General features: G+C 48.2%; 5 protein-coding genes and 9 gene segments (V, D, J or C); all 14 read left to right on the plus strand.

Moving 5' to 3' along the window:
- The first annotated feature begins 15,080 nt into the window (after window positions 1–15,080).
- LOC123643334 lies at window positions 15,081–15,847 on the plus strand. The segment is given in 3 exon segments: window positions 15,081–15,205; window positions 15,310–15,659; window positions 15,836–15,847. Coding segments are annotated over 3 exon segments (408 nt in total).
- Window positions 15,848–19,143: 3,296 nt separating this feature from the next.
- LOC123643342 lies at window positions 19,144–20,294 on the plus strand. The segment is given in 3 exon segments: window positions 19,144–19,278; window positions 19,383–19,779; window positions 20,279–20,294. Coding segments are annotated over 3 exon segments (459 nt in total).
- Window positions 20,295–25,615: 5,321 nt separating this feature from the next.
- Window positions 25,616–28,508, plus strand: LOC123643347. The segment is given in 5 exon segments: window positions 25,616–25,690; window positions 25,795–26,138; window positions 28,018–28,045; window positions 28,136–28,168; window positions 28,246–28,508. Coding segments are annotated over 5 exon segments (714 nt in total).
- A 3,882-nt stretch (window positions 28,509–32,390) lies between these two features.
- On the plus strand, window positions 32,391–37,849 carry LOC123643355. The segment is given in 5 exon segments: window positions 32,391–32,515; window positions 32,620–33,047; window positions 33,285–33,365; window positions 34,789–34,851; window positions 37,772–37,849. Coding segments are annotated over 5 exon segments (696 nt in total).
- A 6,273-nt stretch (window positions 37,850–44,122) lies between these two features.
- On the plus strand, window positions 44,123–50,643 carry LOC123643363. Its single transcript, XM_045558845.1, is given in 7 exon segments — window positions 44,123–44,241; window positions 44,534–44,685; window positions 44,821–44,912; window positions 46,339–46,378; window positions 46,381–46,440; window positions 46,545–46,964; window positions 50,639–50,643. Coding segments are annotated over 7 exon segments (888 nt in total).
- A 1,402-nt stretch (window positions 50,644–52,045) lies between these two features.
- Window positions 52,046–58,522, plus strand: LOC123643371. The segment is given in 5 exon segments: window positions 52,046–52,274; window positions 52,379–52,480; window positions 54,378–54,386; window positions 57,478–57,695; window positions 58,325–58,522. Coding segments are annotated over 5 exon segments (573 nt in total).
- A 25,592-nt stretch (window positions 58,523–84,114) lies between these two features.
- Window positions 84,115–84,767, plus strand: LOC123621248. The segment is given in 2 exon segments: window positions 84,115–84,175; window positions 84,280–84,767. Coding segments are annotated over 2 exon segments (516 nt in total).
- A 5,313-nt stretch (window positions 84,768–90,080) lies between these two features.
- Window positions 90,081–90,763, plus strand: LOC123643374. The segment is given in 2 exon segments: window positions 90,081–90,126; window positions 90,231–90,763. Coding segments are annotated over 2 exon segments (579 nt in total).
- A 5,356-nt stretch (window positions 90,764–96,119) lies between these two features.
- LOC123621372 lies at window positions 96,120–96,636 on the plus strand (the record flags this gene model as incomplete). The annotated part of the segment is given in 2 exon segments: window positions 96,120–96,203; window positions 96,308–96,636. Coding segments are annotated over 2 exon segments (413 nt in total), but the record flags the coding sequence as incomplete, so codon positions are not given.
- Window positions 96,637–101,908: 5,272 nt separating this feature from the next.
- LOC123643379 lies at window positions 101,909–107,719 on the plus strand. The gene is given in 6 exon segments (XM_045558884.1): window positions 101,909–101,945; window positions 102,034–102,153; window positions 102,156–102,324; window positions 102,980–103,032; window positions 103,600–103,955; window positions 107,519–107,719. Coding segments are annotated over 6 exon segments (936 nt in total).
- Window positions 107,720–108,189: 470 nt separating this feature from the next.
- Window positions 108,190–116,283, plus strand: LOC123643386. Its single transcript, XM_045558896.1, is given in 7 exon segments — window positions 108,190–108,217; window positions 110,136–110,507; window positions 113,851–114,004; window positions 114,462–114,552; window positions 115,588–115,624; window positions 115,627–115,680; window positions 115,785–116,283. Coding segments are annotated over 7 exon segments (1,206 nt in total). The 3' UTR covers window positions 116,255–116,283.
- An 11,368-nt stretch (window positions 116,284–127,651) lies between these two features.
- Window positions 127,652–133,720, plus strand: LOC123643391 (the record flags this gene model as incomplete). The annotated part of the gene is given in 9 exon segments (XM_045558907.1): window positions 127,652–127,697; window positions 127,802–128,118; window positions 129,978–130,102; window positions 130,517–130,688; window positions 130,795–131,102; window positions 131,160–131,230; window positions 133,217–133,237; window positions 133,240–133,293; window positions 133,398–133,720. Coding segments are annotated over 9 exon segments (1,437 nt in total), but the record flags the coding sequence as incomplete, so codon positions are not given.
- Window positions 133,721–137,271: 3,551 nt separating this feature from the next.
- Window positions 137,272–137,794, plus strand: LOC123622087 (the record flags this gene model as incomplete). The annotated part of the segment is given in 2 exon segments: window positions 137,272–137,346; window positions 137,451–137,794. Coding segments are annotated over 2 exon segments (390 nt in total), but the record flags the coding sequence as incomplete, so codon positions are not given.
- Window positions 137,795–141,353: 3,559 nt separating this feature from the next.
- LOC123643401 overlaps window positions 141,354–142,907 on the plus strand; it is a 9,178-nt gene continuing 7,624 nt past the window's right edge. The window contains exons 1-2 of the mRNA XM_045558919.1: window positions 141,354–141,399; window positions 141,504–141,826. Of these exons, the coding sequence (XP_045414875.1) occupies window positions 141,354–141,399; window positions 141,504–141,826 (369 nt within the window). The remainder of the gene's footprint in view (window positions 141,400–141,503; window positions 141,827–142,907) is intronic.

Genomic DNA, 142,907 nt, shown 5'->3' on the forward strand with positions numbered 1-142,907 from the left:
TGCCTCAGCCTTCCAAGTAGCTGGGGCTACAGGTGTGTGCCAGCAGGCCTTGTGAAGTTTTACATTTTTTGTAATCTCAGTCTGGGCCCTCCGGCCTGAGACCAGCTGTGCCAAGGGCAGCAAAAGTGGATGCTCCTCCTCAAGCAGTCGGGCAGAGTTAATTCAAATGTCCTCGCCGATTCTGTTCAAGCCCTCAGCTGACCCGGTGATGGCCGCCAGCGCTGGGGAGAACCCTCGGCTCTGCACGGTCCATTAACTCAGATAATAATCTCTTCCCAAAACAGCCCCGCTGAGACACCCAGAAATAATGTTCGACCAAGTATCTGGGCATCCCTTGCCCAGCCAAGGTGACGCCTAAAACTAACCGTCACACTGTACCCTCGGCAGAAGTCGGCCCCAGGAAGTGCAGGTGTGACTCAACTCTGCTTTGATCCCCCAAGTCTATGTCAAGATTATGATGGAGATGACTGAGAAGGAAGGAGTGCCGGTCACGTGGGGCTGGAGGCCAGTTTCACGTTTGGCGGAGAGAAAGCAGGCCGGAATCTAAATGGGAAAGGAAGTTTTAAAACTTCGTATTTAGGGACAGTACCACAGCCTGCCTGTTATCTGCGAGGAATGGTTTTCCAGAAAGTGGGAACCGCGATACTGAGCCGAGGGTGCTCAGCGTAGAGGTGACGCCCCGGGGTGCACGGTGAGGGCTGGGCCTCGGTGGGGCCCTCAGAGTCCCGTGCCCCAAGCAGCCTGGGTGCACAGGAGTGCGGCAGACACTGTCGCCACCTTCCGAAACTGGGATCCACCCCCTGACCGAACCCCAACAGTCTACTTCTCAGTCAGATGCTCTGTGGCTTCTGATGCAGCTTCCAACTGGCTCCAGCTCAGAAAGTCTTGTCCGTTCCTGGTGTCTGCTCCCCACCCTGCTGGTGTGTGATGGTTTCTGACTCGTTGTGCTTGGGCGCAGATTTTGTCCTGGGAGTCATGACCCTTCGTTCATTCCATATTCTCTCACTTTTTTCTTCGGTGGGTCTCAATAGAGTGTCCCCCGCCAAGATACCTGGGTCTCTGAGCGCCTGCAGATCTGAGGTTTGGGCCTGTATGGAACACGCTGCCCCACTGCACCAGACTACGCCGTCTTTCTGAGACCCTCAGACAGTGGGAGTCCTGTCCCCAAGCCTGGCTGGCCTCAGCCCCAGGGAGCTCGGATGTCCTGCTTTTGATGTGCATGGAAGCGGTGGGGGTGGAACTCTGTGCGTGGCAGTTCCTGGAAGGCTTCGTGGAGACGTCCTGAGAGGCGTCAGAGTGTAAAGAGGTAAGGTAGGTGCGAGGTGTGTGGTGGGCTGAGAACGTCTGCGGGCCCTCCTGGTGGCCCAGTATTGCATCTCCAAACGCAAATGCACAGCATGAAAGGGGCACAAGGCAGGCCTGGAGCCCGTGCGACCACACCGCACTATGACAAGCTCCCGGGACGGCTAGGACCACATCACAGGGGAGTGTGCAGGGCATGCAGGGGTGACGCCTGGCTCAGCACTGTGACTGTGGAAGCCAGACCCGCAGCCGGAGGGAGGGAACAGCTGGCCTGAGTCCAAGGAGGGGCCCGAAGGACGTGAAGGGAGGCAAGAGATGTGGCCTTCGTTCTGTCTCCAGCATGCCTCGTAGACCAAGCGACCTCTCATCTCAGACTCGTGCACCCCATGAATTCAGGAGAGGGGTTGTCCTACAGAGATCGCAGAAGGACTAGGAAAGCCCGACCTCGGTCTCTTTCTACTTAAAAATACAGGGCTCCGCACCTAAACTTCTCTCCAGGCCCTGGGGGAGATGCCCCTGCTTGGGCTGGGTAAGATAATCGTTCTTTCCTCAGACAAGGCTGAGGTCTCTGGGAAAGACAGAGCTGTGGGCTAGAGGACGATGACATTGCTAGGTCTCCTGTTTTTCCTGGTGAATTAGCCCCCCTGGGTGAGCGTCTCAGACCTTAGACATCACACTGTGGGGACGTCTGTGATTGTATGTGACTGACAGAGACTGATGATCCTCCTTGTCCCCAGGGCTCCTGTTCCAGGCGAAGCTGCAGCAGTTGGGCCCCGGATCGGCGCTCCCTTGCGGACCCTCCCTCACCTGCGCTGTCGGGGGCTACTTCGTTTCCAGCGGCTGCTCACGGAGCTGGAGCTGGCAGCCGCCCCACAGGGCCGGAGTGTTGGGGCACAGCCTCCTGGACATGGCACCTGTTACAGTCCACCGGTTTAGAGCCTCGTCTGCATCTCCAGAGCCGCGTCCAGACCCAGTTCTCCCTGCACCTGAGCTCTGTGACCGCCACGGGCACGGCCGTGTGTCACTGTCTGAGGGGCACAGTGGGTGGACGTCGGTGTGAGCTCGGACACAGACCTCCTGCGGGGAGCTCACTGAGTCGGCTCAGCATCACGTGTCACACGTCCACAGGGACTCTTTTCCCTGCTTTTGGCTTCAACTTCTCACATTCTCACTTCAGGCAGCAATGGAGGAAATGACTTTCTTTGCTTGCAGGCGAGATGTGTCCGTTCAGTAGGGCCCTTCCCTGCGTCGAGTTCCTGCCTGGCCTGTTTTCCTTCGCAATAGATGGTCGTCTGAGGATTGCCATCGTGCCTTGATAGCAAATGGCCTCCCCAAATCCCAGCTCACCCCAGGCACTCACTGTCCCTGCATGGCAGACACACACGGGCCCCACAGAGTCGTGTCGCCCGTGACCTCTGCCCCACAAGGGCCTCTGTCCTCCCTGCATTTCACCCCCAGCTTCCCATCCCAGGAGCAGAGCTTGATGTTCATGAGCTGCTCCCTTCTGTCTCCATCATCCTCCCCGGAGACGCGGCGTCCGAAGGCTGGGAGCAGCTGCCAGCTCTCCCAGGGAAGGGGGCAGGAAGACAAGCCTGCCGGGCTGTGCCCTGGGCAGAGAGTCTCTGCGCAGCCCTGGGGACTCTGCCCCAGGGTGTGTCTCTCAGCTCTGGGGAACCACATCGGTAGCAAGAACCGGCTGGATGAATCCTGATCCCTGGGTGGTGTGTTCTTTCTCCCGAAGGTCCCACAGAAGCCCTCCCCAGCATGGTGCTGTTTCCTCGTCTAGACGCATGCATCTGTCTCCACCGCGTAAGCTCTGGCGATCTGGAGCCCTTTTCTCTTCCTCCTCACTCCCTCACCAAGTGCCAGTCACAGGGGGGAAGGCCAACAAGGATTTGCCCATCAGTGGACCCAATCCCAATTCATCCTCTAATGCCACCTCCTGTGTCCATCCACCCACGTACCAGCCAGGGCTGTTTGCACGCGAGTGGCCTGAAGCTGGACTCGGCCACCCTGTGCAGCCCACATGTGTGCACGCATGAGTCGAGGCCACACAGGCTCTGTGCAGGACGTGCCGTGTCGTGAGAGGACACAACCGGCTGCTGGCCCCGGGAGACCACTAACTACTCACTCGCTTCATGCGAGATGCTGGAAGGTCCCCAGTAGCTGCGTCACGAGCACGTGCATCGCTGGTGTCAAACAGTGGTCACGGAGTGGCCTGGGCATGTCGGGCACGTCCCCCAAGTGCTGATGTCCTGTGACAAGAGCTGAGATAGACAGTGAAGTCGATTTGATCTGAGGCTGTGAAACAGACTTAAACCGGGACTGAGAGAGCACTCTAGAGCGGAAACTATGTCTAGAAATTTTTTTACGTATAGCAGAAGCGAGTGAGCTAATTGTACTACCTCAGAAACTGAACAGAGAAAAGAAAGTGCGTATTTAAATTGAGTAATCATAGTCGAATATTTAAAAATAACTTCTACTCTTTAAGGTATTCAGTCACATTCTCTAAAACTGCTGGTTAACTTGATTTTTTCCCTGAAAAGGATAATAAATAAAAATGCACATGTCAAATCAAGCCGCTATTCTCCAATTTTTGTAATTAATGCGGACATTGTCAGTGTTGCAAGATGTTTTTATCTTTGGTGATAGAAGGAAAGTGAGTGAGATGCCAAAGCTTTCAGCTTCCACGGTTCAGGGGGACCAGTAGGGGACACTGGGACCCTCCAAAGTCACTAACCAGCACGTCTCCTGGGTGATTGTCTTAGCAGTTGGCACTGAAAACCATTTAAAAAAAAAAAACAAAAATCCCATCTTCCCTCCAGGTGAAACTCATCCCTCTCCCTTGACAACTGCTACCTGGTCTTCCCCGCCCTGTTCTCTTTTTAATGTGCTCTAACATTGGGCTGCACGAATTCCGCTCTTGCTGGCAGAGATAGCATTTTGCTCTGTCAAATCCAGGCAGCCCTCTTCATGCCTCATTGCCTACAAGCTCTGCATAGACTTGGTCCTCAGCGGCCACTTTTACTTTCTCGGGACAATAACTTCTGTGTTTGTTTTTCTGCCAGCTCTACTGGACATCTCCATCTCGCGCTCTGATGTTCACTCCACATCCCTCTCAGGAATTATTTTATGTATCCGTGCCAGGATATTCTAGGTCCATGCACATTTCAAATGCCCGTCACATGCACAAGCCTTTAAAATGTCACAGCACCTCATGACGCCAGTTGCCCCAGGAGCCAGTCGACGCGGCTCTCGGTGCTGTGCCGGCTGCATCCTGCCGGGCTTCTCCCAGCCTCGACGGGGACTCAGACAGCGGCTGCCGCCCAGCAGGGCCCACCGAGTGCCGGAGCTGAGTGACAAGTCTCCATCCCACGAGAACATCCGGTGTCATCTTGGTAGCCGGTTGATTGTCTCAGAGAATACCTACCCTTGAAGGGGAGAAATTTGTCTGAACCAGAATTTACCGATTTTCTAACGTCAATTTGCTTCCATGACTTCGGTGCTTCTGCCGTAACTACCTTCCACGATGCCGACTGTCTGAATCTCAGTAGGACAAACGGTATCTCAGATCAAGGAGTCTGGTTGCTGTGGAGGGATAGGAGGTGTTGCCATGGAAACATGAGGATTGGGTCCCGGGGTTCTTGTAGCTCTCAGATTTCCCCCAATCCAGACAATGGCAATAGAAGAATGGAAGGGCCCATTCAAGTCTCTGCAAATGGGCTTTCGTAGGCTTGACCCCCAGGTGGTGAGGCATCAGAGGCCCTGGTTCCAGGGGAAGGACGCTTCCTTCCTCAACAGCAGGCAGCGCAGATCCGTCAACTAAACTGCCGGTGGCAGCCAGGTGACCAAGAAAATGGCCACCCCTTGTCCAGGCAAGCAGCACTTCACAATCCCAGCCCTGAAGTGCTGGTCGCACGTTAGGAACATGCCAGGTCAGGGAGGGAGGCCATGGTGACAGCCGTGTGCAGCGCTGGACACTGGGGTCCAGCCCGCCCCTCTCTCAGGGTGACGCCGTGCGCTCTGGGGCTGGCAGCTGGCTCACGCCCTTGGTGGAGCACGAACGGAATGCGGGTCTGTGTGGCTCCACCTGGCGGCACGGTGACCGGGAGGTGAGGACACACTGCGGGCATTTCTCGTGGCCTCCCCGCACGTCTCCTGGTCTCAACACAGATCTTAGCAGCAGCTGTTTTTTGAGAGTTCTGTGCGAATCTGATTCTCCTCAGCTGAGTGATCCTCACGGCACAAGTGATGCCCAACCTTCTCTTCCGTCGTGGGGACTCGGAGGCTCACGGGCCAGTATGACCGTGATGTGCAGGCAGACACATACAGTAGGTCAGGGCATGTTCTCTTTGTGGGAGGCTGAGTTTGCAAACCTCACTGAGCGTGTCACATCTTGTTGTGGAGTTGGCTCAGTGGAGCAGTTGGGTACAGTTGTGAGAACCGTAGGCCCAGATTTGGAGACTGAACATTTTTGGTAGGTATGTGTTCTTAGAAACATGACACAACTCCTCTGTGTTTCTGCTCGCAGTTCCTAAAATGTTATTCTTGACACAAATCTCCCCCAGGACAATCACATCTGATCTGGGCCCCGCCCCTTCCTCAGCTGTCCCACCAAGAGCTTGCTATATAGCAGGGGACATGCAAATGGGGCCCTCCCTCTGCTGATGAAAACCAGCCCAGCCCTCACCCTGCAGCTCTGGGACAGGAGCCCCAGCCCCGGCATTCCCAGGTGTCCCCATTCGGTGATCAGCACTGAACACAGACACTCACCATGGAGTCTGGGCTCCGCTGGCTTTTCCTGGTTGCTCTGTTACAAGGTAATTCATGGAGAACTAGAGATATTGGGTGTGGGAGTGGATGTGAGTGAGAGAAACAGGGGTGTGTGTGGCAGTTTGTGACCAGGATGTGTCTGTGTTTGCAGGTGTCCAGTGTGAGGTGCAGCTGGTGGAGTCTGGGGGAGGCTTGGTCCAGCCTGGGGGGTCCCTGAGACTCTCCTGTGCAGCCTCCGGATTCACCTTCAGCAGCTACTGGATGCACTGTTTAGAACTGTCCTCCTGGCCAGGCGCGATGGCTCACGCCTGTAATCCTAGCCCTCTGGGAGGCCGAGGCGGGTGGATCGCTCGAGGTCAGGAGTTCGAGGCCAGCCTGAGCGAGACCCCGTCTCTACTAAAAATAGAAATAAAAACTATCTGGACACCTAAAAATATATATAGAAAAAATTAGCCGGGCATGGTGGCGCATGCCTGTAGTCCCAGCTACTCGGGAGGCTGAGGCAGGAGGATCGCTTAAGCCCAGGAGTTTGAGGTTGCTGTGAGCGAGGCTGATGCCACGGCACTCACTCTAGCCCGGGCAACAAAGTGACACTCTGTCTCAAAAAAAAAAAAAAAAAAAAAAAAGAACTGTCCTCCTGCCTCCCCCGGCCATTCCTGGACGCTGGGCAAGCACCGTTTGGGCAGATCGGAACCTGCGCCAGGTTTCTCAGCCCGAGGGGGGCTGGAGCAGGATGGCTGTTCCCAGGGTGCTGGTGAGGACGCTGCGGCCACCCTGAGCAGGTGTAAACTCCCAGGCGTGGGAGGGCAGGAGTGCACGGGAGAGGTTCGCTGGGACATAGGGGGGAGCGAGGGGCAGCCTTGGGGGCTCTACGATTGTACCAGGAAGCGAGGAAATAGGCTGAGAGAGGCACAGCGGTGGACCAGCAGCATCTGAAATGTGGCCTGGACGGGGTTTAGGAGAAGGGTCAGAGACGGGACAGCAGGATGCGTTTGGAGAAGGGGTGGGAGGTCTCTAGGCGGCATGCATACAAGAAGTACAGTGTTCACTGTGCGTGTGTTTAGAAAAATGCTGACATCAGTATTACCATAGACTAAGTCGTTTTCTGTGCAGGGTGTGGGGAGTGTCGTTTCTTAGCTCTGTGGGCTTTGTCTTTTAAACTTTTAAAGACGTGCCTTCATTGCAATGGAAAAAACAGACATCATTTAAAATTTTAATGTAAAAATAGTTTATGTGCTGATGCAATTATTTTCTTAAATTGCACTTTATTTTATGAAATAATATTTATTTGATTTATTTGGATACCCGGGGCATCTGCCTGCTCTTGGGAAAGCCTGGCTTCTGTCATTCGCTGCAACGGACTCAGTTTACCTACATTCTCACGTCATTGAAGCGGGGTGTGAGGAAGGGAGGGAGGAAGTGACATTCACCGAGCTCCCGCTCAATGCCGGAGGCCTTGCTGGGCGTTTTTATTTTGCCTATTTATTTTTCTGATTGAAGTTCCCTGGATGCAGGGTTCAACCCCACAGCCTCAGTTTCCCACCAGGAGGATGTGGGCTCCAGGCAGCACAGCTCGTGCTCAGCGGGGTGTCTGGACCCACGTCCCTCTCACCCCAAAGCCCACAGCCACCCCAGTGAGGAAGAGGCAGCTTTGGCCGGGAGCGGCCCCGGATTGCCCTAAAGCCACTGTGGGTTCAGAGAAGGACAGATCACCTGGAGAACGAGGAAAACCTCATTGCTCAGGAGCACACTTTGGAGAAATGCCACGAATGTGCCCTTAACGGAGCTGGTGGCAACTTCGATTGATTCCGGGACCAGTGACCTCAGGTCAGGACCCAGTGGCTGACTCAGGTCACCTCTCCTGGTCAGGGGCTCAGGCTCAGTTTGGGCTGCTAAGGGCCCATAAAAAGATGTAGAAGACACCAACACCTGGTTTTGAAGATTTATTTCAGAGTGAGCGTCGGTGACCTGAAAAGAGAACCTGTGACAGAAGCCAGCGCTTCCCGTTCTCCCATGATGTGAGAGGACCCCTGAGTCTCCTGCAGACTGCAAGCAACGTGCACTTGAGCTTGGCCGTCTCTTCTACCGATGCCTTTCCCTAGATGTTCCAACTGTGTTCCCTACATTTTTACGGGGGTGCGGCTGGTGACTATTGTCCTGTGGGCCCAGGATACGTCTTATCCTCAGCTTCGGTCGTGTTGATAGTTTGTACATCTGTGACCACCCCAAAGAGCAGTGCCGCTATCAAGGCATAAATACGAGCAAAGACCAGTCTCAAATAGAGCACTGACTGCTGGTTTTGTGTTATTTTCCGCCTTCTCTTTGGAGGGGGTCCGCTGTCTACACTCCCACCGGCACCTGGTGCTAGGCAGAGTGGAGGGTCCCAGCCTTGGTGGCAGTGGCAGTTCCTCTTGTTGTTGCAAACACCTCGGCGATTGCACTTGTCAGGGATACAGTCGTAATTCATCTCTTCCAGAGTCCCGTTGCAAAAGGTGTTGTTACAGACCATTCTGTGAGCACAGGGAGCGCCATTTCTCACCTGTCCAAGATCCCTGACTCCTGTCCCACGGTGGGTGTCCTCCCCATAACACCAGGCTCCATTCAGAAAGGTCTGGTGGAAGGAAGCGTGCTCCTGCAACTGGGGAATACTGGAGACATTCATACACTGCAGCCTTCCACACATTATGTCTCTGCGGGAACACCTTACAAAATATCGGCTCGTCCCTTGTTTGTAGCAATGTCCGAATCGGTTGCCTCTTTGATTTATGGAATAGCAGGCTGGATAACCATCGAAAGCATTTGCGCCAAAGAGTTCCTTGCAGTGAAAATTGCGGTCAGTGCAATTTCCACTAAAGCAATAGCCTTCTTCGGTACATGGGGTTCCATCTTGCAGGTGCGTATTTGGGGGACATCTTTGGGATTGTCCCACACAGTACTCTGGAAGGTCACATATACCTCTGATAGGTCTACAGAGTGTCCCTGCAGGGGAGTAGGTGCAGTTTGTGCAGCACTGTCCTCTATCGCAAATGCTCTCAGACGAGTACTGACAGTCACTTTCACAACATTTGTTGTTGTAACACTGCTGGAAGGAGCCACAATCACATTGCTCTTGATCCTCCACTATGTAGTTTCCACAGCGAATGTTCGTCAAGCTTTGGTTATAATACACCAAATCCTCAAATAGGCATTCACCTGCTTTTCCATTACGTACATTTAGTAAATTGACAATGGAGCAATTACTGAACGTATCTGTAATCTCGGGGTGGTAGAACATAACACAGGTGGTCCTCCTCTGACATCGGCACTGGGGCCCATCATAATAAAACCCCATAGATCTTCCCAATTGTTGGGCTGCGACGACAGATACCAAAACATAGTGTCTGCTTCGGACACCAAGCATAATTATGCCTATTCCACGGCATAGGGCGTAGGGAGATGGAGAAACATCCAGTTCATATGGTCCCTGAGCAAACACTAGGTAGCCTATACTGGGCCGAAAGGCTGCAAATAGAACACGTGAATAGAAACGATAAAAAGGACTCCCTGGAACTCTGTAATCATTTACTGGGGTTGGATCCCGTTGATCAAATACAAGCAGGGCAGACACATAGACCGACATATCGATAGTTTGAAGTATTGCATTTGTTATAGCACACAGACGGACTAAATATACAGTACAAGCTGACATATTGCCTTGTGAACGGTACAGCTCATTGGTAGCCATGAAAACGCCTTTGACAACCCCTCCATGCATTGCAAAGAGCTTGCTGGAGACCCGGGGGGCTGCAGTGAGGTTTGCCTCAGAAAGCAGTGAGTCCGCCTCCTCCTCGTGTTTTGGTCTTTGCCTAGGCCTTGTTGTGTTGGTCTCAGCCACTATCTGGGAAACGACATGTTCGAAGCTGCGGGAGTCCTTGAGGGGCTTGATCTCATAGGCAAGGTCATCCAGCTTCATGACTCCGTCCAGGCCCCCATAGCACGTGTCAACAGCGACCATGGACAGAGGAATCCCCTCCAGGTAGCCGAGGTAGTGACAGTCTGCAGGGATGTAGGGGTAGTCCATCTGCAAGGCTCCTTGGTCATCCTGGGTCGTCACCAGCAGATGTCTGGGCATAAGTTTCTTGGGCCGCAGATGGATGACGTGCCTCTGGCCCCCAAACCGCAGGCTGTAGGTGAGCCAGCCGGGCACCTGGAAGCCTTTGCCACGGTGCGTCTCCTTCCGAGGAATCACCACCTCGGAGGACACATAGCGCCAGGAGGGACGGCCCTGAGAGCCCTGGACCGAAGCCAGGAGTGCCCAGAGCCCAAGCAGCACCAGGGGGGCCCTGAGGCCACCTGTCCCCCTGCCGGCCTCACGCCCCAGCTCGGAGGTATCCATCCAGAGAGAGTGGTGAGAAGGAGTGTCCTCGGGGAAGCCAGGGCTGAACCGGCTGCTGGGGCCACCTCCCCCCGGGGAGACTGACAGGGAACAAAGGGCTGCTCAGGCCCCAGCCTCCCACCCTGGGTGGTTACCTGGACGACCGGGGACAGTAACAGTCACAGGGCGTGGCAGTGGGGGGGCCTGGACATCAAGTCAGCTGGGTGACGTGGGAGGAGGACAGGGTCCTCTCTGTGAGGACTCACCTGGAAGGGAGGGGAGGCGGAGGGAGCAGGTGCGTCTCCACTCACCGTTTAAACCACTGTGATCGTGGTGTATTTCAAAGGCTGTATCATGTTTAACTTTGTCTCCTAGGGTCCCAAGAGCCCACATTCCTTCCCCTTTTGAAATCTGCCTTCTTATGAAAATTTCTTCTCGTGCTAATTTGCACCTGTAAGACTGTGATGGTTAGAAACTCTTCTGCTTCCTTCAGTGTTTGCGCGGGGGTGGGTAGAAGGAGAATATTCGCCCTGGGAAGCTCTGCAGGTGGTTGCTTTTACCTTTGGTTCTGTGTAGCACAAGGTTCTTGTTATGTCTGACCACAATTTAATTCTTTCACCCTAAATACCATTGGCGTTTTGTGTGATAGTTTAACTCTTTTTATTTAGAAACTTATACAACATGATGTGACTATTTTTCACCCATTCAGTGTTCACTTACTGTTACATAGATAGGTTCCATTTGCTACTCATTTCTTTCCTTATCTTTCACCTTCTACCTGGGATCATTTTACGTTGACTGGGCATTACCTCCGACTATACCCTGTGGTGCGTTTTCTATCAACATTTCTCCATTTAAAATTCATTCCTCAGAATGAGACCATTTCTAAGGACCAGCTGCCCGGGGCCAGGACCACACACCAGCACTGATTTCGTCTCAGAATTCAGAGCGCTCAGTCCGCTGAGTCTCCAACCAACACCCGCCGAGAGAAGCCTTAAGTCCGTGTCTAAACCCGTGTGAAGAGAACCAAGATGCTCCTGATGCTTCTAGTGCTTCCCACTCTTGGTAATCAGTTAATCTGGTTTTTGCTCACGTTTTTCTGATGTACCTTAGGGGAGTTCTCACCCATATCTCACCTTACATTTCAGCTTTTTCAGGAATTTCTTGACATCGTAATTTGATACTTTCAGTTGTGGAGAAAATAAACCTCAGCCATCATGTCTGCCCCATTTTCTCCCTTCTCTCCCTCCCCCATTCCCGTGACTGTTAATTCTGCTCCTGGTACCCTCAGTGCCCGCTGTATTCTACAGTCGACCTGCTGCCTTCATTCCCCACGCTTCGTTTCGGACACATGTTTGTGTGGTGCGCCAGGTGCAGCTGTGCAGAGGTGTGGCCCGGCAGGATGTCCAGCAGTGAGTGGGATCGTGCCTGGCAGGGCCGGTCACACACTGCCCATCCCTGAGCAGCTGCAGGGGTGCTGACGCCTCGGCCTCTAGTTCCGGTCAGAGATCGGGGGACCCTCTCTAAGCACACAGCCCCTGTGCAGGCTCACTCTCTGCCCCCGACAACGTGCAGCACCCCAGCCGTGTCACAGTCCTCAGGGCCCTGTCCCAGCAGTCCTGGCAAGGAGCTCCAGCCGGGTCTGCACATCCTGCCCGGGACAGAACCCGCTGGCCGCACTCAGCAGGGCCTCAGGGCTGTGTTTTCCTTCTGGCCATTTTCTGGGGTAACTTAAGTGCAGCCTGAGACACAGGGATGACGCACGGGTGTAGCCGGACACCATGGGGCCGTCTCTGGACCTCTGCAAGTGTCCAGCGGGGGCAGCTGGAGGGTTCCAGAACTGCCGGGAAAGAGCCTGGAGGGCTGCTCTGCTCCTCCGGGACGTCCAAGCGTGACTTCCACACACGGGAGCCCTGGGTCCCTGCGGCCCGGCAAGGGCAGTATGCAAAGGTGAGGGGTGAGATGTGCGTTAAGGGGAAAGAAACGCAGACTCCGTGAAGTACTGTACAGAGGTGTGTTCTCAGCTGATACGTGCACCCGTGGCCTGGACAGCCACGCCCGAGAAGCACTGAGTAAATGGCCTTGAGGAGGTCAGGTTACGGTCTGGTTTTGTACACTTTCGAGAGACAACAATTGCAGGTCACATCATAAATCAATACGTGAAAGGTGTCCATTGGTTTGGTCCAAGAAGGTGGGGCACTTTGAAGCTGGGGTTTACAGGTTGTAGGTGGGTTTAAAGACTCTTTGACTTGTAATTGGTTAAAGACACGGAGCTTTGTCTAGAGGCCTGGAATGTTTTAAGATAAGGAGCTGTTAACCAGAGACAAGCCTGCATTTGTTGTGTGAATTGAGAACCTGCCCACTGGTCTTGCCTCCCCTTAGGCCTGTCAGCGGGTTACGGAGCATGTCTCGAGGAAGGGAGGGGGCACGATAAGGCAGGTGTGACCTCCCTCCTCACAGCAGGCAATTTAGTTGTAGGGTATCCCCTTGGCCAAGAGGGAGTCCATTCAGCCACCTGGTCAGGGGTGAGCCTTAATATTTTATTTTAGTTCACAATTGATTTGGTCCAAGAAGGAGGGACACTTTGATGCTGGGGTTTACAGGTTATAGGTGGGTGTAAAGATTCTTCGCTTTGTAACTGGGTAAAGAAATAAAGCTTTGTGTGAGGGCTTGGAACGTTTTCAGGTAAGATGAGGAAGGCTGCTAATGAGAGACGAGCCACCATATACTGACTCAAGTGATTTGCTGAGCAAATTGCTGGTCTGCAGGTGATCTGACCTCTGCTCTGCAAGGCCTTAGGTCCCGCTAATAATTTAATATCCTGATGTCTGAGGGGCGTCCAGCTTCCCTTCTCTTCATGGCCAGGAACTCAGGTTTACGGCTTCTCTGGGTCTTCTTGGCCAAGAGAGCTGAGCTCAGGGGGCAGGGAGCTGGGCTGGGGCTCAGGACTGTGTTTCAGTTCACATGTGCCACACGTTCTCTGTGACAGGCACAGCTGCAGCGCCAGAGAAAACACTAAGACGCAGTTCTGCCTGCAGCTGAGCTCTGTGACCTGCAAGGTCACGTGCTTGTGTCACTATGTGAGACACAGTGCGGGGACTGCCGGGGAGCCCCAACTCCCTGAGGGAACTCGTGGGACGGCCAGGGGGCGCTCAGGCCCCAGGATAGCAGTGTCCACTTTCCGGCCTCAGGGCAGCTGGGGAGGGATGGAGGTTTCCTGTCACCGTCACCAGCGGGTACCCCGCTAATCTCTTCTAAAGCACATGGATAGGTGACATACAGACAGGTGTCTGTGATATACGCATTGATGCTACACGTCTATTAAAATAACGTGATCACATCTTAAAGCCCGTCATCTGACCTGTGTGCGTCGCCACCTCACGTGGCCATCGCGGCCTCGTTCAAGGCCTTGGAAGTCACGGTCTTTGACGTGCGAACTCTCTTCTGCCTCCCTCCCTCCCTCTGCCCCTCTCCCACCCAGAGTCGCACACAGAGGCCTCTAACTACACTTTCTTGATGTGTTGAAGAAAATCTGTCTTTCTGAAGCTTGTTCAGTGTGGCCGGATCCTGCTGCTGTTGTGAGATTAGGAGCAGCAGCGTTGCTGAAATCACGCGGAAAGTGAGAACAGACCGAGCATCGGTCAGGAGCTTGGTTGGCAAGCAAACCACGGCAAATCCATTCATGGGTACCCGCCCCTCATTGCAGTCGACAGATGTTTGGCACACGGAACAGCATGGTTAGAGGCTTAATTATTCACGATGACAAAAATAAGACGGAAAAAAGAAATACCATATTTTATACTTTTATGAGTTCTATAAAATGGAAATGAACACAAATCACCGTGAAGAGGATCAGTTGTTGACTGTGGACATGGTGGGAGAAGGGGATGTGTAGAAAGGAGGAATTACAGGAGAACAAGAGGAAATTTTGTGGGTCACTGGCTTATTTTCCATCTTGATAATGGTGATGCTTGTGTCAGTATTTGTCAAGTTGGACCCTTTATGTGAACATTGCAATATGTGAATTCCAACTCATTAAAACTGTCACAGATAAATGTATCATTAGATAGGCAGGAGTTAGAGAGAGATGGATAAACACAGAAAAGCCAAGAGTCTTCAATGCGCACCTGCGTGAACCTAGTTCTCTACATATTTATGGGGAAACACTGGATTGCACCAAAATAACATCGTGATTTCTTTACAGGAAGGAGTTTTCTGAAACTGTCCTCGGCATATCCTGGTGTGTGCTGAAGTCAGTTCAGGGAGAGTTGGGTCCAGTGACAGAGCACAGCCCAGACACCAGGGTGCCCCGCACCAGACACAGTGCGTGGCCTCGCTGTGCTCCGGGTCCCCTTTCCCACCTGTACATGCAGTAAACACTGACATCTACACCACATGCTCCATGCGCGTAAGCAAACGTTAAACAAGATGACCTGTGCTAAGTGATTGTCACAGCACAAGCACAGAGTAATAAAATTAAGCCACATTTCCCCAAATGGTCTCTTTGTCCCCAACCACCGCAGGACACTCACTTTTGATCTGGGCCCTGTCCTCTCCTCAGGCATCCAACCCAGGGCTTGCTATATAGCAGGGGACATGCAAATAGGGCCCTCCCTCTGCTGAATGAAAACCAGCCCAGCCCTCACCCTGCAGCTCTGGGACAGGAGCCCCAGCCCCGGCATTCCCAGGTGTCCCCATTCAGTGATCAGCACTGAACACAGACACTCACCATGGAGTCAGGGCTGCGCTGGGTTTTCCTTGTTGCTCTGCTACAAGGTAATTTATGGAAAACTAGAGATATTGGGTGTGTGAGTGGATGTGAGTGAGAGAAACAGGGGTGTGTGTGGCAGTTTGTGACCAGGATGTGTCTGTGTTTGCAGGTGTCCAGTGTGAGGTGCAGCTGGTGGAGTCTGGGGGAGGCTTGGTCCAGCCTGGGGGGTCCCTGAGACTCTCCTGTGCAGCCTCCGGATTCACCTTCAGCAGCTATGACATGAACTGGGTCCGCCAGGCTCCAGGGAAGGGGCTGGAGTGGGTCTCATACATTAGTAGTAGTGGTGGTAGCACAAGCTACGCAGACGCCGTGAAGGGCCGATTCACCATCTCCAGAGACAACGGCAAGAACACGCTGTCTCTGCAAATGAACAGTCTGAGAGCCGAGGACACGGCCCTGTACTACTGTGCGAGAGACACAGTGAGGGGACATCAGTGTGAGCCCAGACACAAACCTCCTGCGGGGACGCGCGGGGCCGCCAGGGGGCGCCCAAGACACAGGAGCAGAGTCAGCCCAGGGCAGGTGCAGGTGGAGGGTGAGGGCTGGTTTCCTCTCGGGGTCGGGGCTTCCTCTCCAGAAAGCGGTTTCCTCTGGGGAACTTCTCTGAATTCACGATTCTGTGTTTCCCTCTGCAGTCTCTGAGTTAGATATGTTTGTGGTAATGAGAGAAAATATTGTCACCTGCTCAAAATGCAGACAGTGGCTTCCAGGCACTTTCTCTTTTCCCCAAATGGACATTAATTATCAACACTTCTCAATGAGTCCGAAAATCAGTAAAAGATTCTTTCCTGGACAGCACGATGCAGCACAGCACACAGAGGGAAACGTCCCTTCCAGCCGGCAAGCAGGATAAAGCGCCTTCGGGACGTCAGGGGCAGACGGAGTCAGCGTCCTAAGCAAGAGCAGGAGGACCCCGTAGGGCTCCGTGTCCCAGCACCAGGCTCCCAACATGGATTCTATCTGACAGGATTCGAGGGCAGAGGGACCCACCGACATGCAGTGCAGATGTTGGCTCTGATGGTGTTAGACACCTGCACACACAGGCAGGCACAGACACACACACACACACACACACACACACACACACACTGAGTGGACACGGGAAGGGTTAGTCTCTCCACTACTGAGGTGTCTGCAGAGCAGGGCAGGCCCCTCAACACAGTCCCAAGTGCCTTCGTAGGGCAGGAAGGGAGACCGGCTCAGGTTTCCACAACAGTTCCCTGGTGGGGCAGGGAGGGTCTGGTGGGGTCTGGGCCTGTGACAGCCATCTGGTGAGAAAGCACCTGTGATTCCTCCCTGGGATTCCCATGAGTGGGGCAAACAGGGAAGACGAAGGATGGGCCTTCAGATGTCAGTGGACAGATACCAGCTAGGAGAAACTGACTTCTTATTCCACTCAGCAACTATTAAATATTTTTAATTTTTTTTTTGAAAAGCAGGCAAAGGTCAATATGGGTGGAATACAATGAGGTCTGCCAAAAAATAGAAGACATTTCATTAGTATGAACAAATCATAGTACTAATGAGGATGAGCAGGAGGAGGAGTTAGACAGGGTCTTGGTCCAATGTCATGGGGGGAAGCTTTTCACTGTCCAAGCTCATCAGCTTATCCTGAAGGCCGTGGGTCAGCTATGGGCTTCAAAGTACCAGAAGGTTCACAGGTTCTACAGGGATGCTCAGTTTGACATTCTCTACCACAGCAGCCTTCCAAGTGTCTAGAATTCTGAACTGATGCTGTGGTTGTGAAATATGAACCTGAGTGTTTCCTCCCCGGAATTGCATTGCTGTGTTTCCCTTAAAGTCCTTAAGAGTATTTGTTCCAGTATGGCTCAAGGCCAGTATTTTCCTGATGTTTCTCCAATACACACTCTGTGCTGGTTGAACAGGATGAGAGACTGCTAAAAAGATGTAGTAAAAGGACCCTGATCTGTGGTGATAGGAGTGTCTATAATGCATAAACTGCTTCCAAATTGTTTACTCCCGCATGCAATAGGGAAAATGCTAGTAGTTGTAGTAAAATCTAAATGTTTGTTCAGTTGCTACCAAGTCATAGGGCAACAACTGATGTGTCCTTGAGGGACTGGACCACAATGCTGTAAGCAAGTGCTCATGGTAGAATGGCGAAGGAGTTCAAGAATTGCTTGAAACTGTGACATTCAAATTTCATAATGTTAATTGGATAAAAATTTTCAAAATTTTCAAAATATTTCCAATGAGTGGACAGTGTGTTACGTGAGCAGTGGTGATCCCTCACAAGCTTAGACGGCATCACAAACTAGGTTTAGTCTGCTTGTTCTGGGTAATGACATCCTACAACACTTGTTTAACCCCTGTGCTATTTTTTTTTTTTTTGCATGAGTCCTGTTTACTTTAGTTGGGTCTCTAGGATTTAGAAGTCTATCTAGAAGTTCCTTAGCTTTTTGTTCATTTTGATAGGTTTTCCAGAACTCTTGAGAAAACCTTTTGTTTGCAAAATATCCCAAGTTCATGTACTACTCTAAAAGCATACCAATTCAATCCAAGTTTTTTTGCTAATTGACAAGCACTAAAAAGGGAAATGACTTCTCTCAAATGGGCTGATTTTACCTCCAGTTGAGCACAACGTTGTAATGGAAACTTTTCTTCCGTAATATGAATCTCTGTTTAATAACTTCCAGTTTTATTACTGAAGTGTGATTGATCAACAAATAATATAGTCTCAAGGGTCTCCATGAACATCTCATCCAAGGAATATACAGAAGTTTTCGCTGATGCAGACAAAATAGCTCCGTGCCCACACTTAGCTTTCAGCCCCGTGTCCTAGCACACAGTGACCCGCACGCCACTGTTCACCTCAGCTGGGGTTCCTGACTAGCAAATCAGGTACTGTTGATTTTAATGCCTCTAGACCATCATATATGGCTATTTTAGCAAAAAGTAAAGGCAACATGAAATAGCGAAACAATAAGGAAAATCATAACCTAATGAAACAGGAAGCCGGGATGTGAGTGGCTCCATCTTTGCCAATTTCAAAAGCTCATGCACCCAAGGAGCTTCTTGTCTCAACGTCTCACGCTGATATGCAGAAAACGTTGCCTTCATCCCCCAGGCCCCTCTTGTGTGGATGGTGAGAGGGTTTTCAGGGTCACGCAGATAGGACAAGGGTGGAAGAGAGAGGACACCTTTCTGAACTTTCCCCTGAAGGATCAGCAAGGTCACAACAGAGAATCTCTCCTGCTTCCGTGACTAGAACTCTGTCACCCGCCCACATGCACACGGATTCCTGATGGGCATAAATGCTACAATGATGAGGCTGACCATTTTATCACACAAAATTACTGGAAACTGACATAAATATTCTCTTTTCCTTTTTGTGTCTTTTTGTTCTTCTTTGTTCTTTTGGAAAGAGGGTCATGTTATGCAGTCTAGGCTACAGAACAGCGTCATCATCATAGCTCACTGCAACCTCAAAGTAATGGGCACAAGTGATCCCACTGCCTCAGCCACCCAAGGATCTGGGACTACAGGTGCACCCACAGTGGCCAGGTGGGATATATATATGTATAAAACATTGTTTCACTGGGTTGCTAGCAAGACTCGTCTCAAACTCTCAGCTTAAAGTGACCCCCCTACTGTGGCCTCCCAACATTATGGGTTTACTGGCTTGGGTCACAGGGTATCATCAGCATATTCAATGACTAACTTCCCTTCGCATAAAGTTAATTACTTTTCGATCATTACCTGAACTTTCACTGAAACATTCCTACTGTGATTGAGTTTCATTTCCATTTCCAATGTTCAAAACTGGGCCTCCATGAGAGTCTAGTGCATAAAAACACGTCCCCCCAGACACTCACATCTGATCTGGGCCCTGCCCTCCCTCAGCTGTCCCACCCAGGGCTTGCTATATAGCAGGGGACATGCAAATAGGGCCCTCCCTGTTCTGATGAAAACTAGCCCAGCCCTCACCCTGCAGCTCTGGGACAGGAGCCCCAGCCCTGGCATTCCCAGCTGTCCCCATTCGGTGATCAGCACTGAACACAGACACTCACCATGGGGTCTGGGCTCAGCTGGCTTTTCCTTGTTGCTCTGTTACAAGGTAATTCATGGAGAACTAGAGATATTGGGAGTGGGAGTGGATGTGAGTGAGAGAAACAGGGGTGTGTGTGGCAGTTTCTGACCAGGATGTGTCTGTGTTTGCAGGTGTCCAGTGTGAGGTGCAGCTGGTGGAGTCTGGGGGAGGCTTGGTCCAGCCTGGGGGGTCCCTGAGACTCTCCTGTGTAGCCTCTGGATTCACCTTCAGCAGCTCTGACTTGAGCTGGGTCCGCCAGGCTCCAGGGAAGGGGCTGGAGTGGGTGTCAACTATTTATAATGATGGTAACACATACTACGCAGACGCCGTGAAGGGCCGATTCACCATCTCCAGAGACAACGCCAAGAACACGCTGTCTCTGCAAATGAACAATCTGAGAGCCGATGACACGGCCCTGTACTACTGTGCCAGTGACACAGTGAGGGGACATCAGTGTGAGCCCAGACACAAACCTCCTGCGGGGTCAGCGCTGGGCCACCAGGGGGCGCCGAAGACCCAAGGAGCAGAGTCAGCCCAGGGGACAATAATTGTTTCCTGTCAGTATTTGGGGCCCCTTTTCTAGAAATTTCAACCTGGGACTGGCTCTGTGCTCGTCCCTGTAGTGTGTGAATTACAATCGTCTTGTTGCAGTAAATGAACACGTTCTCACCTGCACACAATCCAGAACGTCACTCATGTGGGCAGAAGTGACCCTGCGGGTGTCACAGGGGTCAGAGGCCTGAGGGAGCCCAGGGGAACCTGCTGCGCATTTTCCAACCAGACTCTGCACAAACCTCAGTGGGACTCCCTGAGTGGGACAGTCTTTGGGATTCACACTGGGACATGCAGGGACCTGGGCAGGGTCAGTGTCTCATAAAACCTACTGTTTTCAACTTGTTCTCTCCTCATTTAATACCCGTCATTGCTGATGCAGAAATGATTTAATTCTATTTTTTTTTCTGGAAGTCTATTTTGTTTCTCCCTAGGTTCTATTTTCACATCTTCATCTTCTCCTTCTTCCCCCTAGAAAATGGAGGGTGTGATCTCTGTGTCTAAATCCCGGGGCTCAGACCCTATACCTGGAGCTCAGGTGTGGCTCAGGCTGTGTCCCCTGTGGGGCCTAGGAAAGATTGATGGGACTGTGTCACCCACAACTGCTGGGACCCTCCTGCTGTCACCTGGGCATGGCCTCACATTGGAAATGCAAGTGGCCATTAGTAGCTGAGAGAATGAGAGTGATTGGTCAAAGTGGGATGTGTCCACTGAGACTCTCACAGAGTCACCTTCAACACCTGTGGCATCAGGGAGACCTGCAGGTGGAAATTGCAGTGTGCTGAGAGCTCTCTGGTGGCATCCTGGTCCTTGTGAGTGGTGTCCTTGTGACTCCACATGATGACACAGCACCCTGCAGTCGACCCCTCCTGTGTGAAGTGTCTGCCCCAGATGGTCCTTTGTCCAGGAGCCTCCTCATCCTCCCCCCTCTGCTCCGCCTGACTGCCCTCTCCTGTGTCCTCCTCCTTCCTGTGGAGAGCAAACTCGTCCCCTGGTTTTACTCTCACACCCACCGTCATCAAGAGGGAACCAGGGTCATGTATTGAACAAGGATTTGTGTCTAAAGCACATGGGATTCACAACAGATTTCTTCCATATCTTAGTGTTCATCATGGGAGATACTTGTGGAAATGAGGTGCACCATCTGTGTTATGAAGAAATTTCAATTCTTCAGTAATTTTCATTTCTACCTGGAGACACAGACGTGTCCTCATTTCAAGTAGGAAACAGTTAACTGCCTGAGAGGCTTTGCCACCTTGTACAGTCCCTGCCTGTGAGATGGCTTCAAGATCAGACAGTGAAGGGTGGTAACACCTCACTGTGTGTCGTGGAGTGTGGAGGAAAGGACAGGACCACCCAAGCAGATGTGACTTTTGCTCCTTTAGATTTATTTTGTTTGTTTTAGTTGTTTACAGAATTTTTTATTCTCAGTTCTTACAGAATAAAAACACATTCTGTTTTTGCAAAGCCCATGAAGCCCATAAAGCTGCCCAGCTCCGTGTTGCTGAGCACATACAATGGCACAGGACACTGAAGACCCCTGGGTGGCCACCGACGGTGGGCACTAGCCATGTGGGTGAGGACATTCACATTATGGCAAAGAAGGCAGGTGTCCTCCTGGGGAGAACAGGACACGGGGCCTCTTTGGGCTGAGTCTGCAAGGGCTCGGACAGGGGCCCCAGGGTCTGTCCAAGAGAAGGGGCATCTGATGACAGGACCTGATGTTGAGCGATTCTGGAATAAAGTGAGGAGCAGGGAAATCAGCCTGGGGGGCTCCCCTGAGGGCTTGAGAGAGGTTGCTCTATCAATGTGACACCATCTTGGAGCAGAGGAGCAGAGAGCCACAATGGAGCAGCCACCACCCCGGACCTGTTGGATGAGATCACGTGTGTGTGGAAGCAGCACAGCTGATGCACGGCAGGAACGGATGGCGTGGATGGGTGTGGCTGCACGTGTGTGTCGTGGGAAAGTGGGATCCGTGCAGGGCAACTCAGGTCAGCGCAGGATCCTCTGTTCACAGTAGCGCAGCTCGGAATGTTCATATCTACAGTTGGCAACATGCTTATTTTCTTAGTTTATTTGCTCAAGGCAATAGTATACGTTTCAAACAATTCCTGATTATTTCATATTTCCTGATATTTATAGGTTCTTTTTCAATAAATTCTCTAATCTGTGGCTGGGAGCCTATTTAAATATGCCCTCATCAGAGCATAGCAACCAAATCTACAAGAGAAAAATGTTTCCCAGTTGCTGATTGACAGGAGTCAGCGATTTCAGTAAGATGCAAGTGGTGACAGTGTCTGGAGCCACAAGATGACGTCTGCAGTCACCTACCGTGAGATGCCTTCATTCTCTCCCAGTGAAACACAGCAAATGGGGACGGCTACAGCAGACACAGTTGGGTTAATCTCCTCTGTTCTAAACTGCTCTTGCATAATGGGTTTCCCCTTTGAAGAGTCCAGTTTAACTTACATCAGCCTGTATTTACTATTTTAAGGCGATGATACCTGGGGTCTTGTTTTGTCATACCTAAAAGTAAGTCATAAAGAAATGATTTAATTTTAACTTACTACTCAGTGAGTCAGAGCATCCAAGCTCTCAGTAGAATATTTTGGAACAATGTGTGCTATCACCGTGGTAATTTAGGCAAGCGAATCCTTACAGTGTTTAAGGTCAGGTGTACCCCCTTGTCCCCATTATATATGGCAAAAACCATAATTGTATACGGATACTTTTTAAAAAACTTTTTATGGGATTCCTAGCTTTAATAGAAGTCTGTGCTTCCATTTTAAGGATATGCAATATTGTCAAAGAGTGAATTTCTGCTCTAAGATATTTACAGCTTTTGTTGAAGAGCACAAAAACCCAGACAATGCCCTGTTATATTTACCATATATTACTTTAGTATATTTTGGATTTCTAATTGTGTCACTCACAGACTGCTCTCTGCTCTATTGCACAGTGTAACTATAGTTAGTAAAGTTAATAATAATGTATATTTCAAAATAGCTGAAACATAGGATTTGAAATATTCTCACTACAATGAAATAACAAATATTTGAGGTGATGGACATGCTAATTATGCTGATTTGATCATTCCACAATGTATACAAGTATTGACATCTTGTTGCCTCTCTTCAATATATATAATTATTGTCAATCAAAACTAAACAAAATTTTACACATGTGCCCAACAATACGAGTGGATTAATAAAATGTGGTATCTGTATCCCATGGAGTTCTACTCAGCCACAAAAAACAATGGAGATCTAGCACCTCTTGCACTACCCTGGATGAGCTGGAGCCCATCCTGCTAAGCGAGGTATGTATGAGGAATATGATAATTTCATTAATTTGATCCATATGTAAGGTATACATATATCAAAACACATGTTATGAGATTAAATATATGCATTATTTTTCAATTAAAATAAAATAAAATGTTTAAATGCAGCGGTACAACAAAACCCACCAACGTACATTTCCTTTTGTGCAAATTGTATAATATTTTCTATTTTTATTTAATTTTTAACACATCTTTTTTTATTTCATAATATTACGGGGGTACCAATGTTTAGGCTACATATATTGCCTTCCTCCCACCCGAGTCAGAGCATGAACCGTTTCCATCCTCCAGACCCCAAAGGCAATCACAGCAACAACAAAAATAAGTAAATGGGACCTGATCAAATTATAAACTTCTACACAGCCACGGACACAATCAGGAGAGCGAGCAGACAGCCTACGGAATGGGAGACAATACTGGCATCCCACACATTTTATATTCTTTGTCTTTTCATCCGTATACTTACCCAGATCATATGCAAACTGGTCCTTGCTGTGAAAATGTACAGACCTCTCTGGAAGCTCCATGTGATCTCTCATGGCCTCTGGACACCTTCAATGTTCAGTGAAAGAGAGGATGGTGTGAATATTTCAGTTCTTTTCCTTTTTTTTAAATTTCAGGATACTATGACGGTACCAATGTTTTGGTTACATTTTATGCCTTTGCCTCACCCAAGCGAGGATTAGAGATATGCTCTTCTCATCTACAATGCTCACCTTGTCCATGAGTTGTGAGTTTGCCCCCTTCAACACCTAATCCCTGGAAAATATTACTCCCCTGTGAGCACCATAGTGTTGATCAGTTAGTGCCAATTTCATGGCAAGTACATGTGGAGCCTATTCCTTCGATCTTGTGATACCTCACTGTGGATAATGGGCTCAAGCTCAATCCAGGAAAATATAAGGGGTGCTAGATCACTGTCGTTTCCTATAATTGGGTAATATTCGCCTGTATACATATACCAAATCTGAATGATGCCCTCATAAATTGAGAGACACTTGGGTTGTTTCCACATCCTTGCAGTATGAATTGTGCTGCCGTAAACATTCGGGTGCAGATGTCTTTATTATAGAATCTCTTTTGCTCTTTTGGGTAGATGCCTAATAGTGCTATTGGTGGATCTAATGGTATTTCCATTTTTAGCTCTTTGAGGTATCTCCAAATTCTTTTCCACAGAGGTTGCATCAATTTGCAATCCCACCTGCGGGATAAGAGTGCTGCAAGTCCTGGTCTCTCTGAAGATTTCAGGTTTGTTCTAGGTCAGATAACTTCCATTATCTGAAATATTAAATAAAATGTGCTAATCTATGGCCTGTGCAGATGTGTTGATGTGAATGATGATGGTATTGCTGTTATTGTTATTGATGTAAAAATAAGAAGAGCTGTTTTCTCAGCTGCCTCCTTCTCCCAGGTGAAGAGAAGCTTTATCCATAATAGCGAGGTATTGGAAACAATCCCAACATTAATCAGTAGGTTAATAAACAAGTATTTTTTGCAAATGATGCATTAGGACACTACATCATTGACAGCAATGCCTGTGTCAGGCACACTGCAGCGTGGCTGCCTCCACAGAGTGTGCTGTGAGTAAAATAATCCAAAACAGCACCTGTTACCTGATTCCACTAATATAAATTCTAGAGAGTGAAAAATGAAGCAACAGAAACAATATTAGCAGGTGCCTGGGTAACGGGAGGAAGAGGGAAGAGGAAAGAAGAAGGAATTTTAGAAGGACCTGTGTAAACATTGAGGGAAATCCATTTCCTCAATGTTGCAGACAGGGTGATGGTGACGTCAATACCTTTAATTTGCACAGTTAAAATATGATAAGGAAACTGTACATGAATTGTACATCATTAAATATGAACAAATAAATACACTATTTGTTACAGGAGTGATGGACAAATAGGTAAAAATAAGTGAAACATTAAGTACATGAAGATGCTTCTGCATTGACCCTTTGTGTTCCAAATATTTTAACATATTATTTAATAAAAAGAGGAACGCAAAAATTTGCTTTATATTTTTATTACAGAATTGAGATTCCAGAAACCATCCTTGGCTTCTCCAGGTCTGGCCTGCAGTGTATTCCAGGGATGGGATTATAGACCCAGACACTGAGCCTAAATCTTCCAGGATATCTGTTCCTGGACATACACACAACCTATATACACATCTAGGGTTACTTTTACATCTGTAAAATACATGATACATTGACACCTACAGGGCATGGTTTATGGGTGTTTATAAATTAGATAATTGAAGAGGAGTTAATTATATATCACAGTAGAGTCACACAGTTTTTCTTTCAGCCCTGCCCTGTCTCAGGGGTCCCCACCCCAGGCCTAGCTTTATAGCAGGGGACATGCAAATAGGGCCCTCCCTGTGCTGATGAAAACCAGCCCAGCCCTCACCCTGCAGCTCTTGGACAGGAGCCCCAGCCCCGGCATTCCCAGGTGACCCCATTTGGTGATCAGCACTGAACACAGACACTCACCATGGAGTCTGGGCTCCGCTGGCTTTTCCTTTTTGCTGTATTAAAAGGTAATTGATGGAGAACTAGAGATATTGGGTGTGGGAGGGGATGTGAGTGAGAGAAACAGGGGTGTGTGTGGCAGTTTGTGACCAGGATGTGTCTGTGTTTGCAGGTGTCCAGTGTGAGGTGCAGCTGGTGGAGTCTGGGGGAGGCTTGGTCCAGCCTGGGGGGTCCCTGAGACTCTCCTGTGCAGCCTCCGGATTCACCTTCAGTAACTACTGGATGAACTGGGTCCGCCAGGCTCCAGGGAAGGGGCTGGAGTGGGTTGGTTTTATTAGAAACCAGGCTAATGGTGGGACAGCAGAATATGCTGCATCTGTGAAAGGCAGATTCACCATCTCACGGGATGATTCCAAAAGCACCGTCTCTCTGCAAATGAACAGTCTGAGAGCCGAAGACACGGACCTGTACTACTGTGCCAGTGACACAGTGAGGGGACATCAGTGTGAGCCCAGACACAAACCTCCTGCGGGGCAGCGCGGGGCCGCCAGGGGGCGCCCAAGACACAGGAGCAGAGTCAGCCCAGGGCAGGTGCAGGTGGAGGGTGAGGGCTGGTTTCCTCTCGGGGTCGTGGCTTCCTCTCCATGAAGCGGTTTCCTCTGGGGAAATTCTCAGAATTCACGATTCTGTGCTTCCTTCTGCAGTCTCTGAGTTAGATATGTTTGTGGTAATGAGAGAAAATATTCTCACCTGCAAAAGGCAGAGGTTGGGTTACAGTCACTTTCTCCTGTCCCTAAATGTACATTATCAATCCTTCTGAATACATCTAGGGGACATCAGGGGCAGACGGAGTCAGCGTCCTAAGCCAGAGAAGGAGGACCCTGTGGTGCTCAGTGTCCCAGCACCAGGCTCAAGACATGGATTCTATCTGACAGAATTCAAGGGCAGAGGGACCCACCGACATGTAGTGCAGATAGTGGCTCTGATGGTGTCAGACACCTGCACACACAGGCAGGCACAGACACACACACACACACACACACACACACACACACACACGCTGAGTGGACACGGGAAGGGTTAGTCTCTCCACCCCTGAGGTGTCTGCAGAGCAGGGCAGGCCCCTCAACACAGTCCCAAGTGGCTTCGTAGGGCAGGAAGGGAGACGGGCTCAGGTTTCCACAACAGTTACCTGGTTGGGCAGGGAGGGTCTGGTGGGGTCTTGGCCTGTGACAGCCATTTGGTGAGAAAGCACCTGTGATTCCTCTCTGGGATTCCCATGAGTGGGGCAAACAGGGAAGATGAAGGATGGGCCTTCAGATGTCCCTGGACAGACACCAGCTAGGAGAATCTGACTTTATATTCCACTCAACAACTAGGTTTAAAAAAGATGAAAAAAAAAAGATTAAATGATATTGTGTGTAGTCAACAACCAGGTTTGCAGAAAAATAGAAGATATTTTCTTAGTATGAGATGATATTAATAATAATTAGGATGAGTAGGAGGAGTTAGACAGGTATCTTGGTCGCATGTCTTGGGTGGAATCTTTTCACTGTCCAGGATCATGTGGTTACGATAAAGGTGGTGCTGTGGGCTTCAAAATACCAGAAGGTTCACAGCTTCTATAATAAGCCTCCCTCTGGTATCCTCCACTGCCGTAGCCAGCAAGTGCCCAGAGTTCTGCATGGATGCTGTAGTTGTGAAATATGAACCCAAAAGTTGACTCCCTGTGATTTCACTACTGTATTTTTTTGTGTTTTGTTTGTTTGTTTGTTTGTTTTTTTGAGGCAACCTCAATCTCCTGGGCTTAAGCGATCCTACTGCCTCAGCCTCCAAAATAGCTGGGACTACAAGCATGTGCCACCATGCCCGGCTAATTTTTTTTCTATATATATAATTTTAGCTGTCTAAATCATTTCTTTCTATTTTTAGTAGAGACGGGGTCTTGCTCTTGCTCAGGCTGGTCTCAAACTCCTGACCTCAAGCCATCCTCCCCCCTTGGCCTCCCAGAGTGCTAGGATTACAGGCATGAGCCACCATGCCCGGCCTCTATTTTCTTAAAAGTCCTTAATGATATTAGTTTCAATATGGCCCAATTGTAGTGCTCTGATGTTTCTTCCAATACACACAACATCCTGGTGAACATCGTGGGAGATTTTTAAAAAGATGTAGTAAAAGACAGCCTGAAGCTGTGGGTGAGAGGAGTGGCTATAACACATGAATTACTTTCCAGTGTTTTTTTTTTTTAATCCCAGCTGAACTGCCTTATTTTTAACACTCAGCACCACCTGGTAAGCAGATGATATTGTTTCTTTTTTTTTATTTCAGCATATTACGGGGGTGCAAAAGTTTAGGTTACATATATTGCTCTTTTCCCCCTGCCCACCCCAATCAGAGCTTCAAGAGTGTCCATCCCCTACACAGTGAGCATCCCACTCATTATGTTTGTATACACCCATGCCCTCCCCACCCACATCTGCCCGACACCCGATTACTGTTATTCCTAAATGCAGTCTTAGGTGATATTCAGGGAAACCAGTTTGATGGTGAGTACATGTGGTGCCTATTTTTCCATTCTTGGGATACTTCACTTAGTAGGACAAGTTACACCGTGTCCCGCCAGAGCTGAGCTGCCACGTCCTGATCACTGTCCAAGAACCAGCTGTCCCTGCAGCTGAGCTCTGTGCCCACGAAGGGCAGTGCCGGATTCACCATGGGACACACAGTGAGGGGACATCAGTGCGGGCCCAGACACAGACCTCCCTGCAGGGGCGCTCGTGGCCGCCAGGGGGCGCCCGGGACCCCCGAGCCCAGAGCCGGCCTGGGCAGGTGCGGGGGGAGGGGAAGGGCCGGGTTCCTGTCGGGGTCCTGGCTTCCTCTCCATAGACCCGTCTCCTCTGGGGGCTTCGCTGAGTTCCCGACCCTGTGCTTCCCCTGCAGTCTCAGATATGTTTGTGGTAACGAGAGAAAATGCTCTCACCTGCTCAAAAGGCAGACAGTGGCTTCCAGCTCTATCCAGGAAAATACAAGAGGTGCTATATCACCATTGTTTCTTATAGCTGAGTAGAACTCCATGGTATACATATACCACATTCTATTAATCAACTCATGTATTGATGGGCACTTGGGTTGTTTCCACATCTTTGCAATTGTGAATTGTGCTGCTATAAACATTCGAGTGCAGATGTCTTTGCAGGAGGGAGAATGCTAGTACTCATGGTAAAATCTGTGTTTGATCTGTCCAGCTACCAAGCCATAGGGTAGTAACTGAGGTGTCCTCGAGGAAGGGTCTGTAATGCCACAGTGCTAATGGTAGAACAATTGGCCAAGAGAGTTGAAGAATCTCTTGAAATTATGACATTGTGAACTTAATAATGTGAATTTGATCAACATTTTCAGAAGACTTTTAAAGAATGGATGGTGTGTTTTATGAGTAGTGGAAACGCCTTACAAGCTGAGATGTGTTTATAAATCAGCTCTAGCACTTTTTCTGTGTCATGTATTCTACAACACTTGTTTAGTTCCCATGCTACTATTTCATGTGTGTGTGTGTGAGTGCTCTTCTTAGCTTCCAATGTGCTGCACCTCGCTGTCCATTAAGGCTTCTAATCCACACGATGGAGAGGAACTGTGGTAGACCACACTTTCTGTATCGACCCATCTGTTGACGGACATGTAGGCCTGTGGTGTTTCCAGGGCATGCAGGAACAGTGGGTGTGGAGGAGGAAAAAGGCCTGGGGAAATTCCTGGAGACTCTGTGGGGAGGGACCTGGCTGTGTCCGGACCTACATAACAGAAGGAGGTTTCAGATGTGGGTTGGAAGCAGACGCCACTCAGCCCAGCTGGCCTCGTCACCATGCAACATCCCCTGCAATGACCTCCTTTTGGATCGAGGGAAGGCCACGTCAGGCTCTCACCTAACAGCGGTAACGTACCAGTCTCTCAGGGGAGACGGGAACCACAGTGCATGGGAGGTTCAGGGAAGACGGCAGGAAGGACCAACACGAGCCAGATCTCAGTCCCTACCCTGTGTGAGCACAAGGATTCCCCAGGTGAAGGTTTCTCCTCAGTCTCTAGGACAGAGTAGATCTACTAATGGGCTGGGTACGGTCACAGCGCCCTCCTTAGACAGGGCAGGGGTCTGGGGAAGGCGGCGCTGTGGTCGGGAAGAAAACGGGACTGCTGCATCCCCTGCTTGGCTGCTGCCAGCTGCATGAGGCGTCTCAGAGGTCGGACATGCACCGGGTGTGAGGCCGCTGCTGCACGTGGCTGGCGGGGACCGAGGCTCCGTGTCCTAAGGTGTCGCTTCCAAGGTGCGGCCGCAGCAGTCGGGCTCAGGGCTGGTGACGCCATCGCAGACACTGTCCCTCCCCTGTGTCACCTCTGCACTGTTCCTCCCACGCTGTGGGTACCGCTAGAGCTGCGTCTGCCAGCCCTGGGGCCCGGGACGGGACCGCGTCAGGAACACACGCTCCGCAGGGAGCGCAAGTTACACCGTGTCCCGCAAGAGCTGCGCTGCCACGTCCTGATCACTGTCCAAGAACCAGCTGTCCCTGCAGCTGAGCTCTGTGCCCACGAAGGACAGGGCCGGATTCACCGTGGACACACAGGGAGGGGACATCAGTGCGGGCCCAGACACAGACCTCCCTGTAGGGGCGCTCGTGACCGCCAGGGGCGCCCGGGACCCCCGAGCCCAGAGCCCTGCTGGGCAGGTGCGGGGGGAGGGGAAGGGCCGGGTTCCTGTCGGGGTCGTGGCTTCCTCTCCATAGACCCGTCTCCTCTGGGGGCTTCGCTGAGTTCCAGACCCTGAGCTTCCCCTGCAGTCTCAGATACGTTTGCGGTAACGAGAGAAAATACTCTCACCTGCTCAAAAGGCAGACAGTGGCTTCCAGGCACTTTCTCCTGTCCCCAAATGCACATTAGCGACCAGCACTTTAGAATAAGTCTGTAAACGGATCAGAGACGTTCTCCTGGACGACACGATTCAGCTCAGCACGCAGCAGCCGGCAGGCAGGACCCAGAGCCCGCGGGACATCAGGGGCAGACGGCTCCTCCCCCAGCTGGGGACCCCAGAGGGGCTCCTTTTCCAGCCCAGGAGCAGGTGCGGAGGGAAACTGAGGTTTCCTTTCAGACCCTGGAGTTTCCTGTCTCTGCCCGTCACTCTTCTCCCTCAGGAGTCCAGGGTTTTCTCCTTGTAATACCCTGGTCTCCTGCACCTGAAATGAGATGACTCAGGGCTTTAATTCAGTGCAAATTTAAGCCTTGATTTTTTTTCACGTTTCTGCTCTCCATAAACTTTCAGTACAATATTTGGTGTCTGCAATCAGCCACCCACAATCCACACCCTTGTGACATGAAGGGTTTTGTGTTTCGTATGCTGTGTTGGTCACTCAGGAGCAAACACTTCTCTGCAGAGATGATTCTGTATGTGCTGGGGGTTTGTTTGGCCCCTGGAAAATTTAAACTGCAATCCCTTTAGCAAGTCCAGCTTCCAGCCATCCAGTGCCTACGGCCAGTGGAGTCTTGTCCCAGTCCACATGCCGCCTGGTAGGCTGTGCCTAATAAGCTAATGCTCTGGCCCTGTTTCTCCCGGCAAGTCCTGGTCTCTCTGCAGATATTAGGTTTGTTCTTGGTCAACTAACTTCTGCTATTTGAAATGTTAAATAAAATGTGCTACTCTAGAGCTTCTGCAGTCATGCTTTATAGATGACAATGATGTTGCTATTGTTGTGGCTGATGTAAGAAGAGCTTTTTCTCAGCTGTCCACTTCTCCCAGGTAAGGATAAGCTTTATCCTTAATGTCAAGAAATAGGAAACAATCAAAATATTAACCAGTAGTTTAATAAACAAGCATTTTGTGCAAATGATGCATTAGGACACTACATCATTGACAACAATGGCTGTGTCAGGCACACTGCAGCGTGGCTGCATCTACAGAGTGTGCTGTGAGTAAAATAAGAAAAACTCACCTGCAATGTGATTCCACTACTATTAATTCTAGAGAGTGTAAACTGAAGTAACGTTAACTATATTAGCATTTGTCTGGGTAAAGAGAGGGAGAGGGAAGAGCAAATAAGGAGGAATTTTAGAAGCATAAGTGTAAACAGTGAGATAAATCGATTTTCTCAATATTGCAGACAGGGTGATGGTGACGTCAATACGTTTAATTAGTACAGTTAAAATATGTTAAGGAAACTGTACATCAATTATATGTCATTAAATATGAACAATTAAATAGACTATTTGTTAGGGAAGGCGTGATGGACAAGTAGGTAAAAACAAGTGAAACATTAAGTACTTGAAAATGGTTTTGCATTGACCCTGTGTGTTCCAAATATTTTAACATATTATGTAAGTAAAAGGAGGAAGGCAAAAATTTGCTTTATAATTTTATTACGGAATCGAGGTTCCAGAAACCATCCTACCCATGTCCCAGTGGATTGCAGGGGTGGGATTATAGGCCCAGACACTGAGCCTAAATCTTCCAGGATATCTGTTCCTGGACATGCCACACAACATTTATATGCATTTGGGTTACATTTACATCTGTAAAATACATGAAACACTGACACCTACAGCACATGGTTTGTGGGTGTTTATAAATTAGATAAGTGAAGAGGAGTTAGTTATTTATCACAGTATAGTCACACAGTTTTACTCTCAGCCCTGCCCTCCCTCAGCTGGCCACCCAGGGCTTGCTATATAGCAGGGAACATGCAAATAGGGCGCTCCCTGTACTGATGAAAACCAGCCCACCCCTCACCCTGCAGCTCTCGGACAGGAGTCCCAGCCCTGGCATTCCCAGGTGTCCCCATTCGGTGATCAGCACTGAACACAGACACTCACGATGGAGTCTGGGCTGCGCTGGGTTCTCCTTGTTGCTCTGTTACAAGGTAATTCATGGAGAACTGGAGATATTGGGTGTGGGAGTGGATGTGAGTGAAAGAAACAGGGGTGTGTGTGGCAGTTTGTGACCAGGATGTGTCTGTGTTTGCAGGTGTCCAGTGTGAGGTGCAGCTGGTGGAGTCTGGGGGAGGCTTGGTCCAGCCTGGGGGGTCCCTGAGACTCTCCTGTGCAGCCTCCGGATTCACCTTCAGTGACTACTACATGTACTGGGTCCGCCAGGCTCCAGGGAAGGGGCTGGAGTGGGTCTCAACGATTAGTGATGGTGGTAGCACATACTACGCAGACACGGTGAAGGGCCGATTCACCATCTCCAGAGACAACGCCAAGAACACGGTGTCTCTGCAAATGAACAGTCTGAGAGCCGAGGACACGGCCCTGTACTACTGTGCCAGAGACACAGTGAGGGGACATCAGTGTGAGCCCAGACACAAACCTCCTGCGGGGCAGCGCGGGGCCGCCAGGGGGCGCCCAAGACGCAGGAGCAGAGTCAGCCCAGGGGACAATAATGGTTTATTTCCTGTCAGAGTTTGGGGCCTCCTCTCTAGAAATTTCATCCTGGGACCTATCTTCTTTCGTGGCTCTGTGCTCGTCCCTGTAGTGTGTGAATTAGAAGCGTCTTATTGTAGTAAATGAACACATTGTCACCTGCACACAAGGCAGAACATCACTCACGTGGGCAGAAATGACCCTGCGGTTGTCACAGGGATCAGAGGCCTGAGGGAGCCCAGGGGAACCTGCTGCGCATTTTCCAACCAGACTCAGCACAGACCTCAGCGGGACTCCCTGAGTGGGACAGTCTTTGGGATTCACATTGGGACATGCAGGGACCTGGGCAGGGTCAGTGTCTCATAAAACCTAACGGTTTCAAATTTTACTCTACTCATTTAAAAGTGTACATTCCCTACCTTAAACAGATTCAAGTAGACCTACCATTTGATCCAGAAATCCCATTATTGGGCATATACCCAGAAGAACAAAAGTCATTCTTTAACAAAGACACCTGTACCTGAATGTTTATAGCAGCACAATTCACAATCGCAAAGATGTGGAAACAACCCTAGTGCCCATCAATCCACGAATGGATTAGTAAACTGTGGTATATGTATACCATGGAGTACTACTCAGCTATAAGAAATAACGATGATACGACATCTCTTTGGTTCTCCTGGGAGAGCTCGAACCCATTATGTTAAGTGAAGTATCCAAAGAATGGAAAAACAAGCATCACATGTACTCACCAGAAAACTGGTTTCCCTGATCATCACCTAAATGTACATCAGGGGAGGATACCAATTGGATATCAGACTGGGATGGGGGGTGGGGAGAGGGGATGGGTGTATGCCTACATGACGAGTGCGTTGCACACCCTCTGGGGAATGGTCATGCTTGAAGGTGCAGACCCGAGGAGGTGGGGGGGGGGGGGATGGAGGTATGACTGTATGATGAGTGCCAGGCGCACTGTCTGGAGAATGAGAACGGAAGCGCCTGGGACTCTGACTTGGGGGGATGGGCGGGACATGGACAATGTATATGACCTGAACTTATGTACCCCCATGATGAGCTGAAATAAAACAAAAAAAAAAAAAAACAGTAGTCTCATTCAAAAACAGCCTCACAGATAGAATAATGTTTTGCCAAATATCTGGAGGCCCTGTGGCCCAGTCAAGGTGACACATACAATTAACCATCATCAAAACAGGCAGTTTTTGAGAGAAGCAACTTTACCTTATTTGCTCTTTGAAAATTGAGTATTTATCTCTTGTTACAAAGAATGAATGCTGTTTCCATCAAGCCAGTTTCTCTTCTTCCTGGGAAGATAGCTATTTTGCACTTCTCACTTTTCATCCTTCCTCCAGTATTTAGTGTTGCCATGTTCTTATGTTCTAACCAACAGGCTATGAACAAAGTGAAGTGTACCTCTTGCAGGCTGGCCCACCAGAACGTTCCATACATTATTTGTCATGCTCTTTCCTTTTCTACCACTCTGATGGAGGGTGTTTGGAAGCCAGACACCGAAGATACTGGAGGAGAGCTGTCCAGTTACCACAAATACCTATTTAAAGTTTTATGTGCGCAAGAAATATACCTTTCCTCTCTTTGAACCATTATACATATTAAAGGCTATTTGTAACAAAAAATAAAATAAAATAAAACTGTACTTTCTGATGCAGATACATTCCATTGTACCTGTTTGTGCAAATCCGTTTTATTCCTCCCTAGGTTCTATTTTCATATCTTCGCTTCTCCTTCTTCCCCCTAGAAAATGGAGGGTGTGGTCTCCGTGTCTAAATCCCGGGGCTCAGACCCTTTTCCTGGAGCTCAGGTGTGGCCCAGGCAGTGGCTCCTGTGGGACCTGGGAAAGATTGATGGGACTGTGTCACCCACCACTGCTGGGACCCTCCTGCTGTCACCTGGGCATGGACTCACGTTGGAAATGCAAGTGGCCATTAGTAGCTGAGAGAATGAGAGTGATTGGTCAAAGTGGGATGTGTCCACTGAGACTCTCACAGAGTCACCTTCAACACCTGTGGCATCGGGGAGACCTGTAGGTGGAAACCTCAGTGTGCTGAGAGCTCTGTGGTGGCATCCAGGTCCTTGTGAGTGGTGTCCTTGTGGCCCCAGCATGATGACACAGCACCCTGCAGTCGAGTCCCTCCTGTGTGAAGTGCCTGCCCCAGATGGTCCCTTGCTCAAGAGCCTCCTCATCCTCCCCCCTCTGCTCCTCCTGACTGCCCTCTCCTGTGTCCCCCTCCTTCCTGTGGAGAGCAAACTCATCCCCTGGTTTTACTCTCACACCCACCGTTATCCAGAAGGAACCAGGGTCATGTAGTGAACAAGGATTTGTGTATAAACCACATGAGATTCACAAAAGATTTCTTCCATAATTTAGTGTTCACCATGGGAGATACTTGTGGGATTGCGGCAAACCATCTGTGTTATGAAGAAATTTCCATTCTTAATTACCATTTTTACTTGGAGACACAGATGTTTCCCCATTTCAAGTAGAAACAGTTAACTGTGCGAGAGGCTTCGCCATCTGGTACAGTCCCTGCCTATGAGGAAAAAAAATAACTGAACAGACCAATAGACCATGGGGGGAATCTGGGTGGGACCTGTTGAATTCCTTGAGTAGTTGTTTGTTTGTTTGTTTGTTTATGACTTTGTTGAATTAAAGCAGATAATGTCAACTTTATAAAAGAGACCACCAGTACAATGTGAACCAAAAAAAGTGTTAGGAATATTGTCAAATTAAATTTAACTGTTACAGATTGTGACACTGAATTGTAGTGTCGTTTTCCAAAATGAAAGAGATAGTATTTGGGAGTCTCAATACTACATGACGTTTGTTCTGAAATCTTAGGAAGAACTGTGCACAGGGTTGAACATGTGAACTGCACATTGTCGTTTGTAGTTCAAATTTCTGAGGTCATGGAACCCTGTAGCTTGAGGAACCTTCTGTGTGGCTCATTTAGTAACTAATTACTAAAAGTATTTTAGTAATTTTATGAGAAAAGGTGTCTTTGAGAAACACAGAAAAATTTACCATCCACAGTAGGTAAGCAGATCACAGAAACCATACGCAGAGTTACACACTGACAGGTGTGTTATTGTTTTCCTTTTGCAACATAACTTTTATCTACATTGATCAAAGGCTCAACATGCTTCATCAAAATTGAATCACAGGTCTTTTTAAATCAATGTTTATTTAACCACAGTGATAACCAAAAGACATTAAAAGTAATACAGAAAGTTAAATCGATATAAAAATCATTGTCCATTTTAAACTCACTTTTCCTAAGTAATCAAGAACCTGATGAAGACCACACAGGAAATTATCAAACGTAAAACGTGTTTCCTGGGCCAGGTAACAAAAGGTAAAGAAACACCTTCTATGGTAGGATTGTTTTTCTTTATTTGGAGCTCGTTTTAGATTGTTTGGACATAACCACCCCCCCTCCAAAAGGCTACACAGGAGACTTGGATTCACGAAATGCAGGAAGAGTGTGCCTAAGGCTAAAAGTGAAGGCATGCATACACTATACACTATCTCATGCTATAAATAGAAGTAGTTTTAATTCAATTAATTAACAGGAATAACGTGGAGGAAATGGGCTCATGGTGTGTGGGGGTATGTGTTAGGTTTTGTGTATGCACACGTGTGTGTCAGCAGCCTGTGTGTGTTCTGTCCTGCTTGAAGTTTCTCTTACATCCTCAGATCTGTGATTTTTATGTCTTTCATGAAGTTTAGAACATTTGTGACCATTATTTCAATATTTATTTTCCATGCCTGGTCTTTTACTTCTACTTGTGGAATTTCCATTATATTTATATGACACTATTTGATACTGATGTTTTTTTCTTCATTGTTCTTTCCCTTTGCATTTTGCTGTGAAGTTCCTGGCACCTATTTCCAAGGCCACGATTTCTTTGGAAAGGAGACAACTCAGCTTGTTTGTTTGTCTAAGGCATATCTGTACTGAATTCCTTCTAAACACTATAACCATTTATATTTGACTCTTCCTTAAAAATCCCCTTGTCAATACCTAATTACGTATATTCATTTGTGGTAATATTATGTTTCCCTTTCTATCTTAACACATCACTTAAAATCACTTTATATTTCCTGTTTTATCAGTTCTACTATGTGTCATTTCTGAAGTTCAGTCTGATAGTTTTTCATTATGACTTTTTTGATATCCATTTGGTACAGCCCATAGATTTGTATGTTAGCCAGACATGCCGTGTTTCACGGTTCCCATTGACTTACTATCTCATTTTATGTGTTTCCCTCCCTGTATATGTCCACACCTTAGGCTGTCCCAGCCTGTACTGTGGAAGTTTGTGTGGCTCTAGTCAGACTTCATTTGGAATTTATTGTTGAAGTGGCTCCAAGTGTGGAAGGTTTTCTCTGCTGTGAGCACAGAAGGTTTAGAGTCCTCCACTGATACGTAGACTGTGCTTCCTGCCTGGCTTTCTGTTTACAGCCCATGCTCTAGAGACGATCTGTTTCATCTTGCCCAGGTCAGTCCCAATATTGCATTTACTGACAGTAGTTGATGTGGTGGAAGAGGCTGACCTGAGGTGGCCTTCTCTGACGTCCTCCCTGAGCCGGGTTCCCAGGCAGGCATCGTGCCCCGTGGTCTGCACTGTGCCCTTGCACGTTGTCCTGTCCCTCCGCAAGAGGTGTCGCTGCCCTAGTACCTTCTCAGTGTCTTTCTTTTCCTGGTTCTTGTCCCCCACAGCTCGGGCAGTTCTCCGTCAGCCCCTTCAGCTTCCAGATTCGCTGCCTGTCCCTGAAGATCAAGCCTTTGTTCCCGTGATGGAGAGGAGTCATTTTTCTGAGCATAACCTTAGTGGTGACATGTCTTCCGCTCCCATCCCCTATGAGGTCCCCCAGTGGGCTAGGACACTGATTTCTGCCTCTTGTCCCCTGAAGGGTAATTGTATTCGTTGCAGGACACAGGGGAGGTGGGTCTGAATGCATTTCAGAAACACGTTCTCCCTCTCTCGGACAGAACCATCTGTGAGGTGCCACCTTATGATGTGTCCCCAGTCCTGGAGGAAAATTGCTCTGAGGAAACAGAATAGGAATTTCCCAACCCTGTGACCACTGGAAAATGTAAACTGCAATCCCTGTAGCAAGCCCAGCTTCCAGCGATCCAGTGCCTACGGCCAGTGGAGTCTGGTCCCAGCCCACATGCCGCCTGGTGGGCTGTGCCTAATAAGCTAATGCTCTGGCCCTGTTGCTCCCTGCGAGTCCTGGTCTCCCCGCAGATTTCAGGTTTGCTCTTGGTCGTATAACTTCCATTATCTGAAATATTAAATGAAATGTGCTAATGTATGTCCCGTGCAGGTGTGTTGATGCGAATGATGATGATGTTGATGTTATTGTTGTTGATGTAAAACAAAGAAGAGCTGTTCTCTCAGCTGCCTCCTTCTCCCAGGTGAAGAGAATCTTTATCCATAATACCAAGGAATTGGAAACAATCCCAACATTAACAGTAGCTTAATAAACAAGCATTTTGTGCAAATGATGCATTAGGACACTACATCATTGACAGCCATGACGGTTTCATGCACACTGCAGCGTGGCTGCATCCACAGTCTGTGCTGCGAGTAAAATAATCCAAAACAGCACCTGTTACGTGATTCCACTAATATAAATTCTAGAGAGTAAAAAATGAAGCAACAGAAACTATACTAGCAGTTGCCTGGGTAATGGGAGGAAGAGGGAAGAGGAAAGAAGAAGGAATTTTAGAAGGACATGTGGAAACATTGAGGGAAATCAATTTCCTCAATGTTGCAGACAGTGTGATGGTGACGTCAATACCTTTAATTTGCACAGTTAAAATATGTTAAGGAAACTGTACATGAATTGTACATCATTAAATATGAACAAATAAATAGACTATTTGTTACAGGAGTGATGGACAAATAGGTAAAAATAAGTGAAACATTAAGTACATGAAAATGCTTCTGCATTGACCCTTTGTGTTCCAAATATTTTAACATATTATTTAAGTAAAAACAGGAAGGCAAAAATTTGCTTTATATTTTTATTACAGAATCGAGATTCCAGAAACAATCGTAGGCATGTCCAGGTCTGGTCTGCAGTGGGTTCCAGCGATGGGATTATAGACCCGGACACTGAGCCTAAATCTTCCAGGATATCTGTTCCTGGACATACACGCAACCTTTATATGCATCTAGCGTTACTTTTACATCCGTAAAATACATGATACATTGACACCTACAGCACGTGGTTTATGGGTGTTTATAAATTAGATAATTAAAAAGGAGTTAATTATTTATCACAGTGGAGTCACACAGTTTTTGTCGTAGCCCTGCCCTGTCTCAGCGGTCCCCAATCCCGGGCCTAGCTTTGTAGCAGGGGACATGCAAATAGGGCCCTCCCTCTGCTGATGAAAACCAGCCCAGCCCTCACCCTGCAGCTCTGGGACAGGAGCCCCAGCCCCGGCATTCCCAGGTGTCCCCATTCGGTGATCGGCACTGAACACAGACACTCACCATGGAGTCTGGGCTCAGCTGGCTTTTCCTTTTTGCTGTATTAAAAGGTAATTGATGGAGAACTAGAGATATTGGGTGTGGGAGGGGATGTGAGTGAGAGAAACAGGGGTGTGTGTGGCAGTTTCTGACCAGGATGTGTCTGTGTTTGCAGGTGTCCAGTGTGAGGTGCAGCTGGTGGAGTCTGGGGGAGGCTTGGTCCAGCCTGGGGGGTCCCTGAGACTCTCCTGTTCAGCCTCTGGATTTACCTTCAGTAACTACTGGATGAACTGGGTCCGCCAGGCTCCAGGGAAGGGGCTGGAGTGGGTTGGTTTTATTAGAAACCAGGCTAATGGTGGGACAGCAGAATATGCTGCATCTGTGAAAGGCAGATTCACCATCTCACGGGATGATTCCAAAAGCACCGTCTCTCTGCAAATGAACAGTCTGAGAGCCGAAGACACGGACCTGTACTACTGTGCCAGTGACACAGTGAGGGGACATCAGTGTGAGCCCAGACACAAACCTCCTGCGGGGACGAGCGGGGCCGCCAGGGGGCGCCCAAGACACGGGAGCAGAGTCAGCCCAGGGCAGGTGCAGGTGGAGGGTGAGGGCTGGTTTCCTCTCGGGGTCGTGGCTTCCTCTCCATGAAGCGGTTTCCTCTGGGGAAATTCTCAGAATTCACGATTCTGTGCTTCCTTCTGCAGTCTCTGAGTTAGATATGTTTGTGGTAATGAGAGAAAATATTCTCACCTGCAAAAGGCAGAGGTTGGGTTACAGTCACTTTCTCCTGTCCCTAAATGTACATTATCAATCCTTCTGAATACATCTAGGGGACATCAGGGGCAGACGGAGTCAGCGTCCTAAGCCAGAGAAGGAGGACCCTGTGGTGCTCAGTGTCCCAGCACCAGGCTCAAGACATGGATTCTATCTGACAGGATTCCAGGGCAGAGAGACCCAGCGACATGTAGTGCAGATGTTGGCTCTGATGGTGTTAGACACCTGCACACACAGGCAGGCACAGACACACACACACACACACACACACACACACTGAGTGGACACGGGAAGGGTTAGTCTCTCCACTACTGAGGTGTCTGCAGAGCAGGGCAGGCCCCTCAACACAGTCCCAAGTGGCTTCGTAGGGCAGGAAGGGAGACGGGCTCAGGTTTCCACAACAGTTACCTGGTTGGGCAGGGAGGGTCTGGTGGGGTCTTGGCCTGTGACAGCCATCTGGTGAAAAAGCACCTCTGATTCCTCTCTGGGATTCCCATGAGTGGGGCAAACAGGAAAGACGAAGGATGGGCCTTCAGATGTCCCTGGACAGACACCAGCTAGGAGAATCTGACTTTATATTCCACTCAACAACTAGGTTTAAAAAAGATGAAAAAAAAAAAAGATTAAATGATATTGTGTGTAGTCAACAACCAGGTTTGCAGAAAAACAGAAGATATTTTCTTAGTATGAGATGATATTAATAATAATTAGGATGAGTAGGAGGAGTTAGACAGGTATCTTGGTCGAATGTCTTGGGTGGAATCTTTTCACTGTCCAAGATCATGTGGTTACGGGAAAGGTGGTGCTGTGGGCTTCAAAATACCAGAAGGTTCACAGCTTCTATAATAAGCCTCCCTCTGGTATCCTCCACTGCCGTAGCCAGCAAGTGCCCAGAGTTCTGCATGGATGCTGTAGTTGTGAAATATGAACCCAAAAATTGACTCCCTGTGATTTCACTACTGTATTTTTTTGTGTTTTGTTTGTTTGTTTGTTTGTTTGTTTTTCTGAGGCAACCTCAGTCTCCTGGGCTTAAGCGATCCTACTGCCTCAGCCTCCAAAATAGCTGGGACTACAAGCATGTACCACCATGCCCGGCTAATTTTTTTTCTATATATATAATTTTAGCTGTCTAGATCATTTCTTTCTATTTTTAGTAGAGACGGGGTCTTGCTCTTGCTCAGGCTGGTCTCAAACTCCTGACCTCAAGCGATCCTCCCCCCTCGGCCTCCCAGAGTGCTAGGATTACAGGCATGAGCCACCGTGCCCGGCCTCTATTTTCTTAAAAGTCCTTAATGATATTAGTTTCAATATGGCCCAATTGTAGTGCTCTGATGTTTCTTCCAATACACACAACATCCTGGTGAACATCGTGGGAGATTTTTAAAAAGATGTAGTAAAAGACAGCCTGAATCTGCGGGTGAGAGGAGTGGCTATAACACATGAATTACTTTCCAGTGTTTTTTTTTTTTTTAATCCCAGCTGAACTGCCTTATTTTTAACACTCAGCACCACCTGGTAAGCAGATGATATTGTTTCTTTTTTTTTATTTCAGCATATTACGGGGGTACAAAACTTTAGGTTACATATATTGCTCTTTTCCCCCAGCCCACCCCAATCCGAGCTTCAAGAGTGTCCATCCCCTAGACAGTGAGCATCCCACTCATTATGTATGTATACACACATGCCGTCCCCACCCACATCTGCCTGACACCCAATTACTGTTATTCCTAAATGTGGTCTTAGGTGATATTCAGTGAAACCAGTTTGATGGTGAGTACATGTGGTGCCTATTTTTCCATTCTTGGGATACTTCACTTAGTAGGATGGGTTCCAGCTCTATCCAGGAAAATACAAGAGGTGCTATATCACCATTGTTTCTTATAGCTGAGTAGAACTCCCTGGTATACATATACCACATTCTATTAATCGACTCATGTATTGATGGGCACTTGGGTTGTTTCCACATATTTGCAATTGTGAATTGTGCTGCTATAAACATTCGAGTGCAGATGTCTTTGCAGGCAGGAGAATGCTAGTACTCATGGTAAAATCTGTGTTTGATCTGTCCACCTACAAAGCCATAGGGTAGTAACTGAGGTGTCCTCGAGGGAGGGTCCGTAATGCCACAGTGCTAATGGTAGAACAATTGGCCAAGAGAGTTGAAGAATCTCTTGAAATTATGACATTGTGAACTTAATAATGTGAATTTGATCAACATTTTCAGAAGACTTTTAAAGAATGGATGGTGTGTTTTATGAGTAGTGGAAACGCCTTACAAGCTGAGATGTGTTTATAAATCAGCTCTAGCACTTTTTCTGTGTCATGTATTCTACAACACTTGTTTAGTTCCCATGCTACTATTTCATGTGTGTGTGTGTGAGTGCTCTTCTTAGCTTCCAATGTGCTGCACCTCGCTGTCCATTAAGGCTTCTAATCCACACGATGGAGAGGAACTGTGGTAGACCACACTTTCTGTATCGACCCATCTGTTGACAGACATGTAGGCCTGTGGTGTTTCCAGGGCATGCAGGCACAGTGGGTGAGGAGGAGGAAAAAGGCCTGGGGAAATTCCTGGAGACTCTGTGGGGAGGGACCTGGCTGTGTCCGGATCTACATAAGAGAAGGAGGTTTCAGGTGTGGGTTGGAAGCAGACGCCACTCAGCCCAGCTGGCCTCGTCACCATGCAACATCCCCTGCAATGACCTCCTTTTGGATCGAGGGAAGGGCAGGTCAGGCTCTCACCTAACAGCGGTAACGTACCAGTCTCTCAGGGGAGACGGGAATCCCAGTACATGGGCGGTTCAGGGGAAGACAGCAGGAAGGACCAACACGAGCCAGATCTCAGTCCCTTCCCTGTGTGAGCACAAGGCTTCCCCAGGTGAAGGTTTCTCCTCAGTCTCTAGGATAGAGTAGATCTACTAATGGGCTGGGTACCCTCACAGCGCCCTCCTTAGACAGGGCCGGGGGTCTGGGGAAGGCGTCGCTGTGGTCCGGAAGAAAACGGGACTGCTGCGTCCCCTGCTTGGCTGCTGCCAGCTGCATGAGGCGTCTCGGAGGTCCGACGTGCACTGGGTGCGAGGCCGCTGCTGCGTGTGGCAGGCGGGGACCGAGGCTCCGTGTCCTAAGGTGTCGTTTCCAAGGTGCGGCTGCAGGAGTGGGACTCAGGGCTTGTGACGCCATCTCAGACACGGTCCCTCCCCTGTGTCACCTCTGCACTGTCCACCCCACGCTGTGGGTACCGCTAGAGCTGCGTCTGCAGCCCTGGGGCCTGGGACGGGACCGCGTCAGGAACACACGCTCCTCAGGGAGCGCAAGTTACCCCGTGTCCCGCAAGAGCTGCGCTGCCACGTCCTGATCACTGTCCAAGAACCAGCTGTCCCTGCAGCTGAGCTCTGTGCCCACGAAGGGCAGGGCCGGATTCACCGTGGGACACACAGTGAGGGGACATCAGTGCGGGCCCAGACTCAGACCTCCCTGCAGGGGCGCTCGTGGCCGCCAGGGGGCGCCCGGGACCCCCGAGCCCAGAGCCGGCCTGGGCAGGTGCGGGGGGAGGGGAAGGGCCGGGTTCCTGTCGGGGTCGTGGCTTCCTCTCCATAAACACCCGTCTCCTCTGGGGGCTTCGCTGAGTTCCCGACCCTGAGCTTCCCCTGCAGTCTCAGATACGTTTGTGGGAACGACAGAAAATACTCTCACCTGCTCAAAAGGCAGACAGTGGCTTCCAGGCACTTTCTCCTGTCCCCAAACGCACATTAAAGACCAGCACTTTGCAATAAGTCTGTAAACGGATCAGAGACTTTCTCCTGGACGACACGATGCAGCTCAGCACGCAGCAGCCGGCAGGCAGGATCCGGAGCCCGCGGGACATCAGGGGCAGACGGCTCCTCCCCCAGCTTGGGACCCCAGAGGGGCTCATTTCCCAGCTCAGGAGCAGGTGCGGAGGGAAACTGAGGATTCCTTTCAGACCCCGGAGTTTCCTGTCTCTGCCCGTCACTCTTCTCCCTCAGGAGTCCAGGGTTTTCTCCTTGTAATGCCCTGGTCTCCTGCACCTGAAATGGGATGACTCGGGGCCTGAAGTCAGTGCAAATTTAAGCCTTGATTTTTTCACTTTTCTGCTCTCCATAAACTTTCAGTACAATATTTGGAGTATGAAATCAGCCTCCTGCATTCCACACCCTTGTGCCATGAAAGGGTTTTCTGTTTCGTATGCTGTGTTTGTCACTCAGGAGCAAACTCTTCTCTGCAGAGATGATTCTGTATGTGCTGGGGGTTTGTTTGGCCCCTGGAAATTTAAACTGCAATCCCTTTAGCAAGTCCAGCTTCCAGCGATCCAGTGCCTATGGCCAGTGGAGTCTTGTCCCAGCCCACATGCCACCTGGTGGGCTGTGCCTAATAAGCTAATGCTCTGGCCCTGTTTCTCCCGGCAAGTCCTGGTCTCTCCGCAGATATTAGGTTTGTTCTTGGTCAACTAACGTCTGCTATTTGAAATGTTAAATAAAATGTGCTACTCTAGAGCTTCTGCAGTCACGCTTTATAGATGACGACGATGTTGCTGTTGTTGTGGCTGATGTAAGAAGAGATTTCTCAGTTGTCCACTACTCCCAGGTAAGGATAAGCTTTATCCTTAATGTCAAGAAATTGGAAACAATCAAAATATTCACCAGTAGTTTAATACATAAGCATTTTGTGCAAATGATGCATTAGGACCTACATCATTGACAGCAATGACTGTGTCATGCACACTGCAGCGTGGCTGCGTCCACAGTCTGTGCTGTGAGTAAAATAGGCAAAAAGCACCTGCTACGTGATTCCACTGTTACAAATTCTAGAGAGTGAAAACTGAAGTAACATAAACTATGTTACCAAGTTCCGTTGGTAAACGGAGTGAGAGGGAAGGAGAAAGGAGGAGAAATTTTAGAAGGACAAGTGTAAACATTGAATGCAGGCGAGATGGCTCACGCTTGTAATCCTCGCACTCTGGGAGGCTGAGGCAGGAGGGTCGCTCAGGTCAGGAACTCGAGACCAGTCTGAGCAAGAGTGAGACCCTGTCTCTACTAAAAAAAAAATAGAAAGAAATTAGCTGGAGAACTAATAAATTATCTATCTATCTATCTATCTGTGTATGTATATATATATATATACATATATATATATATATAAATTAGCTGGCCGTGGTGGCACATGCCTGTGCTCCCAGGGACAAGGGAGGCTGAGACAGGAGGATTGCTTAAGCCCAGGAGTCTGAGGTTGCTGTGAGCTAGGCTGAGGTCATGGCACTCTAACCCGGGCAAGAGAGGAAGACTCTGCCTCCAAAAAAAGAAAAAAATGTGTAAATATTGAGTGAAATCAATTACCTCAATATCTCAGACAGGGTGATGGTGACTTCAATACTTTTAATTTGCACAGTTAAAATATGTTAATGAACCTGTACATCAATTATACATCACTAAATATCAACAATAGATGATTTGTTAGGGAAAGAGTTATGGGCAAATAGGTAAAAATAAGTGAAACATTAAGTACATGAAAATGCTTCTGCAGTGACCCTGTGTGTTCCCAGTACTTTGCACATATTATTTAAGTAAAAACAGGAATGTATAAATTTGCTTTCTATTCATATGACAGACTCGAGGGTCCAGAAACCGTCCTAGGCTTGTCCAGCTCTGGTCTGCAGTAAGTTCCAGGGATGAAATTATAGGCCCAGACACTGAGCCTAAATCTTCCCAGATCTGTGCTACCTGACAAACCAGACAACCTCGATACCCGATTCAGGCTACGTTTATGTCTATAAAATACATGAACACTGACACCTACAGCACATGGTTTATGTGTATTTGTAAATTGGATAAGTGAATAGGAGTTAATTATTTATCACAGTACAGTCATACAGTTTTTCTCTGTATCCTGCCCTCTGCTCAGGCACTCCACCAAGTCCTTGCTATATAGCAGGGGACATGCAAATAAGGCCCTCCCTGTGCTGATGAAAACCAGCCCAGCCCTCACCCTGCAGCTCTGGGACAGGAGCCCCAGCCCCGGCATTCCCAGGTGTCCCCATTCGGTGATCAGCACTGAACACAGACACTCACCATGGAGTCTGGGCTCAGCTGGGTTTTCCTTGTTGCTCTGTTACAAGGTAATTCATGGAGAACTAGAGACATTGGGTGTGGGAGGGGACGTGAGTGAGAGAAACAGGGGTGTGTGTGGCAGTTTGTGACCAGGATGTGTCTGTGTTTGCAGGTGTCCAGTGTGAGGTGCAGCTGGTGGAGTCTGGGGGAGGCTTGGTCCAGCCTGGGGGGTCCCTGAGACTCTCCTGTGCAGCCTCCGGATTCACCTTCAGCAGCTACTACATGAGCTGGGTCCGCCAGGCTCCAGGGAAGGGGCTGGAGTGGGTCTCATACATTAGTAGTAGTGGTAGCAGCACATACTACGCAGACGCCGTGAAGGGCCGATTCACCATCTCCAGAGACAACGCCAAGAACACGCTGTCTCTGCAAATGAACAGTCTGAGAGGCGAGGACACGGCCCTGTACTACTGTGCGAGAGACACAGTGAGGGGACATCAGTGTGAGCCCAGACACAAACCTCCTGCGGGGCAGCGCGGGGCCGCCAGGGGGCGCCCAAGACACAGGAGCAGAGTCAGCCCAGGGGACAATAATGGTTCGTTTCCTCTCAGAGTTTGGGGCCTCTTCTCTAGAAATTTTATCCTGGGACTTATCTTCTTTTGAGGCTCAGTGCTCGTCCCTGTAGTGTCTGAATCAGAAGCGTCTTGTTGTAGTAAATGAGCACGTTCTCACCTGCACACAAGGCAGAACGTCACTCACGTGGGCAGAAGTGACCCTGCGGTTGTCACAGGGGTCAGAGGCCTGAGGGAGCCCAGGGGAACCTGCTGCGCATTTTCCAGCCAGACTCAGCACAGACCTCAGTGGGACTCCCTGAGTGGGACAGTCTTTGGGATTCAGATTGGGACATGCAGGGACCTGGGCAGGGTCAGTGTCTCATAAAACCTAACGGTTTCGAATTTTAATCTACTCATTTAAAACTAAACTTTCCTGATGCAGAACTAATTCAGTTCTATTTTCTTCTGCAAGTCTGTTTTCTTTCTCCCTAGGTTCTATTTTCAAAACTTACTCTTCTCCTTCTTCTCCAAGAAAATGGAGGGTGTGGTCTCTGTGTCTAAATCCTGGGGCTCAGGCCCTTTACCTGCAGCTCAGGTGTGGCCCAGGCTGTGGCTCCTGTGGGACCTGGGAAAGATTGATGGCACTGTGTCACCCACCACTGCTGGGACCCTCCTGCTGTCACCTGGGCCTGGACTCACATTGGAAACGCAAGTGGCCATTAGTAGCTGAGAGAATGAGAGTGATTGGTCAAAGTGGGATGTGTCCACTGAGACTCTCACAGAGTCACCTTCAACACCTGTGACATCGGGAGACCTGCAGGTGGAACCTGAATGTGCTGAGCTCTCTGTGGTGGCATCCAGGTCCTTGTGAGTGGTGTCCCTGTGATTCCACATGATGACACAGCACCCTGCAGTCGAGTCCCTCCTGTGGGAAGTGCCTGTCCCAGATGGTCCTTTGTCCAGGAGCCTCCTCATCCTCCCCCCTCTGCTCCTCCTGACTGTCCTCTCCTGTGTCCCCCTCCTTCCTGTGGAGAGCAAACTCGTCCCCTGGTTTTACTCTCACACCCACCGTCATCAAGAGGGAACCAGGGTCATGTATTGAACAAGGATTTCTGTCCAAGTCACATGGGATTCACAACAGATTTCCTCCATATCTTAGTGTTCATCATGGGAGATACTTGTGGAATTGAGGCAAACCATCCGTGTTATGAAGAAATTTCCATTCTTGAGTAATTCCCATTTTTACTTGGAGACACAGATGTTTCCCCATTTCAAGTAGAAACAGTTAACTGTGCGAGAGGCTTCGCCATCTGGTACAGTCCCTGCCTATGAGGAAAAAAAAATAACTAAACAGACCAATAGACCATGGGGGGAATCTGGGTGAGACCTGTTGTATTCCTTGAGTAGTTGTTTGTTTGTTTGTTTGTTTATGACTGTGTTGAATTAAAGCAGAAAATGGCAACTTTATTAAAGAGACCGCCAGTACAATGTGAAGCAAACGAAGTGTTAGGAATATTGTCAAATTAAATTTAGCTGTTACAGATAGTGACATTTTAATTGTAGTGTCGTTTTCCAAAATGAAAGAGGTAGCATTTGGGAGTCTCAATACTACATGAGGTTTGTTCTGAAATCTTAGGAAGAACTGTGCACAGGGTTGGACATGTGAACTGCACATTGTCGTTTGTAGTTCAAATTTCTGAGGTCATAGAACCCTGTAGCTTGATGAACCTTCTGTGTGGCTCATTTAGTAACTAATTACTAAAAGTATTTTAGTAATTTTATGAGAAAAGGTGTCTTTGAGAAACACAGAAAAATTTACCATCCACAGTAGGTAAGCAGATCACAGAAACAATACGCAGAGTTACACACTGACAGGTGTATTATTGTTTTCATTTTGCAACATAACTTTTATCTACATTGATCAAAGGCTCAACATACTTCATCAAAATTGAATCACAGGTCTTTTTAAATTAATACTTATTTAACCACAGTGATAACCAAAAGGCATTAAAAGTAATACAGAAAGTTAAATCAATATAAAAATCATCGTCCATTTAAACCTCACTTTTCCTAAGTAATCAAGAACCTGATGAAGACCACACAGGAAATTATCAAATGTAAGACGTGTTTCCTGGGCCAGGTAACAAAAGGTAAAGAAACACCTTCTATGGTGGGATTGTTTTTCTTTATGTGGAGCTCGTTTTAGATTGTTTGGACATAACCACCCCCCTCCCCAAAAGGCTACACAGGGGACTTGGATTCACGAAATGCAGGAAGAGTGTGCCTAAGGCTATAAGTGAAGGCATGCATACACTATACACTATCTCATGCTATAAATAGAAGTAGTTTTAATTCAATTTATTAACAGTAATAAGGTGGAGGAAATGGGCTCATGGTGCGTGGGGGTATGTGTTAGGTTTTGTGTATGCACACGTGTGTGTCAGTAGCCTGTGTGTGTTCTGTCCTGCTTGAAGTTTCTCTTACATCCTCAGATCTGTGATTTTTATGTCTTTCATGAAGTTTAGAACATTTGTGACCATTATTTCTTCAATATTTATTTTCCATGCCTGGCCTTTTACTTCTACTTGTGGAATTTCCATTATATTTATCTGACACTATTTGATACTGATGTTTTTCTTCATTGTTGTTTCCCTTTGCATTTTGCTGTGAAGTTCCTGGCACCTATTTCCAAGTCCAGGATTTCTTTGGAAAGGAGACAACTCAGCCGGTTTGTTTGTCTAAGGCATATCTGTACTGAATTCCTTCTAAACACTATAACCATTTATATTTGACTCTTCCTTAAAAATCCCCTTGTCAATACCTAAGTTAAGTATATTGATTTGTGGCAATATTATGTTTCCCTTTCTATCTTAACACATCACTTAAAATCACTTTATGTTTCCTGTTTTATCACTTCTAATATGTGTCATTTCTGAAGTTCAGTCTGATAGTTTTTCATTATGACTTTTTTGATATCCATTTGTTACAGCCCATAGATTTGTATGTTAGCCAGACATGCCGTGTTTCACGGTTCCCATTGACTTACTATCTCATTTTATGTGTTTCCCTCCCTGTATATGTCCACACCTTAGGCTGTCCCAGCCTGTACTGTGGAAGTTTGTGTGGCTCTAGTCAGACTTCATTTGGAATTTATTGTTGAAGTGGCTCCAAGTGTGGAAGGTTTTCTCTGCTGTGAGCACAGAAGGTTTAGGGTCCTCCACTGATACGTAGTGTGTGCTTCCTGCCTGGCTTTCTGTTTACAGCCCATGCTCTAGAGACGATCTGTTGCATCTTGCCCAGGTCAGTCCCAATTTTGCATTTACTGACAGTAGTTGATGTGGTGGAAGAGGCTGACCTGAGGTGGCCTTCTCTGACGTCCTCCCTGAGCCGGGTTCCCAGGCAGGCATCGTGCCCCGTGGTCTGCACTGTGCCCTTGCATGTTGTCCTATCCCTCCGCAAGAGGTGTCGCTGCCCTAGTACCTTCTCAGCGTCTTTCTTCTCCTGGTTCTTGTCTCCCACAGCTGGGGCAGTTCTCCATCAGCCCCTTCAGCTTCCAGATTTGCTGCCTATCCCTGAAGATCAAGCCTTTGTTCCCGTGATGGAGAGGAGTCATTTTTCTGAGCATAACCTTAGTGGTGACATGTCTTCCGCTCCCATCTCCTATGAGGTCCCCCAGTGGGCTAGGACACTGATTTCTGCCTCTTGTCCCCTGCAGGGTAATTGTATTCGTTGCAGGACACAGGGGAGGTGGGTCTGAATGCATTTCAGAAACATGTTCTCCCTCTCTCGGATAGAACCATCTGTGAGGTGCCACCTTATGATGTGTCCCCAATCCTGGAGGAAAATTGCTCTGAGGAAACAGAATAGGAATTTCCCAACCCTGTGACCACTGGAAAATGTAAACTGCAATCCCTGTAGCAAGCCCAGCTTCCAGCGATCCAGTGCCTACGGCCAGTGGAGTCTGGTCCCAGCCCACATGCCGCCTGGTGGGCTGTGCCTAATAAGCTAATGCTCTGGCCCTGTTGCTCCCTGCGAGTCCTGGTCTCCCCGCAGATTTCAGGTTTGCTCTTGGTCGTATAACTTCCATTATCTGAAATATTAAATGAAATGTGCTAATGTATGTCCCGTGTAGGTGTGTTGATGTGAATGATGATGATGTTGATGTTATTGTTGTTGATGTAAAAAGAAGAAGAGCTGTTTTCTCAGCTGCCTCCTTCTCCCAGGTGAAGAGAAGCTTTATCCATAATACCAAGGAATTGGAAACAATCTCAACATTAACAGTAGCTTAATAAACAAGCATTTTTTGCAAATGATCCATTAGGACACTACATCATTGACAGCAATGATGGTTTCATGCACACTGCAGCGTGGCTGCATCCACAGTCTGTGCTGTGAGTAAAATAATCCAAAACAGCACCTGTTACGTGATTCCACTAATATAAATTCTAGAGAGTGAAAACTGAAACAACAGAAACCATACTAGCAGGTGCCTGGGTAATGGGAGGAAGAGGGAAGAGGAAAGAAGCAGGAATTTTAGAAGGACATGTGGAAACATTGAGGGAAATCGATTTCCTCAATGTTGCAGACAGGGTGTTGGTGACGTCAATACCTTTAATTTGCACAATTAAAATATGTTAAGGAAACTGTACATGAATTGTACATCATTAAATATGAACAATTAAATAGACTATTTGTTACAGGAGTGATGGACAAATAGGTAAAAATAAGTGAAACATTAAGTATATGAAAATGCTTCTGTATTGACCCTTTGTGTTACAAACATTTTAACATATTATTTAAGTAAAAACAGGAAGGCAAAAATTTGCTTTATATTTTTATTACAGAATTGAGATTCCAGAAACAATCGTAGGCATGTCCAGATCTGCTCTGCAGTGCGTTCCAGGGATAGGATTATAGACAGAGACACTGACCATAAATCTTCCAGGATATCTGTTCCTGGACATACATGCAACCTTTATATGCATCTAGGGTTACTTTTACATCCGTAAAATACATGATACATTGACACCTACAGGACATGGTTTATGGGTGTTTATAAATTAGATAAGTGAGGAGGAGTTAATTATTTATCACAGTACAGTCACACAGTTGTTCGCTTGGCCCTGCCGTCCCTCAGCTGTCCCACCCAGGGCTTGCTATATAGCAGGGGACATGCAAATAGGGCCCTCCCTGTGCTGATGAAAACCAGCCCAGCCCTCACCCTGCAGTTCTGGGACAGGAGCCCCAGCCCCGGCATTCCCAGGTGTCCCCATTCGGTGATCAGGACTGAACACAGAGACTCACCATGGAGTCTGGGCTGCGCTGGGTTTTCCTTGTTGCTCTGTTACAAGGTAATTCATGGAGAACTAGAGACATTGGGTGTGGGAGGGGATGTGAGTGAGAGAAACAGGGGTGTTTGTGGCAGTTTCTGACCAGGATGTGTCTGTGTTTGCAGGTGTCCAGTGTGAGGTGCAGCTGGTGGAGTCTGGGGGAGGCTTGGTCCAGCCTGGGGGGTCCCTGAGACTCTCCTGTGCAGCCTCCGGATTCACCTTCAGCAGCTACTGGATGAACTGGGTCCGCCAGGCTCCAGGGAAGGGGCTGGAGTGGGTTGCTGTTGTTAAAAACAAAGCTAATAGTTACACGACAGAATATGCTGCATCTGTGAAAGGCAGATTCACGATCTCAAGGGATGATTCCAAAAGCACTGTCTCTCTGCAAATGAACAGTCTGAGAGCCGAGGACACGGCCCTGTACTACTGTGGGAGAGACACAGTGAGGGGACATCAGTGTGAGCCCAGACACAAACCTCCTGCGGGGCAGCGCGGGGCCGCCAGGGGGCGCCCAACACACGGGAGCAGAGTCAGCCCAGGGCAGGTGCAGGTGGAGGGTGAGGGCTGGTTTCCTCTTGGGGTCGGGGCTTCCTCTCCATAAAGCGGTTTCCTCTGGGGAACTTCTCTGAATTCACGATTCTGTGCTTCCCTCTGCAGTCTCTGAGTTAGACATGTTTGTGGTAATGAGAGAAAATATTTTCACCTGCACAAAAGGCAGAGGATGAGTTCCAGTCACTTTCTCCTTTCCCGCAATTGACATTAATTGTCCACAATTCTGAATAAATTCAAAAATACATAAAATATTTTGTCTTGGACAGCACAGTGGAACACAGCACACAGGACTGAACGTTCCTTCTAGCCGGCAAGCAGCATAAAGTGTCGTCAGGGCCAGAGGGAGTCAGCGTCCTAAGCAAGAGAAGGGAGACCTAACTCCTCGGTCGCATGTCATGAGTGGAAGGTTTTCACTCTCCAGGATCATCAGCTTATCCTGAAGGTCGTGGGTCAACTGTGGCCTTCAAAATACCAGAAGCTTCACAGGTTCTATAAAAATGCTCACTTTGGCATCCTCCACTGCAGTAGCCAGCAAGTGCTCAGAGCTCTGAATTGATGCTGTAGTTGTGAAATATGAACCCAAGAATTGCCTCCCTGTAATTTCACTGCTGTATTTTCTTAAAAGTCCTTACTGATATTCGTTCCAATATGGCCCAAGGGTATTGCTCTGATATCTCTTCCAGTACCCACATTGTCCTGGTTGAACTTCATGAGGACTTTTACAAAGATGCAGTAAAAGGCAGCTGAAGCTGTGAGTGACAGGAGTGGCTATAACACATGAATTACTTTCAAGAATTTTTAACTCTTCCATGCAGTAGAGAGAATGCTAGTACTCATGGTATAATCTAAGTGTTTGATCTGTGCAGCTACCAAGCCATTGGGTAGTAACTGATGTGTCCTCCAGGGAGGGGACCCTAATGCCACAGTGCTCATGGTAGAACCATTGGCCAAGGGAGTTCAGGAAACTCTTAACATTGTGACATTTTGAAATTAATAATGTCAATTTGATGAACATTTTCAGAAGACTTTTAATGAATGGATGGTGTGTTTTATAAGTAGTGGTAATGCCTTACAAGCTTAGGTGCGTTTATAAACGAGCTCAAGGCTGCTTTTTCTGTGTAATGATATTCTACAAGACTTGTTTAACTCCCATGCTATTATTTTTTTTGCATGATTTCCAAAGTTACATTTGTCAGATCTCTAGGGCTTAGAACTTTATCTAAAGTCCCATAGCTTGTTGTTCATTTTGATAGGGTCTCCAGAAGTTGTGAGAAACACTTTTCTTTGCAAAGCATCCCAATTTCATGCACTACTGCAAAAACATATGAATTTTATCCCAGTTTTGGCTAATCCACAGGCTCTAAAAAGTGCAATGACTTCTGTCATGAAAGCCAGTTTTACACCAGGCTGAGGACTATATTCTAATGAAAAGTTTACATTAGTAATATGAATTACTGGTTATCAACCTCCAGCTTTATTATTGACATGTGATTCATATTTCATAGAGGTTGCATTAATTTGCACTCACACCAACAGCGTGTGAGTGTACCTTTCTCTCCACATTCATGCCAGCATATAATGGTTTGAGACTTCTTGGTAAAAGCCATTGGAGTTAGGTGATATCTCATTGTGGTTTTGATTTGCATTTCCCTGACGATTAGGGACATTGTGAATTTTTTCAAATATTTATGGGCCATTAGTTGTTGAGCGTAAGAAATATTGATGTATAGAAATGCCCCCTATATTTTTAATAACAGAAATGATTTCAGGAGTGTTGCAAGGCTTTGCCCTAAAGGAAAATGTAAACATATTAGTTCGCATATCAAAAGCTGCCTGGCCTCAGGAGGGAGTCTCAATGGTCAGTAGCAGCTGCATTCCAAGGTGATGCTGCAGTCTCAAGCCTGTGGTTCTCACCTGCTTTGAAAGGCAAAGGAGGTCTTGCATGGAGCCACAGGAAGCAGAGCTGATCAACAAAGACAGGCCCCAGGAGATGAGAGCTGATCAGAGATAAAAGCTGATCAATAAGATATGCTGCCCTAACAGGACCCAGACTGAACCATGCAGGTAAAGTAAATAGCATAAGGGACAGCTCATGCTTGACTTCGAAAATCTCTCTTACACAATAACCAGAGCCAAGATGTCTCTGTTTTTCCTGAAGTAATAGCCTTATCATAAAACTTAGAGTTTTGCCCTAAGAAGATTTTATAACCCATTGTTCACCTAAACAGAGTTAGTTAAAAGATCTATAGAAGCCTTTTAGAAGACTTTGACCCTAAGCCAAACTACCTGTTACTATGTCAACCCTGCTACCCCTGGCAACCAAAACTCTGTACGTTATAAATATCTGTGTAAAACTTCAGTCTTGGTTGCATGTCTGGTGGGAGGGCAGGTAATCTTCCGGGCACCCTCCTTTGCCTATCTTCATAAATCTTTACTTTATAAACTATATCTTTGGCTCTGTGTCTTATTTTTATTTCTGATTCCTACTATTTTTTCATCCTTTGTGACGAGCCCTGAGGGACCCCAACTTTTGCTGGGAGCGTAGCTAACGCCCCACAAACTGGCGTAGTCAGCAGGATGTTCAGATAGGGTCTTGAAGGCCAAAGGCTTTGCATCGAGCAAAGAACATTCCTGTATTTCGTCACCAAGGGCCTGGAGAAGGCTAAAAGTCGCACACGCATCTACCCAGAGAGAGGTAAGTTGGAAATCTCCAGGACATAAGTAAGAGTTAAGATTAACATTCTGCTCAGAGTAAAATAATGAGGAAGACTATCTCTTCCGAGTATCTGAAATTGTTGAGAGCTTATTAAAGAGTACTAGAGTGGTTGCCAAAAAGAAATATCTATAGGAATTGTTTCATTTAATTTCCAAACATTGTGATTGGTTCCCACCTCCAGATGATTTCAAGCTGCAGGAACAGCAGTTGGCACTAAAAACATTATGAAAAGCCTTCTCTAAAGGAATTGGACGCATGCTAATCACAGAGCTAGTGGTCCTGAGTGAGTCCTTGTGTTTGGAAAGACACACACATGTGCTGGATCCAGTCAAAGTGAGTTTCTGTACCTTCCAGAGTCAAAGGTCTTAGTGAATTTGCCATCAAGTGAATCCTTCACTCAGTAAAGGAGCCCTGTGACAACCATGGTAACAACCTCTGAAATCGTTCCTCTTACTGCCACAATGGTAGACTGTGGTTGGTTAGAAATCCTGGTTCCCAGGTAGGATCATTACTACTGGGGACAAAATGTGCTCCCCTGAATCTGAGACCTGGTCTGGTGCCACTGAATTGGGGTCCTCATGACTGTGGACCAGCCAACAATGAAAGGCCCTTTCCCACCGATAGGCACTAACTCTGTTTGGAGGCTAAGCTTGTGTGTTCCCATGGAGGCAGGGGCAGTCCCTTGGGCTGAGGCAGTTTCTGGGGTTTCTCCACTGCATTCCACACTGGGAAGGTCAATTGCATCAACCACATGGCTGCGGGTGGCCAAGTGACCAAGGACAATGGCTCCGCAGTGCCCAGGTCTGAGTCACTACATGAGGGAACAAGACATAGCAACCCTCACTGCAAAATGCTGCTGTGTGTTAGAAGGATCCATAGTTCAGGTGGGAGGGGACACTAGTGAATGTCAAGTATGACCACAGGGCCACCTGCAGCAGTGGAGAGTGGAGCCTGACCAGTCACAATCACAGTGTGACTTCCACAGAGATCAGGGCTGGTTACTGTCCCAGGCACGTGGCAGCCCCATAGACTGTACCTGGGCCTGTGTGGACCTGCCTGGCAAGAGGGAAATGTAAGGACAAACTGCAGTGGATCCTTCTAGGCCCCACTCATGTGCACTGGGCCCAACACAGAGGAATCCGCAGTTGTATTAGACAGTTTGTGAAAACCTGAATCCCCTCAGCTGAGTGAGGCTCATGTCAAAGTTAATGCACAACACTGTCAAGGGCAGTGTGGATTTAGGTGGTCCAAAGTTTGATACAGCCTTGAAGTTGTAACATTAGAATACAGCAAACTGCCATCATGTTCTCATTACAGAAAGGGAATTTTGCAAAACCTATGAGGCATGTTCACATTGATCCTGGAGTTGGTTCAGGGCAGCAGTAGGATGTAGTGTTGGGGAGCTCAGCCCAGATACTGCAGGTGCCTCTCACCACATATATGCTTCCTCTTGGGCACATTGCATAAGTCCTCTATGCTTCTGTTTGTACGATTTCATCTATAAAATATCATGACCTATGAAGTCCCCCTTATCTTTGGGCCCTGCACTCCCTCAGGTGTCCCCACCCAGGGCTTGCTATATAGCAGGGGACATGCAAATATGGCCCTCCCTCTGCTGATGAAAACCAGCCCAGCCCTCACCCTGCAGCTCTGGGACAAGAGCCCCAGCCCCGCCATTCCCAGGTGTCCCCATTCGGTGATCAGCACTGAACACAGACACTCACCATGGAGTCTGGGCTGCGCTGGGTTTTCCTTGTTGCTCTGTTACAAGGTAATTCGTGGAGAACTAGAGATATTGGGTGTGTGAGGGGATGTGAGTGAGAGAAACAGGGGTGTGTGTGGCAGTTTCTGACCAGGATGTGTCTGTGTTTGCAGGTGTCCAGTGTGAGGTGCAGCTGGTGGAGTCTGGGGGAGGCTTGGTCCAGCCTGGGGGTTCCCTGAGACTCTCCTGTGCAGCCTCCGGATTCACCTTCAGCAGCTATGCAATGAACTGGGTCCGCCAGGCTCCAGGGAAGGGGCTGGAGTGGGTCTCATACATTAATGGTAACGGTGGTAGCACATACTACGCAGACGCCGTGAAGGGCCGATTCACCATCTCCAGAGACAACGGCAAGAACAGGCTGTCTCTGCAAATGAACAGTCTGAGAGCCGAGGACACAGCCCTGTACTACTGTGCCAGAGACACAGTGAGGGGACATCAGTGTGAGCCCAGACACAAACCTCCTGCTGGTGCCCGTGGGGCCGCCAGGGGGCGCCCAAGACGCAGGAGCAGAGTCAGCCCGGGGCAGGTGCAGGTGGAGGAAAAAATAATAGTTCATTTCATGTCAGAGTTTGGGGCGTCCCCTCTAGAAATCTCATCCTGGGACCTATTTCATTTCGTGGCTGTGTGCTCGTCCCTGTAGTGTCTGAATTAGAAGCGTCTTGTTGTAGTAAATGAACACGTTGTCACCTGCACACAAGGTAGAACGTCACTCACTTGGGCAGAAGTGACCCTGCGGTTGTTACAGGGGTCAGAGGCCTGAGGGAGCCCAGGGGAACCTGCTGCGCATTTTCCAACCAGACTCAGCACAGACCTCAGTGGGACCCCTGAGTGGGACAGTCTTTGGGATTCAGATTGGGACATGCAGGGACCTGGGCAGGGTCACTGTCTCATAAAACCTAATGGTTTTACATTTTTCTCTCCTCATTTAAAACTAAACATTCCTGATGCAGAACTAATTCAGTTCTATTTTTTTCTGCAAGTCTGTTTTCTTTCTCCCTAGGTTCTATTTTTCACATCTTCGTCTTCTCCTTCTTCTCCAAGAAAATGGAGGGTGTGGTCTCTGTGTCTAAATCCCAGGACTCAGGCCCTTTACCTGGAGCTCAGGTGTGGCCCAGGCTGTGGCTCCTGTGGAACCTGGGAAAGATTGATGGGACTGTGTCACCCACCACTGCTGGGACCCTCCTGCTGTCACCTGGGCATGGACTCACGTTGGAAATGCAAGTGGCCATTAGTAGCTGAGAAAATGAGAGTGATTGGTCAAAGTGGGATGTGTCCACTGAGACTCTCACAGAGTCACCTTCAACAGCTGTGGCATCGGGGAGACCTGCAGGTGGAACCTGAATGTGCTGAGCTCCCTGTGGTGGCATCCAGGTCCTTGTGAGTGGTGTCCCTGTGATTCCACATGATGACACAGCACCCTGCAGTCTACTCCCTCCTGTGGCAGGTGCCTGCCCCAGATGGTCCTTTGTCCAGGAGCCTCCTCATCCTCCCCCCTCTGCTCCTCCTGACTGCCCTCTCCTGTGTCCCCCTCCTTCCTGTGGAGAGCAAACTCGTCCCCTGGTTTTACTCTCACACCCACCGTCATCAAGAGGGAACCAGGGTCATGTATTGAACTAGGATTTGTCTCTACACCACATGGGCTTTGGAGAAGATTTCTTGCAAAATGTAGTTTGTCATCATGAGAGATTCTCATGGAAACTGAGGTGCACCGTCCATCTTATGAAGAAATTTCCATTCTTGAGTTATTTCCATGTCTACCTGTAGACACAGATATGTCGTCCTCATAAGCAGGAAACAGTTAACTGTGTGAGAGGCTTTGCCACCTTGTACAGTCCCTGCCTATGAAATGGCCACAGGTTCAGACAGGAAGGTGGTGACACCACACTGCACATCAGGGAGTGTGGAGGAAGGGACAGGACCAGCAGGACACATGTGGCCACTGCTTCTTTAGAGTAATTCTGTTGAGTTTAGCAATTCATATAGTATTTTTAATTCTAAGTTCCTACAGCACTAAAACACACTTGGTTTATGTAAAGCCCAAGAGAGCTGCAAGCTCAGGTGTTGGTGAGCACATATCGTGGTGCAGGACGCTGTGGGTGGCCCTGAGGTGGCCACAGGAGAAGGGTCACTCAGCGTGAGGCTGAGGAACATGGACATTATGACAAAGAAGGCAGGTGTCCTCCTGGGGAGAACAGGACACGGGGACTCTGTGGGCTGAGTCTGCAAGGGCTCGGGCAGGGGCCCCAGGGTCTGTCCTAGAGAAGTGGCATCAGATGACAGGACCTGATGTTGAGCGATTCTGGAATAAAGTGAGGAGCAGGGAAATCAGCCTGGGGGGCTCCCCTGAGGCCTTGAGAGAGGTTGCTCTATGAATGTGACATCATGACATTTGGAGCAGAGGAGCAGAGAGCCACAATGGAGCAGCCGCCACCCCGGACCTGTTGGATGAGATCTCGTGTGTGTGGAAGCAGCACAGCTGACGCACGGCAGGAACGGATGGCGTGGATGGGTGTGGCTGCACGTGTGTATCGTGGGAAAGTGGGACCCGTGCAGGGCAACTCAGGTCAGCGCAGGATCCTCTCTTCACAGTATCGCAGCTCGGAATGTTCATATCTACAGTTGGCAACATGCTTATTTTCTTAGTTTATTTTCTGAACGCCGTAGTATATGTTTCTAGTAATTCCTGATTATTTTATATTTACTGGTGTTTATGGATTCTATTTTTCAAGAAATTTTCTAAACTGTAGCTGGTAGCCTGTTTAAATATGTCCCTATCAGAGCATAGCAATGAAATCCATAAGATAAAATCAGATTTACCAATTGCTTATTGACAGGAATCAGCGATTTCAGTAAGATGCATGTGGTGACGGTGTGTGGAGCCACAAGATAACGTTTGCAGTCACCCTCCGTGAGATGCCTTCATTCTCTCCTAGTCAAACACAGCAAATGGGGACGGCTACAGCAGACACCGTTGGGATAATCACCTTTGCTCTAAACTGCTCTTGCATAATGGGTTTCATCTTTGAACACTCTCTTTTAACTCACATCAGCCTGTATTTGCTATTTTAAGGAGATGATGCATGGGGTCTTGTTTTCTCATAACTAGGAGTAAGTTATAATGAAATAATTTATTTTTATCTTGCTACTCCGAGGCTCAGAGCATCCAAGCCCACAGTAGCATATTTTGGGACAATGTGGGCTATGACCATGGTGATTTAGGCAAGGAAATCCTTACAGTGTTTAAGGTGAGGTGGACCTCCTTGTACCTATTATATATGGCAAAACCCATAACAGTACAGGGATATTTTTCAAAAATTTTTTGTGGGATTCCTAGATACAATTGTGATCTGTGCTTCCGTGTTAAGGATATGCAATATTGTCAGCAGGTGAATATCTGCCGTGAGTAAGATACTTACAGCCTCTTTCAAAAGCACCAAAACCAGACGACACCCTGTTATGTTTTACCATATATTATTTTAGTATATTTTGGATTTCTAATTACATCAATCACAGACTGCTCTCTGTTCTATTGCACAGTATAAGTATAGTTAATAGTAATGTATTGCATATTTGAATATACCGGCAACTTAGGAATTTAACATTCTCACTACAAAGAAATAACCAATATGGGAGATGATGGACATGCTAATTATGTTGATTTTTTCATTCCAAAATGTATACATGTATTGACATCCTGTTGCATCCCTTCAGTATATATAATTATTATTTGTAAATGAAAAATAAATAAAATTTTACCCAAGTGCCCAACAATACATGAGTGGATTAATAAAATGTGGTATGTGTATCCCATGGAGTTCTACTCAGTCACAAAAACAATGGTGATCTAGCACCTCTTGAATTAACCTGGATAGAGCTGGAGCCCATTCTGCTAAGCGAGGTATCACAAGAATGGAAACACAAGCACCGCATGTGCTCACCAGCAAGTTGGTACTAACTGATCAACACTAAGGTGTTCACATGGGAATGGGTGCCCGACAGGTGGGTGCTTTTGGGGGGTGAACTCACAGCTAATGGATGGGGACCAAACTCTGTGGGGAAAGGGCACTCCTGGAGCCCTGGCTCAGGTGAGGGAAAGGCATATATGTAACCAAAATGTTTGTACCACCATAATATAGTGAAATGAAAAATAGAAATAAAAATGATTAATATTTTGGTTGAGGAAAATGTTAGGTTTCCTAATTTGATCAATATGCAAGGTATACATATATCAAAACACATGTTATGAGATTAAATATATGCATTATTTTTCAATTAAAATAAAATAAAATGTTTAAATGCAACGGTACAACAAAACACACCCAGGTACATTTCCTTTTGTGCAAATTGTATAATTTTTTGTATTTTTATTTAATTTTTAACATATCTTTTTTTATTTCATAATATTACGGGGGTACAAATGTTTAGGCTACATATATTGCCTTCCTCCCACCCGAGTCAGAACATTAACCGTGTCCATCCTCCAGACCCCAAAGGCAATCACAGCAACAACAAAAATAAGTAAATGGGACCTGATCAAATTATAAACTTCTGCACAGCCAGGACACAATCAGGAGAGCGAACAGACAGCCCACAGAATGGGAGACAATACTGGCATGCCGCACGTTTTATATACTTTGTCTTTTCATCCGTGTCTATAAGCACATCATATGCAAACTGGTCCTTGCTGTGAAAATGTACAGACCTCTGTGGAAGCTCCATCTGATCTCTCATGGCCTCTGGGCACCTTCAATGTTCAATCACAGGATAGTGTGAATATTTCAGTTCTTATTCTTTTTTTTAATTTTATTTCAGGATACTATGATGGTGTAAATGTTTTGGTTACATTTTATGTCTTTGCCTCACCCCAGCGAGGATTAGAGACATGCCCTTCCCGTCTACAATGCTCACCTCATCCATTAGTTGTGAGTTTACCCCCCTCACCACCTAATCCCTGGAAAATATTACTACCGTGTGAGCACCATAATGTTGATCAGTTAGTGCCAATTTCATGGCGAGTACATGTGGAGGCTATTCCTTTGAACTTGTGATACCTCCTTGCAGATAATGGGCTCAAGCTCAATCCAGGAAAATATAAGAGGTGCTAGATCACTGTCATTTCCTATAATTGAGTAATATTCCCCTGTATACATATACCAAAGTTGAATGATGCCCTCATGAATTGAGAGACACTTGGATTGTTTCCACATCCTTGCAATACTGAATTGTGCTGCCATAAACACTCGTGTAGAGATGTCTTTCTTATAGAAAATTTTTTGCTCTTTTGGGTAGATGTCTAATAGTGCTATTGGTGGATCTAATGGTATTTCCATTTTTAGCTCTTTGCGGTATCTCCAAGTTCTTTTCCACAGAGGTTGCATCAATTTGCAGTCCCACCAGGGGTATAAGAGTCCTGCAAGTCCTGGTCTCTCTGCAGATTTCAGGTTTCTTCTTGGTCATACAACTTCCATTATCTGAAATATTAAATAAAATGTGCTAATGTATGGCCCGTGCAGGTGTGTTGATGTGAATGATGACGTTGCTGTTGTTGATGTAAAAAGAAGAGCTGTTTTCTCACCTGCCTCCTTCTCCCAGGTGAAGAGAAGCTTTATCCACAATAGCAAGGAATTGGAAACAATCCCAGCATTAATAAGTATGTTAATAAACAAGTATTTTGTGCAAATGATGCATTAGGACACTGCATCTTTGACAGCAATGACTGTGTCAGGCACACTGCAGCGTGGCTGCGTCCACAGTCTGTGCTGTGAGTAAAATAGGCAAAAAGCACCTGCTATGTGATTCCACTGTTACAAATGTGAGAGAGTGAAAACGGAAGTAACATAAACTATGTTAGCAGGTGCCTGGCTAAAGGGAGGGAGAGGAAAGGAGAAAGAAGCAGGAATTTTAGAAGGAGAAGTGGAAACATTGAGGGAAATCGATTTCCTCCATGTCGCAGCCAGGGTGACGGTGCTGTCAGCACGTTTCACTTGTACACTTGAACTGTGTTGGGCCACTGTGTATCAACTATTCCTCATTAAAGTTAACATGAACAATTAATAGATGATTTGGTAGAGAAGGAGCAAATAGACAATAAGGGAAAGTTTAGGTTCAGTTATATGTATTAATCCTGTGTGCCAGGTTTTCTATATATTTTTAAGAGAAAAAAAGCAGAGAGGCAAGATATTGGCTTTATGTTGTTATTATAGAATCGGGGCTCTAGAATCCACCCTAGGCATGTCCAGGTTTGGTCTGCAGTGGGTTCCAAGGACGGGATCATGGCCCAGACACTGAGATTCCCACATATGTGTTTCTGGACATATCACACAACTTCCATATGTGTCTAGGCTTACTGTTACATCGGTAAAATACATGGAAACTTGACACCTACAGCACATGGTTTCTATGTGTCTATAAGTTAAATAGGTGAACATGAGCTATTAATCACAGTACAGTCACCCAGTTTTTTCTGGTCTTGCCCTCCCTCAGCTGGTTACCCAGGGCTTGCTTTATAGCAGGGGACATGCAAATAGGGCCCTTCCTCTGCTGATGAAAACCAGCCCAGCCCTCACCCTGCAGCTCTGGGACAGGAGCCCCAGCCCAGGCATTCCCAGGTGTCCCCATTCGGTGATCAGCACTGAAACCAGACACTCACCATGGAGTCTGGGCTCAGCTGGGTTTTCCTTGTTGCTCTGTTACAAGGTAATTCATGGAGAACTAGAGATATTGGGAGTGTGAGTGGATGTGAGTGAGAGAAACAGGGGTGTGTGTGGCAGTTTCTGACCAGGATGTGTCTGTGTTTGCAGGTGTCCAGTGTGAGGTGCAGCTGGTGGAGTCTGGGAGAGGCTTGGTCCAGCCTGGGGGGTCCCTGAGACTCTCCTGTGCAGCCTCCGGATTCACCTTCAGCAGCTATGACATGAGCTGGGTCCGCCAGGCTCCAGGGAAGGGGCTGGAGTGGGTCTCAATTACTTATAGTAGTGGTAGCACATACTACGCAGACTCCGTGAAGGGCCGATTCACCATCTCCAGAGACAACGCCAAGAACACGCTGTCTCTGCAAATGAACAGTCTGAGAGCCAAGGACACGGCCCTGTACTACTGTGCCAGAGACACAGTGAGGGGACATCAGTGTGAGCCCAGACACAAACCTCCTGCGGGGCAGCGCGGGGCCGCCAGGGGGCGCACAAGACACGGGAGCAGAGTCAGCCCAGGGCAGGTGCAGGTGGAGGGTGAGGGCTGGTTTCCTCTCGGGGTGGGGGCTTCCTCTCCATAAGATGGTTTCCTCTGGGGAACGTCTCTAAATTCACGATTCTGTGTTTCCCTCTGCAGTCTCCGAGTTAGATGTGTTTGTGGTAATGAGAGAAAATATTGTCACCTGCACAAAAGGCAGACAGTGGCTTCCAGGGACTTTCTCTTTTCCCCAAATGGACATTAATTTTCAACACTTCTCAGTAAGTCCGAAAATCAATAAAAGATTCTTTCCTGGACAGCACAGTGCAGCACAGCACACAGAGGGAAACGTCCCTTCCAGCCGGCAAGCAGGATAAAGCGCCTACGGGATGTCAGGGGCAGACGGAGTCAGCGTCCTAAGCAAGAGCAGGAGGACCCCGTGGGACTCCTTGTCCCAGCACCAGGCTCCCAACATGGATTCTATCTGACAGGATTCCAGGGCAGAGGGACCCACCGACATGTAGTGCAGATGTTGGCTCTGATGGTGTTAGACACCTGCACACACAGGCAGGCACAGACACACACACACACACACACACACACACACACACACTCAGTGGACACGGGAAGGGTTAGTCTCTCCACTACTGAGGTGTCTGCAGAGCAGGGCAGGCCCCTCAACACAGTCCCAAGTGGCTTCATAGGGCAGGAAGGGAGACGGGCTCAGGTTTTCACAACAGTTCCCTGGTGGGGCAGGGGGGTCTTGTGGGGTCTGGGCCTGTGACAGCCATCTGGTGAGAAAGCACCTGTGATTCCTCCCTGGGATTCCCATCAGTGGGACAAACAGGGAAGACGAAGGATGGGCCTTCAGATGGCGGGTGACAGACACCAGCTAGGAGACTCTGACTTTTTATTTCTCTCAACAACTAGGTTTAAAAAAGATTTTTTAAAAAAAGATTAAATGATATTGTGTGTAGACAACAACCATGTTTGCAGAAAAATAGAAATATTTTGTTAGTATGAGATGATATTAATAATAATTAGGATAAGTAGGAGGAGTTAGACGAGGGTCTTGGTCACATGCCTTGGGTGGAATCTTTTCACTGTCCAATATGATGTGCTTACGGTAAAGGTGGTGCTGTGGGCTTCAAAATACCAGAAGGTTCACAGGTTCTATAGAAAGGCTCCCTCTGCCATCCTGCACTGCCGTAGCCCGCAAGTGCCCAGAGTTCTGCATGGATGCGGTTGTTGTGAAATATGAACCCAAAAATCGACTCCCTGGGATTTCACTACTGTATTTTTTTTTTTGTTTGTTTGTTTTTGTTTTGAGGCAGAGTCTCCCTCTGTTGCCCGGGCTAGAGGGAGTGCTGTGGCGTCAGCCTAGCTCACAGCAACCTCAAACTCCTGGGCTTAAGAGATCCTACTGCCTCGGCTTCCCGAGTAGCTGGGACTACAGGCATGTGCCACCATGCCCGGCTAATATTTTTCCATATATATAATTTTAGTCCAAATCATTTCTTTCTATTTTTAGTAGAGACGGGGTCTTGCTCTTGCTCAGGCTGGTCTCAAACTCCTGACCTCAAGCGATCCTCCCGCCTCGGCCTCCCAGAGTGCTAGGATTACAGGCATGAGCCACCGCACCCGGCCTCTATTTTCTTAAAACTCGTTAATGACATTAGTTGCAATATGGCCCAATTGCAGTGCTCTGATGTTTCTTCCAATACACACAATGTCGTGGTGAACTTCGTGGGAAACTTTTAAAAAGATGTAGTAACAGACAGCCTGAATCTGTGGGTGAGAGGAGTGGCTATAACACATGAATTACTTTCCAGGGTTTTTTTTTTTTTCTTTTTTTAATCCCAGCTGAACTGCCTTTATTTTTAACACTCAGCACCACCTGGTAAGCAAATGACATTGTTTCTTTTTTTTTATTTCAGCATATTACGGAGGTACAAAAGTTTAGGTTAGGTATATTGCTCTTGTCCCCCTGCCCCCCCATCAGAGCTTCAAGAGTGTCCATCCCCTAGACAGTGTGTATCGCACTCATCATATATGTATACACCCATGCCCTCCCCACCCACATCTGCCCGACACCCAGTTAATGTTATTCCTAAATTTGCTCTTAGGTGACGATCAGTGAAAACAGTTTGATGGTGAGTACATGTGGTGCCTATTTTTCCATTCTTGGGATACTTCACTTAGTAGGATGGGTTCCAGCTCTATCCAGGAAAATACAAGAGGTGCTATATCACCATTGTTTCCTATAGCTGAGTAGAACTCCATGGTATACATATACCACATTCTATTAATCCACTCATCTATTGATGGGCACTTGGGTTGTTTCCACATCTTTGCAATTGTAAATTGTGCTGCTATAAACATGTGAGTGCAGATGTCTTTGCAGGACGGAGAATGCTAGTACCCGTGGTAAAATCTAACTGTTTGATCTGTCCAGCTACCAAGCCATTGGGTAGTAACTGATGTGTCCTTGAGGGGGGGTCCGTAATGCCACAGTGCTAATGGTAGAACCACTGGCCAAGGGAGTTCAAGAATTCCTTATAATTATGACATTGTGAACTTAATAATGTGAATTTGATCAACATTTTCAGAAGACTTTTAATGAATGGATGGTGTGTTTTATGAGTAGTGGAAATGCCTTACAAGCTTAGGTGCCTTTATAAACGAGCTCTAGCTGCTTTTTCTGTGTTATGTGTTCTACAACACTTGTTTAGGTCTCATGCTACTATTTTTTTTTTTTGCACTCTTCTTAGCTTCCAATGTGCTGCATCCCTCTGTAGATTAACGCTTCTAATCCACACGATGGAGAGGAACTGTGGTAGACCACACTTTCTGTATCGACCCATCTGTTGACAGACATGTAGGCCTGTGGTGTTTCCAGGGCATGCAGGCACAGTGGGTGTGGAAGAGGAAAAACGCCTGGGGAAATTTCTGGAGACTCTGTGGGGAGGGACCTGGCTGTGTCCGGATCTACATAAGAGAAGGAGGTTTCAGGTGTGGGTTGGAAGCAGACGCCACTCAGCCCAGCTGGCCTCATCACCACGCAACATCCCCTGCAACGACCTCCTTTTAGATGGAGGGAAGGGCAGGTCAGGCTCTCACCTAACAGCGGTAACGTACCAGTCTCTCAGGGGAGACGGGAACCACAGTACATGGGAGGTTCAGGGAAGACAGCAGGAAGGACCAACACGAGCCAGATCTCAGTCCCTTCCCTGTGCCAGCACAAGGCTTCCCCAGGTGAAGATTTCTCCTCAGTCTCTAGGACAGAGTAGATCTCCTAATGGGCTGGGTAAGGTCACAGCGCCCTCCTTAGACAGGGCCGGGGGTCTGGGGAAGGCGGCGCTGTGGTCGGGAAGAAAACGGGACTGCTGTGTCCCCTGCTTGGCTGCTGCCAGCTGCATGAGGCGTCTGGGAGGTCAGACGTGCACCAGGTGCGAGGCTGCTGCTGCACGTGGCTGGCGGGGACCGAGGCTCCGTGTCCTAAGGTGTCGCTTCCAAGCTGCGGCCTCAGGCGTCGGGCTCAGGGCTGGTGACGCCATCTCAGACACTGTCCCTCCCCTGTGTCACCTCTGGACTGCTCATCCCACGCTGTGGGTACTGCTAGAGCTGCGTCTGCCAGCCCTGGGGCCCGGGACGGGACCGCGTCAGGAACACACGCTCCGCAGGGAGCGCAAGTTACACCGTGTCCCGCAAGAGCTGAGCTGCCACGTCCTGATCACTGTCCAAGAACCAGCTGTCCCTGCAGCTGAGCTCTGTGCCCACGAAGGACAGGGCCGGATTCACCGTGGGACACACAGTGAGGGGACATCAGTGCGGGCCCAGACACAGATCTCCCTGCAGGGGCGCTTGTGGCCGCCAGGGGGCGCCCGGGACCCCCGAGCCCAGAGCCGGCCTGGGCAGGTGCGGGGGGAGGGGAAGGGCCGGGTTCCTGTCGGGGTCGTGGCTTCCTCTCCATAGACCCGTCTCCCCTGGGGGCTTCGCTGAGTTCCCGACCCCTGAGCTTCCCCTGCAGTCTCAGATACGTTTGTGGTAACGAGAGAAAATTCTCTCACCTGCTCTAAAGGCAGACAGTGGCTTCCAGGCACTTTCTCCTGTCCCCAAATGCACATTAGCGACCAGCACTTTGGAATAAGTCTGTAAACGGATCAGAGACTTTCTCCTGGACGACACGATGCAGCTCAGCATGCAGCAGCCGGCAGGCAGGACCCAGACCCGCGGGACATCAGGGGCAGACGGCTCCTCCCCCAACTGGGGACCCCACAGGGGCTCATTTCCCAGCCCAGGAGCAGGTGCGGAGGGAAACTGAGGTTTCCTTTCAGACTCCGGAGTTTCCTGTCTCTGCCCGTCACTCTTCTCCCTCAGGAGTCCTGGGTTTTCTCCTTGTAATTCCCTGGTCTCGTGCATCTGAAATGGGAGGACTCAGGGCCTGAATTCAATGCAAATTTAAGCCTTAATTTTTTTCACTTTTCTGCTCTCCATAAACTTCCAGTACAATATTTGGAGTATGCAATCAGCCACCCGCATTCCACACCCTTGTGCCATGAAAGAGTTTTCTGTTTCATATGCATTGTTGGTCACTCAGGAGCAAGCACTTCTCTGCAGAGATGATTCTGTATGTGCTGGGGGTTTGTTTGGCCCCTGGAAAATTTAAGCTACAATCCCTTTAGCAAGCCCAGCTTCCAGCGATCCAGTGCCTACGTCCAGTGGAGTCTTGTCCCAGCCCACGTGCCGCCTGGTGGGCTGTGCCTAATAAGCTAATGCTCTGGCCCTGTTTCTCCCTGCAAGTCCTGGTCTCTCCGCAGATATTAGGTTTTTTCTTGGTCATATAACTTTCGTTATCTGAAATATTAAATGAAATGTGCTAAAATATGGCCCGTGCAGGTGTGTTGATGTGAATGATGATGATGTTGGTGTTGTTGATGGAAAAAGAAGAACTGTTCTCTCAGCTGCCTCCTTCTCCCAGGTGAAGAGAAGCTTTATCCATAATAGCAAGGAATTCGAAGCAATCCCAACATTAACAGTAGCTTACTAAACAAGCATTTTGTGCAAATGATGCATTAGGACACTACATCATTGACAGCCATGACGGTTTCATGCACACTGCAGCGTGGCTGCCTCCACAGTCTGTGCTGTGAGTAAAATAATCCAAAACAGCACCTGTTACATGATTCCACCAATATAAATTCTAGAGTGTGAAAAATGAAGCAACAGAAATTATATTAGCAGGTGCCTGGGTAATGGGAGGAAGAGGGAAGAGGAAAGAAGCAGGAATTTTAGAAGGACATTTGTAAACATTGAGGGAAAGCGATTTCCTCAATGTTGCCTGCAGGGTGATGGTGACGTCAATACCTTTAATTTACACAGTTAAAATATGTTAAGCAAACTGCACATGAACTGTACATCATTAAATATGAACAATTAAATAGACTATTTGTTACAGGAGTGTCGGACAAATAGGTAAAAATAAGTGAAACATTAAGTACATGAAAATGCTTCTGCATTGACCCTTTGTGTTAGAAATATTTTAACATCTTATTTAATAAAAAGAGGAACGCAAAAATATGCTTTATACTTTTATTACAGAATCGAGATTCAAGAAACTATCGTTGGCTTGTCCAGCTCTGGTCTGCAGTGGGTTCCAGGGATGGGATTATAGACCCAGACACTGAGCCTAAATCTTCCAGGATATCTGTTCCTGGACATACACGCAAACTTTATATGCAATTAGGGTTAGTTTTACATCTGTAAAATACATAATACATTGACACCTACAGCACACGGTTTATGGGTGTCTATAAATTAGATAAGTGAAGAGGAGTTAATTATTTATCACAGTAGAGTCACACAGATTTTCTCTCAGCCCTACCCTGCCTCAGGGGTCCCCACCCAGGGCTTGCTATATAGCAGGGGACATGCAAATAGGGCCCTCCCTCTGCTGATGAAAACCAGCCCAGCCCTCACCCTGCAGCTCTGGGACAGGAGCCCCAGCCCCGGCATTCCCAGGTGTCCCCATTCGGTGATCAGCACTGAACACAGACACTCACCATGGAGTCTGGGCTCAGCTGGGTTTTCCTTGTTGCTCTGTTACAAGGTAATTCATGGAGAACTAGAGACATTGGGTGTGGGAGGGGATGTGAGTGAGAGAAACAGGGGTGTGTGTGCCAGTTTCTGACCAGGATGTGTCTGTGTTTGCAGGTGTCCAGTGTCAGGTGCAGCTGGTGGAGTCTGGGGGAGGCTTGGTCCAGCCTGGGGTGTCCCTGAGACTCTCCTGTGCAGCCTCCGGATTCACCTTCAGCAGCTACTACATGAGCTGGGTCCGCCAGGCTACAGGGAAGGGGCTGGAGTGGGTTGGTTTTATTAGAAACCAGGCTAATGGTGGCACAGCAGAATATGCTGCATCTGTGAAAGGCAGATTCACCATCTCACGGGATGATTCCAAAAGCACTGTCTCTCTGCAAATGAACAGTCTGAGAGCCGAGGACACGGCCCTGTACTACTGTGCGAGAGACACAGTGAGGGGACATCAGTGTGAGCCCAGACACAAACCTCCTGCGGGGCATCCTGGGCCACTAGGTGGCGCTCAGGGCACAAGGAGCAGAGTCAGCCCAGGGCAGGTGCACAGGAGGTTAAAGTCAGCTTTCCAGGAAAAGTTTACGTCTCCCTCTGCATCTTACAGTTTCCCCTGAGAGCCTGTCCATGTTCAGAATTCTGTGCCTACCGATGATGTCTTTATACTTGAAAAGTGTCTTGTATTAGGAGAAATCATTCTCATATGCCACCAAAATATTTACCTGTCATGGAGGCAGGAAAATGCACAGGGGTCTGGGTGAGGCTGTGGAAACTGTCTGCCCAGGAGCAGTGTGACATTCAGGGACGGAGAAAGGGGGGACGTTAGTGGAACTTCCTAACTGCACTGCCGTCCAAGCAAAGGGTAACAGAAGCATCCGGGCCTCTCTGAGCCTCAGTTTCTCTTAAAAGGACCACAGGGTCTCCCAGCCGTGACTGCTGTTTAGGGTCCTGCCAGGATGTGTCATCACCTGGACGTGGCCCCCACAGGACGTGGGTCTTTGCACAAACCATGGGGGGATGGCGCAGAGTGGCCGCAGGGTGCCTGGTCCAGGACCACCCGTAGGTGGGGGCAGAAAGGTAAATCCTCGGGGTGCACCCACTGCTCATAGATTTTCATAAAAGATAATACGGTTTTACATGAGCCTCTCAGGTGATCTATAAAGGCAAGCATGTAGTCCGAAAACAATTATAATTTCGATATTTGCCACATTTTTCCTTAAATTTCTCCTGGCTCAGTGTGTCCATTCACACGAGGAATTGTTCTCTGCAGTGTGACCCACTGGTTCCCACAGCCCGTGGTTTCTGTCCAAGTGCAGAGATCTCGAGTAATTTGGCCGTTTCCAGACACACGCCCTCCCCTCGCCCGGAAACAGAGCAGCGATCTCGGTGACTGCCGAGTCTGAGCAGGAGCTGGCCCCGCACCCCAGAGTCTGCGGGGACCCCAGTACAGTTTGGGGAGTCAGACGCTTCCCCGTGCGGGAGCGCGACAGCCCCACTCCAGGGGGAGTGGCTCAGGTCTGAGTGTGGGGGTCAGAATTAGGATAACTGCATTTTATTCTGAATATTTCCCTCACTCATGCTAGGGTGATAATTCAATCCTTCTCCCCCTGGCATTCCTTTTTCTTTCTTATATGGTCACATGTCTGGGGAGCGTCAACTCTTGCCATATGTTTGCATGAATCTAGGCTCAGAATCTACTGAATTATTCTAGGAAACTCAGAGATTGAACAAAACTGGATTTTTCATTCTTACCAAAATGTGAGTGTCTGGAAATGTCAACGTGTTGCCCAGACCCCTGTGGACACCAACAACTTCACTTCTCAGTGCCCATCCTCGGGGCTGCCACCAGGAACCTACCTGGGACCTGGGAAGACTGAGACGACCTTGACCAAGGTCAGAGCCGTCATCTGTCATTTCTGGTGTATTCTGGTGGGGTCAGTCGTAATGTTTGCTCTTTCCTTTCTGATACTATTTATTTGACTACTTTCTCCTTCCCTCCTAGTTAGTCTAGCTGAGTGTTTGTCAGTTTTCATGTTTCAAAAGGAGGAAAAATCAGTGACTTCTGGATATTTCTAGCGTTCTACTTCTTATTTCATTTATTTCTCCCATTGTCCTTAAAGGCTCATGAATACATTAATGAGAACTAGATCGAGCTACTGCTGCTTTTTTTTTTTTTTCTTGAGACAGAGTCTCGCCCTGTTGCCCGGGCTAGAGTGAGTGCCGTGGCGTCAGCCCAGCTCACAGCAACCTCTTGTGCACCGTGTGACTGAGGTGGCATCTGTGTGGCCCGTGGACTGACATCGCACAATAGGGCCCGCGTGGGTGGGTGCAGGGGACCCCAGCACATGACACACTGTTCCTGGCGGGGTAACTAACCCAGCGCAGGAGACAACAGACTGTTGGCCTGTAAGGTGAGTTCCTTCCTTTGCAGAACAAAGCGGACTCTCCAGATGAAGAACTGATTCTAAATACCCAAGTCCTGCTGCTGTGGCCCTAGGGCCTTGGGGATGTGCACACATGTCACCCACCCTGCCCAGGCCACGGGAGAAGGCGGGGACAAAGGGAGGCCCTTCTGGTTCTCACTCCAGTTGCCCCTGCTGTGCAAGATCAGGGAAATACCTTGGAAGCTGTATAGGTTTCTGTTAGAGTCTGAGTTTCGTGCCGAAAAATCATTAATCTGCCATTCTGCTTCCATAAACCTGCTTGCCCCTGCTTGCTACCCCAACACAGAAATTCCTGAGTGACTACACACCCGTGTTCTGTGTAAAATGCTTACAGCCCCCACATTTTGCGTAAACAAAACATGGCCCAGAGCCCAAACTGCCCAGATCCTGTTACTCCAAAGATAAGAAAACGATACAATGCTTACTCAAGGCTTTGTGTACACGTGCTTGCTCTGTCTTAGTAATTATCCCCCCACAAACTTACAATATAAGAACCTTCTGTTTCAAAGGCTGGCTGCTGCTCTCTGTGCCACCTTCGGGCGGGGCAGAGGGCAGTCGCTGGCCGGCTAGTAAAGACTCCCGATTTGGCTCAATTCGGTCTTTCGGTGGTTATTTCTCACGTCTCAGACCATAACAGTTTTCTTCCCCCTCAGAGTCCCCTTTGGACCTCAGAGACACTAAGGAACAGGGTGGATACAAAGGAGAAGGGAACAGACGCAGGGGAGAAGGAAGGGACTCGTCCCAGCAAGGTGGGCGTCTTTACCTGGTTACTAGGGAAAGAGGCGGCTGAGGAGGACAGTGACGGGGGGACACAAACGTATAAAGCAGCACCACGAGAAGTTGGGCAGAGCCATGGTGGTCCCCCCAAGTCTGCGGACATTCGGAAACCTGAGCACATATTCCCTGTTCATGCTTGTTTGCAGGAATGTGGAAATGCAGGAGACAAAAGGACTTCAGCGACTTGCCCTGAATGCCGTGGGTGCCCGTCTGGCCAACCAGCAAGGTGAGGATGGTTGGAGGCTGGAACAACTGTCCTCACCCCCAGCCGGGTGCGCAGGCCCCGATCACGCTCCTGTGCAAAGTGCCAGCTGGTGAAGGAGAGTGATAGTTCTTGTGATGTGGCATTGATGCGTGAACTCCTCACCCCATAGTCTTTCCAGGCTGCATTCTATAGATCGGTCTTTTTCTCTTTTTCCCATATGTGAGTCTATTTAGATTCTGACAACCTCTACAGGGTCACAGAGAGGGGTGGGCGAGATGGAGGCCCGGTCAGTCCTGCGGGCACCTGGACCAGAGTGCGTGGGGAGGATGAGGGTTATTGGGACCTCTTCCTGCCCCTCCCAGGAGGTTCAGTTCAGCCCCTGCTGCCCTAGTGGAGCTGGGCTGTGCTCCCTGGGGAGTCTCCCCTGCGGGGCAGGGCAGGACAGGTGCAAACTCAAGAGGGGAACATCCCGTTTAAACCCACTGCACAGTGGGTCTCCCTCAGCACCCAGCTGGGGTCTTCAGGACCACCCTTTCTGTCCTCTAGGATGGGGTCTGCCCCCTCCTGGCTGTGCATGAAGGTCATTCCCAGCCCAGGGATGGGGTCCCACAGGGAGAGGGCTTGACAGAGCCCCCGATCCGAGTCCTGCATCTCCCACACAGCTGCAGCTGGTGCAGTCTGGGCAGAGGGGAAAAGCCTGGGGAGTCTCTGACGGTCTCCGGCAGGGCGTCTGGACACAGCGTTGTCAGACACCGCCTTAGCTCCGTGTGCCAGATGCCTGGGAGGGACCTGGCCTGGGTGGGCATGACCTATTCTGGAGGTTCAGATGCCCACTGCAGCCCGTCCTTCCAAGGCCACGTCACCATCACCACGGACAACCCCATCGGCACTGCCGAGCTGCCCTGCAGCAGCCTGAAGGCCTTGGGTGTGGCCGTGTCCTCCTGGGTGAGACACAGCCAGGGGACATCCATGGAGCTCAGGGGCAAGTGTCCCCTCAGGGGTTCGCACAGGCAGCACTGGGCAGGTGCGGGGGGAGGGGAAGGGCCGGGTTCCCGTCGGGGTCGTGGCTTCCTCTCCATAGACCCGTCTCCTCTGGGGGCTTCGCTGAGTTCCCGACCCTGAGCTTCCCCTGCAGTCTCAGCTACGTTTGTGGTCACGAGAGAAAATACTCTCACCTGCTCAAAAGGCAGACAGTGGCTTCCAGGCACTTTCTCCTGTCCCCAAATGCACATTAGCGACCAGCACTTTGGAATAAGTCTGTAAACGGATCAGAGACTTTCTCCTGGACGACACGATGCAGCTCAGCACGCAGCAGCCGGCAGGCAGGACCCAGACCCGCGGGACATCAGGGGCAGACGGCTCCTCTCCCAGCTGGGGACCCCAGAGGGGCTCATTTCCCAGCTCAGGAGCAGGTGCCTAGGGAAACTGAGGTTTCCTTTCAGACCCCGGAGTTTCCTGTCTCTGCCCGTCACTCTTCTCCCTCAGGAGTCCAGGGTTTTCTCCTTGTAATGTCCTGGTCTCGTGCACCTGAAAAGGGAGGACTCAGGGCCTGAAGTCAATGCAAATTTAAGCCTTAATTTTTTTCACTTTTCTGCTCTCCATAAACGTTCAGTACAATATTTGGAGTATGCAATCAGCCTCCTGCATTCCATACTCTTTTGCCATGAAAGGGTTTTCTGTTTCATATGCTGTGTTTGTCACTCAGGAGCAAACTCTTCTCTGCAGAGCTGAATCTGTATGTGCTGGGGGTTTGTTTGGCCCCTGGAAAATTTAAACTGCAATCCCTTTAGCAAGTCCAGCTTCCAGCGATCCAGTGCCTATGTCCAGTGGAGTCTTGTCCCAGCCCACATGTCGCCTGGTGGGCTGTGCCTAATAAGCTAATGCTCTGGCCCTGTTTCTCCCGGCAAGTGCTGGTCTCTCCGCAGATATTAGGTTTGTTCTTGGTCAGATAACTTCTGCTATTTGAAATATTAAATAAAATGTGCCACTCTAGAGCTTCTGCAGTCATGCTTTATAGATGACGATGATGTTGCTATTGTTGCGGCTGATGTAAGAAGAGCTTTCTCAGCTGTCCACTTCTCCCAGGTAAGGATAAGCTTTATCATTAATGTCAAGAAATTGGAAACAATCAAAATATTAACCAGTAGTTTAATACATAAGCATTTTGTGCAAATGATGCATTAGGACACTGCATGATTGACAGCCATGACTGTGTCAGGCACACTGCAGCGTGGCTGCATCCACATTCTGTGCTGTGAGTACAATGGGCAAAAAGCACCTGCTACATGATTCCACTGTTACAAATTCCAGAGAGTAAAAACTGAAATAACATAAGCTATTTAGCACTTGCATTGGTAAAGTGAGGCAGATGGAAGGAGAAAGGAGGAGGAATTTCAGAAGGACAAGTGTAAACATTGAATCCAGGCAAGATGGCTCACGCCTGTAATCCTCTCATTCTGGGAGGCTGAGGCAGGAGGGTCACTCCGGTCAGGAGTTCCAGACCAGTCTGTGCAAGAGTGAGACCCTGTCTCTACTAAAAAAAAATAGAAAGAAATTAGCTGGAAAAGTAATAAATTATATATATATATATACATACATACATAAATTAGCTGGCCGTGGTGGCACATGCCTGTACTCCCAGGTACGAGGGAGGCTGAGACAGGAGGATCGCTTAAGCCCAGGAGTCTGAGGTTGCTCTGAACTAGACTGATGTCATGGAACTCTAACCTGGGCAAGAGAGGAAGACTCTGCCTCCAAAAAAAGAAAAAAATGTGTAAATATTGAGTGAAATCAATTTCCTCAATATCTCAGACAGGCTGATGGTGACTTCAATACTTTTAATTTGCACAGTTAAAATATGTTAATGAACCTGTACATCAATTATACATCACTAAATATCAACAATAGATGATTTGTTAGGGAAAGAATTATGGGCAAATAGGTAAAAATAAGTGAAACATTAAGTACATGAAAATGCTTCTGCAGTGACCCTGTGTGTTCCCAGTATTTTGAACATATTATTTAAGTAAAAACAAGAATGCATAAATTTGCTTTCTATTCTTATTACAGACTCAAGGGTCCAGAAAACATCCTAGGCTTGTCCAGCTCTGGTCTGCAATGAGTTCCAGGGATGAAATTACAGGTCCAGACACTTAGCCTAAATCTTCCCAGATCTGTGCTACTTGACAAACCAGACAACCTCGATACCGATTTCAGACTATGTTTATGTCTATAAAATACATGAACACTGAGACCTACAGGACATGGTTTATGTGTGTTTGTAATTGGATAGGTGAATAGGAGATAATTATTTATCACAGTACAGTCATGCAGTTTTTCTCTGTATCCTGCCCTCTCCTCAGCCACCGCACCAAGTCCTTGCTATATAGCAGGGGACATGCAAATAGGGCCCTCCCTCTGCTGATGAAAACCAGCCCAGCCCTCACCCTGCAGCTCTGGGACAGGAGCCCCAGCCCTGGCATTTCCAGGTGTCCCCATTCGGTGATCAGCACTGAACACAGACACTCACCATGGAGTCTGGGCTGTGCTGGGTTTTCCTTGTTGCTCTGTTACAAGGTAATTCATGGAGAACTGGAGATACTGGGTGTGGGACGGGATGTTAGTGAGAGAAACAGGGGTGTGTGTGGCAGTTTCTGACCAGGATGTGTCTGTGTTTGCAGGTGTCCAGTGTGAGGTGCAGCTGGTGGAGTCTGGGGGAGGCTTGGCCCAGCCTGGGGGGTCCCTGAGACTCTCCTGTGCAGCCTCCGGATTCACCTTCAGCAGCTATGGGATGAGCTGGGTCCGCCAGGCTCCAGGGAAGGGGCTGGAGTGGGTCTCTGGTATTAGCTGGAATGGTGGTAGCACATACTACGCAGACGCCGTGACGGGCCGATTCACCATCTCCAGAGACAACAGCAAGAACACGCTCTCTCTGCAAATGAACAGCCTGAGAGCCGAGGACACGGCCCTGTACTACTGTGCCAGAGACACAGTGAGGGGACATCAGTGTGAGCCCAGACACAAACCTCCTGCGGGGCAGCGCGGGGCCGCCAGGGGGCGTCCAAGACGCGGGAGCAGAGTCAGCCCAGGGGACAATAATGGTTTCCTGTCAGAGTTTGTGGCCTCTTCTCTAGAAATTTCAACCTGAGACCTATATTCTTTTCTGGCTGTGTGCTCATCCCTGTAGTGTGTGAATTAGAAGCGTCTTGTTGTAGTAAATGAACACGTTCTCACCTGCACACAAGGCAGAACATCACTCACGTGGGCAGAAGTGACCCTGCGGTTTTCACAGGGGACAGAGGCCTGAGGGAGCCCAGGGGAATCTGCTGCGCATTTTCCAACCAGACTCAGCACAGACCTCAGTGGGACTCCCTGAGTGGGACAGTCTTTGGGATTCAGATTGGGACATGCAGGGACCTGGGCAGGGTCAGTGTCTCATAAAACCTACTGTTTTCAACTTGTTCTCTCCTCCTTAAAAGCAGTACATTCCTGGTGCAGAAATGATCCAATTGTATCTGTTTCTGCAAGTCTATTTTACTTCTCTCTAGCTTCTATTTTCACATCTTCCTCTTCTCCTTCTTCCCCTAGAAAATGGAGGATGTGGTCTCTGTGTCTAAATCCCGTGGCTCATACCCTCTACTTGGAGCTCAGGTGTGGCCCAGGCAGTGGCTCCTGTGGGACCTGGGAAACATTGATGGGACTGTGTCACCCACCACTGCTGGGACCCTCCTGCTGTCACCTCGGCCTGGACTCACGTTGGAAATGCAAGTGGCCATTAGTAGCCGAGAGAATGAGAGTGATTGGTCAAAGTGGGATGTGTCCACTGAGACTCTCACAGAGTCACCTTCAACACCTGTGGCATCCAGGTCCTTCTGAGTGGTGTCCTTGTGACCCCAGCATGATGACACAGCACCCTGCAGTCGAGTCCCTCCTGTGTGAAGTGCCTGCCCCAGATGGTCCTTTTCCAGGAGCCTCCTCATCCTCCCCCCTCTGCTCCTCCTGACTGCCCTCTCCTGTGTCCCCCTCCTTCCTGTGGAGAGCAAACTCATCCCCTGGTTTTACTCTCACACCCATCGGTATCAAGAACAAGCCAGTGTCATGTAGTGAACAAGGACTTGTGTCTAAACCACATGGGATTCACAAAAGATTTCTTCCATACATTAGTCTTCATCATGGGAGATACTTGTGGAAAATTATGCACAACATCCATCTTATGAAGAAATTCCATTTTTGAGTTATCACCATGTCTACCTTTAGGCACAGATTTGTCCTCATTGTAAGTAGGAAACAGTTAACTGTGTGAGAGGCTTTGCCACGTTGTACAGTCCCTGCCTATGAAATGGCTATAGGGTCAGACAGGAAGGTGCTAACACCACACGGCACATCAGGGAGTGTGGAGGAAGGCACAGGACCAGCAGGACAGCTGTGACTACTGTCCTTTAGAGGTATTTTGTTGATTTTAGTTGTTTATATTATTTTTAAATCAAAATTCCTACAGCATAGAACATACTTGGTTTATGTAAAGCCCAAGAGAGCTGCAAGCTCGGGAGTTGGTGAGCACATATCATGGTGCAGGATGCTGTGGGTGGCTGTGAGGTGGCCACAGGAGAAGGGTCACTCGGCGTGAGGGTGAGGAACATGGACATTATGGCAAAGAAGGCTGGTGTCCTCCTGGGGAGAACAGGACACGGGGACTCTGTGGGCTGAGTCTGCAAGGGCTCGGGCAGGGGCCCCAGGGTCTGTCCTAGAGAAGTGGCATCAGATGACAGGACCTGATGTCGAGGGATTCCGGAATAAAGTGAGGAGCAGGGAAATCAGCCTGGGGGGCTCCCCTGAGGCCTTGAGAGAGGTTGCTCGATGAATGTGACATCATGACATTTGGAGCAGAGGAGCAGAGAGCCACAATGGAGCAGCCACCACTCCGCACCTGTTGGATGAGATCTCGTGTGTGTGGAAGCAGCACAGCTGACGCACGGCAGGAACGGATGGCGTGGATGGGTGTGGCTGCACGTGTGTGTCGTGGGAAAGTGGGATCCGTGCAGGGCAACTCAGGTCAGCGCAGGATCCTCTCTTCACAGTATCGCAGCTTGGAGTGTTCATATCTACAGTTGGCAACATGCTTATTTTCTTAGTTTATTTGCTCAAGGCAGTAGTATATGTTTCAAGTAATTCATGATTATTTTATATTTTACTGATATTTATATTTATAGCTTATTTTTTTTCAATAAATTTCCTAAACTGTGGCTGCAAGCCTGCGTAAATATGCCCCTATCAGAGCATAGCAACCGAATGTAAGAGAGAAAAATGTTTCCCAGTTGCTGATTGCCAGGAGTCAGCCATTTCAGTAAGGTGCATGTGGTGGCAGTGTCTGGAGCCACAACATGACGTTTGCAGTAACCTGTCGTGAGATGCCTTCATTCTCTCCCAGTCAAACACAGCAAATGGGGACGGCTACAGCAGACACAGCTGGGATAATCTCCTCTGCTCTAAACTGCTCTTGCATAATGGTTTTCACTTTTCAACAGTTTATTTTAACTCACATCAGCCTGTATTTTCTATTTTAAGGAGATGATACATGGGGTCTTGTTTTCTCATACCTAAGAGTAAGTCATAATGAAATAATTTAAGTTTAACTTACTACTCGGTGGGTCAGAGCATCCAAGCCCACAGTAGAGTATGTTTTATTGATGTGTGCTGTGTCCATGGTGATTTAGGCAAGGGAATCCTTACAGTGTCTAAGGTGAGGCGTAGCTCTTTGTCCCTATTATATATGGCAAAAACCATAATGGTATAGGGATCCTTTTTAAATTTTTTATGGGATTCTTATTTATAATTGTAATCTGAGCTTCAGTGATAAGGATATGCAATATTGTCAATTGGTGAATTTCTGCAGTGAGTATGATACTTACACCCTTTGACGGGGAGGACCAAAAGGCAGGCAATATCCTTTCATATTTTACCATTTACTATTTTCGTGTATTTTGGATTCTAATTGAGTCACTGACAGACTGTTCTCTGTTCTGTTGCACAGTATAAGTATAGTTAATAATAATGTATTGCATATTTTGAAATAGCTGAAACATAGGATTTTAAATATTCTCACTACAAAGAAAGAACAAATATTTGAGGTGATAGACATGCTAATTATGCTGATGTGATCATTCCACAGTTTATACAGGTATTGACATACCGTTGCATCCCTTGAACATATATTATTATTCTTTGTCAATCAAAAATAAATAAAATTTTACCCAAGTGCGCAGCAACACATTAGTGCATTAATAAAACGTGGTATCTGTAGACAATGGAGTTCTACTCAGCCACAAAAAACAATGGTGATCTGGCACCTGTTCCATTAACCTGGATGGAGCTGGAGCCCATTCTACTAAGCGAGGTATCACAAGAATGGAAAAACAAGCACCACATGTGTTCACCATCAAGTTGGTCCTAACTGATCAACACCAAGGTGTTCACACGGTGGTACTATTCAGTGGGTGCCGGTCAGGTGGGTGCACAGGGGGGTGAACTGACAACTAATGGATTGGGAGCGAACTGTGTGGGGGAAGGGCACTCCTGGAGCCCTGGCTCAGGTGAGGCAAAGGCATATATGTAACCAAAATGCTTGTACCACCATAATATAGTGAAATGAAAAATAGAAATAAAAATGATTAATATTTTGGTTGAGGATAATGTTAGGTTTCTTAATTTGATCAGTATGCAAGGTATACATATATCAAAACACATGTTATGAGATTAAATATATGCATTATTTTTCAATTAAAATAAAATAAAATGTTTAAATGCAACAGTACAACAAAACCCACCCAGGTACATTTCCTTTTGTGCAAATTGTATAACTTTTTATATTTTCATTTAATTTTTAACATATCTTTTTTTATTTCATAATATTACGGGGGTACAAATGTTTAGGCTACATATATTGCCTTCCTTCCACCCGAGTCAGAGCATCAACCATGTCCATCCTCCAGACCCCAAAGGCAATCACAGCAACAACAAAAATCAGTAAATGGGAGGTGATCAAATTATAAACTTCTGCACAGCCAGGACACAATCAGGAGAGTGAGCAGACAGCCTACAGAATGGGAGAAAATACTGGCATGCCACACATTTTATATTCTTTGTCTTTTAATCCGTGTCTGTACGCAGATCCTATGCAAACTGGTCCTTGCTGTGAAAATGTACAGACCTCTCTGGAAGCTCCATCTGATTTCTCATGGCCTCTGGGCACCTTCAATGTTCAGTCACAGGATAGAGTGAATATTTCAGTTCTTATTCTTTTTTTTAATTTTATTTCAGGATACTATGATGGTACAAATGTTTTGGTTACATTTTATGTCTTTGCCTCACCCAAGCGAGGATGGAGGCATGCCCTTCCCGTCTACAATGCTTACCTCGTCCATCAGTTGTGAGATTACCGCCCTCAACGCCTAATCCCTGGAAAATATTACTACCATGTGAGCACCATAGTGTTGATCAGTTAGTGCCAATTTCATGGCGAGTACATGTGGAGGCTATTCCTCTAATCTTGAGATACCTCCCTGCAGATAATGGGCTCAAGCTCAATCCAGGAATATATAGGAGGTGCTAGATCACTGTTGTTTCCTATAATTGAGTAATATTCCCCTGTATACATATACCAAATTTGAATGATGCCCTCATGAATTGAGAGACACTTGGGTTGTTTCCACATCCTTACAATACTGAATTGTACTGCCATAAACATTTGGGTGCAGATGTCTTTATTATAGAATGTCTTTTGTTCTTTTCGGTAGATGCCTAATAGTGCTATTGGTGGATCTAATGGTATTTCCATTTTTAGCTCTTTGAGGTATCTCCAAATTCTTTTCCACAGATATTGCATCAATTTGCAGTCCGACCAGCGGTATAAGAGTCCTGCAAGTCCTGGTCTCTCTGCAGATTTCAGGTTTGTTCTTGGTCATATAATTTCCATTATCTCACATATTAAATAAAATTTGCTAATGTTTGGCTCGTCCAGGTGTGTTGATGTGAATGATGATGATGTTGCTGTTACTGTTGTTGATGTAAAAAGAAGAAGAGCTGTTTTCTCAGCTGCCTCCTTTTCCCACGTAAAGAGAAGCTTTATCCACAATAGCAAGGCATTGGAAACAATGCCAGCGGTAACCAGTAGGTTAATAAACAAGTGTATTTTGCAAATGATGCATTAGGACGCTGCATCATTGACAGCAATGACTGTGTCAGGCACACTGCAGCGTGGCTGTGTCCACAGTCTGTGCTGTGAGTAAAATAGGCAAAAAGCACCTGCTATGTGATTCCACTGTTACAAATTCGAGAGAGTGAAAATGGAAGTAACATAAACTATGTTAGCAGGTGCCTGGCTAAAGGGAGGGAGAGGAAAGGAGAAAGAAGGAGGAATTTTAGAAGGAGAAGTGGAAACATTGAGAGAAATGGATTTCCTCCATGTCGCAGCCAGGGTGACGGTGCTGTCAGCATCTTTCACTTGTACACTTGAACTGTGTTGGGCCACTGTGTATGAACTATTCCTCATTAAAGTTAACATGAACAATTAATACATGATTTGGTAGAGAAGGAGCAAATAGACAATAAGGGAAATTTTACGTTCAGTTATCTGCATTAACCCTGTGTGCCAGGTTTTCTATATATTTTTAAGAAAAAAAAAAAGCAGAGAGGCAAGATATTGGCTTTATGTTGTTATTATAGAATCGGGACTCTAGAATCCACCGTAGGCATGTCCAGGTTTGGTCTGCAGTGGGTTCCAAGGACGGGATCATGGCCCAGACACTGAGATTCCCACATATGTGTTTCTGGACATATCACACAACTTCCATAAGTGTCTAGGCTTACTGTTACATCGGTAAAATACATGGAAACTTGACACCTACAGCACATGGTTTCTATGTGTCTATAAGTTAAATAAATGAACATGAGCTATTAATCACAGTACACTCACCCAGTTTTTTTCTGGTCTTGCCTTCCCTCAGCTGTCTCACCCAGGGCTTGCTATATAGCAGGGGAAATGCAAATAGGGCCTTTCCTGTGCTCATGAAAACCAGCCAAGCCCTCATCCTGCAGCTCTGGGACAGGAGCCCCAGCCCTGGCATTCCCAGGTGTCCCCATTCGGTGATCAGCACTGAACACAGACACTCACCATGGAGTCTGGGCTGCGCTGGGTTTTCCTTGTTGCTCTGTTACAAGGTAATTCATGGAGAACTAGAGATATTGGGTGTGTGAGTGGATGTGAGTGAGAGAAACAGGGGTGTGTGTGCCAGTTTCTGACCAGGATGTCTCTGTGTTTGCAGGTGTCCAGTGTGAGGTGAAGCTGGTGGAGTCTGGGGGAGGCTTGGTCCGGCCTGGGGGGTCCCTGAGACTCTCCTGTGCAGCCTCCGGATTCACCTTCAGCAGCTATGATATGAGCTGGTTCCGCCAGGCTCCAGGGAAGGGGCTAGAGTGGGTCTCATACATTAATGGTAACGGTGGTAGCACAAGCTACGCAGACGCCGTGAAGGGCCGATTCACCATCTCCAGAGACAACGCCAAGAACACGCTGTCTCTGCAAATGAACAGTCTGAGAGCCGAGGACACGGCCCTGTACTACTGTGCCAGTGACACAGTGAGGGGACATCAGTGTGAGCCCAAATACAAACCTCCTGCGGGGCAGCGCCGGGCCGCCAGGGGGCGCCCAAGACACGGGAGCAGAGTCAGCCCAGGGCAGGTGCAGGTGGAGGGTGAGGGCTGGTTTCCTCTCGGGGTCGTGGCTTCCTCTCCATAAAGCGGTTTCCTCTGGGGAACTTCTGTGAATTCACGATTTTGTGTTTCCGTCTGCAGTCTCTGAGTTAGATATGTTTGTGGTAATGAGAGAAAACATTGTCACCTGCTCAAAAGGCAGAGGTTGGGTTCCAATCACTTTCTCCTGTCCCCAAATTGACATTAATTGTCAGCACTTTTGAATAAATCCACAAATACATAAAATATTTTGTCTTGGACAGCACAATGGAGCACAGTACACAGAACTGAACGTTCCTTCTAGCCGGCAAGCAGCATAAAGTGTCGTCAGGGGCAGAGGGAGTCAGCGTCCTAAGCAAGAGAAGGAAGACCTAACTCCTCGGTCGCATGTCATGAGTGGAAGGTTTTCACTCTCCAAGATCATCAGCTTATCCTGAAGGTCGTGGGTCAACCGTGGCCTTCAAAATACCAGAAGCTTCACTGGTTCTATAAAAATTCTCACTTTGGCATCCTCCACTGCCGTAGCCAGCAAGTGCTCAGAGCTCTGAATTGATGCTGTAGTTGTGAAATATGAACCCAAGAATTGCCTCCCTGTAATTTCACTACTGTATTTTCTTAAAAGTCCTTACTAATATTAGTTCCAATATGGCCCAAGTGCATTGCTCTGATATCTCTTCCTGTACCCACAACGTCCTGGTGAACTTCATGAGAGACTTTTAGAAAGATGAGGTAACAGTCAGCCTGAAGCTGTGGGTGAGAGGAGTGGGAGTAACACATGAGTTACTTTCCAGTGTTTTTTTTTTTTTTATCCAAGCTGAACTGCCTTTATTTTTAACACTCACCACCACCTGGTAAGCAGATGACATTGTTTATTTATTTTTTATTTCAGCATATTATGGGGGTACAAATTTTCGGTTATGTATATTGCTCTTGTCCCCCTGCCCGCCCAATCAGAGCTTCAAGAGTGTCCATCCCCTAGACAGTGCGCATCGCACTCATTATGTATGTATACACCCATGCCCTTCCCACCCACATCTGCCCGACACCCGATTACTGTTATTCCTAAACGTGCTGTTAGGTGACGATCAGTGGAACCAGTTTGATGGTGAGTACATGTGGTGCCTATTTTTCCATTCTTGGGATACTTCACTTAGTAGGATGGGTTCCAGCTCTAACCAGGAAAATATAAGAGGTGCTATAACACCGTTGTTTGTTATACCTGAGTAGTACTCCATGGTATACATATACTACATTCTATTAATGCACTCATGTATTGATGGGCACTTGGGTTGTTTCCACATCTTTGCAATTGTGAATTGTGCTGCTATAAACATTCGAGTGCACATGTCTTTGCAGGAGGGAGAATGCTAGTACTCGTGGTAAAATCTAAGTATTTGATCTGTCCAGCTACCAAGCCAAAGGGTAGTAACTGAGGTGTCCTCGAGGAAGGGTCCGTAATGCCACAGTGCTAATGGTAGAACCATTGGTCAAAGGAGTTGAAGAATCTCTTAAAATTATGACATTGTTAACTTAATAATGTGAATTTGATCAACATTTTCCGAAGACTTTTAATGAATTCCTGGTGAGTTTTATGAGTAGTGGAAACACCTTACAAGCTTAGATGCGTTTATAAATGAGCTCTAGCTGCTTTTTCTGTGTCATCTATTCTACAACACATGTTTAGTTCCCATGCTACTATTGTATTTTTTTTGCACTCTTCTTAGCTTCCAATGTGCTGCACCTCTCTGTCAATTAAGGCTTCTAATCCACACGATGCAGAGGAACTGTGGTAGACCACACTTTCTGTATCGACCCATCTGTTGACGGACATGTAGCCGTGTGGTGTTTCCAGGGCATGCAGGCACAGTGGGTGTGGAAGAGGAAAAAGGCCTGGGAAATTCCTGGAGACTCTGTGGGGAGGGACCTGGCTGTGTCCGGATCTACATAAGAGAAGGAGGTTTCAGGTGTGGGTTGGAAGCATAGGCCATTCACCCCAGCTGGCCTTGTCACGACACAACATCCCCTGCAATGACCTCCTTTTGGATCGAGGGAAGGCCAGGTCAGGCTCTCACCTAACAGCGGTAACGTACCAGTCTCTCAGGGGAGACGGGAACCACAGTGCATGGGAGGTTCAGGGGAAGACAGCAGGAAGGACCAACACGAGTCAGATCTCAGTCCCTTCCCTGTGTGAGCACAAGGATTCCCCAGGTGAAGGTTTCTCCTCAGTCTCTAGGACAGAGTAGATCTACTAATGGGCTGGGTACGGTCACAGCGCCCTGCTTAGACAGGGCCGGGGGTCTGGGGAAGGCGGTGCTGTGGTCGGGAAGAAATCCAGACTGTTGTGTCCCCCGCTTGGCTGCTGCCAGCTGCATGAGGCGTCTTCGAGGTCGGACGTGCACCGCGTGCGAGGACGCTGCTGCACGTGGCTGGCGGGGACCCAGGCTCCGTGTCCTAAGGTGTCGCTTCCAAGGTGCGGCTGTAGGAGTGGGACTCAGGGCTGGTGACGCCATCTCAGACACTGTCCCTGCCCTGTGTCACCTCTGCACTGTCCATCCCACGCTGTGGGTACTGCTACAGCTGAGTCTGCCAGCCCTAGGGCCCAGGACGCGACCGCGTCAGGAACACACGCTCCGCAGGGAGTGCAAGTTACACCGTGTCCCGCAAGAGCTGAGCTGCCACGTCCTGACCACTGTCCAAGAACCAGCTGTCCCTGCAGCTGAGCTCTGTGCCCATGAAGGACAGGGCGGGATTCAGCATGGGACACACAGTGAGGGGACATCAGTGCAGGCCCAGACGCAGACCCCCTGCAGGGGCGCTCGTGGCCGCCAGGGGGCGCCCTGGACCCCCGAGCCCAGAGCAGGCCTGGGCAGGTGCGGGGGGAGGGGAAGGGCCGGGTTCCTGTCGGGGTCCTGGCTTCCTCTCCATAGACCCGTCTCCTCTGGGGGCTTCGCTGAGTTCCCGACCCTGAGCTTCCCCTGCAGTCTCAGATACGTTTGTGGTCACGAGAGAAAATACTCTCACCTGCTCAAAAGGCAGACAGTGGCTTCCAGGCGCTTTCTCCTGTCTCCAAATGCACATTAACGACCAGCACTTTGGAATAAGTCTGTAAACGGATCAGAGACTGTCTCCTGGACGACAGGATGCAGCTCAGCACGCAGCAGCCGGCAGGCAGGACCCAGACCTGCGGGACATCAGGGGCAGACGGCTCCTCCCCCAGCTGGGGACCCCAGAGGGGCTCATTTCCCAGCTCAGGAGCAGGTGCCGAGGGAAACTGAGGTTTCCTTTCAGACCCCGGAGTTTCCTGTCTCTGCCCGTCACTCTTCTCCCTCAGGAGTCCAGGGTTTTCTCCTTGTAATGCCCTGGTCTCCTGCACCTGAAATGGGATGACTCAGGGCCTGAATTCAATGCAAATTTAAGCCTTAATTTTTTTCACTTTTCTGCTCTCCATAAACGTTCAGTACAATATTTGGAGTATGCAATCAGCCACCCGCAATCCACACCCTTGTGACAGGAACGGATTTTCTCTTTCGTATGCTGTGTTGGTCACTCAGGAGCAAACACTTCTCTGCAGAGATGATTCTGTATGTGCTGGGGGTTTGTTTGGCCCCTGGAAAATTTAAACTGCAATCCCTTTAGCAAGTCCAGCTTCCAGCGATCCAGTGCCTACGTCCAGTGGAGTCTTGTCCCAGCCCACGTGCCGCCTGGTGGGCTGTGCCTACTAAGCTAATGCTCTGGCCCTGTTTCTCTCTGCAAGTCCTGGTCTCTCCGCAGATATTAGGTTTGTTCTTGGTCAACTAACTTCTGCTATTTGAAATATTAAATAAAATGTGCTACTCTAGAGCTTCTGCAGTCATGCTTTATAGATGACGATGATGTTGCTCTTCTTGTGGCTGATGTAAGAAGAGCTTTCTCAGCTGTCCACTTCTCCCAGGTGAGGATAAGCTTTATCCTTAATGTCAAGAAATTGGGAACAATCAAAATATTAACCAGTAGTTTAATACATAAGCATTTTGTGCAAATGACGCATTAGGACACGGCATCATTGACAGCAATGGCTGTGTCAGGCACACTGCAGCGTGGCTGCATCCACAGTCTGTGCTGTGAGTAAAATTGGCAAAAAGTACCTGCTACCTGATTCCACTGTTACAAATTGTAGAGAGTGAAAACTGAAGTAACATAAACTATGTGAGCACTGCCGTTGGTAAAGGGAGGGAGAGGAAAGGAGAAGGAGGAGGAATTTTAGAAGGATAAGTGTAAACATTGAGGCCATGCCTGGTGGCTCATGCCTGTAATCCTCCCACTCTGGGAGGCCGAGTCGGGAGGATCACTTAAGGTCAAGAGTTTGAGACCAGCCTGAGCAAGAGCTGGACCCTGTCTCTACTAAAAAAAAAAAAAATAGAAAGAAATTAGCTGGACAACTAGAAAATTATATATACAAAAAACATTAGCTGGTAATGGTGGTGCATGCCTGTAGTCCCAGCTACTCGGGAGGCTGAGGCAGGAGGATCGCTTGAGCCCAGGAGTATGAGGTTGCTGTGAGCTAGGCTGACACCATGACACTCTAACCCGGCAACAGAGCGAGACTCTGTCTCCAAAAAAATAAATAAATAAGTGTAAATATTGAGGGAAATCGATTTCTTCCATACCTCAGACAGGGTGATGGTGACTTCTGTACTTTTAATTTGCACAGTTAAAAATATGTTAATGAAACTGTACATCAGTTATACATAACTAAATATGAACAATTAAATGGATGATTTGTTAGGGAAGGAGTGATAGACAAATAAGTAAAAATAAGTGAAACATTAAGTGCATGAAAATGCTTCTGCATTGACCCCATGTGTTCCCAATATTTCGCACATATTATTTAAGTAAAAACAGCAAGGCATAAATTTGCTTTATATTGTCATTACAGAGCCAAGGGTCCAGAAAGCATCCTAGGCTTGTCTAGCTCTGGTCTGCAGTGGGGTCCAGGGATGGGATTATAGACCCAGACACTGAGCCTAAATCTTCCTGGATATTTGCTCCTGGACATACCAGACAACCTCTATATGCATCGAAGTTTACATTTATGTCTATAAAATACATGAAACACTGACACCTACAGCGCATGGTTTATGTGTCTTTGTAAATTAGATAAGTGAACAAGAGTTAATTATTTATCACAGTACAGTCATGCAGTTTTTCTCTGGGTCTTGCCCTCCCTCAGCTGTCCCATCCAGGGCTTGCTATATAGCAGGGGACATGCAAATAGGGCCCTCCCTGTGCTGATGAAAACCAGCCCAGCCCTCACCCTGCAGCTCTGGGACAGGAGCCCCAGCCCCGCCATTCCCAGGTGTCTCCATTCGGTGATCAGCACTGAACACAGACACTCACCATGGAGTCTGGGCTCAGCTGGGTTTTCCTTGTTGCTCTGTTACAAGGTAATTCATGGAGAACTAGAGATATTGGGTGTGGGAGGGGATGTGAGTGAGGGGAACAGGGGTGTGTGTGGCAGTTTGTGACCAGGATGTGTCTGTGTTTGCAGGTGTCCAGTGTGAGGTGCAGCTGGTGGAGTCTGGGGGAGGCTTGGTCCAGCCTGGGGGGTCCCTGAGACTCTCCTGTGCAGCCTCCGGATTCACCTTCAGTGACTACTGGATGCACTGGGTCCGCCAGGCTGCAGGGAAGGGGCTGGAGTGGGTGGCAGTTATACGGTATGATGGAAGTAAGCAACACTACGCAGACGCCGTGAAAGGCCGATTCACCATCTCCAGAGACAACGCCAAGAACACGCTATCTCTGCAAATGAACAGTCTGAGAGCCGAGGACACGGCCCTGTACTACTGTGCCAGAGACACAGCGAGGGGACATCAGTGTGAGCCCAGACACAAACCTCCTGCGGGGCAGCGCGGGGCCGCCAGGGGGCGCCCAAGACACAGGAGCAGAGTCAGCCCAGGGCAGGAGCAGGTGGAGGGTGAGGGCTGGTTTCCTCTCGGGGTCGTGGCTTCCTCTCCAGAAAACGGTTTCCTCTGGGGAACTTCTCTGAATTCACGGTTCTGTGTTTCCCTCTGCAGTCTCTGAGTTAGATATGTTTGTGGTAATGAGAGAAAATATTGTCACCTGCACAAAAGGCAGACAGTGGCTTCCAGGCACTTTCTCCTTTCCCCAAATGGACATTAATTATCAACACTTCTCCGTAAGTCCGAAAATCAATAAAAGATTCTTTCCTGGACAGCACGATGCAGCACAGCACACAGAGGGAAACGTCCCTTCCTGCCGGCAAGCAGGATAAAGCGCCTACGGGACGTCAAGGGCAGACGGAGTCACCGTCCTAAGCAAGAGCAGGAGGACCCCGTGGAGCTCCGTGTCCCAGCACCAGGCTCCCAACATCGATTCTATCTGACAGGATTCCAGGGCAGAGGGACCCACCGACATGTAGTGCAGATGTTGGCTCTGATGGTGTTAGACACCTGCACACACAGGCAGGCACACACACACACACACTGAGTAACACGGGAAGGGTTAGTCTCTCCACTACTGAGGTGTCTGCAGAGCAGGGCAGGCCCCTCAACACAGTCCCTAGTGGCTTCGTAGGGCAGGAAGGGAGACGGGCTCAGGTTTCCACAACAGTTCCCTGGTGGGGCAGGGAGGGTCTGGTGGGGTCTGGGCCTGTGACAGCCATCTGGTGAGAAAGCACCTGTGATTCCTCCCTGGGATTCCCATGAGTGGGACAAACAGGGAAGACGAAGGATGGGCCTTCAGATGTCAGCGGACAGACACCAGCTAAGAGACATTGACTTTATTCCACTCAACAATTATTAAATATTTTTAAATTTTTGTTTGAAAAGCAGGCAAAGGCCATTATGGGTGGAAAACAATGAGGTCTGCCAAAAACTAGAAGACATTTCATTAGTTTGAACAACTCAGAGTACTAATGGGGATGAGCAGGCGGAGGAGTTAGACAGGGTCTTGGTCCAACGTCATGGTGGAAGCTTTTCACTGTACAAGATCATCAGCTTATCCTGAAGGCCTTGTGTCAGCTGTGGGCTGCAAATTACCAGAAGCTTCCCAGGTTCTACAGGGAAGCTCAGTTTGACTTTCTCTACCACAGCAGCCTTCCAAGTGTCTGGAATTCTGAACTGATGCTGTCATTGTGAAATATGAACCCGATGGATTCCTCCCTGTAATTGCACTGCTGTGTTTCCCTTAAAGTCCTTAATAATATTTGGTCCAGTATGGTTCAAGGCCAGTATTTTCTTGATGTTTCTCCAACACACACTATGTCCTGGTTGAAGGTGATGAGAGACTGCTAAAAAGATGTAGTAAAAGGACCCTGAATCTGTGGTGATAAGAGTGTCTATAATGCATGAACTGCTTCCAAAATTCTTTACTCTCACATGCAATAGGGAAAATGCTAGTAGTTGTGGTAAAATCTAAATGTTTGTTCAGTTGCTACCAAGTCATAGGGTAACAACTGATGTGTTCTTGAGGGACTGGGCCACAATGCTGTAAGCTAGTCCTCATGGTAGACTGGTGAAGGATTTCAAGAATTGCTTAAAACTGTGATATGCAAATTTCATTATGCTAATTGGATAAACATTTTCAACATTTACAAAATATTTCCAATGAGTGGATGGTGTGTTACGTGAGCAGTGGTGATGCCTCACAAGGTTAGACAGCATCACAGACTAAATTTAGGCTGCTTGTTCTCGGTAATGACCTCCTACAACACTTGTTTAACCCCCATGTTATTTTTTTGCATGATTTCTATTTACTTTAGTTGGATCTCTAGGATTTAGAATTCTATCTAGAAATTCCTTAGTTTTTTGTTCATTTTGATAGGTTTTCCAGAACTTTTGAGAAACCGTTTTGTTTGCAAAATATCCCAAGTTCATGTACTATTTTAAAAACATATGCTTTTAATCCCGGATTTTGGGTAATTGACAAGCACCAAGAAGGGCAACGACTTCTGCCACATGGGGTAATTTTACTTCCAGTTGAGCACAACATTGTACTGGAAACTTTTCCTACATAATATGAATCACTGCTTAATAACATCCAGGTTTATTATTGAAGTGTGATTGATGAACAAATAATATAGTCTCAAGGGTCTCAATGAGTATCGCATCCAAGGAATATACAGAACTTTTCGCTGATGCAGACAAAATAGCTCCGTGCCCACACTGAGCTTTCAGCCCCGTGTCCTAGCACACAGTGAACCGCACGCTACTGTTCACCTCAGCTGGGGCTCCTGACTAGGAAATCAGGTACTTTTGGTTTTAATGCCTCTAGACCATCATATCTGGCTATTTTAGCAAAAAGTAAAGGCAACATGAAATAACGAAACAATAAGGAAAATCATAACCTAATGAAACAAGAAGCCGGGGTGTGAGTGGCTCCATCTTTGCCAATTTCAAAAGCTCATGCACCCAAGGAGTTTCTTGTCTCAACGTTTCACACTGATATGCAGAAAACGTCGCCTTCATCCCCCAGGCCCCTCTTGTGTGGATGGTGAGAGGGTTTTCAGGGTCACGCAGATAGGACAAGGGTGGAAGAGAGAGGACACCTTTCTGAACTTTCCCCTGAAGGATCAGCAAGGTCACAACAGAGACTCTCTCCTGCCTCCGTGACTAGAACTCTGTCACCCGCCCACATGCACACGAATTCCTCATGGGCATAAATGCTACCATGATGAGGCTGACCATTTTATCACATAAAATTACTGGAAACTGGCATAAATATTTTCTTTTCCTTTTTCTGCGGGGAGTTAGCTACGCTCCCTGCAAAATTTCATGTCCCTCAGACAGGGGTTGTCTCAAAGGATAACATAATAGTAGGAAACAGAAATAAAAATAATACACAGAGCCAAAGATATAAAGTAAAGATTTATGGAGATAGATAAAGCAGAGTGCCCGGAAAGTTACATCTCTTCCCACAGAAATGCAACCCAGACTGAATTTTTACAGAGATACTTATAGGGCAGATACAGGTTGTCCTTCCGGTGAACCCCATGCTGAGTGTCTTTTACTGAGCAATGCAGCCCTTGGCCCCAGGAAATGTCAGGCTGCCACCATTAATTGAATTGGATGCACGGTAATCACACAGCTAGTGGTCCTGAGTGAGGACTTGGGTTTGGAAAGACACACACATGCGCTGGATGCAGTCAAGGTGAGTTGCTGCACCTTCCAGACTCAGAGTTCTTAAGGAATTTTGTCATCAAGTGACTCTGTGACTCAGTTCAGGAGCCATGTTGAGGTCACTGCTGGTCTCTTTTGCTCACAGACCTCAGATCAGGCAGAGGATGATCTCAGTCTGCCTTGGTTGGTGAAAGCACATGAAGTTGGGTGATGCATGTCACCCAGCCCTGCCACTGTGGCCACTTAATTCATGGACCATTCGGGCGGCGCTGGAGTCGCTGGTTGCAGAGGATGACTGTTGTCCACTGGCTAATTCCAGGCGCGTGACTGTCAGTGTGACTGCACAGGGAGTGCACTCTGAAGATGCCGGGACACAATGCAGAGGGCTTCTCACCAAGGCCCAGACAACACACTCATGAATAACCCACGTGGTGGTGACAGGTGCAGCCTGCAGGGAGAATGGACCAAGATGGTGAATTTTATTACCTGGTAACACACACCCAAATGTCACATGGCCCTTTAAGACTGAACAAGAAAGGTTCTACAGGTGGCCCAGGACCGAGCACAGGTGTCATCAGGACACTCTCAGTGGTGCCCACATGCAGGGCCCACCTCCCACGCAGGCTTCCGTCCAGTCCCTGCACCAGCCCTCACACAGGGGACTGGGGAACAGTCCTGTGTGAGTTCCTCTACCGTACTGGCTGCGGGAGATAAATTATGGTGTGGGCTAAGTCGGTTATCTGCCGTGAATTCAGTTTTGTGAGTGGAGAGCAGAAGAATTATAGAAGAAAATGTTGGAAAACTCTTCTACATACAAGCTTATGCCACAAGTTATTAAGACCACAATGGTAATCACAGCAACAAGAAAAATTAATATGTTGGTCTTGATTAATCTACACCAAGGTCCCTTGCAGGGATTTCTTGGTCACAACAAATGCAGCATGTGCTGGGCACTACAGAGTGCTGTGGCACCTGGGTCTGCTAATTAGGGGTAGAGGTGAGATTAATCCCTATCCACACTCCATGGTGACAACTTGAGAAATCTTTCTTTTTATTGCCCCAATGTTAGGCTGTGATTGATTAGCAGTTCTGGTTCCCAGGAAGGATCACTCCTACTGGGTGCACAATGTGCTCCCCTGAACCTGAGACCTGGTCTGAGGCCCCTCAGTTGGGGTCCTCATGACTGTGGACCAGCCAACAATGAAAGGCCCTTTCCCACCGATAGACACTAACTCTGCGTTGGAGTCTAAGCTTGTGTGTTCCCATGGAGGCAGGGGCAGTTACTCGGGCCTAGGCAGTTTCTGTGGTTTCTCCACTGCATTCCACACTGGGGAGGTCAAGTGGATCAACCACCTGCCTAAGGGTGGCCAAGGGCCCAAGGACAATGGCTCTGCAGGGCTCAGGCCTGAGTCACTCCATCAGGGAACAACACGCAGAAACCCTCACTACAAAGTGCTGCCGTGTGTTAGAAGAATGTGTTAGAAGGTTCCAGAGTTTAGGTGGGAGGGGACACTAGTGAATGTCAAGCATGACCACAGGGCCACATGCAGCCGTGGACAGTGGAGCCTGACCACTCACACTGACATTGTGACTTCCACAAAGATAAGGGCTGGCTACTGTCCCAAGCTTCTGTCAGCCCCATAGACTGAACCGGGGCCTGTGTGGACCTGCCTGGCAAGAGGGAAACGTAAGGACAAACTTCAGTGGATCTTTCTTGGTCCCACTCATGTGACCTGGGCCCAACACAGAGGAAGCACAGTTGCATTTGACAATTTGTGTGAACCTGAATCCCCTCTGCTAAGTAGACTCATGTCACAATTAATGCACAACAACGTCAAGGGCAGTGTGGGTTCCGTGGCCCACAGTTTGATGCAACCTTCAAGTTGTAAGACTAGAATGCAGCAAAATCCCATCACGTTCTTATTACAGAAAGAGGATGTCGCAACCCTATGAGGCAGGGTCACATTGATCCTGGAGTTGGTTCAGGGGAGCAGCAGGGTCTAGTGCTGGGGAGCAGAGGCCAGATACTGCAGGTGCCTCTTACCAGATATGTGCTTGCTCTTGCACACATTGTGCAACTCTTCTATGCTTCTCTTTTTACAATATCATCTTTGAAATATCATGACCCACAAACTCGCCCAGTACTCTCACATCTTCCCTGGCATGTGCCTTCTCTACCCCAGCACTTGCTATATAGCAGGGGACATGCAAATGGGGCCCTCCCTCTGCTGATGAAAACCAGCCCAGCCCTCACCCTGCAGCTCTGGGACAGGAGCCCCAGCCCCGGCATTCCCAGGTGTCCCCATTCGGTGATCAGCACTGAACACAGACACTCACCATGGAATCTGTGCTGCACTGGGTTTTCCTTGTTGCTCTGCTACAAGGTAATTCATGGAGAACTAGAGATATTGGGTGTGGGAGGGGATGTGAGTGAGAGAAACAGGGGTGTGTGTGGCAGATTCTGACCAGGATGTGTCTGTGTTTGCAGGTGTCCAGTGTGAGGTGCAGCTGGTGGAGTCTGGGGGAGGCTTGGTCCAGCCTGGAGGGTCCCTGAGACTCTCCTGTGCAGCCTCCGGATTCACCTTCAGCAGCTATGGGATGCACTGGGTCCGCCAGGCTCCAGGGAAGGGGCTGGAGTGGGTGGCAGTTATATGGTATGATGGAAGTAAGCAATACTACGCAGACGCCGTGAAGGGCCGATTCACCATCTCCAGAGACAACGCCAAGAACACGCTGTCTCTGCAAATGAACAGTCTGAGAGCCGAGGACACGGCCCTGTACTACTGTGCGAGAGACACAGTGAGGGGACATCAGTGTGAGCCCAGACACAAACCTCCTGCGGGGCAGCGCGGGGCCGCCAGGGGGCGCCCAAGACACGGGAGCAGAGTCAGCCCAGGGCAGGTGCAAGTGACAATAATGGTTTATTTCCTGTCAGAGTTTGGGGCTTCCTCTCTAGAAGTTTCATCGTGGGAGCTTCCTTCCCTCATGGCTTTGTGCTCGTCACTGTAGTGTCTGAATTAGTATCTTCTCGTAGTGAATGAACACATTCTCACCTGCACTAAGGGAGAACGTCACTCTCGTGTTCAGTGTACCCATGAGGTTGCTTTTGGCCCTTCCCCTCCTCTCCCTCCCATCTGCTTGATTTCCACTGAGTTTTACCTCCCTCTATGCACATTTGTGCTCATTGTTCAGTTCCAATTAATAGGAAGCACATGTGGTGGGTTTTTCCACTCTTGAGACACTTCACTTAGGAGAATGGTCTCCAGTTCCATCCAAATTGCTGTAACAGGCATTAATTCATCCCTTTCTGTGGCTGAGTGTTTATAGACCACACTTTGTCAATCCACTCATGAACTGATGGCCACGTAGGTTGATTCCACATCTTTTCGATTGTGAATAGTGCTCCAGTAAACATCCAAGTGCAGGAGTCTTTTTGGTAAAATGACTTCTCTCCCTGTGGGCAAATACCCAGCAGTAGGATTGCTGGATTGAATGGTAGGTCTACTTTCATTTCTTTGGAGATTCTCTATACTGTTTTCCACACGGATACTACTAATTTGCACTACCACCAACAGTGTATAAGTGCTCCTATCTCTCTGCATCCAGACCAGCATCTATTGGTGTTGGACTTTTTTAGAAAAACCCATTCTAACATGGTAAGGTGATATTGCATTGTGGTTTTAATTTGCATTTCCCTGATGATCAATGATGTTGAACATTTTTTCATATGTTGACTTGTCCTTTGCTTATCTTCTTTTGAAAATCTTCTGTTCATGTCTTTCTGAATAGAAATTTTTCAAAAGAAGATATAAGAATGGCTAACAAACATACGAAAGAATGCTCAACATCTCTAATCATCAGGGAAATGCAAATCAAAACCACAATGAGATATCACTTAACTCCAGTGAGAATGGCCTTTATCAAAAAGTCCCAAAACAATACATATTGGGGTGGATGCGGAGAGACAGGAACACTCATACACTGCTGGTGGGATTGCAAACTAGTGCAACTCCTGTGGAAAGCAATATGGAGATATCTTAAACAGATTCAAGTGGACTTACCATTCAATCCAGCAATCCCATTATTGGCCATCTACACAGAAGAACAAAAGTCATTCTATAAAAAGGACACCTGCACCCGAATGTTTATAGCAGCACAATTCACAATTGCAAAGATGTGGAAACAACCCAAATGCCCATCAATTCATGAATGGATTAATAAAATGTGGTATATGTATACCATGGAGTATTACTCAGCTATAAAAAAAATGGTGATATGGCATCTCTTTTGTTCTCCTGGAGAGAGTTGGAACCCATTCTATTAAGTGAAGTATCCGAAGAATGGAAAAATAAGCACCACATGTACTCACCATCAAATTGGTTTCCCTGATTATCACCTAAGTGCATTAGGGAATAACACCAATTGGGTATTGGACAGAGGTGTGGCAGGGGGGGAGGGGATGGGTGTATACCTACGTGATGAGTGTGATGTGCATTGTCTGGGGAATGGACACACTTGAAGCTCAGACTTGGGGGGATGGGGGGCATGGGCAATATATATAACCTGAACTATTGTACCGCCATAATAGGCTGAAATAAAAAAATAAAAAAATACAAATAAAATAAAATAAAATCTTTTGTTCATGTCTTTTGTCCACCTTTTAATGGGGTTGTTTACGTTTTTCTTGCTGATTTGCTAGAGTTACTTGCAGACTCTGGTTCTTAGCTCTTTATCAGATGTACAGCTTGCAAATATTTCTCCCATCCTGTAGGATGTCTATTTGCTTTGTTGATTATTTTCTTAGCTGTATTGAAGCTCTTTAATTTAATCAAAACTCATTCATTTATTTTTGTTGTTGCTGTAATTGCCATTGGGTTTTTTTCAATAAAGTCTTTTCCTAGGTCAATACGTAGAAGAGTTTTTCTTATATTTCTTCTAGAATTATTATGGTTTCATACATTACATGAGACCCTATGTCCTCTATCCAACTTGAATTATCCATCTTGCATTATTTTTTTGTGAGTGGTGGGATATACGGATTTTGTTTCATTCTTCTGCATGTGGCTATCTCATTTGCCCAGCACCATTTACTGAATAGGGATTCTTTTCCCAGCATATGCTGTTGTCTGCTACATCACAGATCATTTGCCTTATGTGAATGGTTACTTATGTGGGTCTCTGTACTGTTCCACTGGTCTAGGTCTGTATTTTTATGCCAGTACCATACTTTTTTGATGACTTTAGCCTTGTAGTAGTGTTTGAAATTGATGTGTGTGATATTATATGTGTGTCTATGTGGTGTGCTTCAGTATGTGCAGCTATGCATGTCTCTTTGTAAGGTTTTTAATATTATTTGTGCTGTTATAGCTTTATTAAGAATAAGGTCCTAGTGCCTGTCATCTAAGCTACTCTAGAGGCTGAGGTGGGAGGATTTATTGAGGCTACACTGGGCAACATTGTGAGACCACATCTCTAAAAATTAAAAAACAAAGAAGAAGAAAACAAGGCCTTAATTTTTCTTTACAGTATTTTCTAATTAAATAATTCTCCAATAAATCTGCCTCCTAAACTCTGTGGTTACAGCATTTTCCTCCATGTGTGTTTACTTCCACTGATAAATATCTAAATAGCGCAGGTTTGCTGCTGACTACTTTCAGGCACACGTGCATCTCTGTGTGCACCTTGCAGATCACTGCAGGGCTCCCCATCCACATTTGGTCCATTTGTCTCCTTCCTGTCCTTATTCCAGGATGCTCAGTGGGTCTTCCACCCCTGAAAATGGTGGTGGAGCTCAGGGCTGGGACCTCAGCCTGCCATCTCTGAGGGCCACTTGAACCTGCTGAGAACTGCCAGTCATTGCCCTGCTCCTGCCCTCTGGAGGAGCCTGGCCATCCTGGGGAAGCAGTCTGGCTCCACTGCTGGGGCACGTGGCTCTGAGTGCTGCGGTGTGTGTCCCCGAACCTCTCCTCCTCCTGCATTTGCTTCTGGACCAGCGGTTCTCAAGCTTCACTGGGCAAGACTCACTCCAGAGGGGCTGGGATGTAGGCACAGTCCACAGACACCAGCAGACTCCCTGAGACCTGATGTGGGGTCAGCGCCATGAGTGATCATGGAGGTGAGACACGGTGTACACATTTGGACACATTTGCAAAATGTCTTCTAGAGTAAATAAATGCCTGCATTGTACAGCGTTAAATAAAATATTATTTTTAAATTCCTCAATAGACAATGATGAAATTTGCCACAGTGTTCACATATCTGCCAGTGTAAAGGGTGAGCAAGTTCCCGTGCTGTTCTTTTACGGCGAGGCAGCGCCCACACTCGCACGTAGTGAACCGTATGGGCCTCGTTGCTCTTGTGGTTGTGTTGTCAGGCCGGACTGGGAACCCCTTGATGACCCTGCTCCCACCTGTGCAGTGTCTTCATTCTCCATCACAGCCAGTGCTTATCCATGTTCCACAACACGCCTGTCACCAGGAGATAGTTTCATGCACAGATGATTTTAGGAGGAGAGGGTACATGCAGTTTGGGGGTGGATATTGCCCCATTTGGCAATTCTTGCTTTGGCTGCCTGTGCTCTTCATGTCATACCCATGAAATTATTGCCAAACTTAAAGCCTTGAAGATTCCCTGCTCTCTTGTTCTGCTGACTTACAGTTTGAGGCCTTATGTTTAGGTATTTTCCCCAACCCATTTGTTAAGGAGACTATCTTTAATTGCCAAGTGGTCAATCAAGTCAGGAAAAGCAATAAGCAAAATGCAATAACTCTTAATGATAGAACCACTCTCAACAAAAAACGAGGGGAAGAAGGAAACCACCTCAACATGATAACGACCGTGGATGATGAGCCCACAGCAAACAGCACAGAAATGGTGAAAGGCTCAACTTGTCTCCAAGACCTGGAACAAGAGTCGAGCTCTCATCCCTGCTCCTATTCAACATTGCGCTGCAAGTCCTGCTAGAGCAATTCTGCAAGAAAAGAAATAAAGTGTGTCCACGCTGGAAAGGAAGGGGTAAAAGAATTCCTATTCTCAGATGAATGAACAGAGACGTTTCCTGCCTGTGGATGCCCATTTGTCTCAGTAAATATATATTTTTTCCAATTTCCAGAAGAGCTGAAAATGTATGTTTGTAGGTTGTTGTTGTTGATGAGTCACTTGGATTTTCTTGGACAAAACATTTCAAAGCCAGATCTCGAAACATATATGTGTTTTCCTCTGCCTAAAAGGGTATGTGTGTGCATAACATTGTGTTGCTCTCTGCACAATTTTACATGGAAATGAGCACAATCAAGGATGGAGGAGTCTCCACAGCCCGATGAGCACGAACCATCCCCAGTGCAGGAGCAGAGTGAGGCTGGGTCAGAAGCTGCTGCCGGCTGTGCCCCTGAGAGTCCACTCCAGCTGCCCACAGTCTGCTCAGTCACGGGTGGATGAAGACGGACGTCAGAAGTGCCACCCTGTGTCCCGACAGGGCTGACGGTGCACAAGGACACAGTCTATTATCCGTGGACTGTTTCTACAGGAGTTCACACATGTGCACACTCACTGATGAGCATGCACTGATTACACAGTAAATGTAAATATATTTTACTTTAACAATTTTGTTCCTCTCACTGCTGATCGAAGACTCATTAGACCAGAGCTCTCCAGCATAGCACCTGCTCTCGCCAAACGCACACCTGTGTCTGGAAGGCAGGAGCCAGGGCACCTGCCTTGCTCTCTACTCCCCTCCTCCAGGACGAAGCCGCAAGGGTGAGGGGCTCCCGGATGAGTGTCCGAGGAGAAGACTGTCTGCAGGGATGGGGGCCTTGCAGTCTTGGCGAGACCACAGGGCCCTCGGGGGACTTTGTGTCCTCATACTCCCAGGCCTGAAATGGGCAGGTGTCCCCGATGGAGGGCAGACATGAAAGCCCACACCTGAGGCCTCCTCCTCATGACAGACTCTCTCCTGTGGAGTCCTGAGACCTGAGTCCTCCCTAGAGGGTCAGGGCCCCGGTGAGGCCAATGCAAATCTCCACCAGCTCCACCCTCTCCTGGGTTGAAAAGCCCGGCACAGGGCCTGGGTGGGTGACTCCTGTGCCACGCCATGGATGTGCATTGCCCCACCCTCCTGCTGCTGCCCGTTCCCCCGGGAGTGCTCGGGTCAGGCCCTCAGACAGGGATGAAGTCTCCTCTTCTCTCCTGAACTGGCTACACCTTCCTCCTGGGCTTTCTCCACAGGGGTCCTGTCACAGGTGACCCCAAAGGAGGCTGGTCTGGGGCTGGGGACACCCACCCAGACCCTGAGGCTGACATGCACCTTCTCTGGGTTCTCACTGAGCCCCTCTGGCATGGTATGGGCTGGGTCCACCAGCCTGCAGGGATGGCCCTGGAGTGGCTTGCAGACATTTGGTGGGACAATGACAAGTACTGCAGCCCATCCCTGAAGAGCCAGCTCACAATCTCCAAGGACGCCTCCCAAAACCGGGTGGTCTTAACAATGACTGGCCTGTGCCCTGTGAGGTGTGCACACAAGTGACACGCTGTACCCTGTTTTACAAAGATTCAACGAGAACAGCTCCAGCTACATGTGCCAGATGAACAGTCCATGTAAGGCAGTCTGGTACTTGGACTTAGCGCCTGGTGGGGGAGGAACTGAGACACGTGACACACGCCGTGCCCAGGCTGAGGACGGCCGGGGTGGCATTCCATGCTTACAGATGGGCTCCCAGGATTCCCAGTAAGAGTAATTCATAATTAAATAGTGGCATTAACAGTCTGGGAACTCCTTTCTTGCACACACACAAACCCTCGTGGTGTGAGCAGCTGGGTCACACAGCACCTTTGCACTAGGGGTGGCTCCTGCCAAAGACAGACAGAGAAGCAGCTGGTAGGAACACAAGCACACGAAGAGTCAGAAGATCCAGATCCAGGAAAGTTGAGGACAAAGGAATTAGCTGAAGGCTTTCATCTGGTTGACCAGAATTGGCTAAGCTTGAGGAGCAACATGGTAACAGTGAGCAGTTTACAAAGGTTTGGTGTGAAGTTAGTGAGCCTGTCGGTGGCTACAAGGTCATTTGCGTTGGGAAAAAAAAAAAAGAAAAGAAAATGCCGTACAAACAACCCAGACAGCTTCTTCAAGAAACTGGCTTCAGCGCCAAGCGCCCTCCTCCTGCAGGGGCGTGAGCGCTAAGGGGCTGCAGTCGGATCCCGGCCCAGGCGCGTGCGCTGGTGAGGAGACAGGACCAGACGCCACGGCTCCCGCTGACCAGGCCTGAGCCCCTGGAGACACAGCCCAGCCCCTCCACGCTGCTGGGTTCAGTTTTACATCTGACAGTGGAGGCAACTTGCACAACTACATCACATGACCCATGTCCATGGGTACACATGAAATGAGAGGATACATGCGAAGTACTTATCAAAGCCTAATCTTATAATACTAAAAGACATTTCCTCTAAAACATTCATTGTCACCAACCTCCTCAGGAAACTCAGAGTATTCTGGGGACATTCCCTCTCCTTAGGTGTCCCCACCCAGGACTTGCTATATAGCAGGGGACATGCAAATAGGGCCCTCCCTCTGCTGATGAAAACCAGCCCAGCCCTCACCCTGCAGCTCTGGGACAGGAGCCCCAGCCCCGGCATTCCCAGGTGTCCCGGTTCGGTGATCAGGACTGAACACAGACACTCACCATGGAGTCTGGGCTCAGCTGGGTTTTCCTTGTAGCTCTGTTACAAGGTAATTCATGGAGAACTAGAGATATTGGGTATGAGAGGGGATGTGAGCGAGAGAAACAGGGGTGTGTGTGGCAGTTTCTGACCAGGATGTGTCTGTGTTTGCAGGTGTCCAGTGTGAGGTGCAGCTGGTGGAGTCTGGAGGAGGCTTGGTCCAGCCTGGGGGGTCCCTGAGACTCTCCTGTGCAGCCTCCGGATTCACCTTCAGCAGCTACTGGATGTATTGGATCCGCCAGGCTCCAGGGAAGGGGCTGGAGTGGGTGGGAGAGATTAATGGTAATGGTGGTAGCACATACTACGCAGACGCCGTGAAGGGCCGATTCACCATCTCCAGAGACAACGGCAAGAACACGGTGTCTCTGCAAATGAACAGTCTGAGAGCCGAGGACACGGCCCTGTACTACTGTGCCAGACACAGTGAGGGGACATCAGTGTGAGCCCAGACACAAACCTCCTGCGGGGCAGCGCGGGGCCGCCAGGGGGCGCCCAAGACACGGGAGCAGAGTCAGCCCAGGGCAGGTGCAGGTGGAGGGTGAGGGCTGGTTTCCTCTCGGGGTCGTGGCTTCCTCTCCATAAAGCGGTTTCCTCTGGGGAACGTCTCTGAATTCACGATTCTGTGTTTCCCTCTGCAGTCTCTGAGTTAGATATGTTTGTGGTAATGAGAGAAAATATTGTCACCTGCACAAAAGGCAGACAGTGGCTTCCAGGGACTTTCTCTTTTCCCCAAATGGACATTAATTTTCAACACTTCTCAGTAAGTCCGAAAATCAATAAAAGATTCTTTCCTGGACAGCACAATGCAGCAGAGCACACAGAGGGAAACGTCCCTTCCAGCCGGCAAGCAGGATAAAGCGCCTACGGGACGTCAGGGGCAGACGGAGTCAGCGTCCTAAGCAAGAGCAGGAGGACCCCGTGGGGCTCCGTGTCCCAGCACCAGGCTCCCAACATGGATTCTATCTGACAGGATTCGAGGGCAGAGGGACCCACCGACATGTAGTGCAGATGTTGGCTCTGATGGTGTTAGACACCTGCACACACAGGCAGGCACAGACACACACACACACACACACACACACACACGCACACACTGAGTGGACACGGGAAGGGTTAGTCTCTCCACTACTGAGGTGTCTGCAGAGCAGGGCGGGCCCTCAACACAGTCCCAAGTGGCTTCATGGGACAGGAAGGTAGACGGGCTCAGGTTTTCACAACAGTTCCCTGGGGGGCAGGGAGGGTCTGGTGGGGTCTGGGCCTGTGACAGCCATCTGGTGAGAAAGCACCTGTGATTCCTCCCTGGGATTCCCATGAGTGGGACAAACAGGGAAGACGAAGGATGGGCCTTCAGATGGCGGGGGACAGACACCAGCTAGGAGACTCTGACTCTTTATTCCTCTCAACAACTAGGTTTAAAAAAGATTTTTAAAAAAAGATTAAATGATATTGTGTGTAGACAACAACCATGTTTGCAGAAAAATAGAAGATATTTTGTTAGTAAGAGATGATATTAATAATAATTAGGATGAGTAGGAGGAGTTAGACGAGGGTCTTGGTCACATGCCTTGGGTGGAATCTTTTCACTGTCCAATATGATGTGCTTACGGTAAAGGTGGTGCTGTGGGCTTCAAAATACCAGAAGGTTCACAGGTTCTATAGAAAGGCTCCCTCTGGCATCCTCCACTGCCATAGCCAGCAAGTACCCAGAGTTCTGCAGGGATACTGTAGTTGTGAAATATGAACCCAAAAATTGACTCCCTGTGATTTCAATACTGTATTTTTTTTTTTTTTTGAGGCAGAGTCTCGCTCTGTTGCCCGGGCTAGAGGGAGTGCTGTGGCGTCAGCCTAGCTCACAGCAACCTCAAACTCCTGGGCTTAAGTGATCCTACTGCCTCGGCTTCCCAAGTAGCTGGGACTACAGGCATGTGCCACCATGCCCGGCTAATATTTTTCGATATATATAATTTTAGTCCAAATCATTTCTTTCTATTTTTAGTAGAGACGGGGTCTTACTCTTGCTCAGGCTGGTCTCAAACTCCTGACCTCAAGCAATCCTCCCACCTCGGCCTCCCAGAGTGCTAGGATTACAGGCATGAGCCACCGCACCCGGCCTCTATTTTCTTAAAACTCGTTAATGATATTAGTTCCAATATGGCCCAATTGCAGTGCTCTGATGTTTCTTCCAATACACACAATGTCCTGGTGAACTTCGTGGGAAACTTTTAAAAAGATGTAGTAAAAGACAGCCTGAATCTGTGGGTCAGAGGAGTGGCTATAACACATGAGTTACTTTCCAGGGTTTTTTTTTTTTTTTTTTTTTTTAATCCCAGCTGAACTGCCTTTATTTTTAACACTCACCACCACCTGGTAAGCAGATGACATTGTTTCTTTTTTTTTATTTCAGCATATTACGGGGGTACAAAAGTTTAGGATATGTATATTGCTCTTGTCCCCCTGCCCCCCGGATCAGAGCTTCAAGAGTGTCCATCCCCTAGACAGTGCATATTGCACTCATCATATATGTATACACCCATGCCCTCCCCACCCACATCTGCCCAACACCCGATTAATGTTATTCCTAAATGTGCTCTTAGGTGACGATCAGTGAAACCAGTTTGATGGTGAGTACAGGTGGTGCCTATTTTTCCATTCTTGGGATACTTCACTTAGTAGGATGCGTTCCAGCTCAATCCAGGATAATACAACAGGTGCTATATCACCATTGCTTCTTATAGCTGAGTAGAACTCCATGGTATACATATACCACATTCTATTAATCCACTCATGTATTGATGGGCACTTGGGTTGTTTCTACTTCTTTGCAATTGTGAATTGTGCTGCTATAAACATGTGAGTGCAGATGTCTTTGCAGGAGGGAGAATGCTACTACCCGTGGTAAAATCTAAGTCTTTGATCTGTCCACTACCAAGCCATTGGGTAGTAACTGATGTGTCCTTGAGGGAGGGTCCGTAATGTCACAATGCTACTGGTAGAACCACTGGCCAAGGGAGTTCAAGAATCTCTTATAATTATGACATTGTGAACTTAATAATGTGAATTTGATCAACATTTTCAGAAGACTTTTAATGAATGGATGGTGTGTTTTATGAGTAGTGGAAATGCCTTACAATCTTAGGTGCCTTTATAAACGAGCTCTAGCTGCTTTTTCTGTGTCATGTATTCTACAACACTTGTTTAGGTCTCATGCTACTATTTTTTTTTTTTTTTTGCACTCTTCTTAGCTTCCAATGTGCTGCACTTCTCTGTCGATTAAGGCTTCTAATCCACACGATGGACAGGAACTGTGGTAGACCACACTCTCTGTATCGACCCATCTGTTGAGAGACATGTAGGCCTGTGGTGTTTCCAGGGCATGCAGGCACAGTGGGTGTGGAGGAGGAAAAAGGCCTGGGGAAATTCCTGGAGACTCTGTGGGGAGGGACCTGGCTGTGTCCGGATCTACATAAGAGAAGGAGGTTTCAGGTGTGGGTTGGAAGCAGACGCCACTCAGCCCAGCTGGGCTCGTCACAACGCAACATCCCCTGCAATGACCTCCTTTTGGATGGAGGGAAGGGCAGGTCAGGCTCTCACCTAACAGCGGTAACGTGCCAGTCTCTCAGGGGAGACGGGAACCACAGTACATGGGAGGTTCAGGGAAGACGGCAGGAAGGACCAACACGAGCCAGATCTCAGTCCCTTCCCTGTTTGAGCACAAGGCTTCCCCAGGTGAAGATTTCTCCTCAGTCTCTAGGACAGAGTAGATCTACTAATGGGCTGGGTACGGTCACAGCGGCCTCCTTAGACAGGGCCGGGGGTCTGGGGAAGGCAGCGGTGTGGTCGGGAAGAAAAGGAGACCTCTGTGTCCCCCCCTTGGCTGCTGCCAGCTTCATGAGGCGTCTGGGAGGTCGGACGTGCACCGGGTGCGAGGCCGCTGCTGCACGTGGCTGGCGGGGACTGAGGCTCCGTGTCCTAAGGTGTCGCCTCCAAGGTGCGGCTACAGGAGTCGGGCTCAGGGCTGGTGACGCCATCTCAGACACTGTCCCTCCCCTGTGTCACCTCTGCACTGTCCATCCCACGCTGTGGGTACTGCTACAGCTGCGTCTGCCAGCCCTGGGGCCCGGGACAGGACCGCGTCAGGAACACATGCTCCGCAGGGAGCGCAAGTTACACCGTGTCCCGCAAGAGCTGAGCTACCACGTCCTGATCACTGTCTAGGAACCAGCTGTCCCTGCAGCTGAGCTCTGTGCCCACGAAGGACAGGGCCGGATTCACCGTGGGACACACAGTGAGGGGACATCAGTGCGGGCCCAAACGCAGACCTCCCTGCAGGGGCGCTCGTGGCCGCCAGGGGGCGCCCGGGACCCCCGAGCCCAGAGCCGGCCTGGGCAGGTGCGGGGGGAGGGGAAGGGCCGGGTTCCTGTCGGGGTCGTGGCTTCCTCTCCATAGACCCGTCTCCTCTGGGGGCTTCGCTGAGTTCCCGACCCTGAGCTTCCCCTGCCGTCTCAGCTACGTTTGTGGTCACGAGAGAAAATGCTCTCACCTGCTCAAAAGGCAGACAGTGGCTTCCAGGCACTTTCTCCTGTCCCCAAATGCACATTAACGACCAGCACTTTGGAATAAGTCTGTAAACGGATCAGAGACTTTCTCCTGGACGACAGGATGCAGCTCAGCACGCAGCAGCCGGCAGGCAGGACCCAGACCTGCGGGACATCAGGGGCAGACGGCTCCTCCCCCATCTGGGGACCCCAGAGGGGCTCATTTCCCAGCTGAAGAGCAGGGGCGGAGGGAAACTGAGGTTTCCTTTCATACCCCGGAGTTTCCTGTCTCTGCCCGTCACTCTTCTCCCTCAGGAGTCCAGGGTTTTCTCCTTGTAATGCCCTGGTCTCGTGCACCAGAAATGGGATGACTCGGGACCTGAAGTCAATGCAAATTTAAGCCTTATTTTTTTTCACTTTTCTGCTCTCCATAAACGTTCAGTACAATATTTGGAGTATGCAATCAGCCTCCCACAATCCACAGCCTTGTGCCATGAAGGGTTTTCTGTTTCGTATGCTGTGTTGGTCTTCTCTGCAGAGATGATTCTGTATGTGCTGGGGGTTTGTTTAGCCCCTGGAAAATTTAAACTGCAATCCCTTTAGCAAGTCCAGCTTCCAGCGATCCAGAGCCTACGTCCAGTGGAGTCTTGTCCCAGCCCAGGTGCCGCCTGGTGGGCTGTGCCTAATAAGCTCAGCTCTGGCCCTGTTTCTCTCTGCAAGTCCTGGTCTCTCCGCAGATATTAGGTTTGTTCTTGGTCAACTAACTTCTGCTTTTCGAAATATTAAATAAAATGTGCTACTCTAGAGCTTCTGCAGTCATGCTTTATAGATGACGATGATGTTGCTATTGTTGTGCCTGATGTAAGAAGAGCTTTCTCAGCTGTCCACTTCTCCCAGGTGAGGATAAGCTTTATCATTAATGTCAAGAAATTAGAAACAATCAAAATATTAACCGGTAATTTAATAAATAAGCATTTTGTGCAAATGATGCATTAGGACACTACATCATTAACAGCAATGACTCATGCACACTGCAGTGTGGCTGCGTCCACAGTCTGTGCTGTGAGTAAAATAAGAAAAACTCATCTGCTACGTGATTCCCCTATTATAAATTCTAGAGAGTGAAAACTGAAGTAATGTAAACTATATTAGCATTTGTCTGGGTAAAAGGAGGGAGAGGGAAGAGGAAAGAAGGAGGAATTTTAGAAGGATGAGTGTAAACAGTGAGATAAATTGATTTCCTCAATATCGCAGACAGGGTGATGGTGATGTCAATACGTTTAATTAGTACAGTTAAAATATGTTAAGGAAACTGTACAACAATTATACGTCATTAAATATGAACAATTAAATAGACTATTTGCTAGTGAAGGAGTGATGGACAAATAGGTAAAAACAAGTGAAACATTACATATTTGAAAGTCATTCTGCATTGACCCTGTGTGTTACAAATATTTAACATATTACGTAAGTAAAAACAGGAAGGAAAAAATTTGCTTTATAATTTTATTACAGAATCGAGGTTCCAGAAGCCATCCTACGCATGTCCCAGTGGATTGCAGGGGTGGGATTATAGGCCCAGACACTGAGCCTAAATCTTCCAGGATATCTGTTCCTGGACATGCCACACAATATTTATATGCATCTAGGGTGACATGTACATCTGTAAAATACATGAAACGCTGACACGTACAGCACATGGTTTATCGGTGTTTATAAATTAGATAAGTGAAGAGCAGTTAATTATTTATCACAGTACAGTCACACAGTTTTTCTCTCAGCCCTGGCCTCCCTCAGCTGTCCCATCCAGGGCTTGCTATATAGCAGGGGACATGCAAATAGAGCCCTCCCTCTGCTGATGAAAACCAGCCCAGCCCTAACCCTGCAGCTCTGGGACAGGAGCCCCAGCCCCGGCATTCCCAGGTGTCCCCATTCGGTGATCAGCACTGAACACAGACACTCACCATGGAGTCTGGGCTGCACTGGGTTTTCCTTGTTGCTCTGCTACAAGGTAATTCATGGAGAACTAGAGACATTGGGTGTGGGAGGGGATGTGAGTAAGAGAAACAGGGGTCTGTGTGGCAGTTTCTGACCAGGATGCGTCTGTGTTTGCAGGTGTCCAGTGTGAGGTGCAGCTGGTGGAGTCTGGGGGAGGCTTGGTCCAGCCTGGGGGGTCCCTGAGACTCTCCTGTGCAGCCTCGGGATTCACCTTCAGCAGCTACTGGATGAACTGGGTCCGCCAGGCTCCAGGGAAGGGGCTGGAGTGGGTCTCAAGCATTAATGGTAATGGTGGTAGCACATACTACGCAGACGCCGTAAAGGGCCGATTCACCATCTCCAGAGACAACGGCAAGAACACGCTGTCTCTGCAAATGAACAGTCTGAGAGCCGAGGACACGGCCCTGTACTACTGTGCGAGAGACACAATGAGGGGACATCAGTGTGAGCCCAGACACAAACCTCCTGCGGGGCAGCGCGGGGCCGCCAGGGGGCGCCCAAGACGCAGGAGCAGAGTCAGCCCAGGGGATAATAATGGTTCATTTCCTGTCAGGGTTTGGGGCCTCCTCTCTAGAAATTTTATCCTGGGACCTATCTTCTTTCGTGGCTCTGTGCTCGTCCCTGTAGTGTGTGAATTCGAAGCGTCTTGTTGTAGTAACTCAACACGTTCTCACCAGCACTCAAGGCAGAACGTCACTCACGTGGGCAGAAGTGACCCTGCTGTTGTCACAGGGGTCAGAGTCCTGAGGGAGCCCAGGGGAACCTGCTGCGCATTTTCCAACCAGACTCAGCGCATAGACCTCACTGGGACTCCCTGAGTGGGACAGTCTTTGGGATTCACATTGGGACATGCAGGGACCTGGGCAGGGTCAGTGTCTCATAAAACCTAACGGTTTCCAATTTTACTCTACTCATTTAGAACTGTACATTCCTGATGCAGATACATTCCATTGTATCTGTTTGTACTCACGTTGGAAATGCAAGTGGCCATTAGTAGCTGAGAGAATGAGAGTGATTGGTCAAAGTGGGATGTGTCCACTGAGACTCTCACAGAGTCACCTTCAACACCTGTGGCATCGGGGAGACCTGCAGATGGAAACCTCAGTGTGCTGACAGCTCTCTGGTGTGATCCAGGTCCTTGTGTGTGGTGTCCCTGTGACTCCACATGATGACACAACACCCTGCAGTCGACCCCTCCTGTGTGAATTGCCTGCCCCTGATGGTCCTTTGTCCAGGAGCCTCCTCATCCTCCCCCCTCTGCTCCTCCTGACTGCCCTCTCCTGTGTCCCCCTCCTTCCTATGGAGAGCAAACTCATCCCCTGGTTTTACTCTCACACCCGTCGGTATCAAGAAGGAACCAGTGGCATGTAACAAACAAGGATTTGTGTCTAAACCACATGGGATTCACAAAACATTTCTTCGATAATTTAGTGATCATCAGGGGAGATACTTGTGGAATTGAGGCAAACCATCTGTGTTATGAAGAAATTTCCATTCTTGAGTAATTCCCATTTTTACTTGGAGACACAGATGTTTCCCCATTTCAAGTAGAAACAGTTAACTGTGCGAGAGGCTTCGCCATCTGGTACAGTCCCTGCCTATGAGGAAAAAAAATAACTGAACAGACCAATAGACCATGGGGGGAATCTGGGTGAGACCTGTTGTATTCCTTGAGTAGTTGTTTGTTTGTTTGTTTGTTTATGGCTTTGTTGAATTAAAGCAGATAATGTCAACTTTATAAAAGAGACCACCAGTACAATGTGAACCAAACAAAGTGTTAGGAATATTGTCAAATTAAATTTAGCTGTTACAGATAGTGACATTTTAATTATAGTGTCGTTTTCCCAAATGAAAGAGGTAGCATTTGGGAGTCTCAATACTACATGAGGTTTGTTCTGAAATCTTAGGAAGAACTGTGCACAGGGTTGGATATGTGAACTGCACATTGTCGTTTCTAGTTCAAATTTCTGAGGTCCTGGAACCCTGTAGCTTGATGAACCTTCTGTGTGGCTCATTTAGTAACTAATTACTAAAAGTATTTTAGTAATTTTATGAGAAAAGGTGTCTTTGAGAAACACAGAAAAATTTAGCATCCACAGTAGGTAAGCAGATCACAGAAACCATACGCAGAGTTACACACTGACAGGTGTGTTATTGTTTTCCTTTTGCAACATAACTTTTATCTACATTGATCAAAGGCTCAACATGCTTCAACAAAATTGAATCACAGGTCTTTTTAAATTAATGCTTATTTAACCACAGTGATAACCAAAAGACATTAAAAGTAATACAGAAAGTTAAATCGATATAAAAATCATCGTCCATTTAAACCTCACTTTTCCTAAGTAATCAAGAACCTGATGAAGACCACACAGGAAATTATCAAACGTAAAACGTGTTTCCTGGGCCAGGTAACAAAAGGTAAAGAAACACCTTCTATGGTGGGATTGTTTTTCTTTATTTGGAGCTCGTTTTAGATTGTTTGGACATAACCACCCCTCCCCAAAGGCTACACAGGGGATTGGATTCACCAAATGGGGGAAGAGTGTGCCTAAGGCTATAAGTGAAGGCATGCATACACTATACACTATCTCATGCCATAAATAGAAGTAGTTTTAATTCAATTAATTAACAGGAATAACGTGGAGGAAATGGCTCATGGTGTGTGGGGGTATGTGTTAGGTTTTGTGTATGCACACGTGTGTGTCAGTAGCCTGTGTGTGTTCTATCCTGCTTGAAGTTTCTCTTACATCCTCAGATCTGTGATTTTTATGTCTTTCATGAAGTTTAGAACATTTGTGACCATTATTGCTTCAATATTTATTTTCCATGCCTGGCCTTTTACTTCTACTTGTGGAATTTCCATTATATTTATATGACACTATTTGATACTGATGTTTTGCTTCATTGTTGTTTCCCTTTGCATTTTGCTGTGAAGTTCCTGGCACCTATTTCCAAGGCCACGATTTCTTTGGAAAGGAGACAACTCAGCTGGTTTGTTTCTCTAAGGCATATTTGTACTGAATTCCTTCTAAACACTATAACCATTTATATTTGACTCTTCCTTAAAAATCCCCTTGTCAATACCTAATTACGTATATTCATTTGTGGCAATATTATGTTTCCCTTTATATCTTAACACATTACTTAAAAATCACTTTATGTTTCCTGTTTTATCAGTTCTAATATGTGTCATTTCTGAAGTTCAGTCTGATAGTTTTTCATTATGACTTTTTTGATATCCATTTGTTACAGCCCATAGATTTGTATGTTAGCCAGACATGCCGTGTTTCACGGTTCCCATTGACTTACTATCTCATTTTATGTGTTTCCCTCCCTGTATATGTCCACACGTTAGGCTGTCCCAGCCTGTACTGTGGAAGTTTGTGTGGCTCTAGTCAGACTTCATTTGGAATTTATTGTTGAAGTGGCTCCAAGTGTGGAAGGTTTTCTCTGCTGTGAGCACAGAAGGTTTACAGTCCTCCACTGATACGTAGTGTGTGCTTCCTGCCTGGCTTTCTGTTTACAGCCCATGCTCTAGAGAGGATCTGTTTCATCTTGTCCAGGTCTGTCCCAATATTGCATTTACTGACAGTAGTTGATGTAGTGGGAGAGGCTGACCTGAGGTGGCCTTCTCTGACGTCCTCCCTGAGCTGGGTTCCCAGGCAGGCATCGTGCCCCGTGGTCTGCACTGTGCCCTTGCACGTTGTCCTGTCCCTCCCCAAGAGGTGTCGCTGCCCTAGTACCTTCTCAGTGTCTTTTTTCTCCTGGTTCTTGTCTCCCACAGCTGGGGCAGTTCTCCATCAGCCCCTTCAGCTTCCAGATTTGCTGCCTATCCCTGAAGATCAAGCCTTTGTTCCCGTGATGGAGAGGAGTCATTTTTCTGAGCATAACCTTAGTGGTGACATGTCTTCCGCTCCCATCTCCTATGAGGTCCCCCAGTGGGCTAGGACACTGATTTCTGCCTCTTGTCCCCTGCAGGGTAATTGTATTCGTTGCAGGACACAGGGGAGGTGGGTCTGAATGCATTTCAGAAACATGTTCTCCCTCTCTCGGACAGAACCATCTGTGAGGTGCCACCTTATGATGTGTCCCCAATCCTGGAGGAAAATTGCTCTGAGGAAACAGAATAGGAATTTCCCAACCCTGTGACCACTGGAAAATGTAAACTGCAATCCCTGTAGCAAGCCCAGCTTCCAGCGATCCAGTGCCTACGGCCAGTGGAGTCTGGTCCCAGCCCACATGCCGCCTGGTGGGCTGTGCCTAATAAGCTAATGCTCTGGCCCTGTTGCTCCCTGCAAGTCCTGGTCTCCCCGCAGATTTCAGGTTTGCTCTTGGTCGTATAACTTCCATTATCTGAAATATTAAATGAAATGTGCTAATGTATGTCCCGTGTAGGTGTGTTGATGTGAATGATGATGATGTTGATGTTATTGTTGTTGATGTAAAAAGAAGAAGAGCTGTTTTCTCAGCTGCCTCCTTCTCCCAGGTGAAGAGAAGCTTTATCCATAATAGCAAGGAATTGGAAACAATCTCAACATTAACAGTAGCTTAATAAACAAGCATTTTTTGCAAATGATCCATTAGGACACTACATCATTGACAGCAATGATGGTTTCATGCACACTGCAGCGTGGCTGCATCCACAGTCTGTGCTGTGAGTAAAATAATCCAAAACAGCACCTGTTACGTGATTCCACTAATATAAATTCTAGAGAGTGAAAACTGAAACAACAGAAACCATACCAGCAGGTGCCTGGGTAATGGGAGGAAGAGGGAAGAGGAAAGAAGCAGGAATTTTAGAAGGACATGTGGAAACATTGAGGGAAATCGATTTCCTCAATGTTGAAGACAGGGTGTTGGTGACGTCAATACCTTTAATTTGCACAGTTAAAATATGTTAAGGAAACTGTACATGAATTGTACATCATTAAATATGAACAATTAAATAGACTATTTGTTACAGGAGTGATGGACAAATAGGTAAAAATAAGTGAAACATTAAGTACATGAAAATGCTTCTGTATTGACCCTTTGTGTTACAAACATTTTAACATATTATTTAAGTAAAAACAGGAAGGCAAAAATTTGCTTTATATTTTTATTACAGAATTGAGATTCCAGAAACAATAGTAGGCATGTCCAGATCTGCTCTGCAGTGCGTTCCAGGGATAGGATTATAGACCGAGACACTGACCATAAATCTTCCAGGATATCTGTTCCTGGACATACACGCAACCTTTATATGCATCTAGGGTTACTTTTACATCCGTAAAATACATGATACATTGACACCTACAGCACATGGTTTATGGGTGTTTATAAATTAGATAAGTGAGGAGGAGTTAATTATTTATCACAGTACAGTCACACAGTTGTTCGCTTGGCCCTGCCGTCCCTCAGCTGTCCCACCCAGGGCTTGCTATATAGCAGGGGACATGCAAATAGGGCCCTCCCTGTGCTGATGAAAACCAGCCCAGCCCTCACCCTGCAGTTCTGGGACAGGAGCCCCAGCCCCGGCATTCCCAGGTGTCCCCATTCGGTGATCAGCACTGAACACAGAGACTCACCATGGAGTCTGGGCTGCGCTGGGTTTTCCTTGTTGCTCTGTTACAAGGTAATTCATGGAGAACTAGAGACATTGGGTGTGGGAGGGGATGTGAGTGAGAGAAACAGGGGTCTGTGTGGCAGTTTCTGACCAGGATGTGTCTGTGTTTGCAGGTGTCCAGTGTGAGGTGCAGCTGGTGGAGTCTGGGGGAGGCTTGGTCCAGCCTGGGGGGTCCCTGAGACTCTCCTGTGCAACCTCGGGATTCACCTTCAGCAGCTATCACGTGAGCTGGGTCCGCCAGGCTCCAGGGAAGGGGATGGACTGGGTTGGAGAGATTAATGGTAATGGTGGTAGCACATACTACGCAGACGCCGTGAAGGGCCGATTCACCATCTCCAGAGACAACAGCAAGAACACGGTGTCTCTGCAAATGAACAGTCTGAGAGCCGAGGACACGGCCCTGTACTATTGTGCCAGTGACACAGTGAGGGGACATCAGTGTGAGCCCAGACACAAACCTCCTGCGGGGCAGCGCGGGGCCGCCAGGGGGCGCACAAGACACGGGAGCAGAGTCAGCCCAGGGCAGGTGCAGGTGGAGGGTGAGGGCTGGTTTCCTCTCGGGGTCGTGGCTTCCTCTCCATAAAGCGGTTTCCTCTGGGGAACTTCTCTGAATTCACGATTCTGTGTTTCCCTCTGCAGTCTCTGAGTTAGATGTGTTTGTGGTAATGAGAGAAAATATTGTCACCTGCTCAAAAGGCAGAGGATGAGTTCCAATCACTTTCTCCTGTCCCCAAATTCACATTAATTGTCAACAATTCTGAATAAATCCACAAATACATAAAATATTTCGTCTTGGACAGCACAATGGAGCACAGCACACAGGACTGAACCTTCCTTCTAGCCGGCAAGCAGCATAAAGTGTCGTCAGGGGCAGAGGGAGTCAGCGTCCTAAGCAACAGAAGGAAGACCTAACTCCTCGGTCGCATGTCATGAGTGGAAGGTTTTCACTCTCCAAGATCATCAGCTTATCCTGAAGGTCGTGAGTCAACTGTGGCCTTCAAAATACCAGAAGCTTCACTGGTTCTATAAAAATTCTCACTTTGGCATCCTCCACTGCAGTAGCCAGCAAGTACTCAGAGCTCTGAATTGATGCTGTAGTTGTGAAATATGAACCCAAGAATTGCCTCCCTGTAATTTCACTGCTGTATTTTCTTAAAAGTCCTTACTAATATTAGTTCCAATATGGCCCAAGTGCATTGCTCTGATATCTCTTCCAGTACCCACATTGTCCTGGTTGAACTTCATGAGGACTTTTACAAAGATGCAGTAAAAGGCAGCCTGAAGCTGTGAGTGACAGGAGTGGCTATAACACATGAATTACTTTCAAGAATTTTTAACTCTTCCATGCAGTAGAGAGAATGCCAGTACTCATGGTATAATCTAAGTGTTTGATCTGTGCAGCTACCAAGCCACTGGGTAGTAACTGATGTGTCCTCCAAGGAGGGGACCCTAATGCCACAGTGCTCATGGTAGAACCATTGGCCAAGGGAGTTCAGGAAACTCTTAACATTGTGACATTTTGAACTTAATAATGTCAATGTGATCAACATTTTCAGAAGACTTTTAATGAATGGATGGTGTGTTTTATAAGTAATGGTAATGCCTTACAAGCTTAGGTGCGTTTATAAACGAGCTCAAGGCTGCTTTTTCTGTGTAATGATATTCTACAAGACTTGTTTAACTCCCATGCTATTATTTTTTTTTTGCATGATTTCCAAAGTTACATTTGTCAGATCTCTAGGGCTTAGAACTTTATCTAAATTGTCCCATAGCTTGTTGTTCATTTTGATAGGGTCTCCAGAAGTTGTGAGAAACACTTTTCTTTGCAAAGCATCCCAATTTCATGCACTACTGCAAAAACATATGAATTTTATCCCAGTTTTGGCTAATCCACAAGCTCTAAAAAGTGCAATGACTTCTGTCATGAAAGCCAGTTTTACACCAGGCTGAGTACTATATTCTAACGAAAAGTTTACATTAGTAATATGAATTACTGGTTATCAACCTCCAGCTTTATTATTGACATGTGATTCATATTCCATAGAGGTTGCATTAATTTGCAGTCACACCAACAGCGTGTGAGTGTACCTTTCTCTCCACATTCATGCCAGCATATAATGGTTTGAGACTTCTTGGTAAAAGCCATTGGAGTTAGGTGATATCTCATTGTGGTTTTGATTTGCATTTCCCTGATGATTAGGGACATTGTGAATTTTTTCAAATATTTATGGGCCATTAGTTGTTGAGCGTAAGAAATATTGATTTATAGAAATGCCCCCTATATTTTTAATAACAGAAATGATTTCAGGAGTGTTGCAAGGCTTTGCCCTAAAGGAAAATGTAAACATATTAGTTCGCATATCAAAAGCTGCCTGGCTTCAGGAGGGAGTCTCAATGGTCAGTAGCAGCTGCATTCCAAGGTGATGCTGCAGTCTCAAGCCTGTGGTTCTCACCTGCTTTGAAAGACAAAGCAGGTCTTGCATGGAGCCACAGGAAGCGGAGCTGATCAACAAAGACAGGCCCCAGGAGATGAGAGCTGATCAGAGATAAAAGCTGATCAATAAGGTATGCTGCCCTAACAGGATCCAGACTGAACCATGCAGGTAAAGTAAATAGCATAAGGGACAGCTCATGCTTGACTTCGAAAATCTCTCTTACACAATAACCAGAGCCAAGATGTCTCTGTTTTTCCTAAGTAATAGCCTTATCACAAAACTTAGAGGTTTGCCCTAAGAAGATTTTATAACCCATTGTTCACCTAAACAGAGTTAGTTAAAAGATCTATAGAAGCCTTTTTGAAGACTTTGACCCTAAGCCAAACTACCTGTTACTATGTCAACCCTGCTACCCCTGGCAACCAAAACTCTGTACATTATAAATATCTGTGTAAAACTTCAGTCTTGGTTGCATGTTTAGTGGGAGGGCACATAATCTTCCAGGCACCCTCCTTTGCCTATCTTCATAAATGTTTACTTTATAAACTATATCTTTCGCTCTGTGTCTTATTTTTATTTCTGATTCATACTATTTTTTCTTCCTGTGTGACGACCCCTGTCTGAGGGACCCCAACTTTTGCTGGGAGTGTAGCTAACACCCCACAAACTGGCGTAGTCAGCAGGATTTTCAGATAGGGTCTTGAAGGCCAAAGGCTTTGCATCGAGCAAAGAACATTCCTGTATTTCGTCACCAAGGACCAGGAGAAGGCTAAAAGTCGCACACGCATCTACCCAGAGAGAGGTAAGTTGGAAATCTCCAGGACATAAGTAAGAGTTAAGATTAACATTCTGCTCAGAGTAAAATAATGAGTAAGACTATCTCTTCTGAGTATCTGAAATTGTTGAGAGCTTATTAAAGAGTACTAGAGTAGTTGCCAAAAAGAAATATCTATAGGAATTCTTTCATTTAATTTCCAAACATTGTGATCGGTTCCCACCTCCAGATGATTTCAAGCTGCAGCAACAGCAGTTGGCACTAAAAACATTATGAAAAGCCTTCTCTAAAGGAATTGGACGCATGCTAATCACAGAGCTAGTGGTCCTGAGTGAGTCCTTGTGTTTGGAAAGACATACTCATGTGCTGGATCCAGTCAGAGTTTCTGTACCTTCCAGAGTCAAAGGTCTTAGTGAATTTGCCATCAAGTGAATCCTTCACTCAGTTAAGGAGCCCTGTGACATCCATGGTAACAACCTCTGAAATCGTTCCTCTTACTGCCACAATGGTAGACTGTGGTTGGTTAGAAATCCTGGTTCCCAGGTAGGATCATTACTACTGGGGACACAATGTGCTCCCCTGAATCTGAGACCTGGTCTGGTGCCACTCAATTGGGGTCCTCATGACTGTGGACCAGCCAACAATGAAAGGCCCTTTCCCACCGATAGACACTAACTCTGTTTGGAGGCTAAGCTTGTGTGTTCCCATGGAGGCAGGGGCAGTCCCTTGGGCTGAGGCAGTTTCTGTGGTTTCTCCACTGCATTCCACACTGGGAAGGTCAATTGCATCAACCACATGGCTGCAGTTGGGCAAGGGACCAAGGACAATGGCTCTGCAGTGCTGAGGCCCGAGTCACTACATCAGGGAACAAGACACAGCAACCCTCACTGCAAAATGCTGCTGTGTGTTAGAAGGATCCATAGTTCAGGTGGGAGGGGACACTAGTGGATGTCAAGTATGACCACAGGGCCACCTGCAGCAGGGGAGAGTGGAGCCTGACCACTCACACTCACAGTGTGACTTCCACAGAGATCAGGGCTGGCTACTGTCACAGGCACGTGGCAGCCCCATAGACTGAACCTGGGCCTGTGTGGACCTGCCTGGCAAGAGGGAAATGTAAGGACAAACTGCAGTGGATCCTTCCAGGCCCAACTCATGTGCCCTGGGCCCAACACAGAGGAAACAGCAGTTGTATTAGACAGTTTGTGAAAACCTGAATCCCCTCAGGCGAGTGAGGCTCATGTCAAAGTTAATGCACAACAGTGTCAAGGGCAGTGTGGATTTAGGCGGCATAAATTTTGATACAGCCTTGAAGTTGTAACATTAGAATATAGCAAACTGCCATCATGTTCTCATTACAGAAAGGGGATTTTGCAAAAGCTATGAGGCATGTTCACATTGATCCTGGAGTTGGTTCAGGGCAGCAGTAGGATGTAGGGCTGGGGAGCTCAGGCCAGATACTGCAGGTGCCTCTCACCAGATATGTGCTTCCTCTTGGGCACGTTGCATAAGCCCTCTATGCTTCTGTTTGTACGGTTTCATCTATAAAATACCATGACCTATGAAGTCCCCCAGGATTCTCACCTTATCTTTGGGCCCTGGCCTCCCTCAGGTGTCACCACCCAGAGCTTGCTATATAGCAGGGGACATGCAAATAGGGCCCTCCCTCTGCTGATGAAAACCAGCCCAGCCCTCAGCCTGCAGCTCTGGGACAGGAGCCCCAGCCCCGGCATTCCCAGGTGTCCCCATTCGGTGATCAGCACTGAACACAGACACTCACCATGGAGTCTGGGCTGCGCTGGGTTTTCCTTGTTGCTCTGTTACAAGGTAATTCATTGAGAACTAGAGATATTGGGTGTGGGAGTGGACGTGAGTGAGAGAAACAGGGGTGTGTGTGGCAGTTTCTGACCAGGATGTGTCTGTGTTTGCAGGTGTCCAGTGTGAGGTGCAGCTGGTGGAGTCTGGGGGAGGCTTGGTCCAACCTGGAGGGTCCCTGAGACTCTCCTGTGCAGCCTCCGGATTCACTGTCAGCAACTATGAGATGAACTGGGTCCGCTAGGCTCCAGGGAAGGGGCTGGAGTGGGTCTCATACATTTATGCTAGTGGTGGTAGCACAAGCTACGCAGACGCCGTGAAGGGCCGATTCACCATCTCCACAGACAACAGCAAGAACACGGTGTCTCTGCAAATGAACAGTCTGAGAGCCGAGGACTCGGCCCTGTACTACTGTGCGAGAGACACAGTGAGGGGACATCAGTGTGAGCCCAGACACAAACCTCCTGCGGGGCATCCTGGGCCACTAGGTGGCGCTCAGGGCACAAGGAGCAGAGTCAGCCCAGGGCAGGTGCACAGGAGGTTAAAGTCAGCTTTCCAGCAAAAGTTTACATCTCCCTCTGCATCTTACAGTTTCCCCTGAGAGCCTGTCCATGTTCAGAATTCTGTGCCTACCGATGATGTCTTTATACGTGAAAAGTGTCTTGTATTAGGAGAAATCATTCTCATATGCCACCAAAATATTTACCTGTCATGGAGGCAGGAAAATGCTCAGGGGTCTGGGTGAGGCTGTGGAAACTGTCTGCCCAGGAGCAGTGTGACATTCAGGGACGGAGAAAGGGGGGACGTTAGTGGAACTTCCTAACTGCACTGCCGTCCAAGCAAAGGTAACAGAAGCATCCGGGCCTCTCTGAGCCTCAGTTTCTCTTAAAAGGACCACAGGGTGTCCCAGCCGTGACTGCTATTTAGGGTCCTGCCAGGATGTGTCATCACCTGGACGTGGCCCCCACAGGACGTGGGTCTTTGCACAAACCAGGGGGGATGGCGGAGAGTGGCCGCAGGGTGCCTGGTCCAGGACCACCCGTAGGTGGGGGCAGAAAGGTAAATCCTCGGGGCGCACACAGTGCTCATAGAGTTTCATAAAAGATAATACGGTTTTACATGAGCCTCTCAGATGATCTATAAAGGCAAGCATGTAGTCCGAAAACAATTATAATTTCGATATTGGCCACATTTTTCCTTAAATTTCTCCTGGCTCAGTGTGTCCATTCACACGAGGAACTGTTCTCTGCCGTGTGACCCACTGGTTCCCACAGCCCGTGGTTTCTGTCCATGTGCAGAGATCTCGAGTAATTTGGCCGTTTCCAGACACACGCCCTCCCCTCGCCCGGAGACAGAGCAGCGATCTCGGTGACTGCCGAGTCTGAGCAGGAGCCGGCCCCGCACCCCAGAGTCTGCGGGGACCCCAGTACAGTTTGTGGAGTCAGACGCTTCCCCGTGCGGCAGCGCGACAGCCGCACTCCCGGGGGAGTGGCTCAGGTCTGATTGTGGGGGTCAGAATTAGGATAACTGCATTTTATTCTGAATATTTCCCTCACTCATGCTAGGGTGATAATTCAATCCTTCTCCCCCTGGCATTCCTTTTTCTTTCTTATATGGTCACATGTCTGGGGAGCGTCAACTCTTGCCATATGTTTGCATGAATCTAGGCTCAGAATCTACTGAATTATTCTAGGAAACTCAGAGATTGAACAAAAGTGGATTTTTCATTCTTACCAAAATGTGTGTCTGGAAATGTCAACGTGTTGCCCAGACCCCTGTGGACAGCAACAACTTCACTTCTCAGTGCCCATCCTCGGGGCTGCCACCAGGAACCTACCTGGGACCTGGGAAGACTGAGACGACCTTGACCAAGGTCAGAGCCGTCATCTCTCATTTCTGGTGTATTCTGGTGGGGTCAGTCGTAATGTTTGCTCTTTCCTTTCTGATACTATTTATTTGACCACTTTCTCCTTCCCTCCTAGTTAGTCTAGCTGAGTGTTTGTCATTTTTCGTGTTTCAAAAGGAGGAAAAATCAGTGACTTCTGGGTATTTCTAGCGTTTTAGTTCTTATTTCATTTATTTCTCCCATTGTCCTTAAAGGCTCATGAATACATTAATGAGAACTAGATCGAGCCACTGCTTTTTTTTTTTTCTTGAGACAGAGTCTCGCCCTGTTGCCCGGGCTAGAGTGAGTGCCGTGGCGTCAGCCCAGCTCACAGCAACCTCTTGTGCGCCGTGTGACTGAGGTGGCATCTCTGTGGCCCGTGGACTGACATCGCACAATAGGGCCCGCGTGGGTGGGTGCAGGGGACCCCAGCACATGACACACTGTTCCTGGCGGGGTAACTAACCCAGCGCAGGAGACAACAGACTGTTGGCCTGTAAGGTGAGTTCCTTCCTTTGCAGAACAAAGCGGACTCCAGATGAAGAACTGAGTCTATATACCCAAGTCCTGCTGCTGTGGCCCTAGGGCCTTGGGGATGTGCACACATGTCACCCACCCTGCCCAGGCCACGGGAGAAGGCGGGGACAAAGGGAGGCCCTTCTGCTTCTCACTCCAGTTGCCCCTGCTGTGCAAGATCAGGGAAATACCTTGGAAGCTGCATAGGTTTCTGTTAGAGTCTGAGTTTCGTGCCGAAAAATCATTAATCTGCCGTTCTGCTTCCGTAAACCTGCTGGCTCCTGCTTGCTACCCCAACACAGAAATTCCTAAGTGACTACACACACATGTTCTGTGTAAAATGCTTACAGCCCCCACATTTTCCATAAACAAAACATGGCCCAGAGCCCAAACTGCCCAGATCCTGTTACTCCAAAGATAAGAAAACGATACAATGCTTACTCAAGGCTTTGTGTACACGTGCTTGCTCTGTCTTAGTAATTATCCACCCACAAACTTACAATATAAGAACCTTCTGTTTCAAAGGCTGGCTGCTGCTCTCTGTGCCACCTTCGGGCGGGGCAGAGGGCAGTCGCTGGCCGGCTAGTGAAGACTCCCGATTTGGCTCAATTCGGTCTTTAGGTGGTTATTTCTCGCGTCTCAGACCATAGCAGTTTTCTTCCCCCTCAGAGAACCCTTTGGACCTCAGAGACACTAAGGAACAGGGTGGATACAAAGGAGAAGGGAACAGACGCAGGGGAGAAGGAAGGGACTCGTCCCAGCAAGGTGGGCGTCTTTACCTGGTTACTAGGGAAAGAGGCGGCTGAGGAGGACCGCGACGGGGGGACACAAACGTATAAAGCAGCACCACGAGATGTTGGGCGGAGCCATGGTGGTCCCCCCAAGTCTGTGGACATTCGGAAACCTGAGCACATATTCCCTGTTGTTGCTTGTTTGCAGGAATGTGGAAATGCGGGATACAAAAGGACTTCAGCGACTTGCCCTGAATGCCATTGGTGCCCGTCTGGCAAATCAGAAAGGTGAGGATGGCTGGAAGCTGGAACAACTGTCCTCACCCCCAGCCGGGTGCCCAGGCCCCGATCACGCTCCTGTGCAAAGTGCCAGCTGCTGAAGGAGAGTGATAGTTCTTGTGATGTGGCATCGATGCATGAACTCCTCACCCCATAGTCTTTCCAGGCTGCATTCTATAGATCGGTCTTTTTCTCTTTTTCCCATATGTGACTCTATTTAGATTCTGACAACCTCCTCTACAGGGTCACAGAGAGGGGTGGGCGAGATGGAGGCCCAGTCAGTCCTGCGGGCACCTGGACCAGAGTGTGTGGGGAGGACGGGGGTTATCGGGACCTTTTCCTGCCCCTCCCAGGAGGTTCAGTTCAGCCCCTGCTGCCCTAGTGGAGCTGGGCTGTGCTCCCTGGGGAGTCTCCCCTGCGGGGCAGGGCAGGACAGGTGCAAACTCAAGAGGGGAACGTCCCGTTTAAACCCACTGCACAGTGGGTCTCCCTCAGCACCCAGCTGGGGTCTTCAGGACCACCCTTTCTGTCCTCCAGGATGGGGTCTGCCCCCTCCTGGCTGTGCCTGAAGGTCATTCCCAGCCCAGGGGTGGGGTCCCACAGGGAGAGGGCTGGACAGAGCCCCCGATCCGAGTCCTGCATCTCCCACACAGCTGCAGCTGGTGCAGTCTGGGCAGAGGGGAAAAGCCTGGGGAGTCTCTGACGGTCTCCGGCAGGGCGTCTGGACACAGCGTTGTCAGACACCGCCTCAGCTCCGTGTGCCAGATGCCTGGGAGGGACCTGGCCTGGGTGGGCATGGCCTATTCTAGAGGTTCAGATGCCCACTGCAGCCCGTCCTTCCAAGGCCACGTCACCATCACCACGGACAACCCCATCGGCACTGCCGAGCTGCCCTGGAGCAGCCTGAAGGCCTTGGGTGTGGCCGTGTCCTCCTGGGTGAGACACAGCCAGGGGACATCCATGGAGCTCAGGGGCAAGTGTCCCCTCAGGGGTTCCCACAGGCAGCCCTGGGCAGGTGCGGGGGGAGGGGAAGGGCCGGGTTCCCGTCGGGGTCGTGGCTTCCTCTCCATAGACCCGTCTCCTCTGGGGGCTTCGCGGAGTTCCCGACCCTGAGCTTCCCCTGCAGTCTCAGATACGTCTGTGGTCACGAGAGAAAATACTCTCACCTGCTCAAAAGGCAGACAGTGGCTTCCAGGCACTTTCTCCTGTCCCCAAATGCACATTAGCGACCAGCACTTTGGAATAAGTCTGTAAACGGATCAGAGACTTTCTCCTGGACGACACGATGCAGCTCAGCACGCAGCAGCCGGCAGGCAGGACCCAGACCCGCGGGACATCAGGGGCAGACGGCTCCTCCCCCAGCTGGGGACCCCAGAGGGGCTCATTTCCCAGCTCAGGAGCAGGTGCGGAGGGAAACTGAGGTTTCCTTTCAGACCCCGGAGTTTCCTGTCTCTGCCCGTCACTCTTCTCCCTCAGGAGTCCAGGGTTTTCTCCTTGTAATGCCCTGGTCTCCTGCACCTGAAATGGGATGACTCGGGGCCTGAAGTCAGTGCAAATTTAAGGCTTAATTTTTTTCACTTTTCTGCTCTCCATAAACGTTCAGTAAAATATTTGGAGTCTGCAATCAGCCTCCCACAATCCACACCCTTGTGACAAGAAGGGTTTTCTGTTTCGTATGCTGTGTTGGTCACTCAGGAGCAAACACTTCTCTGCAGAGATGATTCTGTATGTGCTGGGGGTTTGTTTGGCCCCTGGAATATTTAAACTGCAATCCCTTTAGCAAGTCTAGCTTCCAGCGATCCAGAGCCTAGGGCCAGTGGAGTCTTGTCCCAGCCCATGTGCCGCCTGGTGGGCTGTGCCTAATAAGCTAATGCTCTGGCCCTGTTTCTCCCTGCAAGTCCTGGTCTCTCCGCAGATATTAGGTTTGTTCTTGGTCAACTAACGTCTGCTATTTGAAATATTAAATAAAATGTGCTACTCTAGAGCTTCTGCAGTCATGCTTTATAGATGACGATGATGTTGCTGTTGTTGTGGCTGATATAAGAAGAGCTTTCTCAGCTGTCCACTTCTCCCAGGTAAGGATAAGCTGTGTCCTTAATGTCAAGAAATTAGAAACAATCAAAATATTAACCAGTAGTTTAATACATAAACATTTTGTGCAAATGATGCCTTAGGACACTGCATCATTGACAGCAATGACTGTGTCAGGCACACTGCAGCATGGCTGTGTCCACAGTCTGTGCTGTGAGTAAAGTAGGTAAAAAGCACCTGCTACGTGATTCCACTGTTACAAATTCTAGAGAGTGAAAACTGAAGTAACATAAACTAGCACTTGCCTGGGTAAAGGGAGGGAGATGGAAGGAGAAAGGAGGAGGAATTTTAGAAGGACAACTGTAAACATTGAATCCAGGCGAGATGGCTCACGCCTGTAATCCTCCTACTCTGGGAGGCTGAGGCAGGAGGGTAACTCAAGGTCAGGCGTTCGAGACCAGTCTGAGCAAGAGCGAGACCCTGTCTCTACTAAAAAAAAAATAGAAAGAAATTAGCTGGAGAACTAATAAATTATATATCTATATATCTGTATCTATATATCTATATCTATCTATATATATATCTAAATTAGCTGGCCGTGGTGGCACATGCCTGTACTCCCAGGTACAGGGGAGGCTGAGACAAGAGGACTGCTTAAGCCAGGAGTCTGAGGTTGCTGTGAGCTAGGCTGATGTCATGGCACTCTAACCCGGGCAAGAGAGGAAGACTCTGCCTCCAAAAAAAGAATAAAATGTGTAAATATCGAGTGAAATCAATTTCCTCAATATCTCAGACAGGCTGATGGTGACGTCAATACTTTTAATTTGCACAGTTAAAATATGTTAATGAACCTGTACATCAATTATACATCACTAAATATCAACAATAGATGATTTGTTAGGGAAAGAGTTAAGGGCAAATAGGTAAAAATAAGTGAAACATTAAGTACATGAAAATGCTTCTGCAGTGACCCTGTGTGTTCCCAGTATTTTGAACATATTATTTAAGTAAAAACAGGAATGCATAAATTTGCTTTCTATTCTTATTACAGACTCGAGGGTCCAGAAACCGTCCTAGGCTTGTCCAGCTCTGGTCTGCAGTGAGTTCCAGGGATGAAATTATAGGCCCAGACACTGAGCCTAAATCTTGCCAGATCTGTGCTACTTGACAAACCAGACAACCTCGATACTCATTTCGGGCTATGTTTATATCTATAAAATACATGAACACTGACACCTACAGCACATGGTTTATGTGTGTTTGTAAATTGGATAAGTGAATAGGAGTTAATTATTTATCACAGTACAGTCATGCAGTTTTTCTCTGTATCCTGCCCTCTCCTCAGCCACCCCACCAAGTGCTTGCTATATAGCAGGGGACATGCAAATAGGGCCCTCCCTCTGCTGATGAAAACCAGCCCAGCCCTCACCCTGCAGCTCTGGGACAGGAGCCCCAGCCCCGGCATTCCCAGGTGTCCCCATTTGGTGATCAGCACTGAACACAGACACTCACCATGGAGTCTGGGCTGTGCTGGGTTTTCCTTGTTGCTCTGTTACAAGGTAATTCATGGAGAACTAGAGATATTGGGAGTGGGAGTGGACGTGAGTGAGAGAAACAGGGGTGTGTGTGGCAGTTTCTGACCAGGATGTGTCTGTGTTTGCAGGTGTCCAGTGTGCGGTGCAGCTGGTGGAGTCTGGGGGAGGCTTGGTCCAGCCTGGAGGGTCCCTGAGACTCTCCTGTGCAGCCTCCGGATTCACCTTCAGCAGCTACTGGATGAGCTGGGTCCGCCAGGCTCCAGGGAAGGGGCTGGACTGGGTTGGAGAGATTAATGGTAATGGTGGTAGCACAAACTACGCAAACGCCGTGAAGGGCCGATTCACCATCTCCAGAGACAACGCCAAGAACACGCTGTATCTGCAAATGAACAGTCTGAGAGCCGAGGACACGGCCCTGTACTACTGTGCCAGTGACACAGTGAGGGGACATCAGTGTGAGCCCAGACACAAACCTCCTGCGGGGCAGCGCGGGGCCACCAGAGGGCGCCAAAGACACAGGAGCAGAGTCAGCCCAGGGCGGGGGCAGGAGGAGGGTGAGGGCTGGTTTCCTCTCGGGGTCGTGGCTTCCTCTCCATAAAGCGATTTCCTCTGGGGAACGTCTCTGAATTCACGATTCTGTGCTTCCCTCTGCAGTCTCTGAGTTAGATGTGTTTGTGGTAATGAGAGAAAATACTGTCACCTGCTCAAAAGGCAGAGGTTGGGTTCCAATCACTTTCTCCTGTCCCCAAATTGACATTAATTGTCAGCACTTTTGAATAAATCCACAAATAAATAAAATATTTTTCTTGGACAGCACAATGGAGCACAGCACACAGGACTGAACGTTCCTTCTAGCCGGCAAGCAGCATAAAGTGTCGTCAGGGGCAGAGGGAGTCAGCGTCCTAAGCAACAGAAGGAAGACCTAACTCCTCGGTCGCATGTCATGAGTGGAAGGTTTTCAGTCTCCAAGATCATCAGTTTATCCTGAAGGTCGTGGGTCAACCGTGGCCTTCAAAATACAAGAAGCTTCAGAGGATCTATAAAAATTTTCACTTTGGCATCCTCCACTGCAGTAGCCAACAAGTGCTCAGAGCTCTGAATTGATGCTGTAGTTGTGAAATATGAACCCAAGAATTGCCTCCCTGTAATTTCACTACTGTATTTTCTTAAAAGTTCTTACTAATACTAGTTCCAATATGGCCCAAGTGCATTGCTCTGATATCTCTTCCTGTACACACAACGTCCTGGTGAACTTCATGAGAGACTTTTAAAAAGATGCAGTAACAGTCAGCATGAAGCTGTGGGTGAGAGGAGTGGGTATAACACATGAGTTGCTTTCCAGTGTTTTTTTTGTTTTTTTTTTTTAATCCCAGCTGAACTGCCTTTGTTTTTAACACTCAGCACCACCTTGTAAGCAGATGACATTGTTTCTTTTTTTTTATTTCAGCATATTATGGAGGTACAAAGTTTGGGTTACCTATATTGCTCTTGTCCCCCTGCCCTCCCCAATCAGAGCTTCAAGAGTGTCCATCCCCTAGACAGTGCGCATCCCAGTCATTATGTATGTACACACCCATGCCCTCCCCACCCACATCTGCCCGACACCCGATTAATGTCATTCCTAAATGTGCTCTTAGGTGATGATCAGTGAAACCAGTTTGATGGTGAGTACATGTGGTGCCTATTTTTCCATTCTTGGGATACTTCACTTAGTAGGATGGGTTCCAGCTCTATCCAGGAACATACAAGAGGTGCTATAACACCGTTGTTTGATATACCTCAGTAGAACTCCATGGTATACATATACCACATTCTATTAATCCACTCATGTATTGATGGGTACTTGGGTTGTTTCCACATCTTTGCAATTGTGAATTGTGCTGCTATAAACATTCGAGTGCAGATGTCTTTGCAGGAGGGAGAATGCTAGTACTTGTGGTAAAATCTAAGTGTTTGATCTGTCCAGCTACCAAGCCATAGGGTAGTAACTGAGGTGTCCTCGAGGAAGGGTCTGTAATGCCACAGTGGTAATGGTAGAACCATTGGCCAAGGAAGTTCAAGAATCTCTTAAAATTATGGCATTGTGAACTTAATAATGTGAATTTGATCAACATTTTCAGAAGACTTTTAATGAATGGATGGTGAGTTTTATGAGTAGCGAAAATGCCTTACAACCTTAGATGTGTTTATAAACGAGCTCTAGCTGCTTTTTCTGTGTAATGTATTCTACAACACTTGTTTAGCTCCCACGCTACTATTTTTTTTTTTTTGCGCTCTTCTTTGCTTCCAATGTGCTGCATTTCTCTGTGGATTAAGGCTTCTAATCGACATGATGGAGAGGAACTGTGGTAGACCACACTTTCTGTATCGACCCATCTGTTGACGGACATGGAGGCGTTTGGTGTTTCCAGGGCATGCAGGCACAGTGGGTATGGAAGAGGAAAAAGGCCTGGGGAAATTCCTGGAGATTCTGTGGGGAGGGACCTGGCTGTGTCCTCACCTACATAAGAGAAGGAGGTTTCAGGTGTGGGTTGGAAGCAGATGCTACTCAGCCCAGCTGGCCTCGTCACCACACAACATCCCCTGCAATGACCTCCTTTTGGATCGAGGGAAGGGCAGGTCAGGCTCTCACCTAACAGCGGTACCGTGCCAGTCTCTCAGGGGAGACGGGAACCACAGTACATGGGAGGTTCAGGGAAGACGGCAGGAAGGACCAACACGAGCCAGATCTCAGTCCCTTCGCTGTGTGAGCACAAGGCTTCCCCAGGTGAAGGTTTCTCCTCAGTCTCCACGACAGAGTAGATCTACTAATGGGCTGGGTACGGTCACAGTGCACTCCTTAGACAGGGCCGGGGGTCTGGGGAAGGCGGCGCTGTGGTCGGGAAGAAAACGGGACTGCTGTGTCCCGTGCTTGGCTGCTGCCAGCTGCATGAGGCGTCTCGGAGGTCGGACGTGCACCGGGTGCGAGGCCGCTGCTGCACGTGGCTGGCAGGGACCGAGGCTCAGTGTCCTAAGGTGTCGCTTCCAAGGTGCGACTGCAGGAGTCGGGCTCAGGGCTGGTGACGCCATCTCAGACACTGTCCCTCCCCTGTGTCTCCTCTGCCCTGTCCATCCCACGCAGTGGGTACTGCTAGAGCTGCCTCTGCCAGGCCTGGGGCCCGGAACGGGACAGCGTCAGGAACACACGCTCCGCAGGGAGCGCAAGTTACACCGTGTCCCGCAAGAGCTGCGCTGCCACGTCCTGATCACTGTCCAAGAACCAGTTGTCCCTGAAGCTGAGCTCTGTGCCCACGAAGGACAGGGCCGGATTCCCTGCGGGACACACAGTGAGGGGACATCAGTGTGGGCCCAGACGCAGACCCCCCTGCAGGGGCGCTCGTGGCCGCCAGGGGGGCACGGGACTCCTGAGCCCAGGGCCGGCCTGGGCGGGTGCGGGTGGAGGGGAAGGGCCGGGTTCCTGTCGGGGTCGTGGCTTCCTCTCCATAGACCGGTCTCCTCTGGGGGCTTCGCTGAGTTCCCGACCCTGAGCTTCCCCTGCAGTCTCAGCTACGTTTGTGGTAACGAGAGAAAATTCTCTCACCTGCTCTAAAGGCAGACAGTGGCTTCCAGGCGCTTTCTCCTGTCCCCAAATGCACATTAACGACCAGCACTTTGGAATAAGTCTGTAAACGGATCAGAGACTTTCTCCTGGACGACACGATGCAGCTCAGCACGCAGCAGCCGGCAGGCAGGACCCAGAGCCCGCGGGACATCAGGGGCAGACGGCTCCTCCCCCAGCTGGGGACCCCAGAGGGGCTCATTTCCCAGCCCAGGAGCAGGTGCGGAGGGAAACTGAGGTTTCCTTTCAGACACCGGAGTTTCCTGTCTCTGCCCGTCACTCTTCTCCCTCAGGAGTCCTGGGTTTTCTCCTTGTAATTCCCTGGTCTCGGGCGCCTGAAATAGGAGGACTCAGGGCCTGAAGTCAATGCAAATTTAAGCCTTAATTTTTTTCACTTTTCTGCTCTCCATAAACTTCCAGTACAATATTTGGAGTATGCAATCAGCCTCCTGCATTCCACACCCTTGTGCCATGAAAGTGTTTTCTGTTTCATATGCATTGTTGGTCACTCAGGAGCAAACACTTCTCTGCAGAGATGATTCTGTATGTGCTGGGGGTTTGTTTGGCCCCTGGAAAATTTAAGCTACAATCCCTTTAGCAAGTCCAGCTTCCAGCGATCCAGTGCCTACGTCCAGTGTAGTCGTTTCCCAGCCCACGTGCCGCGTGGTGTGCTGTGCCTAATAAGCTAATGCTCTGGCCCTGTTTCTCCCAGCAAGTCATGGTCTCTCCGCAGATATTAGGTTTTTTCTTGGTCATATAACTTTCGTTATCTGAAATATTAAATGAAATGTGCTAATCTATGGCCCGTGCAGGTGTGTTGATGTGAATGATGATGATGTTGGTGTTGTTGATGGAAAAAGAAGAACTATTCTCTCAGCTGCCTCCTTCTCCCAGGTGAAGAGAAGCTTTATCCATAATAGCAAGGAATTCGAAGCAATCCCAACATTAACAGTAGCTTACTAAACAAGCATTTTGTGCAAATGATGCATTAGGACACTGCATCATTGACAGCCATGACGGTTTCATGCACACTGCAGCGTGGCTGCATCCACAGTCTGTGCTGTGAGTAAAATAATCCAAAACAGCACCTGTTACATGATTCCACCAATATAAATTCTAGAGTGTGAAAAATGAAGCAACAGAAACTATATTAGCAGGTGCCTGGGTAATGGGAGGAAGAGGGAAGAGGAAAGAAGCAGGAATTTTAGAAGGACGTTTGTAAATATTGAGGGAAAGCGATTTCCTCAATGTTGCAGATAGGGTGATGGTGACGTCAATACCTTTCATTTACACAGTTAAAATATGTTAAGCAAACTGTACATGAATTGTACATCATTAAATATGAACAATTAAATAGACTATTTGTTACAGGAGTGTTGGACAAATAGGTAAAAATAAGTGAAACATTAAGTACTTGAAAATGCTTCTCCATTGACCCTTTGTGTTAGAAATATTTTAACATATTATTTAATAAAAAGAGGAACGCAAAAATATGCTTTATACTTTTATTACAGAATCGAGATTCAAGAAACTATCGTTGGCTTCTCCAGCTCTGGTCTGCAGTGGGTTCCAGGGATGGGATTATAGACCCAGACACTGAGCCTAAATCTTCCAGGATATCTGTTCCTGGACATACACGCAAACTTTAGATGCAATTAGGGTTAGTTTTACATCTGTGAAATACATAATACATTGACACCTACAGCACATGGTTTATGGGTGTCGATAAATTAGATAAGTGAAGAGGAGTTAATTATTTATCACAGTAGAGTCACACAGTTTTTCTCTCAGCCCTGCCCTGCCTCAGGGGTCCCCACCCAGGGCTTGCTATATAGCAGGGGACATGCAAATAGGGCCCTCCCTCTGCTGATGAAAACCAGCCCAGCCCTCACCCTGCAGCTCTGGGACAGGAGCCCCAGCCCCGGCATTCCCAGGTGTCCCCATTCGGTGATCAGCACTGAACACAGACACTCACCATGGAGTCTGGGCTGCGCTGGGTTTTCCTTGTTGCTCTGTTACAAGGTAATTCATGGAGAACTAGAGACATTGGGTGTGGGAGGGGATGTGAGGGAGAGAAACAGGGGTGTGTGTGGCAGTTTCTGACCAGGATGTGTCTGTGTTTGCAGGTGTCCAGTGTGAGGTGCAGCTGGTGGAGTCTGGGGGAGGCTTGGTCCAGCCTGGGGGGTCCCTGAGACTCTCCTGTGCAGCCTCCGGATTCACCTTCAGCAGCTACGCAATGAGCTGGGTCCGCCAGGCTCCAGGGAAGGGACTGGAGTGGGTTGGTTTTATTAGAAACCAGGCTAATGGTGGCACAGCAGAATATGCTGCATCTGTGAAAGGCAGATTCACCATGTCACGGGATGATTCCAAAAGCACCGTCTCTCTGCAAATGAACAGTCTGAGAGCCGAGGACACGGCCCTGTACTACTGTGCCAGTGACACAGTGAGGGGACATCAGTGTGAGCCCAGACACAAACCTCCTGCGGGGCAGCGCGGGGCCGCCAGGGGGCGCACAAGACACGGGAGCAGAGTCAGCCCAGGGCAGGTGCAGGTGGAGGGTGAGGGCTGGTGTCCTCTCGGGGTCGGGGCTTCCTCTCCATAAAGTGGTTTCCTCTGGGGAACGTCTCTGAATCCACGATTCTGTGCTTCCCTCTGCAGTCTCTGAGTTAGATATGTTCGTGGTAATGAGAGAAAATAGTCTGACCTGCAAAAGGCAGAGGTTGGGTTCCAGTCACTTTTTCCTGTTCCTAAATGTACATTAATTAGCAATCCTTCTGAATACGTCTCGGGGACCTCAGGGGCAGACGGAGTCAGCGTCCTAAGCAAGAGCAGGAGGACCCCGCGGTGCTCCGTGTCCCTGCACCAGGCTCCCAACATGGATTCTATCTGACAGGATTCGAGGGCAGAGGGACCCACAGACATGTAGTGCAGATGTTGGCTCTGATGGTGTTAGACACCTGCACACACAGGCAGGCACAGACACACACACACACACACACACACACACACACACACACACACTGAGTGGACACGGGAAGGGTTAGTCTCTCCACTACTGAGGTGTCTGCAGAGCAGGGCAGGCCCCTCAACACAGTCCCAAGTGGCTTCGTAGGGCAGGAAGGGAGACGGGCTCAGGTTTCCACAACAGTTCCCTGGTGGGGCAGGGGGGTCTGGTGGGGTCTGGGCCTGTGACAGCCATCTGGTGAGAAAGCACCTGTGATTCCTCCCTGGGATTCCCATGAGTGGGGCAAACAGGGAAGATGAAGGGTGGGCCTTCAGATGTCAGTGGACAGACAGCAGCTAGGAGAATCTGACTTCTTATTCCACTCAACAACTATTAAATGTTTTTAATTTTTCTTTGAAAAGCAGGCAAAGGCCATTATGGGTGGAAAACAATGAGGTCAGCAGGAAAAAAGAAGACATTTCATTAGTATGAACAAATCATAGTACTAATGAGGATGAGTAGGAGGAGGAGTTAGACAGGTCCAATGTCTTGGTCTTGGTCCAATGTCATGGGTGAAACCTTTTCACTGTCCAAGCTCATCAGCTTATCCTGAAGGCCCTGGGTCAGCTCTGGGTTTCAAAATACCAGAATGTTCACAGGTTCTACAGGGGTGCTCGGTTTGAAATTCTCTACCACAGTAGACTGCCAAGTGTCTAGAATTCTGAACTGATGGTGTCATTGTGAATTATGAACCCGAGGGTTTCCTCCCTGGAATGGCACTGCTGTGTTTCCCTTAAAGTCCTTCATAATATTTGTTCCAGTATGGCTCAAGGCCAGTATTTTCCTGATGTTTCCCCAACACACACTCTGTCCTGGTGGAACATGATGAGAGACTGCTAAAAAGATGTAGTAAAAGGAGCCTGAATCTGTGGTGATAGGAGTGTCTATAATGCATGAACTGCTTTCAAAATTGTTTACTCTCGCAGGCAATAGGGAAAATGCTAGCAGGTGTCGTAAAATCTAAATGTTTGTTCAGTTGCTACCAAGTCATGGGGTAACAACTGATGTGTCCTTGAGGGACTGGACCACAATGCTGTAAGCAACTGCTAATGCTAGAGTGGTGAAAGAATTCAAGAATTGCTTAAAACTGTGACATTCAAATTTCATAATGCTAATTGGATCAACAATTTCAACATTATCTGAAGATTTCCCGTGAGTGGACGGTGTGTTATGTGAGCAGTGGTGAAGCCTCACAAGCTTAGACGGCATCACAAACTAGGTTTAGGCTTCTTGGTCTCAGTAATGACACCCTACAACACTTGTTTAGCCCCCATGTTATTTTTTTGCATGATTCCTGTTTATTTTAGTTGGGGCTCTAGGATTTAGAAGTCTATCTCAAATTTTCTTACCTTTTGGTTAATTTTGATAGGTTTTCCAGAACTTTTGAGAAACCCTTTTGTTTGCAAAATATCCCAAGTTCATGTACTACTCTAAAAGCATTCCAATTCAATCCAAGTTTTTTTGATAATGGAGAAGCACTACAAAGGGAAATGACTTCTCCCACATGGGCTGATTTTACCTCCAGTTGAGCACAACGTTGTAGTGAAAACTTTTCTTCCCTAATATGAATCTCTGTTTAATAACTTCCAGTTTTATTAGTGAGGTGTGATTGATGAACAAATAATATAGTCTCAAGGGTCTCCATGAGCATCTAATCCAAGGAATATACAGAACTTTTCGCTGATGCAGACAAAATAGCTCTGTGTCCACACTTAGCTTTCAGCCCCGTGTCCTAGCACACAGAGAACCGCACACCACTGTTCACCTCAGCTGGGGCTCCTGACTAGGAAATCAGGCACTTTTGGTTTTAATGCCTCTAGACCATCATATCTGGCTTTTTTTAGCAAAAAGTAAAGGCAACATGAAATAACGAAACTATAAGGAAAATCATAACCTAATGAAACAAGAAGCCGGGGTGTGAGTGGCTCCATCTTTGCCAACTTCAAAAGCTCATGCACCCAAGGAGCTTCTTGTCTCAGCGTTTCACAGTGATATGCAGAAAACGTCGCCTTCATCCCCCAGGCCCCTCTTGTGTGGATGGTGACAGTGTTTTCAGGGTCACGCAGATAGGACAAGGGTGGAAGAGAGAGGACACCTTTCTGAACTTTCCCCTGAAGGATCAGCAAGGTCACAACAGAGAATCTCTCCTGCCTCCGTGACTAGAACTCTGTCACCCACCCACATGCACACGGATTCCTGATGGGCATAAATGCTACAATGATGAGGCTGACCATTTTATGATATAAAATTACTGGAAACTGACATAAATATTCTCTTTTCCTTTTTCTGTTTTTTTCTTCTTCTTTGTTCTTTTGGAAAGAAGGTCATGTTATGCCACCTACCTACAGAACAGCGTCATCATCATAGCTCACTGCAACCTCAAAGTAATGGGCACAAGTGATCCCACTGCCTCAGCCACCCAAGTGTCTGGGACTACTAAGGTGCAGCCACAGTGGCCGGGTCAGATATATATACGTATATATAAATATATATAAACAAATAAATAATAATATACATATATATATGTGTATATATATACATGTAAACATTGTCTCACTGTGCTGCCAGCCAGGCTGGCCTCAAAATCTCAGCCTGAAGTGACACTCCTACGGTGGCCTCCCAAAGTGATGGGTTTACAGGCATGGGTCACAGAACATGATCATATTCAGTAACTAAGCTTTCTTAACCTGAAGTTAATTAGTTTTCGATCATTACCTGAATTCACTGAAACATTCCTACTGTGATTGAGTTTCATTTCCATTTCTAGTGTGCAAAACTGAGCCTCCATGAGAGTCTAGTGCCTAAAAACATCTCCCCCCAGACACTCACCACTTCTGTGTGCCCTGCCCTCCTTCAGCTGTCCCACCAAGAGCTTGCTATATAGCAGGGGACATGCAAATAGGGCCCTCCCTCTGCTGATGAAAACCAGCCCAGCCCTCACCCTGCAGCTCTGGGACAGGAGCCCCAGCCCCGGCATTCCCAGGTGTCCCCATTCGGTGATCAGCACTGAACACAGACACTCACCATGGAGTCTGGGCTGCGCTGGGTTTTCCTTGTTGCTCTGTTACAAGGTAATTCATGGAGAACTAGAGACATTGGGTGTGGGAGGGGATGTGAGGGAGAGAAACAGGGGTGTGTGTGGCAGTTTCTGACCAGGATGTGTCTGTGTTTGCAGGTGTCCAGTGTGAGGTGCAGCTGGTGGAGTCTGGGGGAGGCTTGGTCCAGCCTGGGGGGTCCCTGAGACTCTCCTGTGCAGCCTCCGGATTCACCTTCAGCAGCTACGCAATGAGCTGGGTCCGCCAGGCTCCAGGGAAGGGACTGGAGTGGGTTGGTTTTATTAGAAACCAGGCTAATGGTGGCACAGCAGAATATGCTGCATCTGTGAAAGGCAGATTCACCATGTCACGGGATGATTCCAAAAGCACCGTCTCTCTGCAAATGAACAGTCTGAGAGCCGAGGACACGGCCCTGTACTACTGTGCCAGTGACACAGTGAGGGGACATCAGTGTGAGCCCAGACACAAACCTCCTGCGGGGCAGCGCGGGGCCGCCAGGGGGCGCACAAGACACGGGAGCAGAGTCAGCCCAGGGCAGGTGCAGGTGGAGGGTGAGGGCTGGTGTCCTCTCGGGGTCGGGGCTTCCTCTCCATAAAGTGGTTTCCTCTGGGGAACGTCTCTGAATCCACGATTCTGTGCTTCCCTCTGCAGTCTCTGAGTTAGATATGTTCGTGGTAATGAGAGAAAATAGTCTGACCTGCAAAAGGCAGAGGTTGGGTTCCAGTCACTTTTTCCTGTTCCTAAATGTACATTAATTAGCAATCCTTCTGAATACGTCTCGGGGACCTCAGGGGCAGACGGAGTCAGCGTCCTAAGCAAGAGCAGGAGGACCCCGCGGTGCTCCGTGTCCCAGCACCAGGCTCCCAACATGGATTCTATCTGACAGGATTCGAGGGCACAGGGACCCACCGACATGTAGTGCAGATGTTGGCTCTGATGGTGTTAGACACCTGCACACACAGGCAGGCACAGACACACACACACACACACACACACACACACACACACACACACTGAGTGGACACGGGAAGGGTTAGTCTCTCCACTACTGAGGTGTCTGCAGAGCAGGGCAGGCCCCTCAACACAGTCCCAAGTGGCTTCGTAGGGCAGGAAGGGAGACGGGCTCAGGTTTCCACAACAGTTCCCTGGTGGGGCAGGGGGGTCTGGTGGGGTCTGGGCCTGTGACAGCCATCTGGTGAGAAAGCACCTGTGATTCCTCCCTGGGATTCCCATGAGTGGGGCAAACAGGGAAGATGAAGGGTGGGCCTTCAGATGTCAGTGGACAGACAGCAGCTAGGAGAATCTGACTTCTTATTCCACTCAACAACTATTAAATGTTTTTAATTTTTCTTTGAAAAGCAGGCAAAGGCCATTATGGGTGGAAAACAATGAGGTCAGCAGGAAAAAAGAAGACATTTCATTAGTATGAACAAATCATAGTACTAATGAGGATGAGTAGGAGGAGGAGTTAGACAGGTCCAATGTCTTGGTCTTGGTCCAATGTCATGGGTGAAACCTTTTCACTGTCCAAGCTCATCAGCTTATCCTGAAGGCCCTGGGTCAGCTCTGGGTTTCAAAATACCAGAATGTTCACAGGTTCTACAGGGGTGCTCGGTTTGAAATTCTCTACCACAGTAGACTGCCAAGTGTCTAGAATTCTGAACTGATGGTGTCATTGTGAATTATGAACCCGAGGGTTTCCTCCCTGGAATGGCACTGCTGTGTTTCCCTTAAAGTCCTTCATAATATTTGTTCCAGTATGGCTCAAGGCCAGTATTTTCCTGATGTTTCCCCAACACACACTCTGTCCTGGTGGAACATGATGAGAGACTGCTAAAAAGATGTAGTAAAAGGAGCCTGAATCTGTGGTGATAGGAGTGTCTATAATGCATGAACTGCTTTCAAAATTGTTTACTCTCGCAGGCAATAGGGAAAATGCTAGCAGGTGTCGTAAAATCTAAATGTTTGTTCAGTTGCTACCAAGTCATGGGGTAACAACTGATGTGTCCTTGAGGGACTGGACCACAATGCTGTAAGCAACTGCTAATGCTAGAGTGGTGAAAGAATTCAAGAATTGCTTAAAACTGTGACATTCAAATTTCATAATGCTAATTGGATCAACAATTTCAACATTATCTGAAGATTTCCCGTGAGTGGACGGTGTGTTATGTGAGCAGTGGTGAAGCCTCACAAGCTTAGACGGCATCACAAACTAGGTTTAGGCTTCTTGGTCTCAGTAATGACACCCTACAACACTTGTTTAGCCCCCATGTTATTTTTTTGCATGATTCCTGTTTATTTTAGTTGGGGCTCTAGGATTTAGAAGTCTATCTCAAATTTTCTTACCTTTTGGTTAATTTTGATAGGTTTTCCAGAACTTTTGAGAAACCCTTTTGTTTGCAAAATATCCCAAGTTCATGTACTACTCTAAAAGCATTCCAATTCAATCCAAGTTTTTTTGATAATGGAGAAGCACTACAAAGGGAAATGACTTCTCCCACATGGGCTGATTTTACCTCCAGTTGAGCACAACGTTGTAGTGAAAACTTTTCTTCCCTAATATGAATCTCTGTTTAATAACTTCCAGTTTTATTAGTGAGGTGTGATTGATGAACAAATAATATAGTCTCAAGGGTCTCCATGAGCATCTAATCCAAGGAATATACAGAACTTTTCGCTGATGCAGACAAAATAGCTCTGTGTCCACACTTAGCTTTCAGCCCCGTGTCCTAGCACACAGAGAACCGCACACCACTGTTCACCTCAGCTGGGGCTCCTGACTAGGAAATCAGGCACTTTTGGTTTTAATGCCTCTAGACCATCATATCTGGCTTTTTTTAGCAAAAAGTAAAGGCAACATGAAATAACGAAACTATAAGGAAAATCATAACCTAATGAAACAAGAAGCCGGGGTGTGAGTGGCTCCATCTTTGCCAACTTCAAAAGCTCATGCACCCAAGGAGCTTCTTGTCTCAGCGTTTCACAGTGATATGCAGAAAACGTCGCCTTCATCCCCCAGGCCCCTCTTGTGTGGATGGTGACAGTGTTTTCAGGGTCACGCAGATAGGACAAGGGTGGAAGAGAGAGGACACCTTTCTGAACTTTCCCCTGAAGGATCAGCAAGGTCACAACAGAGAATCTCTCCTGCCTCCGTGACTAGAACTCTGTCACCCACCCACATGCACACGGATTCCTGATGGGCATAAATGCTACAATGATGAGGCTGACCATTTTATGATATAAAATTACTGGAAACTGACATAAATATTCTCTTTTCCTTTTTCTGTTTTTTTCTTCTTCTTTGTTCTTTTGGAAAGAAGGTCATGTTATGCCACCTACCTACAGAACAGCGTCATCATCATAGCTCACTGCAACCTCAAAGTAATGGGCACAAGTGATCCCACTGCCTCAGCCACCCAAGTGTCTGGGACTACTAAGGTGCAGCCACAGTGGCCGGGTCAGATATATATACGTATATATAAATATATATAAACAAATAAATAATAATATACATATATATATGTGTATATATATACATGTAAACATTGTCTCACTGTGCTGCCAGCCAGGCTGGCCTCAAAATCTCAGCCTGAAGTGACACTCCTACGGTGGCCTCCCAAAGTGATGGGTTTACAGGCATGGGTCACAGAACATGATCATATTCAGTAACTAAGCTTTCTTAACCTGAAGTTAATTAGTTTTCGATCATTACCTGAATTCACTGAAACATTCCTACTGTGATTGAGTTTCATTTCCATTTCTAGTGTGCAAAACTGAGCCTCCATGAGAGTCTAGTGCCTAAAAACATCTCCCCCCAGACACTCACCACTTCTGTGTGCCCTGCCCTCCTTCAGCTGTCCCACCAAGAGCTTGCTATATAGCAGGGGACATGCAAATAGGGCCCTCCCTCTGCTGATGAAAACCAGCCCAGCCCTCACCCTGCAGCTCTGGGACAGGAGCCCCAGCCCCGGCATTCCCAGGTGTCCCCATTCGGTGATCAGCACTGAACACAGACACTCACCATGGAGTCTGGGCTGCGCTGGGTTTTCCTTGTTGCTCTGTTACAAGGTAATTCATGGAGAACTAGAGACATTGGGTGTGGGAGGGGATGTGAGGGAGAGAAACAGGGGTGTGTGTGGCAGTTTCTGACCAGGATGTGTCTGTGTTTGCAGGTGTCCAGTGTGAGGTGCAGCTGGTGGAGTCTGGGGGAGGCTTGGTCCAGCCTGGGGGGTCCCTGAGACTCTCCTGTGCAGCCTCCGGATTCACCTTCAGCAGCTACGCAATGAGCTGGGTCCGCCAGGCTCCAGGGAAGGGACTGGAGTGGGTTGGTTTTATTAGAAACCAGGCTAATGGTGGCACAGCAGAATATGCTGCATCTGTGAAAGGCAGATTCACCATGTCACGGGATGATTCCAAAAGCACCGTCTCTCTGCAAATGAACAGTCTGAGAGCCGAGGACACGGCCCTGTACTACTGTGCCAGTGACACAGTGAGGGGACATCAGTGTGAGCCCAGACACAAACCTCCTGCGGGGCAGCGCGGGGCCGCCAGGGGGCGCACAAGACACGGGAGCAGAGTCAGCCCAGGGCAGGTGCAGGTGGAGGGTGAGGGCTGGTGTCCTCTCGGGGTCGGGGCTTCCTCTCCATAAAGTGGTTTCCTCTGGGGAACGTCTCTGAATCCACGATTCTGTGCTTCCCTCTGCAGTCTCTGAGTTAGATATGTTCGTGGTAATGAGAGAAAATAGTCTGACCTGCAAAAGGCAGAGGTTGGGTTCCAGTCACTTTTTCCTGTTCCTAAATGTACATTAATTAGCAATCCTTCTGAATACGTCTCGGGGACCTCAGGGGCAGACGGAGTCAGCGTCCTAAGCAAGAGCAGGAGGACCCCGCGGTGCTCCGTGTCCCAGCACCAGGCTCCCAACATGGATTCTATCTGACAGGATTCGAGGGCACAGGGACCCACCGACATGTAGTGCAGATGTTGGCTCTGATGGTGTTAGACACCTGCACACACAGGCAGGCACAGACACACACACACACACACACACACACACACACACACACACACTGAGTGGACACGGGAAGGGTTAGTCTCTCCACTACTGAGGTGTCTGCAGAGCAGGGCAGGCCCCTCAACACAGTCCCAAGTGGCTTCGTAGGGCAGGAAGGGAGACGGGCTCAGGTTTCCACAACAGTTCCCTGGTGGGGCAGGGGGGTCTGGTGGGGTCTGGGCCTGTGACAGCCATCTGGTGAGAAAGCACCTGTGATTCCTCCCTGGGATTCCCATGAGTGGGGCAAACAGGGAAGATGAAGGGTGGGCCTTCAGATGTCAGTGGACAGACAGCAGCTAGGAGAATCTGACTTCTTATTCCACTCAACAACTATTAAATGTTTTTAATTTTTCTTTGAAAAGCAGGCAAAGGCCATTATGGGTGGAAAACAATGAGGTCAGCAGGAAAAAAGAAGACATTTCATTAGTATGAACAAATCATAGTACTAATGAGGATGAGTAGGAGGAGGAGTTAGACAGGTCCAATGTCTTGGTCTTGGTCCAATGTCATGGGTGAAACCTTTTCA

Source organism: Lemur catta, chromosome 1 (assembly GCF_020740605.2).
Source record: "Lemur catta isolate mLemCat1 chromosome 1, mLemCat1.pri, whole genome shotgun sequence".
In the NCBI taxonomy this organism is placed as follows: domain Eukaryota; kingdom Metazoa; phylum Chordata; class Mammalia; order Primates; family Lemuridae; genus Lemur; species Lemur catta.